Source organism: Polypterus senegalus, chromosome 11 (genome assembly GCF_016835505.1).
Source record: "Polypterus senegalus isolate Bchr_013 chromosome 11, ASM1683550v1, whole genome shotgun sequence".
Lineage (NCBI taxonomy): Eukaryota > Metazoa > Chordata > Cladistia > Polypteriformes > Polypteridae > Polypterus > Polypterus senegalus.
In genome coordinates, this window is record NC_053164.1 from 13,246,271 (window position 1) to 13,358,432 (window position 112,162).

General features: G+C 41.1%; 1 protein-coding gene across 1 annotated transcript; it reads right to left on the reverse strand.

Annotated features, from left to right (window-relative positions):
• Positions 1-26,856: 26,856 nt before the first annotated feature.
• Positions 26,857-85,902, reverse strand: LOC120539715 (putative nuclease HARBI1). The gene is made up of 6 exons (XM_039770098.1): positions 85,863-85,902; positions 52,401-52,532; positions 28,302-28,337; positions 27,503-27,615; positions 27,308-27,419; positions 26,857-27,233 (listed from the first exon to the last, which is right to left on the reverse strand). Exons 1-6 carry the CDS (start codon positions 85,900-85,902, stop codon positions 26,857-26,859), a joined length of 810 nt encoding a protein of 269 aa, XP_039626032.1.
• Between the last annotated feature and the right edge of the window lie 26,260 nt (positions 85,903-112,162).

Consider the following 112,162-nt stretch of genomic DNA (forward strand, 5'->3'; position numbering starts at 1 on the left):
TGTCTTAAACTGCAAAGGCTCAGCTCTTTTAATCTTTCCTCATAACTCAACCCCTGTAGCCCTGAATCAGCCTAGTCGCTCTTCTCTGGACCTTTTCTTGTTCTGTTATGTCCTTTTTGTAGCCTGGAGACCAAAACTACACCCAGTACTCCAGATGAGGCCTCACCAGTGTGTTATAAAGCTTGAGCAGAACCTTCTGTGACTTGTACTCCACACATCAGGGCGCTATATAACCTGACAAAATGTGGAGTTCGGTGAAGTTCGCGAAAATTTCTGTGATTACAGCAAACTCATGGCAAAGCAAAATCTGCAGCATTCGTTCATCACTAGTTGTAACCTGTAAATAATTGAATATACAGTGGATTTAGAAAGAACACCCTGTCACATTTAACACATTTTGCTGTGTTGCAGTCAAATGGCAAAATAATTTAAACTCATTTTTTTCTTTCATCTAACAACTCACTGCGGTGGGCTGGCACCCTGCCTGGGGTTTGTTTCCTGCCTTGCGCCATGTGTTCACTGAGATTTGCTCCAGCAGACCCCCGTGACCCTGTAGTTAGGATATAACGGGTTGGATGATGGATGGATGGATCTAATAACTCAATACCCAAGAACAGCAAAGCGAAAACAGGATGTTAGAATTTTTCCTACATTTATTAAAAATTAAAAAACTGAAATCTCAGATTGACACAAGTATTCAGGCCATTTCCCCAGTGCTTAGTTTAAGCACCTTTGGCAGCCATTCCAGCCTGGAGTCTTCACTGATGTTGACGTGACAAGCTGCTGCCACTGTTTTCTGTAAAGTTTCTCAACCTCTGTGAGGTTTTGTGGAGACCATCATTGCCCAGCTATTTTCAGGACTCTTCAAAGAGATGTTCAGTTGGGTTCAAGTCCTGGTTCTGACTAAGCCACTCAAGGACTTTCACCAAGATGTCACTAAGCCACTGTCGCCTTTGCTTTGTGCTTATTGTCATTATCTGTTTGAAGGTGAACCTTCACCCCAGTCTGAGTTCCAGAGGACTCCGAGTTTACATTAAAGAGTCTCCCTGTACTTTGCCATATTCAGCTTTCCTTGGCACTGGACTAGTCTCCTTTTCTGAAAACTCACAGCCTGATGCTGGCTGCCACCGCCATGCTGTACTGTTGGAATGATATTGAACAGGTGATAAGTGGCATCTGGTTCCCTACACACATTTTGATTAGAACTGAGGCTTCATCAGACCAGAGAATGTTGTTACTCACAGATGTCTTTTTTGTAAACTCCAAGTGGGTTTTCATGTGCCTCTTAATGAGGAGAGGCTTCCATCTCACTATTCTGCCAGTAAGTCCAATCAGTGCAGCGTTTTAGTGATGGTGGTCAGACTGGGAAGCTTATTCAGGCCAGGAATACTAAGTCTAACCCCGGCCACACAATATACATCAGTTTTCTTGTATAGGCACATACTCAAAAAAACAACAACCACCATTTTGTCTTAGAATTTTTTATGAATGAGGAGTCAGTAGATTCGGCTTTCACACTTACATTTCACTCGTAAATATTAGTCTCAAGACAGCCTCTGATAAAGTGTGGAACAACACTTCATAAATATAAACATTGTTATGGAGATATCTTCAGAAAAAGGAGCAGAGTCTTCCGAAAGGCAGTCAGAATTTAAGACTTTATTGCATAGAATAGAAAACAATTGCAGAGCACATAAAGCCTGTCTCAATTCATGATGTGAGCTTGGTGGCTTGGGTGCGATTCATTTTTATTTGCAATTCTAATCACAAAAACATTCCCAAACAAATCATCAGGACCAGATAACATTTATCCTTGAGTTCTTAAGGAGGCAAGTGAGTACAGATATAAACCCTTGACATATATTTTTAGGAAGTCACTGCGCACTGGAGAGATTCAGAAGGACTGGAAAATGGCAAATATCATCCCATTATATAAAAAGGGTGACAGGGCAGATCCAAGCAACTATAGGCCAGTAAGCTTAACATGCATCACAGGAAAATTAATGGAAGGAATTATTAAGGATAAGATTGAGCAACACCTGGCAAAGGACAGGAGTTATTAGGAAAAGTCAGCATGGAGTCAGAAGAGGAAGGTCGTGTTTTACTAACATGCTGGAATTCTATGACGAGGCAACAAAAGGATACAATCAGAGTGGAGCTTATGAGATTATTGATCTGGAATTTCAGAAAGCATTTGATAAGGTGCCAAATGAGAGGTTGGGCATCAAGTTAAAAGAATTGGCAGTTCAGGGTGATGGTGCATGGAACCTCTTCAGAATTGGCCAATGTTAAGAGTGGCGACCAGCAAGGGGTCAGTGCTGGGGCTGCTGCTATTTTCATCCATCCATTTTCCAACCCGCTGAATCTGAACACAGGGTCATGGGGATCTGCTGGAGCCAATCCCAGCCAACACAGGGCACAAGGCAGGAACTTATCCTGGGCAGGGTGCCAACCCACCGCAGGACACACACAAACACACCCACACACCAAGCACACACTAGGGCCAATTTAGAATCACCAATCCACCTAACCGGCATGTCTTTGGACTGTGGGAGGAAACCGGACAGCCTGGAGGAAACCCACGCAGACACGGGGAGAACATGCAAACTCCACGCTATTTTTATTGTATATAAATGATTTAGATAGGAATACAAGTAACAAGCTGGTTAAGTTTGCAGATGATACCAACACAGGTGGATTAGCAGATAATTTGGAATCTGTTATGTCCTTACAGAAGGACTTGCATTGCAGACAGGCTCAGGAAGATTTGTGGCAGATGAAATTTAATGACAGTAAATTTAAAGAATTACACATAGGAAGTAAAAATTTGAAGTTGGGTGGTCAGAAAATCGAGAGTCCACCTTATGAGAAGGATTTAGGATTCATAGTCGACTCAAAGCTATCGACTTCCCGACAGTGTTCAGAAGCCATTAAGAAGGCTAACAGAATATCAGGTTATATAGCGCCTTGATGTGTGGAGTACAAGTCACAGGAGGTTCTGCTCAACCTTTATAACACACTGGTGAGGCCTCATCTGGAGTACTGGGTGCAGTTTTGGTCTTCAGGCTACAAAAAGGACAAAACTGCAATAGAAAAGGTCCAGAGAAGAGCGACGAGGCTGATTCAAGGGGATGAGTTATGATGATATACAGTTTAAGCAAAAGAAGATTAAGAGGAGACCTGACTGAAGTGTTTAAAATTATGAAGGGAATTAGTCCAGTGGATTGAGACTCACATCAAGAACACAGGGACACAGCTGGAAACTTGTTAAGGGTAAATTTCACAAAAACATTAGGAAGTTTTTCTTTACACAAAGAACGATAGACACTTGCAATAAGAGACCAAGTAGTATGGTAGACAGTAAGACTTTAGGGACTTTCAAAACTTGACTTGATGTATTATTGGAAGAAATAAGTGGATAGGATTGGTGAGCTTTGTTGGGCTGAATGGCCTGTTCTCGTCTACAGTGTTCTAATGTTCTAATTTCGTACATAATTCTCGTCATCCACTTTACATGTTATCTTCATAATAATGACCTCGTGCTGTACCTGTTTTCATAGCAATTAATTCACCTTGTAAACTTCTTTCTCCTAATTATAATCAATCTTTTCATAACAATCATTAGGACTCAAAGGTCGTATTTGTCACCTGGCCTGGAGATGACCATCATCTGATCATGTTGTACATTCCTCACATTCCTAATGTTGTGCTAATAAAAATTGGAGGCCTTTTAATTCATCAGCCCTCATCATTAAGTTGGGACCAGTATGACCCACATATGAAAACTGAACTGTTAAATTAATACTTGCTTGTTCCACCAGCATCCAATAAGAATAAAATCATAGGCAACTGGGCTGGTAAGCACAGCACACAGTTTTACTGATAAGAGCTGAGCTGCTGGAGCTGGAAGCAGGCGAGAGGCCTTGAGTCAGCAAGCGCATTGCTAAAGCCTTTATTAATGAACCCTTCCATTTTTATATTGCTCAAAGCCAGCTGATAAAGCATGTGTTGTTGAAGCAAATGTGCTCATGGAAACCCTCAATGCTGCACACATTTGTTTTGTAGCCTTCCTCAGATCTTTCTCTAAGTGCAGTTGACAGTTCCTTCAACCTTATGGCTTGGTTCTTTGCTACATTTTTAGACTTTCTACAGACAGGTGAATTTTAAATCATATATTAATCAGATTACTAAGACAGCATTTTTTCACTTAAGAAATATAGCAAAAGTTAGATCTCTTTTATCAAAATTAGTTCACGCTTTTGTTTTCAGTTGACCAGATTACTATAATGCTCTCCTCTCAGGACCACCCAAAAAAAAACATCAATCAATTGAAACTCATGCAGAATGGAGCTGCTAGAATCTTAACTGGGAAAAGAAAATCCGAGCACATCTCTCCAGTTTCATGTCACTACACTGGTTATCTGTGCCATTTAGAATTGACTTTAAAATAACGCTTATGGTTTACAAAGCCTTAATTAATCTGCTCCATCCTGTATTTCAGAATGTCTCTCACCTTACACTACAAATCGTAACTTTAGATCTTCAAATGAATGTCTACTTAGAATTTCAAGAGTTAAACTTAAAAGAAGTGCTGTGGCAGCATCTGCTGTTCTGCACCTAAAATATGGAATAGTTGACCGATAGAAATTTGCCAGGCTAATACGGTGGAGCGCTTTAAAAAGCTGCTGAAAACTTATTACTTTAACATGGCTTTCTCATAGCCTTATTTTAGTTTAACCCTGATGTTCTATATATTCAATTAATTATCATTATTATTATTCATGGTGGCTCCAAAATCCGCACTAACCCCTACTTTCTCTTCTGTTCTTTTTCCGGTTTTCTGTGGTTGCTGATCTGCACCATCACCACCTAATCAAAGCACCATTGACGGATTAAAGGCCAGAAGTCCACATGACCATCATCGTCAATTTCTTCCATGAGATCCCTGAATACGATGAGGACTGATCGAGGTCATTTATTTTAGGTAGAATGCCTAGAGGGGGCTTGGTGGTCTCATGGCCTCAGAACCCCTGCAGATTTTATTTTTTTCTCCAGCCGTCAGGAGTTTTTTTTTTTGTTTTCTCTGTCCTCCCTGGCCATCGGACCGTACTATTATTCTAGGTTAATTAGTGTTCCTATATTTTAATACTTATTTATTTAGTCTTTTTTCTCTTTCTTCATCATGTAAAGCACTTTGAGCTACAGCATTTCTATGAAAATGTGCTATAGAAGTAAATGTTGTTGTTTTTGATGTTGTGAATGCCTGTCCTAATCAGATTCACTTCATTGAATCAATCACATGCTGAAAAAAATGGCATGTCAGATTAAAGTTGCAATAATATGTACATGGGTTGCACATAATAAAATTATTTTATCAAAAATAATTTAGTTATGCTTAATCCACTAAATTAATATATCCTGAATAAACATTATATTTTTATATAAAATTAATGAAACTTTTTCATTCTCTGTTAAATGAATTATATTTTGTTAAATGAACATGTCAAGAAAGCATAAGTTTTTTAACAATTGTTTTCTAAACTTTTTTTAAAAATGCACCTCACCGAGTTACTTAGCTATAATCTTTTTAGGTTGTCAATTATACTTGTTTCAGTATCACTCCATAATTCATGTTCAAAGTTATTAATGAGAAATATCAATAGAATGGGATGCACCCGAGCCAAACTTCAAGTGCCCCTAACAAAGACTTGCGACAATGTGAGATGTCGGGTTCTCTTTTTTAATACATTTTTTAAAACGTCTGAAATTCTGTTTTCATTTTCACATTCTGGGGTATTGGGAGCTGCTTGAGGAGGAAACAACTGAAATGAAGCGATCTGAGCAGAAGGCTGCAAGATAACAACATGTGAAGAATTCTGAACACTTTCTGAATACCCTGTAAATAAGATACTTAAAAACAAACTTGTTATGAAAGAAATTGTACAGCGCGTGCCCTAACCATGGATTGAGGATCATCAGCTGTTCATTGCACAATGGTTTCTGTATTTCCTGAAACATAAAGCTTTTCATTTTTGAAATTCTTTTTTTTTTTTCTTTTTATTCCCCTGGGCAAAGAGTCAATTGAAGTTTAGCTTTGCTAATCCAAAATATGACACATTAAGATGTTGCTTGAACTTTTGTCTACTCTTTAGAGAGCCCATTGTACTCCATGTCTATTCATTTTCTATACCTTTAGGGCGTTTTGCAAATTTCAATGCAATTTGTGACTTACAGAGCCAACCAAAATAGCTGAAGGAACACTTGATGCATCACATGTTACGGTAGCCATTTTTATGTTTCTGAAATAATATACTATAATAATCTCAAACATGTTTAATGTAATTCAGGATTGAAGCATCCCAACATTCAAAGCCAGTCATAGAAATTGATTTCCTTTTGCTTTATTGATGTAAATTGCAGTAAACTTTTACTAGGAATTAGTATAGATCGGTGAAATCCGCGAAGAGTTTTTCACAGAGAATATGCTGTATTCACCTGGATACAAGGTAGAAAACAGCTCTGAACATTGGACCAGCCTTTTGCATGGAATACACACACAAACATGGTGCAAGGACATATAACGGCCAGAGAGATACTGGTCCAGTCCCACCCAATGGTCAATGGCCACCCAATCAGAACTAAGAAAAGTTTATCGTTGGGACAAAAAAGAGGAGAACAAATAAATAATGCTCAAAGAAGGAAGAAAAAAAAACTGACTGGTCACTAGCCAAAGCTCGACCTAAGAACCAAATCAGGTCAGAAATGGACTGGAGAGACTCATCTAATAAAATATTGAAAATGAGCCTGTCACTTTGGAAATTTTGAATAGCCAATTCTTGGTAAAAATCTGTTTCAAAATCTCAACTTTTGAAGTGTGAGGTTGTCTATAGTTCTTCTATTATGTTCTGAACTAAGCAATTTTTATTAATTGTGAACTTCTTTGAAATCACCTTTTTTTTTTGTTCAGACTCTCCACACATCTCCGGACTCACCAGTAAGAGAAAACTCCCACATGTGAAATACCTTTCAACTCATCTTGGCTTCATGTTTTTTGGGTTTTCCCCACATTTGTGGTCCTATAGACTTAAAAAAAAAAAATTAATTAAATTAAGCCAATTTTGGACCAATTTTATAACACACTGGTGAGGCCTCATCTGGAGTACTGTGTGCAGTTTTTGGTCTTTAGGCTACAAAAAGGACATAACAGCACTAGAAAAGGTCCAGAGAAGAGAGAATCATAGGCAGCTGGGCTGGTAAGCACAGCACACAGTTTTACTGATAAGAGCTGAGCTGCTGGAGCTGGAAGCAGGTGAGAGGCCTTGAGTCAGCAAGCGCATTGCTAAAGCCTTTATTAATGAACCCTTCCATTTTTATATTGCTCAAAGCCAGCTGATAAAGTATGTGTTGTTGAAGCAAATGTGCTCTTGGGAACCCTCAATGCTGCACACATTTGTTTTGTAGCCTTCCTCAGATCTTTCTCTAAGTGCAGTAGACAGTTCCTTCAACCTTATGGCTTGGTTCTTTGCTACATTTTTATACTTTCTACAGACAGGTGAATTTTAAATCATATATTAATCAGATTACTAAGACAGCATTTTTTCACTTAAGAAATATAGCAAAAGTTAGATCTCTTTTATCAAAATTAGTTCACGCTTTTGTTTTCAGTTGACCAGATAACTATAATGCTCTCCTCTCAGGACCACCCAAAAAAAAAACATCAATCAATTGAAACTCATGCAGAATGGAGCTGCTAAAATCTTAACTGGGAAAAGAAAATCCGAGCACATCTCTCCAGTTTCATGTCACTACACTGGTTATCTGTGCCATTTAGAATTGACTTTAAAATACCGCTTATGGTTTACAAAGCCTTAATTAATCTGCTCCATCCTGTATTTCAGAATGTCTCTCACCTTACACTACAAATCGTAACTTTAGATCTTCAAATGAGTGTCTACTTAGAATTCCAAGAGTTAAACTTAAAAGAAGTGCTGTGGCAGCATCTGCTGTTCTGCACCTAAAATATGGAATAGTTGACCGATAGAAATTTGCCAGGCTAATACGGTGGATCGCTTTAAAAAACTTTAACATGGCTTTCTCATAGCCTTATTTTAGTTTAACCCTGATGTTCTATATATTCAATTAATTATCATTATTATTATTCATGGTGGCTCCAAAATCCGCACTAACCCCTACTTTCTCTTCTGTTCTTTTTCCGGTAGTCCAGAGAAGAGAGACTAGGCTGATTTAGGACTACAGGGGATGAGTGATGAGGAAAGAGTAAAAGAGCTGAGCCTTTACAGTTTAAGGAGAAAGAGATTAAGAGGAGACCTGACTGAAGTGTTTAAAATTCTGAAGGGAATTAGTCCAGTGGATCCACTTTAAAATGACACAGGGACATCGTTGGAAACTTGTTAAAGGTAAATTTTGCACAAACATTACGAAGTTTTTCTTCCCACAGAGAACCACAAACACTTGGAATAAGCGACCAAGTAGTGTGGTAGACAGTGAGACTTTAGTTTGTTTGAAAACTCAACCTGATGTTATTTTGAAAGAAATAAGTAAATAGGAATGGCGAGCTTTGTTGGGCTGAATAGCCTGTTCTTGTCTGGATTGATCTAATCTTCATTTTCTGTGTAAGAAAGTACATCCTTATGATAAATTATAAACTAATTGGTGTCTTCAGCAGACATGATCAGAAGGATTTGAAGTTGTGCGTTTAACACACGTTTGTTTTTTAATTATTATTCATTTGATTATACAGGGTTTACAGTAAAAATGGATGAGAGGTTTCAAGACTACAGAAAGGCATCCCAGCCAAGAAAGGAAGGAGGTTGCACCTGGACAAAGCTTCCATAGAAGATGGATGGACATCTGAGACGGATGTGGTTCCAGTACCTTCTCTGGATGGGAGAAAAGGGAAGGAATGGGAAAGACTGTTACAGAGAGATATCTAGTTCCCCCAGGTGCTAGATGGCAGTAGTCCTCCATGACAGTGCCCATTTGGGAACCATCAGGGAATGATGGGCGATGTAGTCTGGCAAAACAGCCTTGATGGGGACCGTGGGTGCCACAAGGGGGAGCTGTAGGGAGATGCGCTCCCCAATTTATGGGACTTCTGTATGACCCAGAAGTACTTTCATCGGGCAGTGGCCCAGGCACCGGAAATAATCCAGGGTCCTCAATAAAAGGGACCACACTCCCTTATCCAGGCAAGTTGGAGCTGGGAGGACATGGAGCAACATTCGACGGGAGGAGGGCAGTGTGGTGGTGAAAGGTGAGAGTATTGTGGAGAGGAATTGTGGAAAGAAAACACGTGATGTGTTTGTGTGACTTTGGAGGTATCTGAACCTGGGACTCTTTGTGTGTCATTGTATTTGGGGGTTTGGGGCTTGCTGAAGTTCTGGTTCCATTACAATATATATATATATATATATATATATATATATATATATATATATATATATATATATATATATATATATATATATATATATATACTGCTCAAAAAAATTAAAGGAACACTTTTTAATCAGTATAGCATAAAGTCAATGAAACTTGTGGGATATTAATCTGGTCAGTTAAGTAGCAGAGGGGGTTGTTAATCAGTTTCAGCTGCTGTGGTGTTAATGAAATTAACAACAGATGCACTAGAGGGGCAACAATGAGATGACCCCAAAACAGGAATGGTTTAACAGGTGGAGGCCACTGACATTTTTCCCTCCTCATCTTTTCTGACTGTTTCTTCACTAGTTTTGCATTTGGCTACAGTCAGTGTCACTACTGGTAGCATGAGGCGATACCTGGACCCTACAGAGGTTGCACAGGTAGTCCAACTTCTCCAGGATGGCACATCAATACGTGTCATTGCCAGAAGGTTTGCTGTGTCTCCCTGCACAGTCTCAAGGGCATGGAGGAGATTCTAGGAGACAAGCAGTTACTCTAGGAGAGCTGGAGAGGGCCATAGAAGGTCCATAACCCATCAGCAGGACCAGTATCTGCTCCTTTGGGCAAGGAGGAACAGGATGAGCACTGCCAGAGCCCTACAAAATGACCTCCAGCAGGCCACTGGTGTGAATGTCTCTGACCAAACAACCAGAAAGACTTCATGAGGGTGACCCAAGGGCCCCATGTCCTCTAATGGGCCCTGAGCTCACTGCCCAGCAGCATGCAGCTCGATTGGCATTCGCCATAGAATACCAGAATTGGCAGATGCACCACTGGTGCCCTGTGCTTTTACAGATGAGAGCAGGTTCACCCTGAGCACGTGACAGAAGTGAAAGGGTCTGGAGAAGCCATGGAGAACATTATGCTGCCTGTAACATCATTCAGCATGAGCAGTTTGGTGGTGGGTTAATGATTGTCTGGGGAGGCATATCCATGGAGGGTCACACAGACCGCTACAGGCTTGACAAAGGCACCTTGGCTGCCATTAGGTATCAGGATGAAATCCTTGGACCCATTGTCAGACCCTATGCTGGTACAGTGGCTCCTGGTGCACGACAATTCCTGGCCTCATGTGGTGAGAGTATGCAGGCAGTTCCTGGAGGATGAAGGAATTGATACCATTGACTGGCCACCACACTTTCCTGACCTAAATCCAATAGAACACCTCTGGGACATTATGTTTTGGTCCATCCAATGCCACCAGGTTGCACCTCAGACTGTCCAGGAGCTCAGTGATGCCCTGGTCCAGATCTGGGAGGAGATCCCCACAACACCATCTGTCATCTCATTAGAAGCATGCACCGATGTTGTCAGGCATGTATACAAGAACACAGGGGCCATACAAAGTGCTGCGTACAATTTTGAGTTGCTGCAATTAAATTTTGGCAAAATGGACTAGCCTGCCACATAATTTTTCACTCTGATTTTTGGGGCGTCTTTGAATTCAGGGCTCTGTAGGTTGATCATTTTCATTTCCATCAAACGATGTGGCATCCTTTCGTTCCTAACACATTACCCAGTCTATATCAGTATAGATATCCAGGAGGATTTCTTTTTCCCATTGAGATCTGATGTGTTTTCAAAGTGTTCCTTTAATTTTTTGAGCAGTTTATATATATATATATATATATATATATATATATATATATATATATATATATATATATATATATATATATATATATATATATATATATATATATATATATATATATATATATATATATATATATATATATATATACATTTCAGTAAGCAGGCTTTTATACTGTTCACATTCAAAGCTTATTAAATAGATAGAGCACAGGGACACATTAGATATTGTTGGTCTCCAATAACATAACAGCAATTTGAAATAATCCAGTTCATGGTAAAGGTGGCCAAGACCTATACCAACAGTATGAGTTGCAAGGCCACGGTTCCCTGCACTTTAAAGATTCATTCCCCAATTCATCCTTTTTCTTAATCTGTAATTTCCATTGTAGATTAACAGAATTGAGAGTTTACCTGTGGTGTATTAGAGACAAGATCAGAATGAATTTTGAACTTCCACGCTCCCTCACCAGGCATATTTACTCAATCTCTCTGTCTTTGACATATGTAAAGAAATCAAAGTCACTTTCTGTTGTTTTGTTTTTAGCATTGAGAACAAAGACCAAATTGTGGAAGGACACCAGTCCATCACAGAGACCAGTGACACACACTCACAAATAATAAGCTCTAAAATCAATAAGTAAACTAAAATTCCCTTCTTGTAGATCAACAACCTGAGAGTTGAACTATGTGCTGATTCCATACTGTTCTTTTGGTGGAGTAGATCTAGCAGTCTTACAGTCATATGAAAAAGTTTGGGAACCCCTCTCAGCCTGCATAATAATTGACTCTCCTTTCAACAAAAAAGATAACAGTGGTATGTTTTTCATTTCCTAGGAACATCTGAGTACTGTGGTGCTTTCCGAACAAAGATTTTTAGTGAAGCAGTATTTAGTTGTATGAAATTAAATCACTGACTGTGCACAAATGTGGGTCCACTTGTCATTTTGCTGATTTGAATGCCTGTCACTTCTCAAAGCTGATGACTTACAACACCAAATTGGTTGGATGAGCTCATGAAGCCTTGAACTTCATAGACAGGAGTGTCCAATCATGAGTGGTAAAAGGTAGTTAAAAAGGTATCCCTTTGACTCTCCTCTGAAGAGCGACAGACAGCATGGGATCCTCAAAGCAACTCTCCAAAGATCTGAAAACAAAGATTGTTGAGTCTCAGGGATTAGAGAAAGGCTACAAAAAGCGATCTCAGAGGTTTAAACTGTCAGTTTCAACTGCAAGGAATGGAATCAGGAAATGGAAGGCCACAGGCACAGTTGCTGTTAAACCAACCCAGCAGGTCTGGCAGGCCAAGAAAAATACAGGAGCGACATATGAGCAGGATTGTGAGAATGGTGACAGACAACCACAGATCACCTCCAAAGACCTGCAAGAATATCTCGCTGCAGATGGTGTATCTGTACATCGTTCTACAATTCAGCGCAATTTGCACAAAGAACATCAGTATGGCAGGGAGATGAGAAAGAATCCCTTTCTGCACTCACACCACAAACAGAGTCGCTTGTTGTATGCCAATGCTAATTTAGACAAGCCAGATTCATTTTGGAACAAAGTGCTTTGGACTGATGAGACAAAAATGGAGTAATTTGGTCAGAACAAAAAGTGCTTTGCATGGTGGAAGAAGAAGACCGCAGTCCAAGAAAAACACCTGCTACCTGCTGTCAAATTTGGAGGAGGTTCCATCATGCTGTGCAGCTGTGTGGCCAGTTCAGGGACTGGGGCCCTTGTTAAAGTCGAGGGTCAGATGAATTCAACCCAGCATCAACAAATTCTTCAGGATAATGTTCAAGCATCCGTCACAAAGTTGAAGTTATGCAGGAGTTGGATATTCCAACAAGACAATGACCCTAAACACAGTTCAAAATCTACAAAGGCATTCATGCAGAGGGAGAAGTACAATGTTCAGGAATGGCCGTCACAGTTCCCTGACTTGAATATCATCAAAAATCTATGGGATGATTTGAAGCATAAAACAGTAAAACTTGGTCAAAACAAAGGCTGTAACTGGGACAATCAAAATTTCTGTCAACTGAACCAAAATGTGTTTAAAAAAAGTCACAATTAAAAATGCGAGCCAAAAGTTTCTTAACCGGGAAACCTTTTAAAAAGAAATTGATAATGAAAGGTGTAGATCTGCTATCTTGTATAGGAAAGGGATGCCAGCACTGACCCCTTAACCCATCACGTCAAAGACATCAGACGCTGCAATCTCAGAGACCGTGCCATAGTTTCACAAATCAATGGGTCTGGCTTACAACTACAGTGCCTATAAAGAGGTTTTCACTCCTTGGAAAAAAATTACACTTTATTGTTAACAAAATACTAAATTATACTGGATTTAATTTGTCTCTTTTGACTGTGATTTAACAAAAAAACAGACTTTTTTATGTGAAAGTGAAAACAGATCATTGATAGATAGATAGATAGATAGATAGATAGATAGATAGATAGATAGATAGATAGATAGATAGATACTTTATTAATCCCAAGGGGAAATTCCCATACTCCAGCAGCAGCATACTGATAAAGAACAATATTAAATTAAAGAGTCATAACAATGCAGGTATAACAGACAATAACTTTGTATAATGTTAACATTTACCCCCCGGGGTGGAATTTAGGAGTCACATAGTGTTTGATCTCATCAGTCTGTCAGTGGAGCAGGACGGTGACAGCAGTCTGTCGCTGAAGCTGCTCCTCTGTCTGGAGATGATCCTGTTCAGTGGATGGCAGTGGATTCTCCATGATTGACAGGAGTCTGCTCAGCGCCCGTCACTCTGCCACAGATGTCAAACTATCCAGCTCCGTGCCTACAATAGAGCCTGCCTTCCTCACCAGTTTGTCCAGGCATGAAGCATCCCTCTTCTTTATGCTGCCTCCCCAGCACACCACCGCATAGAAGAGGGCGCTTGCCACAACTGTCTGATAGAACATCTGCAGCATCTTATTGCAGATGTTGAAGGACGCAAGCCTTCTAAGGAATTATAGTCGGCTCTGTACTCTTGCACAGAGCATCAATATTGGCAGTCCAGTCCAATTGATCATACAGCTGCACTCCCAGATATTTATAAGTCTGCACCCTCTGCACACAGTCACCTCTGATGATCACGGGGTCCATGAGGGGCCTGGTCATCCTAAAATCTACCACCAGCTCCTTGGTTTCAGCTGGTGTTCAGTTGTAGGTGGTTTGAGTTGCACCATTTAACAAAGTCCTTGATTAGGTTCCTATACTCCTCCTCCTGCCCACTCCTGATGCAGCCCACGATAGCAGTGTTGTCAGCGAACTTTTGCACGTTTCAGGACTCCGAGTTGTATTGGAATTCTGATGTATGTTGGCTGAACAGGACCGGAGAAAGTACAGTCCCCTGCGGTGCTCCTGTGTTACTGACCACAATGTGAGACCTGCAGTTCCTGAGAAGCACATACTGAGGTCTGTCTGTAAGATCCTTGGCACCAGGTATGAATCTACTCCCATCTCTGTCAGGTTGTCTCTAAGGAGCAAAGGTTAGATGGTGTTGAAGGCGCTAGAGAAGTCCAGAAACATAATTCTTACAGCACCACTGCCCTCCAGGACTATGGCTGCAGGATTTTGTTCCAACCAGATTCACAATTGATGATAATAATCGATAACAACTGATCTCATTTAATCAGCTGGTATTTTTTTCTCTTATTCTATTTTTCTCTTATTCTTATTTTTCTCATTTTTTTCTTACTCGACATTCAGAAAAGCACAGCAGCATGATTTTTACATTAATAAGACATGTTGAAATATTTCTGCTTCTGCTATAGATCTAAATGGTTAACTCTCTTTTGTTGATTTCATTTTATTTTGCTCTTTTTCTGTGCAGTTTTTCCCCTTCGTTGTATGTTATTAATGACAATTAAAAATGAGCAGAGCAGACACCCAGGCAAACAACTAATGATTTACAAATTAGTAAATAAAGGATTAATTAAACAATTAGAACACCTGGAAAAGTAGAATGAAAATCAAGATGAAAATATTTTTAAAAAGAAAAATATCATTATTCCTATATAACTGTGTGGTAAATTTTAATATTTTTTTTTTTTTTACCAAACTTAAGTTTTCTAATTTCTTTATTGTTTCCAAAACACAGAACTTTGGAAATAACAGTTCACTTAATTAGCCCAGGAGTCCAATTAATAACAAACTCATTGGAACAAAAACCTGTGGGTTCCCAGGACCAAGTTTGGGAAGCACTGAGCTAAAAGAACGTTCTATGGTGCAATGGGACCAAAACTGAGCTTTTGGGTCATCAGACAAAATGAAATGTTTGAACATTGCACAATATCAAAAACACATCAACCACACTGTGGAGCATGGTGATGGCAGCATTATGTTGAGGGGATGTTTCTTTGCAGCAGGCTCAAAAAGACTTGTCAGGGTTACAGGAAGACAGCAAAACACAAGGAAATCCTGGTGGAAAACCTAATGGGGTCCACAAGAAACCTGCACCTTGGAATAAGAACAATAACCTAAGCATGAAGCCAAATCTACACAATGTGAATATTCCAGTCAGGCCCGTCAACGTCCAGATCTCAATCCAATGGAGAATTTCTGGCTGGACCTGAAAATGACTGTTGACTCACAATCAATACAGAACAGAGCTTAAGTGCCTTTATGGAGATAAAATGGAAGTGGCCAGATGTGCAAAGCTGATAAAGAGAGACCTGAGCACACCAACTCAATGCTGTCATGGCTGTTGTCTGCTGAAGATGACTTGAACCAGATGAACACTTACAAAGATAATTATTTTATGTTTTATATTTGAGTTAATCTGTCTTCACTTGGAAATTAAAGTCTCCTTTTCTGGTGATCAGTGTCAAAATATTCAGATTATAGTGCCCTCCCTTTGTCCCTTTGTTTGGGACAAAGACCTATTTTTCCATGATTTCCTCCTCTGCTCCACAGTTTAAAGTTACAAATCAAACAATTCAGACATCGTGATTAAAGTGCAGACTTTCTTTGAAGGAAATTTGCAGACATTTTGGTCATACAACACCTTTTATATATGGTCCCCCTATTTCAGGGCGGCAGAATTGTTTGAGACCCAACAATGGCAGGTCTATTAAAGCCATTGTCATATTTAGGACTTTGTCGCATATCCCTCATGTATAATGACTGATTGAAGTCTGTGATTCATAGACATCACCAGGTGTTGAGGATCTTCTCTGGTGATGGTCTGTCAAGCCTCTCATGCAACCATCTTCAGCTCCAAATGGTTTTGGGGATTTGTCCCATTAAGTTTCTCTTCAGCATATGGAAGGCCTGCTCAACTGAATTTAAATTGGCTAACAGGCTCGGCCTTTCAAATGTTTCCATTTTTTAGCTTTGCTAAACTCCTGTGTTGCCTCGGCAGTATGATTTGCTCATTATCTTGTAGGATTGAATGCCATCCAATGAGTTTGGACACATTTACTGGAACTACAGCAGATCAGATGTTTCTACACACCTCAGAATTCATTATGCCACTGCCGTCAGCAGTCCCATCATCAATGAAGAGAAGTGTGCCAGGACCTGTGGCAGCCATACATGCCCAAGCCATCACATCCCCAGCACCATGTGTAACAAATGAGGTGGTCTTCTTTGGATCTTGAGCAGTTCCTTTTCATCTCCACACTTTTGCTTTTGTCATCACTCTGATTCAGGTTCATCTTTCTTTCGACTGTCCACAAGACCTATTTCTAGAATTCTCCAAGCTCTTTTAGGGACCTTTTCACAAACTGTAATCTGACACTGGTGTTTTTGTGGCTAACTTGTGGTTTGCATCTTACAGTGTGGCCTCTGTATTGCTGTCCATTAATTCTTCTGCAGATAGTTGTGTCTGACCCATACATCTTTCTCCTGATCTGTCACACAGGCATTTGGGGCTTTTTCTTGACCAATGTGAAGATTCTTCTGTCATCAGCAGTGGCGGTCTTCCTTGGCCTACCAGTTCCTTTGTGATTCCTGAGCTCACCAGTGCATTTTTTCCAGACAGTTGATTTTGGTCATCCTAAGGTTTTACTGATGTCTGTAATGGTTTTATTTTTGTTTATTTATTTATTATTCGTAGTGTCAGGGATGCCAGGGGCAACGACCTGGCCAGGACGCCGTGAGGGACCGGAAGAGGGTCAAAGCCCACCCTGGATCACGTGGGGGGCGCCTTCCTGGTTACTCTGGGGGCCACGGGTATGGAAGCTCCACCATGTAGGTGCCCGTGGTCACCACCAGGAGGCACCCCAATGCCTTGGGGACCTGTTACCCCAGCACTTCCGCCACACCAGGAAGTGCTGGGGGGAAGATTTAGGATGGCACCCGGAGAGCTGCCAGGAGGACAGCCGGCACTTCCACCACTCTGGGGCGTGGCCAGAGGAGGAATGCCGGGAACACCTGGGGCTCATCCGGGGACTGTATAAAAGGGGCTGTCTCCATTCATTCAGCGCTGGAGTCGGGAGGAGGCAAGAGAAGGCAAGAGAAGGCAAGAGAAAGCAGAGTGGAGGCGGCCCGAAGAAAGGCATATTGTGGCCAGGACTGTGTTTGGGGTTTGTGCACTTGACTTTTGTAAATAGTTATTATTGTAAATAAACGTGTGGTGGTGATTAAGAGCATGTCCGCCTGTCTGTGTCACAGTATCTTTGGACTGGGTTATCATTATTATGCAGACGATACTCAACTCTATTTCAATGCTAAAACTGAAACTTCATCACAGTTTTCTAAGCTCAAAACTTGCCTCAGTGAAATAAATACCTGGATGGAGCAGAACTCTTTAAAATTAAATTGCAACAAAACTGAACTCCTGCAAATTGGCACTAAAGCACTACTTGATAAAATGAGCTCCTTCCCAGTCCATCTTGGCGGTGAGCTCATCAGACCTGCCTCTTCTGCAAAGAACCTTGGTGTCATTTTTGATTCCTCCACATCATATAAACATCACATAAATCACAATAAGAAATTTTCACCTCCGTAACATTTCCCGTGTTTGCTCCTTCCTCTCTTTTTATAACGCTAAGAAACTTGTCCATGGTTTTATCACATCTAATATCAATTATTGTAATTCCCAGGTGTCCCTTCTAATCTTATATCACAGCTCCAGCTTATTCAAAACTCGGCTGCAAGAGTCCTTACTCGAACCAGCAGCAGCGAGCACATCACACCCATCCTGCTTTGCCTTCACTGGCTGCCTGTGTCTTACAGGACTATGAAATTCTATTACAACAATAACATTTATTTCTATAGCACATTTTCATACAAAAAGTAGATCAAAGTGCTTTACATAATGAAGAATAGAAAAACAAAAGACACAGTAAGAAAATAAAATAAGTCAACATTAATTAACATCGAATAAGAGTAAGGTCCAATGGCCAGGGTGGACAGAAAAAACAAAAAAAAAAAACTCCAGACGGCTGGAGCAAAAAATAAAATCTGTAGGGATTCCAGACCATGAGACCGCCCAGTCCCCTCTGGGCATTCTACCTAACATAAGTAAAACAGTCCTCTTTGGATTTAGGGTTCTCATGGAAGGACTTGATGATAATGGTCATGTAGACTTCTGGCTTTTAATCCATCCATCATTGCTGGAGCATCATGATGCTTTGAGTAGGTGGAGGTGGCGCAGGCCGGAAAAAGAAACAGAAGAGAGAGCCACCATGAATAGTTATTATGATGAATTGGACATACAGAGTATCAGGATTAAGTTAAAGTGAAGTTATAAAAAGGCCATGTTAAAGTAATGTGTTTTCAGCAGTGTTTTAAAGTGCTCCACTGTATCAGCCTGGTGAATTCCTATTGGCAGGATATTCCAGATTTTAGGTGCCTAACAGCAGAAGGCCGCCTCACCACTTCTTTTAAGTTTTGTTCTTGGAATTCTAAGGAGACACTCATTTGAAGATCTAAGGTTACGATTTGGAATATAGGGTGTCAGACATTCCGATATATAAGATGGGGCGAGATTATTTAAAGCTTTATAAACCATAAGCAGAATTTTAAAGTCAATCCTGAATGACACATGTAACCAGTGTAGTGACATCAAAACTGGAGAAATGTGCTCGGATTTTCTTTTCCTAGTTAGGATTATAGCAGCTCCATTCTGGACTTGTTGCAAATGATCTATGCCTTTTTTGGGTAGTCCTGAGAGGAATGCGTTACAGTAATCTAGTCGACTGAAAACAAACGCGTGAACTAATTTCTCAGCATCTTTCAATGATATAAGAGGTCTAACTTTAGCTATGTTTCTTAAGTGAAAAAATACTGTCCTAGTGATCTGATTAATATGCAATTTAAAATTCAGATTGCAGTCAACAATCACCCCTAAGCTTTTTACCTCCGTCTTGACTTTTAATTCTAATGTATCCAGTTTATTTCTAATAGCCTCATTGTATCCATTATTGCCAATCACTAAGATTTCAGTTTTCTTTATTTAACTTGAGAAAGTTACTATTCATCCATTCTGAGATACAAGTCAGACATTGTGTTAGTGAATCAAGAGAATCGGGGTCATCAGGTGCTATTGATAAGTACAGCTGTGTGTCATCAGCATAGCTGTGGTAGCTCACGTTGTGCCCTGAGATAATCTGACCTAACGGAAGCATGTAGATTGAGAAGAGCAGCGGACCCAGGATAGAGCCTTGTGGAACACCATATTGGATATCATGTGTCTTCGAGTTGTAATTACCACAACTAACAAAGAATTTTCTCTCTGTCAGGTAGGATTCAAACCAATTTAAGACACTGCCAGAGAGGCCCACCCATTGACTAAGGCAATTTCTAAGAATATTATGATCAATGGTGTCAAATGCAGCACTCAGATCTAAAATGATCAGAACAGATAAATGGCCTCTGTCTGCATTTACCCGCAGATCATTTACTACTTTATCGAGTGCAGTTTCTGTTGTTCTCAAACCCGACTGAAATTTATCAAGAATAGCAGGTTTATTGAGGTGGTCATTTAACTGCATAATGACTGCCTTCTCCAGAACTTTACTTAAGAAAGGCAGGTTAGAGATGGGTCTAAAATTTTCAAGAGCCGAGGGGTCAAGATTATGTTTCTTAAGTAGGGGTTTAACTACAGCAGTCTTAAGACAGTCTGGGAAGACCCCCGTATCTAGTGACGAATTTACTATGTCAAGGACATTATCAATTAGCACACCCGATACTTAGGGTTTTAATTGAGATATTATTTTTTGTAAATCAGGTAAATCTATCCTAGTGAAAGAGTTTAATTTGTTTATAACTGAATGCTGGGGTTTAGGAGGATCCTTAGTGTTGGGGAGATATACTATGTTATTTCTAATATCATTAATTTTTTGATTGAAAAATAGAGCAATAGCCTCACAGGTTTTACTGGAAGTACTTAGGAGGCATTCCTTTGAGTTACCTGGTTTAGCAGACGATCTATCGTAGAGAATAAGACTCTGGGATTACTAGTATTGTTATTTATAATCTTAGAGAAATAGCAGCGCCTCTCAAGACGGACAGTGTGATTGTATTCTGTTATTTTAACTTTTAATATTTCATAGTGGATAGTAAGTTTAGTCTTCCTCCATTTATGCTCAGCTCTATGGCATGTTCTCTTTAAATCTGACACTCTTTAGGTCTTCCATGGTATAATAATTCTAGAAGATTAATTATTAATAACCTACAAAGCTTTAAGGCCTTGTACCTGACTAGATCAGTGACCTTCTTCTTCACTATGTGCCTGCCCATCCACTAAGGTCCTCTGATTCTGTCAATCTTGTTGTGCCCCACACTAATCTACACTCCATGGGTGGAAGCAGGGCCTTCAGCTGTATAGTGCCCAGACTCTGGAATGACCTACCGAAATAAATCAGGTCAGCTGACTCCATGAAGTCTTTTAAAGAAACAACTCAAAACTCATCTGTTCAGGAAGGCTTTTAGCTCTGCTTGACTTCATTACCCTTCTTTCAGTTTACCTCCCTTTCAAGATGCTCATGTAACCTGTATGTTTATGTGCTGGACCATCAATTATGTTGTCTGTTAGGCTTTTCTCTGAATTTACTATCTTACTCTTCTTCATTTATTTATCTGGTTTAGTACAATGCTATGTACTGTATACCCTGCCATTCTTTTTTAAACTCCGTGAAGTGCCTTGAGCATAAGAAAAGGCGCTATATAAATAAAATGTATTATTATTATTATTATAACAGCTTCATTTACTTTCACAGCTCTTGTCCTTACGATGAACAATAGCAGCTAAAGACTCCAAAGGGTAGAAGCAAGCGAAGGTATCTTATGAAGCCATGAAACACACCTGAGGAATCACAAACACCTGTGACTCCAGTGGTCCTAAACATTATGGCGACTTGAAATTGGGAGACCACATGAAAAAAGTGTTGTCATTTCTGCATGCTGTGACTGAAATGTCTGCAGATTCCCTTAAACAGAATTCTGCAATGTGCATTTTAATCATATCTGAATTGTTTGATTTGTAATTTTAAACTGTGGAACACAGGGGGAAATCAAGGAAAAATGTGTATTTGTCCCAAATATTACGGAGGGCACTGTAAATCCAATGTGATTTAATGTATAACTATGAAATTTGAAAATGTCCAAGGGGGTGAATACTTCTTATAGGCACTGTAATTATGCTAATGCATTTGGAATAACTCTTGCATGTATAATGCAATACAGGGTGGACCTGATCTAATTATGAAGATCCAGATCATCTGGATGACTTTGATTTATGCAGTGTCGGAGATGGCTGGGGTGGCGACCCAGCCGGGACACCTAGGAAGACCAGAGGAGGGCTTACGCCTTCCCAGACCATGTGGGGGCGACCCCCTTGTTTCCTTTGGGGACCACGGGTACAGAGCTTTGAAGCTCCACTCTGTAGGGGCCCGTGGTCACCGCCAAGGGGCGCCCCCATGCTTTTGGAGCCCTGGACCTCAGCACTTCCGCCACACCCGGAAGTGCTGGGGGGGAAGAGGAGAGGAGACACCCGGAGTGCTTCCAGGGATGCAGCCGGCACTTCCGCCACACAGGGGCGTGTCCATGGAAGATTGCTGGAACCCACCTGGAGCACATCCGGGTGCTATAAAAGAGGCTGCCTCCCTATAGACAATGGCGAGAGTCGGGATCAGAGTGGTTCGTGGAGCACTTTGGACATTGTATATAGTGTAAATAAATGTGTGGTGGGAAAAATGAATGTGTCTGCCTGTCTGTGTCCGGGCCAGTCTCCACAGCAGGGAAGATTCCAGTTTGGCACAAAGACGATTCTTCATGTCATCAGTTTGCACACTTCTCAATGGTCTGGGATTTTTCTGGTGATTTTCTATGTAATAAACTTAATAAGTTATAATGTAATGAAAATTGCATAATTAGATCTGGATCACCCTATACAATACAATATGATTTATTTTTGTATAGCCCAACATCACACAAGAAGTTCCACAATGGGCTTTAACAGGCCCTGTCTCTTGACAGCCCCCCAGCTTTGACTCTCTAAGGAGACAAGAAAAAACTCCCCAAAATAATATGATTTGGATTTGTTTAGAGTCCTGGAGAACTCAGCCACCAAGCTGCTTCCCCCAATTGGCCATTCCACAACTGAGACAGCGCTGGGCAAGCCAATCCGATGGAAGGACCCCTCTCCCCCATGATTCCTGCAATCCTCCATCAGAGTTGACTTTACCTTAGGCAGGCAAAACAACTTGGCAGGTGGGCCGTGGCACCAAGTGCCACATTTCAGTACCGAGAAGAGAAACAAAATAGGTGAGGGTTAGTAACAAGTTATAACGATCATGTTACTTATGTTTAAGTGCATCTGAAAACCAGACATGAAAGCTTGGGCCCCGAGAGGCCCTGAATTGGATTTAGTGGGTTTCAGAATGTATTTGGGTATGAAGAGATTTAAGATTAATAGACTTGCATATGAAATATGCTGCTTACTCTCCGCTAAAATTAATGTTCAACAACCAAATAGTTCCATCTGTCTACCACTAGATGGCAGGCTCAGCCCTTTTAACTATCAAAACTAAGCTCCAGAAAAAAAAATATGAGATGAGAGTAGTAATAATAATAATACATTTTATTTATATAATGCTTTTCCCATGCTCAAGGCACTTCACAGAGTTTAAGAAAGAACAGCAGGGTATACAGTATATAGCATTGTACTAATTCAAATAAATAAATAAAGAGGAGTAAGATAGTAATTCAGAGAGAAAGCCTAACTGACAACATAATTGATGGTCTCGCACACACACACACAGGTTACATTTGCATCTTGAACAGAGAAGTAAACTGAGAGAAGGGGAATAAAGTCAAGTAGAGCTAAAAGCCTTCCTGAACAGATGAGTTTTGAGTTGTTTTTTAAAAGAATTCATGGAGTCAGCTGATCTGATTAATTACAATACAGCTGAAGGCCCTGCTGTCACCCATGGAGTGTAGATTAGTGTGGGGCACAATAAGATCAGTGGACCTTAGTGAGCGGACAGGCACATAGTGATGGAGAAGGCCACTGATGTAGTTTGGCGTGAGGTTATTTAAGGCTTTGTAGGTTATTAGTAGGATTTTATATTCGATTCTGTAAGACACAGGGAGCCAGTGAAGATGGAGCAGGATGGGTGTGATGTGCTCGCTGCTGTTGGTTCGAGTAAGGACTCTTGCAGCTGAGTTTTGAATAAGCCGGATCTGCGATATAAGATTAGAAGGGGCACCTGTCAGTAGGGAATTACAATAATCGATATAGGATGTGATAAAAGCAGGGACAAGTTTCTCAGCATTAGAAAAGGAGAGGAAGGAGCGAACACGGGATATGTTATGGAGGTGAAAGTAAGAAAGTTTCTTAATGTGATTTATGTGGGCGGAATAAGAAAGGGAGGAATCAAAAATGACACCAAGATTCTTTGCAGTAGAGGCAGGTCTGATGAGATCACCGCCAAGATGGACTGGGAAGGAGCTTATTTTATTAAGTTGCATTTTAGTCCCAATTTGCAGGAGTTCAGTTTTGTTGCAATTTAATTTTAAAGAGTTCTGCTCCATCCAGGTTTTAATTTCACTAAGGCAGGTTGTGAGCTGAGAAAGCTCTGATGAAGTTCCACTTTTAACACTGAAGTAGAGTTGAGTGTCATCTGCATAAAAATGATATCCCAGTCCATAACTACAAATAATATGGCCAAGGGGAAGCATATAAATACAGAAGAGAAGAGGGCTGATGACAGAGCCCTGAGGAGCTCTTTGTGTGACTGGCGCCGAGCTGGATCTGGTGTTGCCAGGACTAACAAACTCTTGCCTATCAGTCAGATAGGACTTGAACCACTGGAGGGCAGTGCCAGAGATACCCAGCATGTTCTCCATTCTGGACAGTAGAATGTCATGTCTGACCTGAGTGTCAAATGCTGCACTGAGGTCTAACAGAATTAATATGCTGGTTTGTCCAGAGTCTGCTGCCATAAGCAAATCATTGGTTACCCGTAGCAGAGCAGTTTCACAGCTGTGCTGCACCCTGAAAACAGACTGAAAGGGTTCCATCAAATTCTTAGTGGTTAAGTATTTGGTGAGATGGGAGACTACAACACACTTAAGAGCTTTTGCCAGAAAAGATAAGTGGGAAATAGGCCGGAAATTGTTAAGATTGACAGCAACAAGACCAGACATTTTTAACATTGGGGTTACAGAAGTGATTTTAAAAGTGAGCGGCACAGAGCCAATGTCAAGGGATGAGTTTATTATTGTTGTAACAGTCAGGATTATGGCATGAAGGCAGGATTTAAGTAGTGTGCTGGAAATGGGGTCCAGTACACAAGTAGTCGGTCTCATCTTACAAACCAAGTTATTAACAAACACAGATGTGACTGGTGAGAACTTAGCGAAGGAGCAGGATGGAGTGGGAGAACAAGGGGGTATTCCAGAAAGCTTGGTTAACTTACCATTTGGTAAATCATAACCTCTGGGTTGATTTACCCCAAACCCGCATACCATGAGTATGTCGGTTCCAAAACACCTGAGAAGAGTAAGTTCAATCAACCTCCTACTGGTTACCCAGAGTTAATGCGCGTGCACCGTGCATACATAAAGACATTTTCAATGGATCGCAGATTTCACGAGTCCAAATGGAAGATCAAGGAGAAAAAAAGCGAGCGGCATATTTCACAGAGGTGGAGTTGGAGGTGCTAATGCAGGCGTTTGAAGAATTCAAGCCTATCATAATGAAAAAAAGTAATACGGCTGAATCGGCTAAAGAAAGAGAGTTGGCTTGGCAAAAAATAACGGACAGAGTAAATGCGTGAGTGTATTAAATTGCAAAATTGACATCGCCTCCCTTTTATTATACTGTAAAATAATGAAACACCCCTTCCGAACCCTTTTCACTGTTAAATCACTTTGAATGCATTCACTTTTCCTGCCATTCATTTCTTTAGGTTAAAATAACAATGTGTATTGACTAGGAATATATGGTTTCTTATTTAATAAGGTGTCATCCGTCTGGATGCAGAAGAACTTTGAGGCAAGTCAAAATGAAACATAAAAACATACTGCAAAAAGGTAATAGTTGATTACACGATCACTGAACTATTGATTAAACACGATTTAGTATATTCTGTCTGTCATGTAGCTAATAGAAAGCAAGCTGAAGCCCGCCTAACTGGCGGGGCCCACCACCACCTCCCCTCACCCCATCTGAGGAGCTGGCTCTGTCCCTTAATAAAGGGCGACCAGTGGTTGCTGGCATTCCAGGGGGCACTTCATCACACACACCATGCACCACAAGTAGCATGGTGAAATGTAAGTTTACCACTATGATTTGTTTTCATTATATGACTTAATAAGTTACTATCTCTGTCACTTAAAGGCTTCTTCAACATGCTTAATGTTTTTATGCAGGCTGACTTTATTGAACTGCATATGTTGTGTAGGCTACTGTGTGCTTAGTTGTATTACTGTGACATGTTTTTTTCCTGCATTTTTGGTTTTTCTTTGATAATATTGAGAATTTAATGGGTTGTATTTTCCTATAGATACTGATAGAGGGATTGTATTATTGGACCCTACAGAAAGGACACAGTCTGTCACAGCTGTAAGTGTTTTGTTGTCAGGTACCTTTAGTTGCTTTTAGATATTTTTTTCTTTTGCCAGATAATGTATACTTGCATATTTCCTCTATAGGTTGAAGATGACGATGAAGAGACCACATCTGCTGTGACAGAAGTGGACAATGCTGGTGGATCCACTGAGGTATGATGCATACCATTATAATGCATGCCCCCTTTTTACATTAGAGTAACAAACTGTCATTGTCCTTTCACAGTACATACCTGGGGATTTGCCCACAGATGACGGTCCTTCAACCTCAATGCACGATCTAAGCAGTATAAGAATTTATGTGCATTTGTCCATATTTTAATGTTATTGTCTGACAGAATCTCATTCATTTAATTATTTTTGGCTTCCTAGTTGCCAGCAAAGGAGCTGTATAAGGTCCATCTTCAAAAACAAATAAGAAAAAGTGACATGGAGATGGACCTTATACAGCTTCAAATGGAGGCGAAAAGGCTATCCATAAAAAAAGCAACATTAGAAATAGAATTACTGGAGCATCGCCTTAAGGTGAGAACTTGTGTGATTATTAATCTGTTGCATGTTAAACGTGAGTGTGTGTGTATATATATATATATATATATATATATATATATATATATATATATATATATATATATATATATATATATATATATATATATATATATAAAAATATAAAGCAATGTAATACAAAAAACACATTTTATTTCGCTTCCATTGTTTTTCAGGAAATAAAGAAATGAACCACACCGCAGACCAGTGCACACAATTTAATAAAAGTAATTCTGAGAAATCCTGTCTCTCAAAAGTCTTCCATCTCTGTTGTATGGAAAAATCTGTAGGGGTTCCTCTGGGCCATCTTCTTCAATACAAGGAGGGTGGCTCTCTCCTCTTATAGTGGCAATGTTGTGAAGCACAACACAAGCCACTATGATGTCGCATGCCCTCTCTGGACTGACCCGGAGCCCACGCAGACACTGAAACCTAGACTTGAGGATTCCTATGGTCATCTCCACCTTGGCCCGTGTTCGGCTGTGAGCCAGGTTGAAGCGTGTCTGTGGTCCAGGATCAGCTTCAGGGTAGGGTGTCATTAAGCAGGGCAGACAAGGGTATCCTCTGTCCCCCAGCAAGTAACCATTGTACTGTCCTGTAATGATTCAAGTGTACAACACAAATATAGTGCAAAGGAAAAAAAACAATATTTCATAAAGCGAAACATACCCTGCTGAAATGTCTGGCATAATGATAACTCGCGGAAAATTCTGGCATCGTGCACAGATCCTGGCCATTTTGCCTCAACATTAGTAATAATGTGGGTTGCCTCACATATTACCTGTGGTTGAAAAGTGGAAAACTGTAATGAGTTTACTGATTTTAACAAGGCAAAAAATTAAGGACACAAAATCCAGTTCTTACCTGCACATTGATACTATGAATAGATTTCCTATTAACATAGTCTCCCTCATTCATTGAAGGAGCTTTAATAGGAATGTGGGTGCCGTCAATGCACCCAATTACATTTGGAAACCCTGAAATAGAAAGTCATATAGGGAAGTATCAAGTGTGTGTGCAGGATGAATACATCTATAGATATAAATAGTATGACTACATATTAAATATGCGTCATGAATTTTACTACAAAGGACAAACCTGCCACTCTGTGGAATTCCTCTTTAATTACACGCAGAGGTTTATGGCCAGGGAACTGTACAAACGTGTGTAAGAAGTGTTTCAGTGCCAGACATACTGTGCGAACGGCTCTACACACAGTTGCCTTTCCCACATGCTCTGCATCGCCCACATTATACAAAAAATGGCCTGAGGCAAAAAACCAAAGCGCAGACCCGCGGTTTGTGACATGTGCAATATGCGGTGCCAAGAGATGGGTCAAGTAGATTAACGATTCTTTTGAAAACCGATAACGCTCTTTTAAAAAATCATTTGCAAATGAAAAGACATCAATACGCGGTCTTATTACTCTCTCCCGGCGGAAAAAACCTTGGATAATTTGTGCTTCCACGTCCACAGGATCGTCATCAAAAGGGCACGCCATGCTCAGTAACATTCTGAAACAAACTTACCCTGGAACATAACCTGCTCGGTGGCAGGTTATCTTCAGAGAGTAAGCTGCTATGGTTACATACATACCCAGAAAGTTACCTCCGTTTTTGGAACCGAAAGTTGAGGTTATCCACTAACTTACCCTTAAACTTACCCGGGTATGTCACATAACCTGCTTTCTGGAATACCCCTCAGATGATGTGTTTATGTTAGTTGATTTATTTAGATCTTTAATTTTGTTACAGAAAAAGTGGAGGAATTCTTCACAGACTTCAGTAGAAGAGGTAGTTGGGCCAGATGCAGGTTGGAGTAGTTTATTAACTACAGAAAACAAAACCCTTGGGTTATCGTGGTCACTTTCTATTATTCTGCCATAGAGGGTGTTCTTGGCAGCAGTTAGTGCTTCTCTGTAAGCTCTTTTGTGGTCAAAGAAAGCCTGGATGTGAACATTAAGCCAGACTTATGTGACATTCTCTCAAGACATCGGCCAGCTGCTTTCATAGATCACAATTCTGAAGAGTAGAGTCCCCAAAGGAAAATTAAAATTTACAGACACTCACAATGATAAAAAGAATATATATCTATCAAACAATGCTTACATAGGAGATGTCACAGCCCTCAGAAATCAAGCAGCACATGCCCAGCTGTATGCATGGGACAAACCTCTAAAACACTTGCAACACACATATAAGAACATCACAATGCTGTTAGAAGCAAGGAACCACGGTTTCTGATATACACAAATGCCAATTCAAACGGACACATGTTTAAGTGGGACACGGTGCTAGAGCTGGAGAGCTGGATTAATCATGGCTATCAAATCATTTGGACACAAACCAAGAATATGCAGGCTTAAAATGAAGAATACCTAAATAATACAAAAGGACTTTATGGTCAACACCCTCTGAACACAATCTTACTGATTACGCCCCCCCTCCCCGAGCCTCAACCCCCTCATTTGCTATATACTGCCTTTGATTCCTGTAAGTCTAATCATTTTCCTCTGATGATGACACGTGGCAGGCTGTGGTAAGCTTAGGAATAAAAAAACTGTTTTAAAATACATGGTTCATTTTCTCCCTTTGTGGATTACTAGCTAAAAAATATGCAAACCATAGCAGAGACCTTTGCTTCCATATCTATTGTGAAAAGAACAGTCTCAAAACATACAAAAAGGTTTGGGGCAGACACCCACATATTGTCCCTGGCTGCAAATGGGTTTGTATAAGGCACTCGTGCATCGTTTTGACTCCTGAGTCAAACTGCCTTGATTGGAAAAGTTGGCGGCTTTATATGGAACCAGAAGTGATGTCAGTCTGGTCGCCAGAGCCGAAAGTGATGTCAGTCTGGACATCGGAAAATGGAAGTGATATCATTGCTGGGGCACTGGTAGGTTTTCCCATATCTGGCCTGCGGAGATAACAGAAGTGGAACTAGTGCACCCTGCCACCCCCTAGCCAGGTGGATAATTACCTTGACTTGGTCCACTCAGCTTCCTCCTATTTGCACATGTGTGACTATATATATACACATATATATACATATATATATTGTCACACACGTGCGCATGGGAGACAGCTAAAGGACTTGAGTACAGGCAGTTTCGGAGGCATGCCGGGATGTGGCAGAGTACACTGACTCTTTTTCTCCCTTCCCTGTAGACCATTCCCGGGGGAGTCCACCTGGCTCTATTGACATCACTTCCGGGACCGAGCCAATGGAAGTCGACCTCACCAGCTCCGGCCCCTCTGATGTCACGTCCGGCTGTGATCCAATGGTTGAAGACCACGTGCTCGATCCTTATAACCTCACTTCCTGTCTTCCCCTTTAAAAACCTGCCCCTTTTCCCTTTTCCCTCAGTCTTGTTTTGGACTCATTTGTATGCAGTTCAGTGCTATATATTCTCATAAAAAGAATGACTTTTGCAGCCGGGATACCAGATTATACGGGTGGCTGCCCCAAATCTTTATCTTGAGTATGTCTCGTTATTGTGACATTATATATATATATATAGTATATATATATATATATATATATATATTGTATATACACTGTATATATATATATATATATATATATATATATATATATATATATATATATATTTATATATATATATATATATATTTTATCACAAAAATGACCATAAGACATTGCGAAGATTTGGGGCAGCCACCCATATAATTGTTCCCGGCTGCAAAACTGATTAAAAAAAGCAGACATGTTTATCATACAGAGTCGAAAACAAAACTGATTCTCTTGACACAAGATGGCAGCTTTAAAGGCAAGTGGAGGAAGTGATGTCATCATTACCGGAACCGGACGTGACGTCTTTGGCTGCCCCAGAGCCGGGCGGGATTTCCCGAGAATGGTCTGCAAAAGATCGAGAGGGAAAATTAGTGCCCTTTGCAACCCCCTGGTCCGGCGTGGAATCACATGTATTCAAGCCCTTTAGTTGTCTCCTAAACACACGTGCGTGACAATATATATAAATATATATACTAGGGAGTTTCCCCCTGCTCGCTTCACTCGCCAGCCACTTTGCCACTCGTGTTGTGAAGATGGGAGCTAAATGCACCCCAAGGTGATGCGGTCGCTCTTCCAAAACCCCTTCTTAAATGATGATACAGTGGGAGACAAATAGTTTTTTTTAACTCCTCTTTGCTCGATCAGCTGCTGTCTTGGTGCTGTTGCTGCCGTGCCACATGATCTGCATCTCGCACAGCACTTCGAACATTAAAAAGCTTGTACAGCAGCTGTCCCACTCTTTGTCTTTTATTTCTGGCCCTAGGTGTGGTTAAATCTCTTGGCACAAAGTCTTGTCTTGCGGAAGAACGGAAGAAGAATCTGAAAATCTAACAACATCACATTAAAGTTCGATAAACTCTAAAAAGAATGATACCAATCATATATATGTAGTGTGAACTGGGACCCGGACACAGACAGACAAACAGAATAGTTCCACCACACACTGTTTATTTACAACTATAATATACAAGATTTAAAGTGCACAAACCCCAGTGCCTTTTGCACCGATTCACCAAAGTCCAGGCCTCTCAATCACTGTGCCCCTCTCTCTTTGACTGCCTCCCGTCCTCTTTCCAGCTCTGTCCTCTTCCACCCGACATCCACTACTGACTGGAGGGAGGCGGCCCCTTAAATGGGAACCAGGATGGGCTCCAGCTGCTTCCCGGCAATCAGTCCTGGCCACACCCCAGTGTGGCGGAAGAGCCGGCTGCGCACCCGGAAGTCATCCGGGTGTCCCCTGTCGTCTTCCCCCCAGCACTTCCTGGTGTGGCGGAAGTGCTGGGGCCAGGGTTCCTCAGGCACCTGGGCGCCGCCTCCAATACAACCAGGGCGATCGCCCCCTCGTGGTCTGGAGGAAGCACAAGCCCTCCTCTGGTCCTCCTGGGCGTCCCGGCCGGGCTCCAGCCCCGACCGGGTCCCACACGGGATACTCCGGCATTGGGGCGCCGCCTGGCGGTGGCCACGAGTCCCTACAGGGCTAAGCTTCCAAGCCCTTTACCCGAGGCCCCTACATAACCAGGATGGACACCCCCTCATGGTCTGGAGGAGGCACAAGCCCTCCTCTGGTCCTTCTGGGACCACAGTAGGTTTTAAAATAAGCCCAATTTAAAGCGTGAAAAAAACATGACATAAAAAGTCACATAAAATTGTTGCACAAAATCGTTGCACTTTTAGGCTTAGGATTATATATAGAGAGAGTAGAATAATAAATATAATATAAAGGGTACAAAACATGTATTTCACTCCCTAATTAGGTGTCAGTCAGTCATTTTCCAACCCACTATATCCTAACACAGGGGTCTGCTGGAGCCAATCGCAGCCAACACAGGAACAAATCCCCAGCAGGGTGCCAGCCCACCACAGGGCACACACACACACCAAGCACAATTTAGGATCGCCAATGCACCTAACCGGCATGTCTTTGGACTGTGGGAGGAAACCCACACAGACATGAGGAGAACATGCAAGCTCCACGCAGGGAGGACCCGGAAAGCAAACACGAGTCTCCTAACTGCAAGGCAGCAGCACTACCACTGCGCCACCGTGCCGCCCCATTAATCTTTATTCACTTATTAATTCATCTATTTACTTATTTTTACTAGCATTAGGTTTTACTCTTCTGGTCATGCTCTCTTCCTCAGGGGTGGAGGTTGATTTGTTTTCGATCCTATTTTTTTAAAAATTGATCTATTTGTATGGAATGGTGTGTGATTGCATTAAAATCACTAAAATTAAAAAAAAGATTATTATTATTATTAGATTAATGGCCAGTATTTCCAAAGGCAAAACTGATAAATAATTAACTAAGTTAAAAATATCTTTTTCAAATCCTACATTATTATGGTGTCCTCCTGGGTGGCTGTTTTACTGATTATTAATCATCAAAAATTCCTACATTATTACCAAGTAATTTTACGATTGTGTGAATATGCCACGCTGCACAGAGATGAATAACTGACCAACTGATGCTTAATAAGTATTACGAAGACCAAATGAAGCCTTTGTTAAGTCTTGTTAAATAAAAAGAAATTAAATAATTGTATTTTTGTATTATCTAAACTACAGTGTTACTGATATTTTCAATAGCAATTTAATATATTTTTAAAATATCCCACAATATAAATAATTGACCAGTATATTTAACAATATGTTGAAAATATCTACAGTACAGGCCAAATGTTTGGACACACCTCCTCATTCAATGTGTTTTCTTTATTTTCATGACCATTTACATTGGTAGATTCTCACTGAGGGCATCAAAACTATGAATGAACACATGTGGAGTTATGTACTTAACAAAAAAAGGTGAAATAACTGAAAACATGTTTTATATTCTAGTTTTTCAAAATAGCCACCCTTTGCTCTGATTACCGCTTTGCACACTCTTGGCATTCTCTCGATGAGCTTCAACAGGTAGTCACCTGAAATGGTTTTCACTTCACCGGTGTGCCTTATCAGGGTTATTTAGTGGAATTTCTTGCTTTATCAATGGGGTTGGGACCAGCAGTTGTGTTGTGCAGAAGTCAGAATAGTTGGACGATCATTTATTTTTCAACAGGACAATGACCCCAAACACACCTCCAGGCTGTGTAAGGGCTATTTGACCAAAAAGGAGAGTGATGGAGTGCTGGAAATGGTCATGAAAATAAAGAAAACACATTGAATGAGGAGGGGTGTGCAAACTTTTGGCCTGTACTGTAGGTACTGTTAAATATATTGTATACTGCAAGAAGGTTTTATCCAAACAAAAAGATGTGCATTAGTTGCTTATTGATTTGGTGAAAGCTTATAATAGAGTGCCATGTCAATAGGTCTGGAGGTGCATGGGCGACAGAAATGAGGACCAGAGAAGTGTGTGTGGATTATCCAGGATACGTATGAGGAAATGAGGACTCGGGTTAAAGACCGTGTTGAGGTAACACACAAGATCCCAGTTAGAGAAGATCTGCACCAGGGATCTTCTTTAAGTCCAGACGGTTGTGGCGAGTGCCCTCTTCTACGCGGTGGTGTGCTGGGGAGGCCGCATAAAGATGAACGCCTCACGCCTGGACAAACTTGTTAAGAAGGCAGGCTCTATTGTAGGAGTAAAGTTGGACAGTTTAACAACTGTAGCAGAGCGACGGGCATTAAGTAAACTCCTGTCAATCATGAAGAATCCACTGCATCCACTGAACAGTGTCATCTCCAAGCAGAGGAGTAGCTTCAGTCACAGACTTTTGTCACCGTCCTGCTCCACTGACAGACTGAGGAGATCGTTCCTCCCCCACACTATGCGACTCTTCAATTCCACCCGGGGGAGTAAATGCTAACATTACTCAAAGTTATTGTCGGCTTTTTTAATTTAATTTTTATTTTTTTTTCATTTTTATTACTATTTAATTTAATATTGTTTCTTTGTATCAGTATACTGCTGCTGGATTATGTGAATTTCCCCTTGGGATTAATAAAGTATCTATCTATCTATCTATCTATCTATCTATCTATCTATCTATCTATCTATCTATCTATCTATCTATCTATCTATCTATCTATCTATCTATCCTTACCTCTTTGATCTGGATGCGATGAAGCATGAGGTAAAAGACCAATCTTGCCAATGACATAATGTTGCATAGCACCAGAAAAGAGGGAGTGGAGAGGAAGTTGGAAGAATGGAGAAGGACTTTGGAAGATAGAGGATTGAAGATTAATAGGAAGAAGAAAACAGAATATATGAAATTTAGTGATGATCGGGATTCTGAAGCTAGCCAGCTGGGAGAGCTATTAAATAGAGTGGATAAATGTAAGTATCTAAGATCAGTGGTAGCCCAAGATGAACATTAGATGCAGAGATAACCCATAGAGTGCAGTGTGGATGGAACAATTGGAAGAAGGTATGTGGAGTATTATGAGATTGAAGAGGGTTAAAGTTAAGTTTTTCATAACAGTAGTAAGACCACTAATGAATTACCGGGCTGAGGCACAGATAGTAAAGGAAGCACAGAAGTTGGATGTGGCAGAAATACGAATGTTGAGATGGATGCGTGGAAGTACAAAAAAGAACAGAATAAGAAATGAGACAATCAGAAATACAACAAAAGTGTGAGAGACATCTAAGAATCAATACACTTCGATACACACAGAGCAAACAAACAGAGACGAGGCCAGGTCATCGGATGACAGACTTGTTATATGGGGAGCCTGTGAACTTGCAGTTGCCTCGGTGGTGCTGCAAACCTGCGGCTTGCTTGGCAACAGACAAGCAACTCTTTCTAAGAAACATTAATTGTGTTTCATCCTGCATCACCATTGGGGAGTGTCTCAAAAGAGCTGAAAAATGTCACATTCCCCCTTAGCTTGGCTCATACAAAGTCACCGCATAAACTGGGCTCAGCCAGATGCGAGAGAACGTCAGCATTGATGTGTGTAGCACCGTGACGGTAGCAGACTTGAAAAGCAAGTTGCTGCAAGCTAATAAAACTGCCGAGTGAGCTGGGCTTTTGTATCCTTCTGTCTGTAGAGCCACAGGAGTGGAGCGTGGTCAGTCACCATGGTAAACCGCTGACCCCATAAGTAGTAGCAGAGGATCTCCACCACCCACTTGACCTGGGACTGTGGTGCTGTAATTGTGTCTGGGATTTTGGGGCTCAATGGTGCCCCCTGCAGGCCACAGTTATTTACAGTAAAACATAATGCCCATAAACCGTCTTAATCCAATTAAGCGAATGGGGACCAGAACCTATCCCAGCCTGCAGAATTACAGGGCCCTCTCATTCATACGGCCACATGGGGCAAATTGGACCAGTTACCCAAACAGCTTGTCAAAAAAGCTATACATTGAGAAAACCAAATTAACTTATAATCTACTTCTCCTTCTGCTCCTACATGCCTTGAGTTGCAGGCTAAATGGCACACAGACTTGATAAACCTGATCCGCAGAGAAACTGTTGTAGATGCATGATTGGCATGACTTTGCAAGTCATAATTTCAAAAATAACAAGTGACTTGTCATAATAGGATGACTTATAGCAAGGAGATGTGATAAAGGAGATACAAAGCAAGATTACATACTGGAGTAGCAAACGTTACTGTTTACTGTAAAACAAACACTGCGGGAGTAACAAATCTTCAGGTATATGCAAGGCTCCGTCTTCACATCATGTCCTCAAGGCATTTGAGCGTCAGGTGATATCAGAGTTGCGAAAACACTGGCTGCAAGTTTGATTTGTAGTTAATTGTCAATCACCCTTAACCGTGTATTTTTTACTTTACAGGAAGCGCATTTCTTTAATATATTCACTGATGGAAAAATGAGACACTACATTTTCTGGAAAGAGGGGAACTCAAGGTCTTCAGTGGACTCAAAAAGTATTCAGGCCCCTTCATTTTTTTCACATTTTCGTATGTTGCAGCCTTATACCAAAATCATTTCAATTATTTTTCATCCCAGAGTGAGAGCTTGAAAAGAGGAATTTAGATATGTTTGCAAAAAACTGAAAGGCCACAATCGACACAAACATTCATACCCTTTCCTAGGACATTTGAAATTTAGCTCAGGTCCAACACTAAGATGTTTACGCACCTTGTTTGGAGTCCACCAGTGGTCAGTTCAGTTGATTTGACCTGATTAGAACACACACACACACACACACACACACACACACACACAAACGTCTATTAAGTAAGTGACTGGAATCCATCCCACTCTGTGTTGTGTCAGGAAGAAGTCAACTAAGACTTGTAGAGGAGAATTTGAAGATTATTTTCTTTCTCTTTCCAGAAACAAAAAAAGAAAACAGGGCATCACACAGACAGTTCCCCCCAATTCCCCAACATCTTCTGGCTTTTTCCATAACATAATAAACATATTACATATAGAGCTACTTACATTATTCACATTTCTTTAGGACTGCGGTGGGCTGGTGCCCTGCCCGGGATTTGTTTCCTGCCTTGCACTCTGTGTTGGCTGGGATTGGCTCCAGTAGACCCCCGTGACCCTGTAGTTAGGATATAGCAGGTTGGATAATGGATGGATGGATATCCTTTGTGGCAGATGGCTGGAACCCATGCCCGGTCAGGACGCCCCTTTGACACTGGAAGCAGTCATGGGATGCACACTACGTCCCCCAGAACACTTGTTGGCAGCCCCCCTGGGTTGCATCGGGACCAATATTTTGGAACACCGGAGCTCATTCCTGTTGGGCGAGCTGCACGGCCTAACGATCTCGTCTGGGCGGGAACCAGCCACACCAGGAGGTGCAGCCGGAAGTAGGTCAACAAGCACCTGCAGCACTTCCGGGTGGGCTATAAAAGGAGCAAACAGTCACCACTCCGGGCGCCAGAGTCGGGAGGAGCAGGAGGACAAAGCTGCCTGGGAGGAGAGAAGGAAGAGGAGTGATTTTTGGGTGGTTTTGGTGTTTTCTTTGGTGGTGTTTTGGGACTGTGTTGGGCCTGTGGGACACGGGGACGATGTGCCCCATGGCTGAAGAAAAATTAAAAACCTATTTGTTTACTTTTAGGCATGCCTTTGCTGTCAGTCTGTGTCGGGTCGATGCCTATATAGTGCCTTTGCCACACCTTACACAATAAAAATATTCTGTCTTATCCATCCATCCATTAACCAACCTGCTATATCCTAACTACAGGGTCACAGGGGTCTGCTGGAGCCAATCCCAGCCAACAATGGGTGCAAGGCAGGAAAAAAGCCCTGGGCAGGGCGCACACACACACACACACCAAGACTTTACAATCTTTTATTTTGTTAACAAATATAAAGTAGCATATCTTTCCAGAAACAAAAAATTTTCAATGTGAACGTCAGTACGCTTTACACCCTAGGAACCATGTTATAACATTTCAATAATCATTTAGCGTTCTGATGCTGAACTGTCTGACTATAAAACAGGTCACTACGATAGCAATTGACAAGAAGAATTCATAATAAATTACAGAATTATGGTATTTGAGGGTTCCTCTAGAGTGCCTCTTTCTCTTGCACGATTTGGCTCAAAAACTACTCAGCACGTCGTCATCTCATAACAGGCTTAAGTTTTGAGTTTGGTATTTTTCCAATCATCCGTTTTAGCTTGAGACCGTCCTCAAGAAACTGTGACACCGAGGCACAAACACACACATAGACAGACACACACCCATCATCGAGATATCGATGTTTCCGGTAAAACATCGAGATCCATTGAAAACCAGAGATGGAAATTTTTGATGACTCTAAACATTTCGCTTCTCTTCTCCCCCATAGATGATAGGTTATGGTGGGGGAAAGTGCAAAGCAAAAAGAGAACAGGGTATCGCACAAACACCTTCTCCCCAATGCCTATTAAATAATAAATCAGATTGATTAGTAATTAATATAAACACAACCATTAATACAAAACAAATAAAGTAAGAATTAAATTAAAAATTAAAACTCAAAATATACACATGGCCATGTACACTACACTAAATGACATTAAACACCATGGTGCCATGCTAAAAGAATACATTCTAAGTTATTTTAATTTTTTTAATTAGAAATACAAAACTACATGTAAGGACATGGAAGAAAATGTGACTTATTACACACTTAAGCATATCTCAATTATATACACATAAAATAAAAAATCATTTGAAAAGCTGAAAATATGACTTACTTCTACAGCAATCACCATGCGTCTGGCATCTTAACAGAGAAACCTGGTACATACCATCTGAGGGGTATACCATTAATTAGCGCCCGTACGATCGGTATGCTACTAACTACATAAAAAAACAATTGATTTTGGAGAAGATCATAACTAAAAACTACAAAAAAATACAAAAGACAGATTAAATACAGAAAGTCCCACAAGTCAGGTCAGGGCAGCTTGGCGAGCATGCACTGGGACAGAGTGTTGCCTCACCCACTACACGACGAAACAGCTTGGGATCCTGGATGGCAACCCACCTGACAGGCACATGTTCCAGTACTACCCTCCTTAAATGATACTCTATTTGCTGCAGCCAGGTTGGCATTGGCATTTTCTGGGCCTGACTCAGCCACTCTGGTCTTCAACAATGAGGATCCTGAGAGCCAAGTTCCCACGGGTGAGCAAAAACCAAGCCATGAGGTTGAATTCATACAGCGTTGAAGGTTCACAAGAGCACAATGGCCTACACTCATTTTAAAATTGTTTTTATTTGTTTAATTTATATCATGCACTCTCATAAAAATCAGTCCATTTGTCACCACCACAATGACCAGCAATTTCTGCTTGTGCAGTGAAACGCTATAACCTGCCAAGCACACCATAGAACCTCAGGTTCAGTTTTCGCTTGACCAGATCAAATTTAAATGCAGTTTATTAAGGCCACAGCAAGACAAAAGCCAAACGTGGTCAGTTTACTGCATATTTCATAATACTTTGAACATTACCAGGAGCAACAGAAAGGGCTTTAGACATTCTGTAGGCAAGCACTTCATGTCTCAGAGGTGTCAGACTCTATGGATTTAGCTGCTCCACTGTGTCCCAGTGTCAGAAGAGCAGCAAGACAGACAGAAGTCCATGTTCTGGTTACCCTTATGTGACACATCAGAACAGAACTTGTCTGTCTGAGGGATTGTATTAGATTATTGTGAAGAATCAGAACAAAATTAGAAATTTAAGACTCATAATCACATTTAACCATGTTACATGACAGTGTGGCTTGTGCCTCCTCCAGACCACGAGGGGGCATCAGCCCTGGTTGTGTTGGGGGCCTCGGGTAAAGGGCTTGGAAGCCCAGCCCTGTAGGGACCCTTGGCCACTGCCAGTCGGCGTCCCGGTGCCTGAATATCCCTGGAGCCCAGCACTTCCGCCACACCAGGAAGTACTGGGGGGAGGACGACAGGGGACACCCGGACGGCTTCCGGGTGCGCAGCCGGCACTTCCGCCACACTGGGTCGTGTCTACGGAGAAGTGCCAGGAAGCAGCTGGAGCCCATCCCGGTTCCTATTTAAGGGGCCGCCTCCCTTCAGTCGAAGGTGGAAGTCGGGTGGAAGAGAGACGGAGATGGAGAGAGAGGACTGGAGGCGGCCAGGAAGGCACAAAGACTGTGAGACCTGGACATTGGGGGAGTGGTGCAATAGGCACTGGGGTTTGTGGTGCACGTATATGGACTTGTGTGGTGGAGCTTATGATGTCCGTCTGTGTGTGCCCGGGTCCGAGTCCACAACAGACATACCCACAGACATACCTGAGATAAATAAAAGACAAAGAATGGAAACATATGCATATAAAGTACAAGGCAGTGCTCTTAAACACTAGGATAAATATTTAATTATGCATTAGCTATGTGTAAGAATATTGTAAGATATGTATGTGAGTTGGGAGCGGGGTTCTCACAGTGAGATGGCCTATGGAAAGAAGCAGTTACTTCATTCAGTCCTGCTTGTTTTGGTGTATTTTACTTTATAACATCTGGCAAATGGGAGGAGTTCAAAGAGGTTATGGCCTGAGTACATTAGTATCCCATTGTATTCGGCCCATTTCTTTGTTAAAAACTGTGAAGGGTGCTGCCCACTTCGCCGCTAACCCCAAGAAAACTTGCATTTGTCACTTGGTTTTCAAACCATTTCATAATGGCATCAGCCTTCGAGCACTACGGGCACGTATTACCTCCACCCACGAATTAGCCTAAATACTTGGCCTCTGTCAATCCAAAGTAACACTTCCATGGATTGACCTGAAGACAGGCTTCACTAAGTGCCTGAAGCACAGCTCGGATGTGCTGTATGTGTTCCTGCTATGTGCCGGAATAGATGACGACATCATCCAGGTAGGCATCAAAGTAGGAATTATGGGGCTCCAGCACTCTGTCCACCAGACTTTGGAAAGTCATAAGGGCCCCGTGCAAACTGAAAGGGAGGATACAATATTGACAGTGCCCACTAGGGATTACTAAATGTGGTCTTTAACTTAGTAGATTCGGTTAAAGAAATTTGCCAGTACTCTTTCATCTTGTCAAGCATGGTCAAAAATTGTGTCTTGCCCAGCCGCTCAGATAAACATCAGACTGGAAGACTTGATTGAGTCGATGGAAGTCATTGCAAAAGAGCAAACTGCCGTCAGGGTTAGGGACCAACACAATTGGACTAAACCAGAGACTAAAACTTTCCTCTATCACACCAAGGTCAGGCATTCATAGGAATATGAATAAGGTCCACTTTTACACGTTTTGCTTCCGGTAGGCTGTGCAAGCATTCTTGTTTGACTACCCCGGCTCTATAATGATGTTATGCATTATCAGAGAAGTCCTTCCAAGCTTCTTATCTACCAATTCTGGGACAGACAATATTGTCGCCTCAAGATCTCTTGGCTGGGTGTCAAATTGGGTCAAAAATTAAGGACACTTTTCTGCACAAAGGAAGAATGAGGTTGACCAGAGTAAGGGTCAGGCTCCCTTTCCTTCCACTGTTTCAACAGATTGATATAGTAAATCCAATTGGGAAGTCACAATTTGGTTGTTTCTCCAAATAATCAACCAGTCCTTTTTTTTTCCCTTAATTTTTAAGGACCCTGCCAATGGGCCAATAATTTAGAATGGGAGGAGGAAATAAGCACCATAACACGTAATTCACTGAGCATCGTACCAAGACTGTAATAGGACCTGTGCTGTTAGTGCATGCTTAAAAATTTATTTTAAGATAGGTTGAATCTTAGTAAATGTATCACATAATTGTGTGATATATTCCAAAATATTTGTGGACTCATCCTTCCAACCTTATTTTAAGATATCCAATAACCACTGGAGTTGTCATCCATATAACAATGCAAAAGGGGAACACCCTGTAGTGGCTTCTGATTCCTCCCTGTAAGGAAATAGAACGAGGGGGAGTAGCTGATCCCAGTTCTTCCCATTCTCACTGACCACCATATGTAGCATCTGTATATATATATAAAAGCCAAATACCACTGACCCACTCATCATTAAATCTCCAGAACCATGAGGACTTTGGACTTGAAATTTTGGACTGTAAGTTACCAGTACTGGCCATTATACCGGCTCCATGTGTGTCCAGACTCAACACACCTCACAGCGCTCACCCGCTAGACGGGCCAGCATTCTTGTGGCAGCTCATTCAACACACAACAACAACAACAACATTTATTTATATAGCACATTTTCATACAAACAGTAGCTCAAAGTGCTTTACATATTAAAGAATAGAAAAATGAAAGACACAATTATAAACCAAAATAAATCAACAATAAAATCGAATAAGAGTAAGGTTCAATGGCCAGGGGGGACAGAAAAAACAAAAAACTCCAGACGGCTGGAGAAAAAAATAAAATCTGTAGGGATTGTATACAAACGGTAAGCGCTCTTCCTTTACACTGGCATACTTTTACCATTATAAATAATGATTTACGGTTTAAGGTTTCTTTCCACAACACCTTTAGTGACAATTAGGGCAAAACTTGGCAAATGCTTGTGACTATAATTTTTGGTTTGCCTCTTTGTCTGATTTGTGAAACTGTTAAGAATTCAAATTTACCTAACCATGATAGATAGATAGATAGATAGATAGATAGATAGATAGATAGATAGATAGATAGATAGATAGATAGATAGATAGATAGATAGATAGATAGATAGATAGATAGATATGAAAAGCACTATATGATAGATAGATAGATAGATAGATAGATAGATAGATAGATAGATAGATAGATAGATAGATAGATAGATGAGACACTGGAGGTTTGGCCCAGAGCGGCTGATCCCTCAACAAACCTAGTCCTTATGGGCAAAGGTAGGGCAGTGGCTACAGCCACAGGAGAACAAGCCCTCCCATGTAATAGAACAGGTGGCCTGCTACCTGCTCCTGGAAACACTACCCTGTGGCTTCCCCAGCCGGTCTGGAGTAAACAATTCCAAAATATGGCAGAGCTCATGGCCTCGCAGTCTGGGGGAGCTGAACCATCCCTTAGTCAAACTCGGCCAGAGTGTGTCCCAGAATGGGAGGAAACCACGCCTCTTGAGGTCAGCCCTGACCCTCTCTCTCTTTTGCAGTTTCAATTTAGAGAGACGCCGGCTTCTTTTAAAAGGGAGCAGTGGAATGATGACTCCCTTAAGTTTGCCAAAAATGCAGTGGTAGTGGTCAACAGCCAGTTGATGCCACAGGGTCCTCACTTTGTGCTAGAAAATGACCTTTTCTATCGCGTAGCTGAGCATGACGGGCAGGATCCTGCAGACATTCCGGTGGCAGGTCTGTGAGTTAGCACACGCCCACCTCCTAGTTGGCCATTTGGGCACCAAGAAAACCCTGGAGTGGATCAAGCTCTGATTCTACTGGCCGGGAATCAATGAGGAGGTTGGTGCTTTTGCACTTCCTGCCCGGAGTGTCAATTGCGACAAATTCCTAAAAAGGACCATGCTCCTCTTGTTCCTATTCCCCTGATTGATGTTCCCTTCCACAAAATTGGGGTCAATTTAGTCGAACCTCTAGAGCTATCAGCCTGAGGACACAAGTACATTTTAGTCCTTGTGGATTACGCTACCAAATACCCCAAAGCTGTTCCGTTGCACTCAGCCACTTCCAAAGACATCGTACGGGAATTACTAGGGGTCTTTGCGCACGTTGGCATCCCAAAGGAAGTCTTGATGGACCAGGGGATGCCTTTTACCTTGGAGATGTTCAAGGAGACTGCTAAGTTACTGAAAATAAAGCATTTAAAGACTGCGGTGTATTACTCTCAAACTGAAAGTTTGGTAGAGAGGTTCAGTCAAACTCAAACAAATGCTGCGTAAGGTGGTCATCGAGGATGGAAGGAACTGGGATCAGCTCCTCTCTCTCATCCTTTTTGCCTACTGGGAAGTCCCACAAGCCTCCATGGGGTTCTCCCCTTTTTATTATTGTATGGGCAACAACCCCGGGGCATATAGGATATCTTAAAAAAAGGATGAGAAAAAGAGGCTCTTCCCTCTACAAATATATTGGAATATATCGTGCAATTACATGATAGATTTGGTAAGATTCAGCCCCTCCTTAAAAGTCACATGGAAGAGGCTCAAGTAGCACAGGTCCGTTATTACAACCATGGCACCGCTCTCTGGGAGTTTCGCCTGGGAGATCGTATCATGGTCCTAGTACCTACCTCCCACTCTAAGTTGCTTGCCCATTGGCAAGGTCCCTATGAAGTTAAGGAGAGGAAAGGACTCATCAACAATTTGGTGAGTCAACCCAATCATCGGCCGAGGAAGTGGGCTTATCATGTAAACCTGCTGAAACCGTGGAAGGACAGGAATCCCAATCCCTCCTCCGGTCAGCCCTGCTCACTCTTTGCTCACATGGCTAGCATTAACTTCGGTGCGGATTTAAGTCCCAGACAACGATGGTAGCTGGAAACAGTCACTGCATGAAAAGAGCTGTAATCGGACAAATATGGCATGGGAAATCTCCGCTAAACTCTAAGTTTGCCAGATGTATGAGGTAGAGTGCTTGAAAAGGTAGCATGCAAAAGGAAATTTTGTGAAACAACCAGATACCTTATGTTTGTGGATGTATACAGGAATCGGTGGAAGTTTCAAAGAATTCTCACAGCTAGCAATGAGGTGTGATGGCTGTGAGGTGTAAGACCCTTTCATATGTTAATGACTATCAAGTAGATGTGTTGTCTTTGTTATCATAGCCGGGTGGGGGGATTAGCAGCAGGCTGCATACTGTTCTTGCCGAAGAGGCTAACCAGGCAGTAATGACATATCTGCTAGAGGAATTGAAGATGATTTTTGCAGATGCAGACCCTGAGTGTATAAAGGGTAATTTATTCACTTAATATTTGTATATAAAGGGGAATTGTTATTATAATTATGTTCATGTCCCCTTTATTGTTGTCCCTCTAATAATTTGAATCGGTTTTGTCACTTATATGAATTATTTTTTTATTCAGCATGCTGTAGGACTTACTATGAGACATTGCGGAGGAAATACAAAGAGACTCCATTAAGATAGAGGCTAAACACCGACAAAGGAAAAGACGAGTAAGTGTACAAATTAATATATATATATATATATATATATATATATATATATATATATATATATATATATATATATATATATATAAAAAGTTTGGTACATCTCTGGGTGTTTTTAGGGGTTAACATATGGTGTGTTTTACAGTTGCTGGAGTCCAGGTCTAGAGTCACCCAAACAGATGCAGAGAGAGAACTTTGGCAGACTGCAATTCTGGACCTGATGTCCGATGAAGAGGATGCCATCGTTGATGGAAGACCGGTGTGGGTTGTGAGGTCTCCACCTCACAGGAACCCACAATTGTCTGAGCTTTGCCAGCAGCTTCAGTCCAGATTGGACGCGGATATGCGCTATGCTCTTAGATGGAATCGGGCCAGAAGATGATTAATTTTTGCAACTTTAATAAGCACTGGTGCATGTATTTGTTTCAGTTTGTTTCATTGCTTTTAATTTACTTGCACCGTCATGTTTGCACATTTTTTCTCCATATTTTCAGTTTTTTCTTATTCTTACGTTGTATATTTATTAGTGTTTGGTTTTATTTTAATAAAAAATTTTCTGAATCAATGTTATTCTCATTTTTTAAATGGTGCGGGGGATGTATAGCACAGTTAGTGTATATGGTCCGTCTATATACCTGCCCAATAACCAATTAAGTCACTAAGCTATGAGGGCTTGGGTTGGGCTGAATAAAAATTGTGACCAATGGAAGTTGTGCAGAGGTGTAAAATGCAAATGGTTCTTGAGGTGTGAATGTCTCCTTGAAAGAGCCTTGAGTGGATTATTTGCCATGGCAACAAATGGCTGTACAATGGAAGAATCCCTCAGCAAGATACATCCGAATTGGTATCAATCCGGAAGTATCCGAGGTTGGTGGAATTTGATGTATACGCTCAGTGGTACTTGTAGATACTACCGAAAATCAGTGGTTTATACAGGAGTTTCCTAGTACAGATACACCTCTTTTCATGCAGTGAGTTATCCTGTCTTTCTTGGATGTAGTGAGTGAAAACCCCAGGTGGACCTCTCTGGTTGAGCACAACATTGTGACAGATCCCGGGGTTATAGTCCGAGAATTTGTCTTCCCTCGGCAAAAAGGGCTGAAGTGGAGCTTGAGATCAAACAAATGCTAGAACTAGGTGTAAATGAGGACTTCCGTTGGCTTAATCCAGTCTCCCAATTCAATTCTTATCCAATGCAACGAGTGGATGACCTCCTCGAGTGGCTTGGACAGGCTCAATATTTGACCACACTGGACATGACAAAAGGGTACTGGCAGGTTCCTTTAATGGACTATGCAAAGGCTAAGACCGCGTTTAGCACCCCTAGCGGACACTGGCAGTATTGTGTCCTTCCATTTGGGTTACATGTGGCTCCAGCTACCTTCCAGCATCTGGTGGACAAAGTATTCAGGCCTCATAACTCATATAGTGCCGCCTACCTGGATGATGTGGTCATCTATTCCAGCACGTGGATGGAATGCCTACAGCAGGTAAAAGCGGACACTTGGTGAGGCCGGGATTCGGATTAATCCCAGAAATGTTTCTTTGGATTGTGCGAAGCCAAGTATATAGGCTACCTGGTGGGTCAGGGTACCGTGAAACCACAGTGCTCCAAAGTAGAGGCCATTTTGAAACCAAGTGGCAGGTCCAAGCCTTTTTGGAGTAGTGGGATACTACTGCTTGTTTGTGCCCTGGTTCTCAGACAGAGCGGTGCCATTAACTGATTTGACAAGGAAGAGGGCCCCAAACATTGTGGTATGGACTGAAAGCACAGGTGCTGCATTTAGTGACTTGAAGCAGGCCCTTACGTCCACACCTATTTTGAAAGCTCCTAACTTTTCCTTACCTTTCATCCTCCAGTTGGATGTTTCAGACACAAGCCTGGGGTCCGTTCTGAGCCAAAACGTCAATGGTGCGTTACACCCCATTATGTTCCTAAGCCGGAAACTGTTGGAGCGGGAGACCAGGTACGTGGCAGTGGAGAGAGAGGCTTTGGCGATTAAATGGGCAATTACTCAGCTGAGGTACTACCTGCTGGACCGGGAATTCACCCTTGTCACAGACCATGCACCTCTACAGTGGTTGGCCCTGCACAAGGAGTCGAATCCACGGGTCACCAGGTGGTTTCTTGACCTCCAGCCGTACAAGTTTTCACTCGTTCATCGCCGGGCACTCTTCATGCCAATGTTGATGCCCTTTCTCAGGTTCACAACCTCTCAGTCAGGGTCGCCCAACCCGACAGGTCGGGGCTGAGGGAGGGGCCTTGTCACACACGTGCGCATGGGATGTCACGTCCGGGCTTGCACCAATGGCAGAAGACCTTCATGAGCCCGACCCCTTTGACTTCACTTCCTGTCTTCCCCTTTATAAGCCTCCACCTTTTCCCTATTCCATCAGTTCTGTTTTGGACTCGGTTGTGTGCACATCAGTGCGGTATTCATTTGATCAACTTTGCAGCCAGGAAATCATTTATACGTGTGGCTGCCCCAAACCTTTTTATGACTCTTATATCTGTTTTTTGTAACAATAGATAGATAGATAGATAGATAGATAGATAGTTGGATAGATAGATAGATAGATAGATAGATAGATAGGCTATATATGATAAATAGATAGATAGATAGATAGATAGATAGATAGATAGATAGATAGATAGATAGATAGATAGATAGATAGATAGATAGATAGATAGATAGATAGATAGATAGATAGATGGATTTACATTTATTTGCTTTGCTTATCCAAAGTGACTTACAACAGAGGAGAAAATAATTAATTAACATTAGGCTAGGACTTGTTTGTTCAGCAAGTGTAGTAGGACAAGCAACAAAAGTTGATTGCCACAAGTGAAGAGATGTAATAAGTAATAAATTTGCAATCATAGATTACAATCAATAAATCAATTAAACTTAAACAACTAACCAAGAATATAAAGTATTCCAGTGCAAAGTTTACTTTTTTTCAATTAGACAGACTACAACCTTCTTCATTGAATAGACTGATATTCACAGAACAGATGGGTTGGCTGGTTTAACTAACAGTGAGCCAAGCTGTACAGGACTGGTGTTGAACAGACTGGCTGGCTGGGATCACAAGAAGCACGGTTTTTGCCAGGTTGAGCTGTAGGTGGTTGTCTTTCATCCAGGTTGAGATATCAGTAAGACATGCAGAGACTCTAGGCAATACTCTAGGTGTATTGTCGGGGGGAATGACAGGTACAGCTGTGTAGCATCAGCATAGCACTGATAAGAGTGATTGGATGATGGAACTCAGCAAGGTGGTGTACAGAGAGGAGTAGAGGACCCAGCACCAATCCTTGGGGAACACCAGTGCATGACTGGTGTGCTTTTGACAGCTCCCCTCACAATGACACACTGTAGAATTTGCCTGAGATGTAGGACTCAAACCATCTGAGAGCAGTCCCAGTGATGCCAAGGTCAAAGACGGTGGCAAGAAGGATGTTGTGGTTGACCGTGTCAAAGGCCGAAAACAGATCTAGCAGAATTAGGACAGATGACATGTTGGTAGCTCTAACAAGTCATAGATGGTCGACCACAGTCAGCAAAGCTGTCTCAGTTGAGTGGTTCCTCTTGAAGCCGGGCTGGTTGGTATCGAGCAAAACGTTATTTGTCCTGGTGGTACCCTGGGGTACATTTGGCCCGATATGTGCTGGTGAAACAATAAATGTGCCAATGGGCAATCAGGAAACTGATCAAGAAGGAGACGTGACAGAAACAAAAAAGAAGAGCAATGGCATCTGCTGAGTATGAAGCAAATTTCAGAAGCCGATTATGTGGAAGGAAGAAAAAGAATGAGAGCTCTATAATAATATACTGTACATATATTGTTAGCAGTGGTTTCAGAATGTTTTCAGACCCTTTCACTTTCTGTACAACTTATTTTGATATAGATTTATTTTAAAATGGATACATTTTCCATTTTTGCCATTAAATCTACATTCAATAACTTATAATGACAAAGTGAAAACATGTCTTCAGATAGGTTTGAAAATGTATTACAATCATTACTTACATTTTCTTATTCAGAGAAGCACCCTTTACTGTGGTACTCCAAGTTGTGCTCAGGTGCCTCGTGTTTTCTTTAATTCTATTTGAGATGTTTCTAGAACTTGATTGGAGTCCACCTGTGGTAAATTGAATTGATTGGACATCATTTAGAAAGTCACACGTGTACCTGTGTATAGAAGATCCATAATTTACACTGTATATCAGTACAAAAACCAAGCCAGAAAGTCCAAGGAACTCTATATAGACCTCTGCGATCATACTGTGGTCAGGTAAAAAATATGGCAAGGGGATGAAACCATTTCTAAAATGTGGAGTGTTCTCAGAAGCACAGTGACCACACTGAGAAGAAGTTCGGAATCCGCCAGGACTTTTCTTAAAGTTGTCCATCCTTCCAAAGTGAGTAACTGGACAAAAAGAAGCCATGAACAGGGAGGTGACTGAGAAACTAATGGTCACTGTAAGAGATCTTCAAAATATCTTCTTTTGAGATGGCAGAACCTGTTGAATGAATGACATCTTAGCAGCACTCCATCAAACAGGAAAAGATTCTCTGATCTGACAACAACCGAGCTCTTTGGGCAGAACTCCAAGTGCTATGTCTGGCAAAGATCAGACAATGAACATTATCTGCCTACTGCTATCCCTACACTGAAGCATGGTGGGGGCAGCATCAGGCTATGGTGTGCTTCTAAGTGACAGGACATGCAGATGGTCAGAAGTGAGGGAAAGATGAATGTAGCCAAATACAAGTAGGTCCTTGAAGAAAACCATCTTAGACTGCACACCATTTCAGACTTGGATGACATTTCACCTTTCAGTATGTCAATGGATATCCAAGACAACATTAGAATGGCTTCAGGACAAGTCTCTGAGCGTCCTTGAGTGGCCCAGCTAAAGCTCAAGACTTAAACCTCATAAGATATGTGTGGAGAGACCTGAGATTGCAGTTTACAGACATTTCCCATCCAGTCTAATGGACCTTGAGAGGATCTTTCAGGAAAAATGGGATAAACTGCCAAAATCCAGGTGTGTAAAACTTGTACAGACTTACCCAAGACAACTCAAAGCTGGAATTGCTGCCAAAAGGGTTTCTTACAAAGTACTTAATTAAGGGTCTCAATACTTATATGAAGGCGAGACTTCAGATTTTGATTTTCAAGAAATTTGCAAACCTTTCTGAAAATATGTTTTCACTTTTTCATTAACAGTTATTTAGTTTAGATTAATGTGCAGATATTGAAAATGTATCTACTTGGATTCTACAAACAATAAAGTGTGCAGAAATGGATGAGGTCTGAATACTTCCTCAAGGCACTGTTAATATATAAATACAAGATACAGATCATTCTCCATGAGATTCATGTCCTGACTTGGCAGCAAAACAGGTAATTCATTCTGTAAACTGGAAGAATCAGGTAAAAGGCAAAACAAAAGAAAATCAAAATAAAATGGACTGACCGAAAACCAAATCAAAGCCAAAAATCAAGGTCAAATAAGAGCCAATAAGTCAAAAAATAGGCAAGACAAGAAGAGTAAATACACAATAAGTCAAAATGAAAGTGAGGATTTTATCCACAGATCAAATAAAGCTCAGAGCAAAAGGCTGACCTTTAATGCCATCTGCTGATTAAGTCAAGGTCACAACCCTAAAGACCACGCACCCTAGAAATGCAGGCCATTACCCTGACAACAGTACACAATGTGGCTTCTCTAGCACCAAAATGCCAAAATTCAGCCTAAACCATGAAATATAACCCTGAGAAACACAAGTCTGCTGGATCCATCTGGTTTCCAAAAGAAATAATTATGAAATCAAGTCAGAAGGCAAGGGGTGTGAAGGGCATTAAACTTGGCCCAGGACCGACCTTCTGGACCATACCCATTCCAATGCATCAGATATTCCATTGTCAACCCTTGTTTTCTAGAATTCACCAGATATTGCACCTGATATTCTTCCGTGCCATCTACCAGAATGTGAACGGTGTGATGGATACCGGGCGTCAGCAAGCCCAAACACCGACACAAACACAGAATCACTGTCCCAAATAAAGGTTGTTTATCAACAACAAATACCTCCAACATGGTACATAAGCACAAACCACAGGTTTTCTCTCTTCCCAATAACTCACTCTTTCTCATCATCGCACTGCCCTCCTTCAGTCAAGTGTTACCTCTCTACCTCCCAGCTCCAACTCGCCTGGATAAGGGAGTGTGGTCCCTTTTATTATAGATCTGGGAGTTCTTCTGGTGCCATGGCGATTGCCCGATCAAAGCACTTCCGGGTCACACAGCGCCCTCTTGCGGCACCCCGTAACCCCAGCAGGGCTTCTCTGCCGGACTACATTTCCCAGCATGCCCTGCTGACTTCCCAAAGGGCATCAACAACCAGGGATGCTGCCATCTAGGGTACTGGGGAAATAAAAAGACACCAATGATATCTTCTCTTAATAATGGTCCACTCTTTCCGGTCCTTCCTTCCAGATTTTCTTCTGGCTGGGATGCCCCTTTAGCCCACATGGCATCTACAACAATAATATGGGCTGCTACAAACTGGTCTTTACCTTGAAACATGAAAAGTGGAATGGATTTTAAAATGCGCTGGTAGTGATAAACTATAAGATACTGGACTCACCTGGCATCTGATGATTTATGGGCCAATAAACCTGAGGGGTAACTTACGAGAAGGAACTTTAAGCCAAATATCTCTCGTTGCCAGCTACACTCTGTGACCTACTTTTAAAATCAGTGCCTTTTGTGTTTCTTGTCCGCAAAGCACTTTATAGTTAATCTTGCTTTCTTTAGATTTTTATGAACAATGTCCAGTTTGTCATGAAGGTTTTTAACATAATCCTAACACGGAACAGCTCGTGGGGAGGACAGTGACTCAAACGCTTGGGGACTGAATCCATACTGGCACTTAAAACGGAGACATCTTTAAATATGACTGAAGAAGGACATTCCTGGAAAATTCTTCCATAGGCAACATATCAACCCAATCATCCTGTTTAGAATTTACCGCAAAGCATAAATATTTTTAGAAAACCTACCTACTTTAACCAGAATTGTGGTATAGCCCTTGGAGGGAGGTAGATCTGTGACTAAGTCCCTGGAAATGTGCTCCCAGAGACGTGATAGCACCAAAAATGACTGGAGCAAACCCAAAGGAAGTCCACTGGTTTTCTTAATGTGACAGTGACTATGTATTCTTTTATGTCTGTTGTCCATCCTCTTCACAAAAATGTATTTGATTTAATAAATTCATCATCTGGACCACCCATGGATGTCCAAACATAGGTGATTGATGGCACAGATCTAGCATCTTTAATATTTAGAGTGATATTTGGCTGCCTTTGAACACTATGAACTTGATTCAGAATATCTTGTTTATCTGGTACATTTAGCCAATAATTTTGTCTGAATCAATAATAGGTGAGGAGTTCTCAAAGCACCCATTGGGCTCATCTATACGACAAAGGGTGTCTACCACTACCGTTTATTCTGCCTGGATGATACGCTAATGTGAAATGGAATTGGCAGAAGAAAAAAAGCCCATCATGCCTGACGATTATGAATTTGTAATGCCCAGGGCACTCCAGCAACCCCAACCCCGACACAGACAGGCAGGACACAAGTTCAGCACACAGCACATGTTGTATTCATCCGTGGGGAAATGCTTAATAATATTCCCCACTCCTCAGCACAGTACATATAGAGCCAACAAATACAGCACAGTCGTTTTGCCTCCAGTGCTCCATACAGGCTTCGTCCTTCTTGCTCCCGATGAAGTGCTGCCCGTCCCATTAGGGCTGTCCTCCTCCATGATGGGGAGTCGATGTGACCTGGTCCACGGCTCTGCCCTGAAAAGACAAAACAAGACAGGGACGAGGAGGCTGCTGGCCTCTTAAACGGACAGCGCCTCCGGCCATAGCCCAGGTTAAAGCACTCATAACAATGTCGCTCCCCTCTTCGCCCCGTGCCCAATGAACGTGGAAGCAGAAGAGGAAGTTACAATACCTCTCAAGCTCGGCAAAGGTTAGTGCGGAGCGGAGAAAGCAGAGAGAAGCCCTTCTCCGCACTATTTGAAGACTCTGTCTTCCTTTACTGGTTCTTCCTTTTGTTCTGGGGTGCAGCAAAAGTCTGGGTCTCTCTATGGCAGAAAGAAAGCCCCCATGCTCTCTGCACCCCCATAGACTTGGTGGTATAATGTGGTCTGGATACCAGCACAGACAACCCGACACCTTAGATTTGCCTTGGCCAATTCTGTTTCAACCGAGTGATTGGTCATTACCCCCCACATCTACTGTTGGACTTCAGGCTACATGTCTCCCTTCCGATATCACATCCGGGAACAAGTCGCTTGGATTTCTGGTTTTATGTACAGTACAGGAAGTACTCACCTGCACTGCCTAATCTGCATGGGTGTGCCACGCGGTGGGCTTGCGCCCTGCCCAGGATTTGTTCCTGCCTTGCGCCCTGTGTTGGCTATGATTGGCTCCAGCAGACCCCCGTGATCCTGGGGACTTCCCGGGTCCTCCCTGCGTGGAGTTTGCATGTGGAGTTTGCATGTTCTCCCAGTGTGGATTTCCTCGCACAGTCCAAAGACATGCAGGTTAGGCGCATTGGCGATTTTAAATGGTCCCTAGTGTGTGTGCGTGCCCTGCGGTGGGTTTGTTTCCTGCCTTGCACCCTGTGTTGGCTGGGTTTGGCTCCAGCAGACCCCTGTGACCCTGTGTTAGGATATAGCAGGTTGGATAATGACAGACTGACTGACTGTTCTGTGAATATCTGTCTGAAAAAGTAAAAATAAAAACTTTGTATAAGATTGTAGTCTATGACTGTAAATGTATGAGTTATTACATCTTTTCATTTGTGGCTATCAAATTTTGTTATCTGTCCTATTACACTTGCTGAACAAACAGACCCTCACGTAATGTTACTTAATTGTTTACCTCTTTTGTAAGTCGCTTTGGATAAAAGTATCTGCTAAGCAAATAAATGTAAATGTAACAAATAGGTTATTTTCGTGAAGGTGTCAAAGGACTTTCTTAACATGTTTCACATGCATAGATAAGACTTTGAAAAAAATCTAAGTATCATCTATGTATACCAATACACACTTCCCCAGTAAATCTCCAAAAATATCATTAACAAAGGACTGAAAAACAGCTGGAACATTAGCTAATTCATATGGTATTACTCTGTCCAGTTGTGGTATTAAAGTCAGTATTCCATTCATCCCTTTCTCGAATTCCAAGAAGATTATTTGCACTTCTTAAATCTAAATGGGTGAGGCGGAAGCCACATGAAGTAGCGCCCACAGTCCCTACAGTACCCAGGAAACACACAAACAGGGCTAAGTTGGCAAATTCCAAGTGTCATGATGCCGTGTGGGAATCCAGGGCACTGCTGCAACCCAGAGAGGTTGCCATTTAAGGACCCGGGGAAGATATTGCCCTGTTCACACTCTTTCTCCCAGTCCTTCCATTGTCCACCTGTCCCTCACAGAGGGTTATTTTATTTAACTCTCTGAAATCAACACAAGGTCGAAGACTATTAGGTGGGGTTATAAAACCATTGTGCACGCTTTCTGTGATATATTGTTCCATAGAATCATTTTCTTGCCGTCACAAAGCATAAACTTTCCCTTTTGGCATTGTGGCCCCTGGAAATAAGTTAATAGTGTAATTATAGTCACAGTATGGGGGTATCACTAGGGCTTGTTGCTTATTAAAAACATCAGCATATTCAGAATGTTCAGAAGGCAGGATTGATATTGTGCTACAAAAGACTAGCTTTGGTACAGTCACCAAGCAATTCTGAACGCAGTACATGCTCCACTTTTGGACTCCCAGTTAAGAAGAGGATTGTGCTTGTGCAACCAGGGGCATCCGAGGATTATTTGAGGCAAAGGAGACTGAATAACAAAAAAAAAGGACAATGTTTCTTCATGAAAGATTTCTATCTTGACTGACAGAATAATCTAAATGCCCAGAGTCAGTGGACTAACTATCCACTTAAAGGACTCAAATTTTATATGAAAAATATACTGGAGTGATATATAAACGCTAAATCATGGAGGAGCTAATAAAATTTCCATCTGAGCCTGAATCAGTCAGAGCAACTGTGACAGTATTATTAACCATACACTGCATGCACTGAATTGCAAAAAGTTATTTGCACAGGGTTTGTCTACAAGCTCCCACCCTACCAATCCCGAGGTAGAGTGGGTGTATTAGTTTCCCAGCAGTTTAGGGCAGTTAGTCACCTTGTTTCCCGTTTCTTCAAAGTAAAAACAAAGTTTTTCCTTTACTTGGCACTGCTGTTCACTAATACTAATTGCTGTTTTGCCCAATTCCATAGGTTCCAGAGCAGTCTTCCATTCACTTGATCTAATGATCATTCCCCATTCCCAACTCTTTTCTAACTTTCTCTCTGATAGACTTTGTCAAGTGTGTTCCCAAGATTGTGGCTAGCTAACTCATCCTTTATGTCAGGGGCTTCATCCTCGTTTAAAGATCGGAATTAGTGCCACATCATCCCAACGAGCTTCACTAGCTAACATTCTAAACTCCACAATATATTCAATTATGGACTATGAACCTGGACGACAAGCTAATAATCCATAATAACATTTTCCAGAATTCCTACATAAAAAGGCAATGAAAGCCAGCACTTATTGTTAGTGTCATTGTGATAGAAGTTTAACACCTTATTAAAGAATGAAACATCCTCTAACAGGACAATTCAGTAATCAGGCAGGAGAAAAGCTGTTCATTATATCTTTTAATTACTCCTCAGTAAAATGCCTTGGAGAAAGCATTCATCAAGAGCAGTCTGTTACAGCATGATCAGAATGGTCCCAGAAACAAAGAATAGAAGTGCATTTTAAAAGCTATTGAATTTACATACAGAGGGATCACACTCCTCAGCCTCCCTGGAAAACTCTATTCGGGGGTCCTGGAGAGGAGGGTCCATCAGATAGTCGAATCTCGGATTCAGGAGGAACAGTGTGGTTTTCATCCTGGTCGGGGAACAGTGGACCAGCTCTACACCCTTAGCAGAGTCCTGGAGGGTGCATGGGAGTTTGCCCGACCGGTCTACATGTGTTTTGTGGACTTGGAAAAGGCATTCGACCGTGTCCCTCGGGGAATCCTGTGGGGGGTGCTCCGGGAGTATGGGGTACCGGACCCCTGATAAGAGCTGTTCGGTCTCTGTACAACCGGTGTCAGAGCTTGGTCCGCATTGCCGGCAGTAAGTAAAACCCGTTTCCAGTGAGAGTTGGACTCCGCCAGGTCTGCCCTTTGTCACCAATTCTGTTCATAACTTTTATGGACAGAATTTCTAGGCACTGCCAGGGCGTTGAGGGGGTCCAGTTTGGTGGGCTCAGGATTGGGTCACTGCTTTTTGCAGATGATGTTGTCCTGTTTGCTTCATCAGGCCATGATCTTCAGCTCTCTCTGGAGCGGTTCGCAGCGGAGTGTGAAGCGGCTGGGATGAGAATCAGCACCTCCAAATCTGAGACCATGGTCCTCAGCCAGAACAGGGTGGAGTGCCCTCTCAGGGTTGGGATTGAGATCCTGCCCCAAGTGGTGGAGTTCAAGTATCTCGGGTCTTGTTCACGAGTGAGGGAAGAATGGAGTGGGAGATCGACAGGCAAATCGGTGTGGCATCCGCAGTGATGTGGGCTCTGCATTGGTCTGTCGTGGTGAAAAAGGAGCTGAGCCGTAAGGCAAAGCTCTCAATTTACCAGTCGATCTACGTTCCTACCCTCACCTATGGTCATGAGCTATGGGTAGTGACCGAAAGAACGAGATCGTAAATACAAGCGGCTAAAATGAGTTTCCTCCGCAGGGTGTCTGGGCTTTCCCTTAAAGATAGGGTGAGAAGCTCAGTCATCCGGGAGGGGCTCAGAGTAGATCCGCTGCTCCTCCGCATCAAGAGGAGTCAGATAACGTAAGGTGGCTCGGGCATCTGATCAGGATGCCTCCTGGACGCCTCCCTGGTGAGGTGTTTCGGGCACGTCCAACCGGGAGGAGGCCAAGGCCCCTGGGAAGACCCAGGACACGCTGGAGGGACTATGTCTCTCGGCTGGTCTGGGAACGCCTCGGGATTCCCGGAAGAGCTAGAAGAAGTGGCTGGGGAGAGGGAAGTCTGGGCCTCTCTGCTTAAGCTGCTGCCCCCGCGACCCAATCTCAGATAAGCGGAAGAGGATGGATGGATGGATGGATGGATGAATTTACATACAGTGTCAATCAATGCTTACATTTTACTCTGGTTGGTTCATTGGTTAGTTGGTTTATACCCAAATGATTTAAAATAAAATAAAAGTCTCTTATATTATATTCTGGTTCTTCTTATACCTTTGAGTTGTGCCACCACCCTTGAAATTTCTGTGCATATAACAACTGTCCATTCTCGTTTATAGGACATGTGCTTAGTCATCCTTCAGTTCATTGTTTATATTACATGAACCTTTCTTCTGGTGCATTCTTTATTTACTTGGCCATCTCAGTATTTTTCCTAAACCAATTTTTGCATTTCAGTGTACATTTTGTTGTTCACTTGACCTTTATCTAGTTTCCAACATTTACTAATCCTTTATGCAATTTCTTAAAGATGAATGCTATGTTACCGTAAAATTATTCTTCCACATCATACATAACAGAAGCCCATGGAAGTGATGATTATAAGCAATATACGTATACAATCGTCTGGATATGTTTTAGGACAAGCTTCAAAGACCACACAACATTGATTTTAGAAACCCAAACACTCATTAGACTGTCCCGACAAATGAATCAGATTAGAATCTGAGGTTCATCAACTTGCAGCAAGGGCCAGAGTTGCTGAGACATTAACCGCAGCTGTTAACTGATTCACCGCCAGTTGTTCCACAGATGTCTGCAACTCTCCTACTTGTTCTTATGGTTTTTATTTCTCCCTGCATACTGTATCTCTCATGCCTCTGCAAGTATGGCACATCTCAGGGTCACTCATTTTTATCCTGTCTTTTTTCAGATAACTAATTTTGTGAGTAAACTGGCGCTATGTCTGGCAAAAACTAGGCGCTGCACATTATCTGCCTAATACTTTAGGCTAACGTCTTAAGTAAAATTCTACAAAAGGCAGTCATTAAGCAGCTAAATGATTACTTGAATCAGCTGCTATTCTTGACAAATTTCAGTCAGGTTTCAGAACAAACCCTGGTACAGAAACTACGCTGGTTAAAGTAGCAAACGATTTGCGGGTTAATGAGGACAGAGGCCGACTATCTGTTCTTGTCCTCTTAGACTTGAGTGCAGCATTTGACACCATAGACCACAGTATTCTTACAAATTGCCTTTGACACTGGGTGGGCCTCTCTGGCAGCATCTTAAATTGGTTTAAGTCTTACTTCATAGGTAGAAAGTTCTTTGTGAGTTGGGGTGATTGTATGGAAAATAAAAAGTCATATATAGCAAAAATAGACATAAAACTAATTAACAGCTTCTATAAGCATTAAACTTAGTGTGAATTAGATATGTCAAGCAAATAGCTTAAATAAAGGCATTTGTCATATTTCTTTTTTAGTTAAGCTCAGGGCAGAACTACTAATATTGAGTAACTCGGAAAGACAGAGTAGGAAGAGAATGACATGCAGAAACTACACGAGGACAGAGAAGGAGAAATGGGGGAAACACCTGTTGTTTGGTCGACTTAAATATAAGGGAAGCAGAAAACAGAATTGAATGGCGAGAAGTAGAAAATATTGGTGGCTAAGAAAGGCCGTGAGAAGCCAGCTGGAGTAGTAAGTCAGAATAGACAGCAAAGGCATTGTTTCTTACGAGGTCAAGATGATAAGAAATGAATATATAAACTTTGATTTTTGGCCTGTTTGGGGCTCAGCTCAGTTTGGCCTAATTGGGTTGAGTCTGTGTTATTGTTTATTGCAATAAACCTAATTACTCCGTTTGCCTATCCTTTGATTCCTCGAGCATTCTTTTAAAGTGAGAATCTTCAGCGTATTTTTTACTTCAACAATTGTACTTCAGAGATCCATGATATATTGTATATGGTATACCACAAGGATCTATCCTAGGCTCACTGCTCTTTTCAACCTACCGTATATACTCGTGGATAACTTCTCCAGCGGATAAGTCGGGTCTTGATTTTATCGTTTCATTTCTGGGATTTTATAATCTCGATCGTATAAGTCGAATGCGGAAAACTCACGCTATTGGTCCAAGAGAGTAACCACGGAGCACACTGTGGGTGTGGCAATGTACTGTATCACTGTGTGCTCCTAACCTCCCTCTCTCTCTCTCTCTCTATTGTGACTACGTGACCACACGGTAATACCCGAAGTATTCCAAAGCGACGTTTGCACTGTTTTGTGTTTTTTGTATCTCACACCCTCATACACCTTTATCGTAAGAGCATCCCTTATCAATGATGGAGTGTTCGATCAGAGGGAAATATGAAAATTAAACGTTGAAGTAGCAAAAGAAATAGAACTGCGCTGCTGCAACAAAATTCAATGTGTCTGAGAAACTGATGCGAGATTGGAGGAGGCAAGAAGATGTAAAAAAATAAAATGTAAGTGTCACATTTTTGAATCAGTCGGGGTCTGATTTTATGATCGATTTTTTGGGCTTCAAGACCCAACTTATATGTGAGTATATACAGTACATGTTTCCATTAGGTCAGATTATCTCAAAACACAAGGTGAGCTACCACAGCTATGCCGATGACACACAGCTTTAAAGACAAGTGGTGGAACTAGAATAAGGGGTGTGGTTGACTGGGTGTTGAAGAAAGAAAGAAAGAAAGAAAGAAAGAAAGAAAGAAAGAAAGAAAGAAAGAAAGACTGTTTGGAGCCAAATAGTGTCTAACAAGTATTTTTTCAGATACATTTTTCAAGACGAGGATGGCTGAATTCACATTTCCATCTCCAAGCCCATTCCTGACTGTCGCAGGAGAGCCACCAGTGCCCTGGCAGAGATGGATTGAGTTGTTTGAATTACGTTTGGTGGCCCTTGATGGCCAGGAAGTGGGAGATGCCAGGAAGAGGGCTCTGATATTGCACTGCTTGGGAGAAGAGGGACGGCATATCTTCTCTATGTTGCAACTGGAGACACCCTACATATGCAGTAGCAAAGGCAGCATTAGCAACATCTTTCAGCTCAGGTTGCTGGATACTTATGCACCATTTCCCTTTTTTTCAAAGAGCTCAATAGCCGGGTAAGTCATTTACTCAGTACGTTTCTGATTTACACAAACTGGCACAGTATTGTAAATTTGTGTGAGGCTGTTGCTTGAATCCGATGACCTTACATTAGAGAAAACACTAGGAAAGCAAACAGAAAACATTGTCATGGTTGCATAAAAGTTACAAGGAGCAAACAAAGAGAGTTCAAATCCAATTCATGCACACAAAGTCACAGCTGTGACTACTTTGTAACACTGTTCAAGCTGTGGGTCAGATCAGCATAATATAATGCAGGCCACATGCCCTGCACAGGGGCAATGACACCAGTGCTGTAACAAGCTTAAGCATGATGCACACTGGTGCCAGACAACTCCTGTGCCCATGACTGCAAGCGAGCCTTAATGTGAGTATCCGCGTGTTCACTCTCCAGTACCCGTTAATTGGGTGCTGCAGTGGGACACACCGTTCTTAATGCACTGCATCTGCATGGTGGGTGGCATGGAAGTCCCAAACCTACTGGATACTGGAGCTAGGGTGTTGCTTTTAAATAAAACTATATTCCACAGACTTTTTTCTCATGTGTGTAACAGTGCAGGCTGGCTCCATGCTCCTGTTGCACCCAGGGGCCTCTTGAACCCACCACCATTGATAAGATTTGCCAGGTCAATGGGGACGCATACATATAACAAGAGGTGGGTGAATAAAGTAAACAGTACTTTTATTAAATCAATCCAAAAACCAACAGAGTGTTCAATTAAGTAGTGCAGGGCAATATTCAGCCCTTCTCCGCACTATTTGAAGACTCTGTCTTCCTTTACTGGTTCTTCCTTTTGTTCTGGGGTGCAGCAAAAGTCTGGGTCTCTCTATGGCAGAAAGAAAGCCCCCATGCTCTCTGCACCCCCATAGACTTGGTGGTATAATGTGGTCTGGATACCAGCACAGACAACCCGACACCTTAGATTTGCCTTGGCCAATTCTGTTTCAACCGAGTGATTGGTCATTACCCCCCACATCTACTGTTGGACTTCAGGCTACATGTCTCCCTTCCGATATCACATCCGGGAACAAGTCGCTTGGATTTCTGGTTTTATGTACAGTACAGGAAGTACTCACCTGCACTGCCTAATCTGCATGGGTGTGCCACGCGGTGGGCTTGCGCCCTGCCCAGGATTTGTTCCTGCCTTGCGCCCTGTGTTGGCTATGATTGGCTCCAGCAGACCCCCGTGATCCTGGGGACTTCCCGGGTCCTCCCTGCGTGGAGTTTGCATGTGGAGTTTGCATGTTCTCCCAGTGTGGATTTCCTCGCACAGTCCAAAGACATGCAGGTTAGGCGCATTGGCGATTTTAAATGGTCCCTAGTGTGTGTGCGTGCCCTGCGGTGGGTTTGTTTCCTGCCTTGCACCCTGTGTTGGCTGGGTTTGGCTCCAGCAGACCCCTGTGACCCTGTGTTAGGATATAGCAGGTTGGATAATGACAGACTGACTGACTGTTCTGTGAATATCTGTCTGAAAAAGTAAAAATAAAAACTTTGTATAAGATTGTAGTCTATGACTGTAAATGTATGAGTTATTACATCTTTTCATTTGTGGCTATCAAATTTTGTTATCTGTCCTATTACACTTGCTGAACAAACAGACCCTCACGTAATGTTACTTAATTGTTTACCTCTTTTGTAAGTCGCTTTGGATAAAAGTATCTGCTAAGCAAATAAATGTAAATGTAACAAATAGGTTATTTTCGTGAAGGTGTCAAAGGACTTTCTTAACATGTTTCACATGCATAGATAAGACTTTGAAAAAAATCTAAGTATCATCTATGTATACCAATACACACTTCCCCAGTAAATCTCCAAAAATATCATTAACAAAGGACTGAAAAACAGCTGGAACATTAGCTAATTCATATGGTATTACTCTGTCCAGTTGTGGTATTAAAGTCAGTATTCCATTCATCCCTTTCTCGAATTCCAAGAAGATTATTTGCACTTCTTAAATCTAAATGGGTGAGGCGGAAGCCACATGAAGTAGCGCTCCACAGTCCCTACAGTACGCAGGAAACACACAAACAGGGCTAAGTTGGCAAATTCCAAGTGTCATGATGCCGTGTGGGAATCCAGGGCACTGCTGCAACCCAGAGAGGTTGCCATTTAAGGACCCGGGGAAGATATTGCCCTGTTCACACTCTTTCTCCCAGTCCTTCCATTGTCCACCTGTCCCTCACAGAGGGTTATTTTATTTAACTCTCTGAAATCAACACAAGGTCGAAGACTATTAGGTGGGGTTATAAAACCATTGTGCACGCTTTCTGTGATATATTGTTCCATAGAATCATTTTCTTGCCGTCACAAAGCATAAACTTTCCCTTTTGGCATTGTGGCCCCTGGAAATAAGTTAATAGTGTAATTATAGTCACAGTATGGGGGTATCACTAGGGCTTGTTGCTTATTAAAAACATCAGCATATTCAGAATGTTCAGAAGGCAGGATTGATATTGTGCTACAAAAGACTAGCTTTGGTACAGTCACCAAGCAATTCTGAACGCAGTACATGCTCCACTTTTGGACTCCCAGTTAAGAAGAGGATTGTGCTTGTGCAACCAGGGGCATCCGAGGATTATTTGAGGCAAAGGAGACTGAATAACAAAAAAAAAGGACAATGTTTCTTCATGAAAGATTTCTATCTTGACTGACAGAATAATCTAAATGCCCAGAGTCAGTGGACTAACTATCCACTTAAAGGACTCAAATTTTATATGAAAAATATACTGGAGTGATATATAAACGCTAAATCATGGAGGAGCTAATAAAATTTCCATCTGAGCCTGAATCAGTCAGAGCAACTGTGACAGTATTATTAACCATACACTGCATGCACTGAATTGCAAAAATTATTTGCACAGGGTTTGTCTACAAGCTCCCACCCTACCAATCCCGAGGTAGAGTGGGTGTATTAGTTTCCCAGCAGTTTAGGGCAGTTAGTCACCTTGTTTCCGTTTCTTCAAAGTAAAAACAAAGTTTTTCCTTTACTTGGCACTGCTGTTCACTAATACTAATTGCTGTTTTGCCCAATTCCATAGGTTCCAGAGCAGTCTTCCATTCACTTGATCTAATGATCATTCCCCATTCCCAACTCTTTTCTAACTTTCTCTCTGATAGACTTTGTCAAGTGTGTTCCCAAGATTGTGGCTAGCTAACTCATCCTTTATGTCAGGGGCTTCATCCTCGTTTAAAGATCGGAATTAGTGCCACATCATCCCAACGAGCTTCACTAGCTAACATTCTAAACTCCACAATATATTCAATTATGGACTATGAACCTGGACGACAAGCTAATAATCCATAATAACATTTTCCAGAATTCCTACATAAAAAGGCAATGAAAGCCAGCACTTATTGTTAGTGTCATTGTGATAGAAGTTTAACACCTTATTAAAGAATGAAACATCCTCTAACAGGACAATTCAGTAATCAGGCAGGAGAAAAGCTGTTCATTATATCTTTTAATTACTCCTCAGTAAAATGCCTTGGAGAAAGCATTAATCAAGAGCAGTCTGTTACAGCATGATCAGAATGGTCCCAGAAACAAAGAATAGAAGTGCATTTTAAAAGCTATTGAATTTACATACAGAGGGATCACACTCCTCAGCCTCCCTGGAAAACTCTATTCGGGGGTCCTGGAGAGGAGGGTCCATCAGATAGTCGAATCTCGGATTCAGGAGGAACAGTGTGGTTTTCATCCTGGTCGGGGAACAGTGGACCAGCTCTACACCCTTAGCAGAGTCCTGGAGGGTGCATGGGAGTTTGCCCGACCGGTCTACATGTGTTTTGTGGACTTGGAAAAGGCATTCGACCGTGTCCCTCGGGGAATCCTGTGGGGGTGCTCGGGAGTATGGGGTACCGGACCCCCTGATAAGAGCTGTTCGGTCTCTGTACAACCGGTGTCAGAGCTTGGTCCGCATTGCCGGCAGTAAGTAAAACCCGTTTCCAGTGAGAGTTGGACTCCGCCAGGTCTGCCCTTTGTCACCAATTCTGTTCATAACTTTTATGGACAGAATTTCTAGGCACTGCCAGGGCGTTGAGGGGGTCCAGTTTGGTGGGCTCAGGATTGGGTCACTGCTTTTTGCAGATGATGTTGTCCTGTTTGCTTCATCAGGCCATGATCTTCAGCTCTCTCTGGAGCGGTTCGCAGCGGAGTGTGAAGCGGCTGGGATGAGAATCAGCACCTCCAAATCTGAGACCATGGTCCTCAGCCAGAACAGGGTGGAGTGCCCTCTCAGGGTTGGGATTGAGATCCTGCCCCAAGTGGTGGAGTTCAAGTATCTCGGGGTCTTGTTCACGAGTGAGGGAAGAATGGAGTGGGAGATCGACAGGCAAATCGGTGTGGCATCCGCAGTGATGTGGGCTCTGCATTGGTCTGTCGTGGTGAAAAAGGAGCTGAGCCGTAAGGCAAAGCTCTCAATTTACCAGTCGATCTACGTTCCTACCCTCACCTATGGTCATGAGCTATGGGTAGTGACCGAAAGAACGAGATCGTAAATACAAGCGGCTAAAATGAGTTTCCTCCGCAGGGTGTCTGGGCTTTCCCTTAAAGATAGGGTGAGAAGCTCAGTCATCCGGGAGGGGCTCAGAGTAGATCCGCTGCTCCTCCGCATCAAGAGGAGTCAGATAACGTAAGGTGGCTCGGGCATCTGATCAGGATGCCTCCTGGACGCCTCCCTGGTGAGGTGTTTCGGGCACGTCCAACCGGGAGGAGGCCAAGGCCCCTGGGAAGACCCAGGACACGCTGGAGGGACTATGTCTCTCGGCTGGTCTGGGAACGCCTCGGGATTCCCCCGGAAGAGCTAGAAGAAGTGGCTGGGGAGAGGGAAGTCTGGGCCTCTCTGCTTAAGCTGCTGCCCTGCACCCAATCTCAGATAAGCGGAAGAGGATGGATGGATGGATGGATGGATGAATTTACATACAGTGTCAATCAATGCTTACATTTTACTCTGGTTGGTTCATTGGTTAGTTGGTTTATACCCAAATGATTTAAAATAAAATAAAAGTCTCTTATATTATATTCTGGTTCTTCTTATACCTTTGAGTTGTGCCACCACCCTTGAAATTTCTGTGCATATAACAACTGTCCATTCTCGTTTATAGGACATGTGCTTAGTCATCCTTCAGTTCATTGTTTATATTACATGAACCTTTCTTCTGGTGCATTCTTTATTTACTTGGCCATCTCAGTATTTTTCCTAAACCAATTTTTGCATTTCAGTGTACATTTTGTTGTTCACTTGACCTTTATCTAGTTTCCAACATTTACTAATCCTTTATGCAATTTCTTAAAGATGAATGCTATGTTACCGTAAAATTATTCTTCCACATCATACATAACAGAAGCCCATGGAAGTGATGATTATAAGCAATATACGTATACAATCGTCTGGATATGTTTTAGGACAAGCTTCAAAGACCACACAACATTGATTTTAGAAACCCAAACACTCATTAGACTGTCCCGACAAATGAATCAGATTAGAATCTGAGGTTCATCAACTTGCAGCAAGGGCCAGAGTTGCTGAGACATTAACCGCAGCTGTTAACTGATTCACCGCCAGTTGTTCCACAGATGTCTGCAACTCTCCTACTTGTTCTTATGGTTTTTATTTCTCCCTGCATACTGTATCTCTCATGCCTCTGCAAGTATGGCACATCTCAGGGTCACTCATTTTTATCCTGTCTTTTTTCAGATAACTAATTTTGTGAGTAAACTGGCGCTATGTCTGGCAAAAACTAGGCGCTGCACATTATCTGCCTAATACTTTAGGCTAACGTCTTAAGTAAAATTCTACAAAAGGCAGTCATTAAGCAGCTAAATGATTACTTGAATCAGCTGCTATTCTTGACAAATTTCAGTCAGGTTTCAGAACAAACCCTGGTACAGAAACTACGCTGGTTAAAGTAGCAAACGATTTGGGTTAATGAGGACAGAGGCCGACTATCTGTTCTTGTCCTCTTAGACTTGAGTGCAGCATTTGACACCATAGACCACAGTATTCTTACAAATTGCCTTTGACACTGGGTGGGCCTCTCTGGCAGCATCTTAAATTGGTTTAAGTCTTACTTCATAGGTAGAAAGTTCTTTGTGAGTTGGGGTGATTGTATGGAAAATAAAAAGTCATATATAGCAAAAATAGACATAAAACTAATTAACAGCTTCTATAAGCATTAAACTTAGTGTGAATTAGATATGTCAAGCAAATAGCTTAAATAAAGGCATTTGTCATATTTCTTTTTTAGTTAAGCTCAGGGCAGAACTACTAATATTGAGTAACTCGGAAAGACAGAGTAGGAAGAGAATGACATGCAGAAACTACACGAGGACAGAGAAGGAGAAATGGGGGAAACACCTGTTGTTTGGTCGACTTAAATATAAGGGAAGCAGAAAACAGAATTGAATGGCGAGAAGTAGAAAATATTGGTGGCTAAGAAAGGCCGTGAGAAGCCAGCTGGAGTAGTAAGTCAGAATAGACAGCAAAGGCATTGTTTCTTACGAGGTCAAGATGATAAGAAATGAATATATAAACTTTGATTTTTGGCCTGTTTGGGGCTCAGCTCAGTTTGGCCTAATTGGGTTGAGTCTGTGTTATTGTTTATTGCAATAAACCTAATTACTCCGTTTGCCTATCCTTTGATTCCTCGAGCATTCTTTTAAAGTGAGAATCTTCAGCGTATTTTTTACTTCAACAATTGTACTTCAGAGATCCATGATATATTGTATATGGTATACCACAAGGATCTATCCTAGGCTCACTGCTCTTTTCAACCTACCGTATATACTCGTGGATAACTTCTCCAGCGGATAAGTCGGGTCTTGATTTTATCGTTTCATTTCTGGGATTTTATAATCTCGATCGTATAAGTCGAATGCGGAAAACTCACGCTATTGGTCCAAGAGAGTAACCACGGAGCACACTGTGGGTGTGGCAATGTACTGTATCACTGTGTGCTCCTAACCTCCCTCTCTCTCTCTCTCTCTATTGTGACTACGTGACCACACGGTAATACCCGAAGTATTCCAAAGCGACGTTTGCACTGTTTTGTGTTTTTTGTATCTCACACCCTCATACACCTTTATCGTAAGAGCATCCCTTATCAATGATGGAGTGTTCGATCAGAGGGAAATATGAAAATTAAACGTTGAAGTAGCAAAAGAAATAGAACTGCGCTGCTGCAACAAAATTCAATGTGTCTGAGAAACTGATGCGAGATTGGAGGAGGCAAGAAGATGTAAAAAAATAAAATGTAAGTGTCACATTTTTGAATCAGTCGGGGTCTGATTTTATGATCGATTTTTTGGGCTTCAAGACCCAACTTATATGTGAGTATATACAGTACATGTTTCCATTAGGTCAGATTATCTCAAAACACAAGGTGAGCTACCACAGCTATGCCGATGACACACAGCTTTAAAGACAAGTGGTGGAACTAGAATAAGGGGTGTGGTTGACTGGGTGTTGAAGAAAGAAAGAAAGAAAGAAAGAAAGAAAGAAAGAAAGAAAGAAAGAAAGAAAGAAAGAAAGAAAGAAAGACTGTTTGGAGCCAAATAGTGTCTAACAGGTATTTTTTCAGATACATTTTTCAAGACGAGGATGGCTGAATTCACATTTCCATCTCCAAGCCCATTCCTGACTGTCGCAGGAGAGCCACCAGTGCCCTGGCAGAGATGGATTGAGTTGTTTGAATTACGTTTGGTGGCCCTTGATGGCCAGGAAGTGGGAGATGCCAGGAAGAGGGCTCTGATATTGCACTGCTTGGGAGAAGAGGGACGGCATATCTTCTCTATGTTGCAACTGGAGACACCCTACATATGCAGTAGCAAAGGCAGCATTAGCAACATCTTTCAGCTCAGGTTGCTGGATACTTATGCACCATTTCCCTTTTTTTCAAAGAGCTCAATAGCCGGGTAAGTCATTTACTCAGTACGTTTCTGATTTACACAAACTGGCACAGTATTGTAAATTTGTGTGAGGCTGTTGCTTGAATCCGATGACCTTACATTAGAGAAAACACTAGGAAAGCAAACAGAAAACATTGTCATGGTTGCATAAAAGTTACAAGGAGCAAACAAAGAGAGTTCAAATCCAATTCATGCACACAAAGTCACAGCTGTGACTACTTTGTAACACTGTTCAAGCTGTGGGTCAGATCAGCATAATATAATGCAGGCCACATGCCCTGCACAGGGGCAATGACACCAGTGCTGTAACAAGCTTAAGCATGATGCACACTGGTGCCAGACAACTCCTGTGCCCATGACTGCAAGCGAGCCTTCATGTGAGTATCCGCGTGTTCACTCTCCAGTACCCGTTAATTGGGTGCTGCAGTGGGACACACCGTTCTTAATGCACTGCATCTGCATGGTGGGTGGCATGGAAGTCCCAAACCTACTGGATACTGGAGCTAGGGTGTTGCTTTTAAATAAAACTATATTCCACAGACTTTTTTCTCATGTGTGTAACAGTGCAGGCTGGCTCCATGCTCCTGTTGCACCCAGGGGCCTCTTGAACCCACCACCATTGATAAGATTTGCCAGGTCAATGGGGACGCATACATATAACAAGAGGTGGGTGAATAAAGTAAACAGTACTTTTATTAAATCAATCCAAAAACCAACAGAGTGTTCAATTAAGTAGTGCAGGGCAATATTCAATACAAAAAATAAATAATCCTTTAAAAATCCATGATAGTGGAGGTTAAAACAAGTTAATAAATAATTCTTTAGAATCAAGATTAAAACCATAGGTAGGAAACTTCTCTTTAACATCAAGTCCCTGGTGAATCTATATACAACGGCCATCTCCTCAGCTTAATTCCAACTGAGATCTGGCAGGCGAGGAGACACCTAACTGACGGTCACAGCCTTATTCCTCTGTATTGTTCAGGTTCCTGCTACCCATGGCTCCCAGTAGAACACCTCACTGAACCTCCTTGCTCCTAGGATCTGGCCACTGCAGCCATCTGTGGCCCCCGGCAGGGTACCTCAACTCCTAATCTCCAGGTTTGCATCTCTGCGGTCCATTGCTGCCCTGTAGAATGTCTCACCAAGCCTTCCGATACCCTTGTAGCACTCGCTGCCTTTTCCCAGGTCTTATGCAGCGAGTCGCTCCATCCGATCAGCACGTCACTCCAGATCCTTGATCACTCAGCTGGAGTGGCCTCCTTCAGCCTCCGAGTGCTGGTCACATGCTCCCCAAGGGACTTTCTCCCATCTGCCTGCCTTCCTCTCTCCCTCTCTCTCTCGTTCTTTACTCTTTTTGGATTCCGCATTTCTTTCTTCCCATCTCTATCCTGTGCAGGATTCTCTTATACTCTGCTGCCTAATTGGACACGGGTACAATGAGCTGCGCCACTGAGACACCATTGAGGTGCCCGACTAATCCGCCCGCCTCCACACATGTATTCTGCACAGTCAGTCAGCTCTTCAATTAACCGTGGAGTGAAACTCACTCAGGCACACCCACACTAAATTGGATCCTGCACTTTTGTAGGGCACAATTATTTATTTAAAATTGGCTTAACGCCATGGACCACTTACCATAATGTGCCTGTAAAACCTGCAGCTGTTCAACTCACTGGATATGGTCAGACTCCTATAAATGTCCTGGCTACAGTTACATTTGCTGTGAGTTACAAAAATCGTACCACTTCAGCAGCATCTTTTCACATTTTTTGTGTGAAAGAAAGAAAGAAAGAAAGAAAGAAAGAAAGAAAGAAAGAAAGAAAGAAAGAAAGAATGTTTGGAGCCAAATAGTGTCTAACGAGTATTTTTTCAGATACATTTTTCCATACGAGGATGGCTGAATTCACGTTTCCATCTCCCAGCCCATTCCTGACTGTCGCAGGAGAGGTACCAGTGCCCTGGCAGAGATGAATTGAGTTGTTCGAATTACGTTTGGTGGCCCTTGATGGTCAGGAAATGGCAGATGCCAGGAAGAGGGCTCTGCTATTGCACTGTTGGGGAGAAGAGGGACAACATATCTTCTCTATGTTGCAACCGGAGACACCCTACATATGCAATAACAAAGGCAGCATTAGTGACATCTTTCATCTCAGGTTGGAGGATCCTTATGCACCATTTTTTTCAAACAGTTCAACATCTGGGTGATACATTTACTCAGTAAGTTTCTAGTTTACATGAACAGGCACAGTATTGTAAATTTGGGGCCCTGCAAAACAAAATGATCCATGACTTGAATCTGATGACCTCACATTAGAAAAAACACTAGGAAAGCAAACAGAAAATATTGTCATGGTTGCTCAAAAGTTACAAAAATCGTACCAAATCAAAAGCATCTTTACACATCACAACACGGGCAGCTAACATCACGGGGCTTCATCTTCTCCATGCTTTATACATTACAGTCTTAGACTTTGAGGGTTGCCAAATTTGACACGTTGCAGACTCCTGGCTACAGAGATTTAAGATAGAGATTAACCCTGACATTGCTCCAGTGATTCAGACGCTACGCTGGATTCCACTGGCACTGCAAGAGGGGGTCTCTGCAGAGTTAGAAAGCTTGTGGGATGCTGGTCTCATTGCATCACCCTGGATATCAAACCTTGATATTGCACAGAAAAAGAATGGCAAAATTCATCTTTGTGTGGTTTTCAAAGGAAGTTAATAAAGCTATAATCCCAGATAAATGCTCACTGCCTATGACAGAGGAGTTTATGACACACGCCATCGCCCCACGATTCAGAAAGGCCCTCGCCCATCTTTTAGGACCGACTGACTGCAGTCCACATGAAACCCTGCTCTACTTTGGCCTTCAAAGCGCTCGTTTGAATATTTCCACCAGATTGGACCTTGCACCTGAATACTTTCGTCTCTCACTTGGGGGTTTTCAGATTCACACAAATGGCATTTGGATAAAGCTCAGCTCCAAGCTATTTTCAAAAGATTATGTCACTATTACTAAGAAACATTCCTAGCATGTCCATATATCTAGATGACATTGTAGTACGTGGCCCCACTCAGGAAGAGCATGATATTAGCTTGCAGTTGGTGCCCAAACAAAGCCAGGTCACCTTAATGCTCCAGAAACTGACTTTGTTGGTCAAAAACTTACACGCAACGGCATCCAGCCCTTGCTATCCAATGTGGATGCTATACTAGCCTTGCCAGAGCCTAAATCAACTACTGAATTGGCAACATTTTTGGGCATGGTATATTATTCCCTTCAATTTTTAACCACATTATGCTCCACTGAGGACCCATTTGAAAAAGGATGCCACATGGGCTTGGACTGCTGCTTGTACACAGGCAATTAGCGACATCAAACAACAGCTCACAAGGCCACTAAAACTAGCTCATTTCAGCCTTGCTGCCCGCCCCTGCTCTAGTCACATGTGATGCCTCTGCTATGGCACTAAGTGTGTTCTATCCCAGATAATTGGTGGGGTGGGGAGCACCCAGTTGCTTTTGCATCCCGGGCCCTCAAAGAAGAAGAGCAAAAAACTAAGCGGAAAAGAAAAACTGCCTTGCCTGTGGGCCTTTGGTCCTGTGAACGTTGGCATATTTAGCTTTATGGCCAGCATTTTACTTTGGGCAAAGACCACCTTTCTGGGCAGGGGGTGGGGAGATCTGTTAAACCAGTACAACTTCAAACTGCAGTTCACATCTGGCTGTGAAAATACAGTGGCTGATTTACTCTCTAGGGCTGTTTCCTTATCCCTGCCTGTGAGTTTGGTCTCATATGATGAGGGTACATGGATATGCTGCAGGAACCACTTAAGGGTTGTGGACTCGACCCGGACACAGACTGGCGGACGTTGTTTGTCACCACCACACGTATTTTATTTACAAATAATATGGTCACTCAGACCCAGAATACAGTGCACAAACCCCAACTCTCAGTCCTGGCCACAAAATGCCTCTCTTCGGGCCGCCTCCACTCTCTCTTGCCTTGTCCATCTTCCACCCGACTCTAGCCCTGAATGAAGGGAGACTGCCCCTTTTATGTCCTCCCAGATGAGCTCCAGGTGGTTCCCGACATTCCCCTCTTGGCTACGCCCCAGCGTGGAAAAAGTGCTGGCTGTTCTGCCGGCAGCTCTCCGGGTGTCCTCTCTAATCTTCCCCCCAGCACTTCCTGCTGTGGCGGCTGAAGGAACAGGTCCCCAAGGCATTGGGGTGCCTCCTGGTGGTGACCACAGGCCCCTACAGGGTGGGGCTTCCATGCCCTCAACCCGTGGCCCCCAGAGCAACCAGGAAGGCGGCCCCCACGTGATCCAGGGTGGGCACAGACCCACATCCGGTCCCTCATGGTGTCCCGGCCGGGTCGTTGCCCCTGGCATCCCTGACAGGGTATAGTTACAATGGAAGAATTACATCAAGCCTCCTGTAATCATGAACTGTTCTCACTGGTATATTATGGAGGGATAGCCAAAAGCTGTGGGGCAAGTGCTTCTTCCTCTTTACCAGGTGTGCGGTGAACTGTCTTGTTAGGAGGAGGTATGTGTAGCAAAGGACCACTGAACCCTAATCCCTGAATCTCTCTGGGCAAAAGTACTTCATGGGGCTTCATCTGGGGATTGTGAAGGTAAAGCAATGCTACAGGAACACGGTTTGGAGGCCAAATGTTGACCATGATACGGAAGTACCATGGATATGGAACTATCAGTTCCAGTGTGTCTATTAACCCTTAAACCACCACATACCTCGGGGGTTAATGCACCCCTGAATGCCAAATACAATTTTGCTTGCACTTTTTAAAGAAATGTCACAATTCACCAAGAAAAAGTGAAATTTTAATGGAACAGATATTTTTTTCATGCAAAGAGCATCACCATTACAGCAACACTGATCATTTTACACACTGCCAATGAACTGTAAAAACTATTATAAAAACCACTGCAGCAATCAATTATTATATGTACAAGGTGCAACTGACGCCATTGATAAAATTCAGCAAATCACCGAGCCAACTGCACTTGCACTCAGCCGTGGAATGGCCAAATGGGGGAGGCAGCTTGATGGATGAGGTCTTCAGGACTCTAAAAATATCCAAATCTTATTATATCATATTATCTACTGTTAAATTCTGCTCCGTACTTCTAAAATGTTTATTTTTATGCTGTATTGAGGATTTGTTCTGTTCTGTGTATTGTATTGACCCCTTCTTTTGACAACTGCAACCTACCTGGAAAGGGGTCTCTCTTTGAACTGCCTTCCCAATTTTCCCTACAAGGTTTTTTTTGGGAGTTTTTCCTTGTCTTCTTAGAGTCAAGGCTGGGGGGCTGTCAAGAGGCAGGGTCTGTTAAAGCCCATTGCAGCACTTCTTGTGTGATTTTGGGCTATACAAAAATTGTATAGTATTGTACTTGAACTGGCTGCACGCGAGCACACAGAGGTAAGCGCTGATGCTGGCGGGCCAGTTTAGTGCAGCAGATGAATCCCAGGGACAGTGATGCTGATTCACTACACTGTAAAAAATAAATCTTGCATGTGTGAAAATAATAACCCAAAATAGTTAACTATATGCAAAATAATCATATAATAAAGATTAAGATAATGTTAACTTATTATTTTTCTTAAAATGTAAACATTTTTTATAACATATTGTAAGTAAAAAAAACTATACTGTGAACTGAACACATTTAAGTTAAGTTAAATTTAATGACACTGCACTTCCTCTCACATTGTTTTCTTAGTCTTTACAACAACGCATTCAGCTGTAACTTTTATCCATAATAAGAGCTATTTTACTATGAATGTGTGAGTATAAAGCATATTAATTCCATAATGAATAACTAGTATTTCATTTCGTTAGTTGCAGAAGTAGATGTAGTTGCAGATGATGTTGTCCTGTTTGCTTCATCAGGCCGTGATCTTCAGCTCTTTCTGGATCAGTTCACAGCTGAGTGTGAAGTGGCTGGGATGGGAATCAGCACCTCCAAATCCAAGACCATGGTCCTCAGCAGGAAAAGGGTGGAGTGCCCTCCCAGGGTTGGGGGTGAGATCCTGCCCCAAGTGGAGGAGTTCAAGTATCTCGGGGTCTTTTTCATGAGTGAGGAAAGAATGGAAAGTGAGATTGACAGGTGGATCGGTGCGGCATCTGCAGTGATGCGGGCTCTGCATCGGTTTGTCGTGGTGGAAAAGGAGCTGAGCCGTAAGGCAAAGCTCTCAGTTAACCAGTTGATCTACGCTCCTACCCTCACCTATGGTCTTGAACTATGGGTAGTGACCAAAAGAACGAGATTGCGAATACAAGCGGCTGAAATGAGTTTCCTCCGCAGGGTGTCTGGGCTTTCCCTTAAAGATAGGGTGAGAAGCTCAGTCATCTGGGAGGGGCTCAGAGTAGAGCCGCTGTTCCTCCGCATCGAGAGGAGTCAGATAAGGTGACTGGGGGATCTGATCAGGATGCCTCCTGGACGCCTCCCTGGTGAGGTGTTCCGGACACGTCCAACTGGGAGGAGGACACGGGGAAAACCCAGGACACGCTGGAGGGACTATGTCTCCCATCTGGCCTGGGAATGCCTTGGGATTCCCCCAGAAGAGCTAGAAATAGCCAAGGAGAGGGAAACCTGGGCATCTCTGCTCAAGCTGCTGCCCCCACAACCCGATCTCAGATAAGCGGAAGAGGATGGATGGATGGATGGATGGATAGTTACAGATGTAAGCAGTTGTTGTTTGCCTAACCGTCACAGTATTATTTGGACTCTTATTTAATTAGTGTTCTACATAGGTAATGTTAATTTTTAACACTGTGATTTATTTAGTGATGCAAAACAAACTGTTGTGATTTCATACGTCGCATTTTATTTCAGGATTTTCGCTATTGCATACTGAAAAGTAGTGGAAAAGGCTGCCATTCATTTAATCATTTAATTTAATTGGTGTAAATGAGGAAGTGTTTGAAGAGTGGCATCTACCTCAGGATTTCACTCTTTCGCTCTCTATGTGTCCTTCACATTTACCTCTCATTCTTGGGACATTACTTGATTGAGATATACCTTTTGTGTAAGTTAAAAAAAAAAGATCATTTGCATTGACATTTGAAATTCAGTAATTCACTAAAAATTATCCTGAGACATATGATTTAATTCTCAAATGTTTACCTCTGAAAATATAACTCCGTTGTCGTGACTATCTGGGTATGTTCAAATAAATAAAGATAAATGGAATTTTAGCATTTATTTGTTATACAGTCACTACTGTCCAGCGTTGCATTATTACTTTATTATTCTATTATATTTACTTTATTATTTTATTGAGTTATTCAAATGAAAATCAGACTAAAATAAAAATATTTTTGCCAATACTTATATTTAATCAAACTCATTTATTTTAGGTAAATTTGGGTAAATTAATAAATTAAGTTTACTCAATAGTGCAGTATATTAAATCTACTCAAAAATATTGCTTGTAATTTGTTAATAATTACTTTTAACACTTTATTTCTTACAGTGGGATGTCATGAGCTGGCTGTTCAACGAATGTACAGCATGGACTGATCAGCTCTGGCGTTCTGGCAAATTGCATTGGAAACCAGTTGTAGCAGTTTAAGGGTTAAGTGGCAAGACACTGAGACCAACACCAGCTCCTTTGAGACCTGTGGTATGGCCAGAATCACCTTGGGAACACTTAGAAAGAGATATTCCATGGGATGCTGGCTCATGCCCAGTATCTTCTGGTTGTGCGTGACTTCATGCTAAGCTCCACCATGACATAATCTATCAATGCACTCCCTAAGCCACCTGTTCAGCCAGTGGGGTTTGCCAAGAGTTATTACAACAGACCCAACCCAACAACCCAAGAGAAAAGTCTTAAAAATAGTAGAACATCAGAGTACCACCCATAAGCAAATCGGGGAGTGGAATATCTGAACCGAAAGAGGGCATCAAAGTCTACTTAATGGAAGGAAGGAATTTTGATGATGCTCTCCACCTAACCCTGCTGCATACATGAGCTTCCCTGAATGCTACTACAGGTGTCTCCCATGCTTCTTTAACTCTTTCAGGGTTGATGTCAACTCTTGTTAAAAGGAGGAGTTGATGATGGTAATCATCTGTAAACTGTGACAAAACCAACCATTATATTTTAATTGGACTCTCGTTACTAGAAGGAAAGTTAGCTTAATTGGTTTTGACCAAGATTTCCTACGCTCACTTGAGTAGCAAGGCGCAAACAATGGCAAAAATGGTACTGACATCTGGCGAGAGATCAAAGTGAATGCATAAAGCAAAACACTCTGTGGACAACGTTTTGCCTATTATCTCTGAATTGGACTATGACTTGTTGGACTCCAATTTTGATACAAGTGATTAAAAACGAATGTGAGGTTCCAGCTTCAGCTGGTTTGTCCCGAATCGTGGTGCTGAACAGGTTCATGTAGCTGACACCACTCTAGCACTGTTCAGCTGGGATGACTGCCACTTACAATGATAAGTGGTAGAAACCAGATTGCAATGCATTGTGACCGTGACCGCTGCTGCTGCCCCAGCCACATGAACACAGCCTGGCAGCAAGCCTGCCACATGTTCTTGGCAAACTGTCAGCCACAGCGTGCAGCAGCAGGTGTTTAATTTTGATCTCTTTGTGAAGCCATTACTTTTCAGAAAACTGTTTTATGGAAAAAATATTCAGCCCTCAAAGAGTTAATGATAGGCCGAGAATTAAATGGGACTCCCGAAGCAGCTAAAAAAGTAATACAGATGCAGAACGGAACGAAACATAATTATGACATGGAGAGACATGCAAAGTCACCAAGATGAGCTGTGCCTGAATGGGTAAATGTAAAGCATACAAATCACAAGAACAAACTGCAGTCTTACTGGTCAGATCCCATTTAAATTCTAAGGCAAGTGGGCCTTGCCATTTTCCAGCTTACAGATGGATCTCACTAGCATGCTAACCATCTGTGTGCAGTATCACCACCTTTAGCATTACACCTCCGGAGACTTCTGTCCTCACCTGGCAGTCCCCTCCACCAGAAACTACCTCTTTGGGGGTATCGTCTCAGACATTTTCTGCTTCTTCACACAGTTATCATTGACCCCACTGTGCTCAGGTTCCTCCTTCATTGGCTCAGTGACTGTGTAACAAAAGGTAATGTTTGTTATGTCCAGGGTAGAAGTCTGCATTTCTTTAAGAGTTGGGTACATAGTTGATTACAAAAAAGTTGGGGAGATTGAGATAAAGCGGTGTGGTTAACCGGCTGTTATAGAAAGAAATAAAGGAAGAGCTGAAAAGTGACTAATGAGTTTTTTTTTTTCAGATACATCATGAGGACTGTGATGGACAGCCACAGCTACTACCCGGCGTGGGCACCATTAGGGCGGAAGGACCAGGGGAAAGGGCATTGATGAGGCAATACCTTCCCCTGGGACACTAGAGGGCAGCCCTCCTGGGCGGTTGTGGCACCAAGGATTCCTGCAGGGCATGTTGGGAACTGGAATTTGGTGAAGCCCTGTTGGGTTCTATGGAAGCATCCAGGGGGAGCTGCAGAGCCCTGTAGAGGACCTCCAGTGCACCTGGGAGTGATTCCAGGTAGTAGTAATGAGCCATCTGGAACACTCCCAGGACCTGAATAAGAGGAGCCGCCTCACTCCATTGAGGGGCTTGAGTCGGGTGGAAGGAGACAAAGCCTGAGGAGGAGTGGAGGCGGATGGACTGGCAGCAAGGAAGGGAATGGAATGGACTGGACTAGACTGTATATTGTGATGTTGGTAATCGATGCATAAACTGTAAATAAACATAGGTGTTGAACTGAACCTGTGTCCTGCCTGTGTGTGTCAGGGTTTAGGGTGGTGGTACGCCCCCCAGTGGCCTACAGGACATACTGTATTTAGACTTGTTATAATAAGTAGGAAATAAGAACACTACACTGTAGTCAGATGGCATTATTCCTGTTTGTAAAGAAAACAGTGAGGATTGCAGGAGTGCCAGTCCTTAATCCCTGGAGCTATACTCTGAAGTGAATCATAAGGCCTTACTGAGAACGCAATGTATTTATGAGGGTGTAATGGGCAAGAATTCAATGTTTTAAAGAAAATGACATTTCTGTGTGTTGTTCAGCTCTCCTATAAACCAGTGTTGTAAAGTAAAGGCAAAATGCCTGGAAAATTCTGCTATAGGTTATTGTTGATGGCTATCAACAGGACATAAATATTTACCTGTTTAGCAAAAGAGTCACCTCCTTTGAATAATCAGACTGCTTTGATTAGTTTCTCATTCACACACAATATGGTGATACAGAACTGCCTGTTTCCTTTAAAAATGAATGAGTTATGGGGACAGTGGTTTCTAATCAGGTGCTTTTTGATAGCTGACTACAATACTATTGTTGAACCAAAGTAAATGTGTTTACACTATTTGTTCCACAGAGGAAATTTGGCATGCACCATTGTTTCACTGATTGTCATGTTTATCTATACAGAGATTGAAGCACTTATATATTTCTGGATAAATGAGAACAAAGTAGAACAGAGAAGTATGGTCTGGGACTTTTGGGACTGCTGCCTGCTTCTTTTATGCCTTTTCACCATATCGCTGTGGCTACACTCTGTAGCAACAGTGGCTTGAACCTGGCCCAGATTCCCATAGGCCTCAGGCCAGTAACAAGGGCAACCATTAAGAAGGATATTAGGGAAGCTAAAAGGCAGTTAGACAGGAACACAGAGGATAAAACAAAGTGTGACCCAAAGAGATTCTTTCGGTATTTTAGTAGTAAAAGAACAGTCAAGTAGGAGGTGATGTGCGTCAGGAGTAGTAAAGGGGAATTACAAAACACAGACAGTGAAAAAGAAGATGCTCTAAACTTGCATTTCCTGAGGTCTACATATGTGAGGAAATAGATAACCTCCCACCAGTAAATGGAGATTACTAAGGAGGTACTTGGAGGGATTTGGAAATTGTAGTGAGGGAGAGATGCTGCTGAGATTAAACAGGCTGAATTCAAACAAAACACCAGGACCAGAAGATTTTATCTTCAATTTCTTAAGGAAATTAGAGAGTACATACGTATATAAATCCTTGATGCATATTTTTAGGAAATCATCGCATACTGGAGAAATCCCAAAGGACTGGAAAATAGCAAATATTATCCGGTTATATAAAAAAGGGTGATCAGGCAAATCCAACCAACTATAGGCCAGTAAGCTTAATGGGCATCACAGAAAATTAATGGAAGGAATTATTAAGGATAAAATTGAGCAACACATGGCAAGGACACGAATTTAAATAAAAACAATCAACGTGGGTTCAGATGAGGGAGGTTGTGTTTTACCAATCTGCTGGAATTCTATGAGGAGGCAACAAAAGGATACAATCAGAATGGAGCATATGATATCATTTATGTTGACTTTCAGAAAGCATTTGATAAGGTGTCACACAAGAGGCTGGGCATCAAATTAAAAGAAGTGGGTGTGCAGGGTGTAGATGGGTGCAAAATTGGCCTAGATACATGAAGCAGAGGGTGATGGATTGAAGAATCTTATCAGAATTGGCTGATGTTAAGAGTGGTATGCCACAGGGGCAAGTGCTAGGGCTGTTATTTTTAATATATACTGCTCAAAAAAATTAAAGGAACACTTTGAAAACATATCAGATCTCAATAGGAAAAAAAATCCTGCTGGATATCTCTACTGATATGGGCTTGATAATGTGTTAGATAGATAGATAGATAGATAGATAGATAGATAGATAGATAGATAGATAGATAGATAGATAGATAGATAGATACTTTATTAATCCCAAGGGCAAATTAGGAACAAATGGATGACACATTGTTTAGTGGAAATGGAAATTATCAACCTACAGAGGGCAGAAATCAAAGACACCCTGAAAATCAAAGGAAAAAATGACGTGGCAGGCAGGTGAGTCCATTTTGTCAAAATTTCACTGTAGCAACTCCAAATCATACTTAGTAGTTTTTATGCTCCCCCACCACGTGCTTGTATGCATGCCTGACAATATAGGGGATGGCATGCTTCTAATGAGACAATGGATGGTGTCCTGGGGGATCTCCTCTCAGACCTGGACCAGGGCATCACTGAGCTCCTGGACAGGCTGAGGTGCAACCTGGCGGTACCAGATGGACCGAAACATAATGTTCCACCCAGGGGTGTTCTGTTGGATTGAGGTCAGGTGAGTGAGCGTGGGGGCCTGTCAATGGTATCAATCCCTTCATCCTCCAGGAACTGCCTGCATATTCTCGCCACATGAGGCTGGGCATTGTTGGGCACCAGGAGGAACCTAGGAGCCACTGCACCAGCATAGGGTCTGACAATGGGTCCAAGGATTTCATCCCGATACCTAATGGCAATCAAGGTGCCATTGTCTAGTCTGTAGAGGCCTGTGCGTCCCTCCATGGATAAGCCTCCCCAAACCATCACTGACCCACCACCAAACCGGTCAGGCTGAACAATGTTACAGGCAGCATAACATTCTCCATGGCTTCTCCAGGCCCTTTCACGTCTGTTATGTGTGCTCAGTGTGAACCTGCTGTCATCTGTGAAATGCACAGGGTGCCAGTGGTGAACATACAAATTCTGGTATTCTATGGCAAATGCCAATCGAGCTCCACGGTGCCAGGAGGGTAGTCAGCACGGGGCCCACTAGAGGACGTTGGACCCTCAGGCCACCCTCATAAAGTCTGTTTCTGATTGTTTGGTCAGAGACATTCACACCAGTGGCCTGCCTGCTGGAGATCATTTTGTAGGCTCTGGCAGTGCTCATCCTGTTTCTGTTTGCCCAAAGGAGCAGATACCAGTGGGTCCTGCTGATGGGTTAAGGACCTTCTACGAGGGGCCCTGTCCAGCTTTCCTCGAGTAACTGCCTGTCTCCTGAAATCTCCTCCATTTCCTTGAGACTGTGCTGAGAGACACATCAAGCCTTCTGGTAAAGGCACTTACAGATGTGCCTGCTATCCTGGAGAAGTTGGACTATCTGTGCAACCAAACTCTGTAGGGTCCAGGTATCACCTCATGCTACCAGTAGTGACACTGACCTTAGCCAAATACAAAACGAGTGACAAAACAGATGAGGAAGGAAAAATGTTAGTGGCCTCCACCTGTTAAACCATTCATTCCTGTTTTGGGGGTCATCTCATTGTTGCTCCTTTAGTGCACCAAAGCAGCGGAAACTGATGAACAAGCCCCTCTGCTACTTCACTGACCAGATGAACAGCCCACAAGTTTCATTCACTTGATGCTATACTCTCATTAAAAAGTCTCCCTTTAATTTTCTTGAGCAGTTTATATAAATAATTTGATTATGAATATAACTAAAGAGATGGTCAAGTTTGCAGATATCAAGCCAGGTGGACTGGTAGATATTTGAGAATCCATTGAATTATTACAGAGGGACTTGGACAACATCCAGGTTTGGGCAGATAAAATGTAGGAAGTAAAAATGGTAGGTTTGAATACAAAATGGGAGATCTGAAAATTGAAAGTACCACTTATGAGAAGGATTTAGTGGACTCGATACTATCTACTGCTAGACAGCATTCAGAAGACATTAAGAAGACAAACAGACTGTCAAGTTATATTGCGCCTTGATGAGTGGAGTACAAGTCACAGGAGGTTCTGCTCAAGCTTTATAACACACTGGTGAGGCCTCATCTGGAGTACTGGATGCAGTTTGGGTCTCCAGGCTACAAAAAGGACATAACAGAACAAGAAACCGTCAAAAGAAGACTGATTCTAGGGCTATGTTATGAGAGAAATTTAAAAGAACCGAGTCTTTACAGTTTAAGTGAAAGGAAAAATAGAGGAGAAGTGATTGAAGTGTTTTAAATTATGAAGAGTAATTGTCCAATGAGTTCATTAAGAACACGGGAACAACAACAACAACATTTATTTCTATAGCACATTTTCATACAAACAGTAGCTCAAAGTGCTTTACATATTAAAGAATAGAAAAATGAAAGACACAATTATAAAACAAAATAAATCAACATTAATTAACATCGAATAAGAGTAAGGTTCAATGGCCAGGGGGGACAGAAAAAACAAACAAACTCCAGACGGCTGGAGAAAAAATAAAATCTGTAGGATTCCAGACCATGAGACCGCCTGACCAGTCCCCTCTGGGCATTCTACCTAACATAAATGAAACAGTCCTCTTTGGATTTAGGATTCTCACGGAAGGGCTTGATGATGATGATGGTCACGTAGACTTCTGCCTTTTAATCCGTCCATCATTGTTGGAGCATCATGAAGCTTTGAGTAGGTGGTGGTGGCCGGAAAAAGAAACAGAAAAGAGAGTAGGGGTCAGTACCGATTTTAGAGCCACCATGAATAGTTATTTTGAGGAAATTGAACATATAGAGTATCAGGATTAAGTTAAATTAAGATTAAAATGAAGTTATAAAAAGGCCATGTTAAAGTAATGTGTTTTCAGCAGTGTTTTAAAGTGCTCTACTGTATCAGCCTGGCGAATTCCTATTGGCAGGCTATTCCAGATTTTAGGTGCCTAACAGCAGAAGGCCGCCAGCCTCACCACTTCTTTTAAGTTTTGTTCTTGGAATTCTAAGGAGACACTCATTTGAGGATCTGAGGTTACGATTTGGAATATAAGGTGTCAGACATTCCGATATATAAGATGGGGCGAGATTATTTAAGGCTTTATAAACCATAAGCAGAATTTTAAAGTCAATTCTGAATGACACAGGTAACCAGTGTACACACAGGGAACACAGTTGGAAACTTGCTAAGGGTTAAATTTTACACTAACGCGTTTTGTCACAATAAGAACCATTGAGTCATTGAACAAGTTACCAAGTAGTGTGTGGTAGACAGTGGGATTTTAAGGACTTTCAAAACTAGACATTTTATTTTGGAGGAATTAAGTAGATGGGGATGACAACTTTTGTTGGGCTTAATGAACTGTTCTCGTCAAACATTTTCTAATGTTCTACTTATAGTTGTTTTTGGGCCTGCTCTACCTGATTCTAGCAGTTAGTATTTAGGACCTGGCTGGACCAAGTAGTCCTCTAAACCAGTGAAGATCTTCTTGGTTGAATTTTGTGGGCCTCAGTTATTATGCCATTCATGGACTTCAATAAAATGCAGCAAAGAAAAAACAAACCATAAAATGGCAGAGTGATAATGTCACCATTATAAAGATAGAAAGCTGAGCCTTTACAGTTTAATCAAAAGGAGATTAAGAGCAAACTTGACTGAAGTGTTTAAGAGTATGAAGAGAATTAGTCCAGTGGATCAAGAGTGTGACTTGAAAATGAGTTCATCAAGAACACGGGGACACAGTTGGAAACTTGTTAAGGTTACGTTTTGACACAAACATTAGGAAGTTTTTCTTCAGAGAGAGAACCACAGACACTTAGAATAAGAGACCAAGTGGTGTGGTAAACAGTAGGACTTTAGGGATCTTTACAACTCAATTTGGTGTTATTTTGGAGGAGATGAGTGGATAGAACTGGTGAGCTTTGTTGGACTGAATGGCCTGATCACTTCTAGATTGTTCTGACAGGCAATCAACTTAATGAATCCTGGAATTAAGAACAGAATTTCTAAACAAATAAACACCATCAACAACTTGGTGGCAGCACATCTCCTTTGAAAATTCTTGGCAATTTAAAATTGGATGCCACAATTCCTTTGTCTCAGTCTTCCCCGGGAGTTGGATAATAATGTACCAGAGATTATGCCCACGCGGTAATTTTTGTAATATTGAAATAATACTGTGTCATCCTTCTGGGAACAAGTTCAATACTTGAAGCAATATAAAAATCAAACAAGCTCAGAGTAAGCCTATTAGAAACTGTGGAGGGAATCAACAAATCCACTCTCCTAGAAAGGCCATGCCAAAGTACTGTGTTTTTGTACTTTCGTAAACGGATGTGTGGGAGGTGAGTTTAATTATAAAACTATACATATATTGACATAATCAGGTGACTCAGACAGGTGAGGTGTGATCAAAATTAACTGGTGGAACCAAAGTGTTGCTTCACAACTACATTTTGCTTCAGGGAACTTTTGAATTTGCTTGTAATGAGATGTTAGCAATGCATTTCTCTTGTTATGACTTATTTTGTGGGTGATGCCAAGGCAACTTTCCACATCTGAGATCCAATCGGTTCCAATTCTTTTGTTTTTCCAGATAGAGCATAGGCAGGTGAAGTGACCTGATCATGGTCACCTAATATCAGTAGAGAGATCTGAATGCCCAGTCTCATGGTTTGAAGTCCAAAGCCTTACTCAAACTTGCAGGTCTGAAGCTCATGGAGTTTGAACCGCCTGTTTGATTCTGTTTCTCGGGTTAGTTACTACATCTGTTCAAAGTCTTAACCACTAAGCCACAATGCCTGCCTGACAAACCACACCATCTGCCTCGTATAACCTTATCTTTAGCATTCTAGCTAATGCAAAATGTCTAACCATCCCTAAAGTATATTACCACACAATGGCTTTAGGGCAAATTCAATTTTATTTTTTAGTTTTATCAGTTGATTTGGTTCTCAAATAGAGGTGGTTGATATGGAGCAAGCTGAACATTCCCAGTTTGGCAAGAGAGTGTTTTGTTAAAAGCCTAACAAATGTTGCTGACCTTCTTTTTACTTAGTCATCTTACAGTGTTGTTCGTCACAGTCACTCAATAAAAACAAGTCTGACACTTTGATTATGAATTTGGAAGATGTATTTAGTGCGTCTTGAAGGATTATTATTAGGTCAGTAATGGCGTACTGCACAATAAAATGCAGTGAAAACACTTGACTTACAGTTTTCATCCTCTTTCTCTGTACGTTTAGCATTCGTTTGCTCAGAAGCTGATGTGCTTGCTGCTTCCTGAGCAGCTCTTCTATTCTCCACTCTAACGGCCCGCTTTATCTCTTCATTCGTCGGCATCTTTTTGTGTTAAAACTGATTAAGTCAATGTTTGTGATGCAATTACTTAGGACGTTTTCTTTAATTTTTCACTTAAGCTGGCACTTCAGTCTTCAATCTGCTTCAAGAATGATTTAAGATATGAAGAGATAGGGGAAGTGACGGCGAAGGTGATAAGGATGAGAATGGCACCCATACACATGAGCCGCCCTGCTGACCGCTACCGAGAGTTGATTCTACAATAAAATAACAATAAAAAGATGAATAACCTTGGAGGATAACGGATAGTAGGCATCACGTAGTGTATGTGTACCAAATTTCAGGTGAATTGGTCAAACGGTTTGCGAGCCACAGGTGATTTAAAATCCTGGACAGACAAATGGACAGCCACAGAGGCATATTATATATAAAGATGGGTTTGCAAGGGTCAACAAGTTTATTTATAATAATTTTTTTCTGCTCACCACTAAGATGCTACACTCAGAAGATGACACTGGCACACAGCAGATCACTTTACTTTTCTGAGGTTGCCGCAAGCTCATATCTTTTTGAATTCCCAGAATGTGTCAGGCCACAAGCCTTTGGTTAACATCAAGACCAAGGGCCGGGCTCCAGTAATTTGTGAGTAACAACAGGTTGCCGGGTCATAACTGCTTAATGTTCAGTGGATGCCACAGCTGTCATTCTTCTTCATCCGATCATGTCATCAGCTTCTGCAACTTGCTTCATGTCCAGCAGATGTCACTGCCCCACTTTTTTTTTTCTGCCATGTCACCTTCTTGATCGGTTTTCCAATGCAGTTTGCCGATGTGAACCCTGATGACTTCACAGAGGTTGCCACCAGTCACATTTCTTGCTTCACCAGTGCATATCAACATCATATCTTTGAAATAAGACCAAGGTCAAGGTTCTTTCTCCAGTTTATTGTGAGTAATTGTGTGACAAACTGATACAAATGTTAGCATTTGTGAACACTAGGGGGCATCTGGTGCACAACCTTACAGATACCACTTCAGGTATAAGTTAAAGGTTTATTCACAGCAAATACCTCATACACAGGCTTCAAAATCAATATATAACAACACAATTCTTTTCCTTCTTTTTCCTTTCTCCTTCCACTTCTCTAAACAAGCTTTGTCCTTCTTCTACCCGACTCCAGCTCACCTTGATGAGGGACCTGGGAGTACTTCTGGTACAAGGGCATAGTCAATCAGATGTCACTAAGTGTAGGGATTGTGAAACCAAACAGTTCCCCTGGTGGCCCCTACAGTACCCAATAGGGCTGACTCACAAGTAAGGAAATGGCTATAAAAAAATATCAAAGAGTGTGAATGTTTCATTGCGTGTTTTGGATCCGTCATGAGAAAGTGAAAGGTTCATCACAGCACCTAGACTCTCACTAGAACAGGCCGGCCGTCAAAACTAAACATCAGAGCAGGACGTCGACTGGTCAGAGAGGCGACTAAAAATCCAACTGTCAGTCTCAGAAGTCTGCAATGCTCTTTAGATGAAACTAGAGTGAAGGTGCAGGGGTCCACAATGTCAAGAGCTCTCCATAAAACAGTCATCTATGGGAGGGTAGCAAGAAAGGGCAACATAAAAGCAAGTATGGCATTTGCTAGAAAGCAGGAGAAAGGACCAGTTAAGATGTGGGAGAATGTTTCATGATGAGACCAAAATCGAACTTGCTGGCCAGACTTCAAAGACGCATGTGTGGTGTAAAGTTAGCACTGCCCAGGCCTCAAGAAACACAAGACCTCAGGGTGAAATCTGGTGGTGGCAGCATCATGCTATTGGGAGGCATTTCTGGTTCTGGGACTGGGAATCTTATCAGAGTTGAAGGGACAATGGATGGACACAAATATTGCAGGAGAACTTGTTCCAATTTATTTTAAACCTATGGCTAGGAAGAAGATTCATCTTTCAACAAGGCAATGACCCTAAGCATAAGGCCAAAGCGACGAAGGAATGGCTCAGAAACAGAAACGTGAATGTTTTGGAATGGCCACGTCAAAGGCCGTGCGTAGTATTTGCACTATAAAATGATGTAAGCACAAAAGCCGAAATGTGCTTATGCACAGACAAATCTAGATGCAGGAATCTGTGCGTTCGGCAACTTCCGCGTTCTTCCGCTATATAAATCCCGGTCAGCATGAAAAGTAAACGCTCTTGCACACGCCAGCTGTCCCTCCCCAGCTCCTCCCAGAATTATGCCTCTTTGAATATGCAAATCAATATAAATAGCCCTTAAGCTCAGCATTCTGTGAAAACAACAACAACAACATTTATTTCTATAGCACATTTTCATACAAACAGTAGCTCAAAGTGCTTTACATATTAAAGAATAGAAAAATGAAAGACACAATTATAAAACAAAATAAATCAACATTAACATCAAATAAGAGTAAGGTTCAATGGCCAGGGGGGACAGAAAAAACAAAAAAACTCCAGATGGCTGGAGAAAAAATAAAATCTGTAGGGATTCCAGACCATGATACCGCCCAGTCCCCTCTGGGCATTCTACCTAACATAAATGAAACAGTCCTCTTTGGATTTATGATTCTCACGGAAGGACTTGATGATGATGGTCACGTAGACTTCTGCCTTTTAATCCATCCATCATTGTTGGAGCATCATGAAGCTTTGAGTAGGTGGAGGTGGCGCAGGCCACCACCACAAAGAAACCGGAAAAAGAAACAGAAAAGAGAGTAGGGGTCAGTACCGACAATGGGAAAAGCAAAAGAATTTCAGCGAATACCAAGTGGAGGGAAGGAAAAACTTACTATTTGTTGGTTTAAACAGTGGTATAAACAACAAAAGGGAAGCTGATCGACTGACATAGCATGTCGGAGAAACTCAAAAGCTCAAGTTCACAGTGTCATATGAAAGCTTATTAGGGCAGTGGTTCTCAACCTGTGGGCAGGCCCCTAGGGGTGCGCAAAGTAACAAAAAGGGGGACGCAAAGATGTGAAAAAAAGAAAACAAGAATCAAAAATATAAAAAAAATCTGTTGAAACCAAAACAAATGAACTTAAACTACATTCTGATACTAGAACAATTGAGTTAGTTAAATGTCGATAAAAGTTAAGTAGGAATAATAAAATATGCATCTACATTTCAAAAAAATGTTAGGGGAGGCGCGATTAAAACTTTTATAAAAACTCGGGTCGCAAATACTTAAAGGTTGAGAAATGCTGTATTAGGGTACATAGAAAAAAAGGCACACAGTGGAGAAAAAGCACGAAATGTCAACTTTAATCTCTAAATTTCCACTTTAATCACGTAGTTTATTTTGTCATTAAAGTAGAACATCATAAACTTCATCTTAAAATCGTTTAATTAACTAGTTTCTCAAATCACATCGTAAGTAAAGTAGCACGTTAAATGCTTTGTTTTGTATGTGTTCTTCTATGTGCTCTGTGTGTGTGAATCACTACGTGCTTCTTAAATTGGCTTTCTCTTCCTCCGACAGGACACAGAATCCATTACATTCATGATAATAGATAGATAGATAGATAGATAGATAGATAGATAGATAGATAGATAGATAGATAGATAGATAGATAGATAGATATTACAGCTCTCTGAATAACTAAAAAACTGAGATGTATATGTGATATAATTTTCATGATGATAGGAGTTAAAGCACGTTATTAAACATGGGTTTCCCGGCGCAGTGATTGTGCGTGACCTTTGATGAAATAATTTATTGCAGCAGTACTCAGGGTTGGCTCTAGGCTTGTGGCGGCCCTGGGCATAGAAAGAATCGGTGGCCCCTTTGCCTGCCATCAATATGGCCTTATGCATGGTGGATGGCTACGTCTGTTGCTGACACTGCATTGCCGCCTCGTGCTCATGACACAAGGGTTTAACTTTTGTCGAAATTTGCCCCTGCATTTTTAGCTGTGCCGTTATTTTCTCTTTCTGTTTTATATTCAATATATATTGGCGTGGCGGCCCCTGGGATTTGGTGGCCCTGCAGTACTGTCTGTTTCAAATGTACTAACCTCCAATTCCTGTCCTTCCTTTTCTTTCTCCAAGTAACCGATTGCCACACAATCAGCTCTGTAACAGACGTTAAGCCATCTGTAAGCTTAGAGCACAGATTCTTCAAAACTTTTAAGGAACATTGAAATATCTTCGTAGTACATGTTTAATTATTCTATCCTTCACGCCAGTCAAAGTGAAGCATACAGTGCGAGGCAGAAACATCCTTTAGTTATTAACAATATAGATTTTTTAAACGAAGTTAAAGTTTTATCTGTATAATATAACAAACATATTTTGCTGCATTTAATCTTAAAAATGATATCATCATCATATGTAAATACGCGCTTACTAAAATGGCTCAGGTTATGCAATATTATAACTGCAGTTTGAGTTTACAGTGGGGTAATTCAACTTATAAGTACAGATAGTTCTACAAGGAGCACTGGATTGAGCGCATTTAGAACTCTTAGGATGAAACTCTTCCTGAACCGAGAGGTCCATACAGGAAAGGTTTGAAGCGTTTGTCATGTGAGAAACAGTTCAAATAGGAAGCATGGCTGAGGCAGCGTGTGCTTGATGCTGTATACCGATAATTCTCTTTCCGATCAGCTGCTCTGAGTGGTGCAGTGAGAGTAATATGGAAAAAGATTATCTGCTGTGGCAACCCCTAACGGGAGCAGCTGAAAGAAGTAAAATAAGGTACAGTGAAATTAAAAACGCTAAAGCAGCTATGGTATTTGGAATAGTTTGACCATTCTGTGGACCATTATATTGTTACTATTTAATTACAATCAGATGCATTAAACTAATAAACAATATGCGGTTAATTTCAGTGTATTTATAAAGCCGTGTCAGGAAAAGAAAGGATAACCACACAGGAACAGTAGCACTGATCTTCACCCTACTGAGAATCTGCGGCACTATTTGAAAACTGCTGTCCAGAGGCGCTATCCCATCAACCAAGAGGATCTCAAATCAATTCTGCTGAGAAGAATCACAATGTGCAAAACTGGGACATACTTACAGTAATAACCAAAAGAATGAAGACTGTTACTGCAGCCAAAGGCTTCTCGACAAAGTAAAACTGTGTAGGGCTTGAATACTTAGACAAACATGAACTTTACAGTTTTTTTCTTTTTTAGTTAAATATCTACAGAAAATATAGTGAAAGGAAAAATATGTGGGCAAATCTTTTGTCATGCAGAATAATTAGGAAAACTTTGAAGAGGATTGAATACCTTTGCAGGCCTCTTTATTTGTCATTAACCACTGTAAAAGAATCAGCCTCAACTCACAAAGAAGGTTTGTGGCAGCCACCTTTATATTGTCCCTGGCTGCAAAAAGGGGGAATGAAATAAGCAAGTAGTGCTCTCTTTGAGTTCCAAAGCTGAACTGATTTCAGTGGTGAGATGATGGCGGTTTTCAATGCCAAAAGTGGAAGTGATGTCATCAAAAGGCCGGACTAACAGTGACCTCATTCTGGGCACCGGAACCGACGTCATTCTGAACATCAGAAATGGTGTTATTGCTATTAAATCAGGTAGATTTTCCTGTATTTGGACTGCAGAGATAATAGAAGTAGGTTTAAGTGAACCCCCAACACCCCCTAGCCTGGCGGATAATTACCTCCACTTGGTCCACTGAGCTTCCTCTTAATTGCACATGTGTGACACCACTAGCTGTAAACATTCTGATTTTCACTTGCTATATTTGGCATTTTTCTGACATGGTCATTCTGCTGAATTATGTTGCTGCATTAAGCGTTTGCAAACATATGTAACTTTAGCATGTATGTAATAATAATAATACTTTTTATTTAATAGGTGCCATTCTTAAAACTCAAGGTCACCTTACAATGAAATTAAACAACATTAGTAAAATAAAAACAAAGAGAATATTAAATTAAAAAGCAATAATTAGCAAACAAACAAAGATAACTGGCAATAACAGTGCAAAATTCACAGATGGTATGCCAGTTTGAAAAGATATGTCTTGAGGATAGTTTTAAAATGTGATATTGAATCAAATTGTCGAATATGAGAGGGAAGAGAATTCCCGAATTGAGGAGCACTAGGAGAAGATGATCCAGCTTCCATAGAACAGAGTGTTATGTGTGGTACAGAAAGTAAAGCTGCAAGTGAGGATCTGAGGGAGTGAGAGGTTGTGTAAGTCTGTAGGAGATCAGTGAGGCAGGTTGTGGAGAGCTTGAAATGTTAAGAGTGGTATTTAGTAATGTATTCGGTAGTTAACAGAGAGCAAGTGAAGTTGAGAGAGAATAGGTGAAATATGTTTAGTGGATTTATAACAGGTAATAACTGGAAGCAGAATTTTGAATAAGTTGTAAGTGATAGATACATTTTTGTGGGATGTCAGTTAGAATAGCATTACAGTAATCTATACGTTAGGTGAGCAGTGCTTCCCAAACTCGATCCTGGGGACCCACTGTGGCCCCAGGTTTTTATTCCAACCAGATTCACAGTCAGTGAAAACAATCGATAACTGATCTCATTTAATTAGCTGGTCTTTTTTTACGCTTCTGTTATTCTGCATTCAGAAACACACAACAGTATCGTTTCTACATTTATAAGACATTTAGAAATATTTCTATTTTTTTCTAAAGCTATAAATGCCTTAATTAACTCTCTTACTGTTATTTTCCCCTTTTCCTGTGTAGTTTGCTCATTCATTTACCCCTAATAGTGACCATTAATAACCAACACAGCAGACACCCGGGATGATGAAAGCAGCAACGACATCAGTGTCAGACTCGCTAATTAGTAAATAATCAATTAAATAACCAGAACAGCTGGAAAAGGTTGAAAATATTGTTAACGACTTAAATAAACTACATATTCTCCATATAACTGCTTATTACATTTTAACAAAAATCTACCAAACTTAGTTTGTAATTTCTACATTGACTCCAAAACGCAGAAACTGGGAAATAATGATTCACTTAATTAGGCTAAAAGTCCAATGAAAAACGGAAGTTGGTTGGAGCAAAAACCTGCAGCCACAGTGGGTCCCCAGGATCGAATTTGGGAAGCAGTGGACTAGGGCATTAACAAATACTCCAGTACTGTGTTGGGTAAGAACAGGACGAAGTCTAGAAATGTTTCGGAGATGGAAGAAGGCAGTCCGAGAAACATTACTTATATGGAAAGAAAAAGAGAGAGTATTGTCAAGAATGACGCCCAGGCTCTTCACTGGGGTAGAGATGTTTGTGTTAATATTGTTAATTAAAATAGAAGAATGGTTAACCTTAGCAAGTGTGAATTTAGAACCAATGAGGGGAATCCTCAGTTTTATTGCAGTTTAGTTGGAGAAAATGTTGAGTCATCCATGTCTCTATGTTTTGGAGACCTACCTAAGTATCTGGAGGGAAAACAGAAGTGGATTTAGTGGATAGATATAGCTGTGTGTTATCAGAGTAACAATGAAATTTAATACCATGGTGCTGAAAGATATTACCTATTGGGAAGATATACATTAGAAAAAGAAGCAGCCCCAAAACAGAACCCTGAGGGACTCCCTGAGTAACATGTGTGTTTACGAAAATGGATTCAGAGAAATAAAAGTCCTGTCTGAGGAGAAAATGGATTCTTTCAATCTCATGTGCAAACAGAATCAAAGAGTGTGCGATGAATCTTACCACACATTACCTGTGACTGTTCCAGAATAAGAAGGCTATCTGACTTCAACGGGCTTTTGCAGACCATCTCGCCTGAAGAAACGCATTTTAATATGGCTTTCTCATAGCTTCATTAGTGTAACCTTGATATTCTGTGTACAATGGAACCTCGGTTCACGAACGTCTCGGTACACGTACAAATTGGTTTACGACCAAAAACTTTTCCAAACTTTTGTCTCGGTTCACAACCACACACTCGGTATATGAACAAGCCAGTTTCCCTTTCGGTTTGTACATGTTCAGTCTCTCCCTGTGCATTTCCTGTGCAGTGAGCGAGCAAGCAAGAGAGAAAGAGCGTGACACACACACACACACACACACAGGCATGCGAGAGTGACACACACACAGGCGCGCAAGAGAGAGGCACACACACACACAGGCACATGAGAGAGAGGCACACACTCACACAGGTGTGCGAGAGAAAGGCACACACACACAGTTAAAGTCATGTTAAAATTTAACACATTGCAACATGGTTTGAATAGAGACAAGTGTTGTATGGCCAGGTATGAGGATTGTTTGCATCTCTCAGACTGACCCAGACAACCCGATAACAGACCAACATTGTATTGAAAAACACATCAGAAACTTCCAAAGACTTTGTTGGACAGTTATCTTATCCAAAGATCTTAACCACACATTGTTCTTCTCTCTTGTTAAATGAATCTTAGCCTGAAGAGGTCCATTAATTTTTTACATTTAAGATGTCTCATTTAAAGATTTACCAATCTTGTACTTGTCCTAGTGTGTATATAAACACAGGGAACTCCAGTTTCTGTATTACATCTCTGCCTGAAGATGGGGCCTGAGTTGCCTTGAAAGCTTGCCTTGCCTTGAAAGCGGAACACCCTAGTACTATGTTAACAACTTAAATTTTTGCGCAGGTCTGTAGTAACTCGGTGCGCTGCGTGCAGGAGTTTCAGTAGCAAAATGACGGGTAAATGCCGATTTAACAATGCATGGCTTCACTTGGCTAAGTATAAGGGATGGCTTGAGAAAGACCAGGACTCGGGATGTGAGAAATGTTGACTGTGTAGTAAAACGCTCGACATATTGAACATGAGAGAGGCAGCGCTAACTAGCCATGCAAAAGGGGCTAAGGACCAGGCTGCTGCTGCGTGTAAATCATCCGTCAACCCCATGACTGATTCCACCCCGCAAAAAAAAAGTCTCCAACCTGACACCTGCTGCCAGCTGCATTACTTCCATCTCATCCACCTTCAAACAAGGGCAGATTTCAGACACTGTGTCCAGAAAAGAAGCCCTAACTGCAGAGGTACTGAGGGCACTAAAGGTGGCAAATTCTCACTATTCTTACAAGTCGTGAGAAGACACAAGCCAGTTATGAAAGTCTGCATCACTATTTACAAGCTAAACAGTTTGACAGGCATGTCAGGCTATGGGACGGGTCAGAAGTGAAAACTAAATACATTGGGTCAGAATTTATGGGCCATTCTACAGCTCAAGAAATCGCTGAGAAAATGAAGGACTTGCTTTCAGAGATTGTGAGGTATTAGACCAACCTGGATGAGAAGAAGAGAAAGAAAGAACAGCAAGGTGTTGAGTTGAAGCGGAAGACCCTCACGGATGACCTGCATAAATTGAAAATGAAGGGTGGAGACTGACATTTCCGCACCTTGAGAAATCTGCTGATGTATATGTTGAGAAAGCAGAAGCTACAAGCAATCTGACCTTCATCACTAAATTCAACAGTTGGCGTCGAACTGCAAAAGAAAAGAAAGCATCTCTGCTGAATATTGAAAAGCATGTTGATGGAAAGCTTGCAGCAATGAAACAATAAACTTTGTATGGACTGTTTTTGCGGTATTCAAAGAAAGAAGTTAATAAGTTAGTGATTTAATGTTAGTGATTTAAACGACAATATCTGCCTTCTGAAGTTAATGTCAGTGTTACTGAACACTTTTACTTATTTGTATTTATTTATTTTTGTAATGTATTGTTTGCCTTCCAGTCATTTATGTTAATTAGGGCTACATAATGTTATTCAGGGTTTACATTGTGCTGGAGTGTCAGCAATATTTAAATAAATCTTCATTTTGTATGAAAACCACATATCTTGTCATTATTTTAGTTTAACAATATTTGACATGAATTTTTATTATTGTTTTTCAAATTTACACAGAAATTTCAATGGAAATTTGCCTTAGAATAACTGAAAAGTCATGGAAATGTTTTTGTAAAAATGTGTACTCTCACACAAGTGTGACTGAGACGATGTTATATGGACCAAGCAAAGGTAACTCCACGCCAGGCCAAGGGTTGGTGGGGTGCACTAAACCTTCTCCTGTTATCTCCAAAGACCAGCCGCGGGGAAACCTGTCTGATTTAGAGCAGATGACATCACTTCAGGTTCCGGCACCAGGAAGAATATCACTTCCGGCACCCAATCTGAGATCCGAAGAACATCACTTCCGTTTCCCTAACGTCACTTCTTCCTGTCTGTTCCCTTAAAGTCTCCATCTTTGTGAACCTTCGACAGTTCTGTTTTGGACTCTGTACTGAGAACATCTCTGCACCATTTAAAAACCTTTTGCAGCCAGGAATAATAAATGGGTTCTCCCCAAACCTTTTTAAGTGTGTCAAGTCTATTCTTTTTACAGTACAAACACTGTGTATATGCATTGATTTAGTGTTTTTATCATAGCTCTGCAATCTGCACTATCCCCTACTTTCTCAAATCCAGGCACCATGCAGTTCCTACATTGATGGATTGAAGGCCAGAAGCCCACAAGACCATCACCATCTAATTCTGCCACATGAAGCCTGAAAACCATGAGGTCCGATTGAGATCATTTATGTTAGGTAGAATGCCCAGTGGTGGCTGGCTGGGTGGTCTCGTATCCTCGGTACCCCTGCAGATTTTTTTTTCTCCTTTTTTGTTTTGTTTTTTCCATCTGCCCAGCCATCGGACTTTACTTTATTCTTCGTTACTTACTATTGCCTAATCTTATTTTTATATCTTTATTTTTTATAAGCTTTTCTTTCTTCATCTTGTAAAGCACTTTGAGCTACATCATTTGTATGAAACTGTGCTATAGAAATAAATGTTGTTGTTGGCTAATACAAGCAGGAGGAAGACATGATGATGTGCTGCAACGAGCCTAGATTAGCCGATGAAACAAAATTTGTGGAAGGATGATGCAGTTTTAAATGTAAAAATCTGCCAGCAAGTGACATACAGCATACCACGACAGTTTGTTGGCTAATGTGCCAAACAATTATGATGGTTACAGGTATGGAGACAAAAAAGAAGAACAAGGATGTAAAAAAATATGAACTTTCAGTTAAGATAAACACAGCAAAGGAAGAGCCGAGTTCCGTTCAAATGACACCACTTGTTTGGCTGCAAAAGAAAAATAGTCTAGACGTTTCCCCACCATATGATAAGGATATTCATTATGCTGAATTAATTTCAAACACTGCTGCAGACTAAGAAGAAAAATTAAAAGAAACCAATAAGATAAAGATGGTGTAACAGACTCATCTGTGGTGGAGTATTGTGCCTGGTCAGATATTTTACACGATACATTGCCAGTAAACCGTTTCTACCACAGAGTTTAAGAAAAGCTAAAAAATTAAATTTCATGTATAATTTTGAAGTGTCAGTTCAATGTGATTCCGAAGACATAAGCCACATTGTTAGTTGATTTGCTGAAAAAGTTTCCCATATTCGCGCAATTTCCCATACGGTTTCCATGTATGTTATCTGTTGGTGATAAATCAAATTTTGAAGTGTAATAAACATCATGTTTATTTGTTCTATAACATTGGAATAGATCATCTTTAAAAACTGAAACAGTACTATGACATTCTATATATTGTGATAAATACTGAGATTGACCACTATGGCCAAAAATGTTATTTTTCTTCTGTAATTTTAATTACAGCTCTATAATGATGAAAAGTTGAGCAAGTAACTTTTAAATGTTACTAGCCAGTGGAGTTTCTGTCTTTAGTGACTTTGTAGAGGGCCATACATATTCATTTGTGTTTAATCGTACAGCATTATGAGAAAGCAAAATAATTTACTTAATTACAGTATAATATGGTAGTTTAAAGAGACAAAAACATTATAACATTGAAACAAGTTGTATAGGTCTAGGGCAGGGGTCTCCAACTCCAGTCCTGGGGCCTCATGAATAAGGCCGTGTGTTGAATTCATACTTTAACATGGCGTACGGACAAAAGTGGAAATGTGCGTGCGCACAAAAAAATCCAGATGCATAAATGTGTGTGAACGCCAACTTCCACGTTCTTCCACTACTTAAATCCTGGTCAGCATGAAAAGTAACGCACGAGCACACACCTGCTGTCCTGCCCCGTCTCCTCCTAGAATTACGCCTCTTGGAATAAGCAAATCAACATAAATAGCCTTTATGCTCAGCTTTCTGTGAAAAGGCAATGTCAAAAGCATCAATGGTATGGGGTTTGGGGAATGGAAGAATTTCAGCAAATGCCAAGTGGAGGCAAAGAAAAACGTACTATTTGTTGTTTTAAACAGTGGTATATACAACAAAAGGAAGTTGATCGAGTTAACAAAGTCGCACAGTGCCCGAAATAAAAAAGAAGTTGTCAGATACCAAAGTCGCCGAGAAAAGGTGACTCGTAGTCTGAATGTCAAATGAAAGCTTATTAGGGTATAGAGAAAAAAAAAAATAGGCACACAGTGGGAAAAAATGTCAACTTTAATCTCGGAATTTCCAGTTTAATCACATAGTTTATTTTGTCATTAAAGCAGAACGTTATAAACTTCATCTTAAAATCATTTAATTTACTAGTTTCTCAGATCCCATCGTAACTAAAGTAGCACGTTAAACGCCTTGTTTTGTATTTGATCTTCTATGTGCTCTGTGTATGTGAATCACTACGTGCTTCTTAAACGGGCTTACTCTTCCTCCGACAGGACACAGAATCCATTACATTCGTGATATTATAGCTCTCTGAATAATTTCAATACTGAGATGTATACTTGAAATCATTTTCATGATGATAGGAGTTAAAGTAGGTTATTAAACATGGTGACACAGTGGCGCAGTGATTGTTCTTGCTTTGCTTGCTGCGCCATGCGCGACCTTCAATGAAATAATTTATTGCAGCAGTACTGTCTCTTTCAAATGTACTAACCTCCAATTCCTGTCCTTACGTTTCTTTCTCCAAATACCCAATCGCCACACAATAAGCCCTGTTATAGATGTTAAGCCATCTGTAAGCTGAGAACGCGATTCTTCAAAACTTTTAAGGAACATTGAGATATCTTCGTAGTACATGTTTAATTATTCTATCCATCTACCCTTCGAGTGTCGCATCAGCACCAGCAAGAATACAGTTTGAGACAGGAACAATCCGTGAACGGAGCGCCAGCTCCTTGCTAGCATAGCGACACCGTGTCCTCGCATGTTTAATTATTAACAATATAGATTATTTAAATGAAGTTAAAGTTTTATCTGTACAGTATAATATAATAAACATATTTTGCTGCATTTCATCTTAAAAATGATATTGTCATCATATATAAATACGCACTTTATAAAATGGCTCAGGTTGTGCAATATTATACCTGTATCACAAGTTTACAGTGAGGTGATTGTACTTATAAGTACAGACAGTTCTACAAGGAGCACTTGATGGACTGATTGAGTGCGTTTAGAGTTCTTGGGATGAAACTGTTACTGAACCGCAAGGTCCGTACAAGGTCTGAAGCGTTTGTCCTATGAAAGCAGTTCAAATAGACATCATGGCTGAGGCAGCGTGTGCTTGATGCTGTATACTGATAATTCTATTTCCGATCTGCTGCTGTAGAGCTGTGATTCACACTCAGATACAGTGATATAAATACTCCGAGTGGTGCAGTGAGAGTAATATGGAAAAAGATGAAGTGTCACTGCTAATTAACTCTTTGCCTTAATTTTTAATTAATTCAATTAATGACTCAGGCCCCTTAATTATTTCATTTTTCCTTAATTAACAACCAAACAATAATGAGATATAAAATGAACCAACACATGAACAACAACCTGCATCCATCACACAATAACTGAAAATAAAGAAAGGTGAAGGACAAAGTAATGTTCAGTAATGTTTGTGAATTTCTCCTTGGGATTAATAAAGTATCTATCTATCTATCTATCTATCTATCTATCTATCTATCTGCTCAGGTCTACAAAACATTTTGACAACACACTTAAAAATGTCTGCCGTGACAGAATGAGCACCATGGAATTAAATAACAGGTTTAATGAGCAATGAGAACTTGCTTCAAGTTAAGAAACTTAGTTGGTCATCTGTTGGCTCACTTCACATCAAATTTATGTGTAGGTGCCATGTAAGGAAAAAAGAATCAATTCAGCTGTCAGAGTCTCAAGAGAAGTCCTTTAAAATAAAGGGAAATAGTTAATTAGCAGCAAAATCTGGTCACTAATTAATAAAAAAGTTAGAATGAAAACTTGCAGCCACAGTAGATAGATAGATAGATAGATAGATAGATAGATAGATAGATAGATAGATAGATAGATAGATAGATAGATAGATAGATAGATACTTTATTAATCTCAAGGGGAAATTCACATAATCCAGCAGCAGCTTACTGTTACAAAAAACAATATTAAATTAAATAGTAATAAAAATGCATGTAAAAGCAGACAATAACTTTGAGTAATGTTAGCATTTACTCCCCCGGGTGAAATTGAAGAGTCGCACAGTGTGGGGGAGGAACGATCTCCTCAGTCTGTCAGTGGAGCAGAACGGTGATAAAAGTCTGTCACTGAAGCTACTCCTCTGTCTGGAGATGACACTGTTCAGTGGATGCAGTGGATTCTTCATGATTGAATAGCTCTCCAGGACTGGAGTTGGAGACCCCTGGTATAAGGTTAGGTCTAAATTTGCCCACAAAACAAACAAATTGTCTCTTCACACCCAAAACATGTTATAAAGGCGACTATGTTTTTCATTTTATACTTACATCTTATATATTCCTTGTGCTAATATAGGTAACTTGAGCAGTGCTCCCTTGTCTAAGACAGGTTGACATCTGAGAAATCAATGTACAACTCAGTGTTAACATTTGCAATGTAACATAACATCCAATTTGTCTATTGGAATGACAAATTCAATATATTTTATTACTAAAAATGTTTGTAATGCGCCATCTGTTGGAATGACAAATGCAATGTACATCTCTTTTATATGCCATTCATTATGAGATTTGTAAAAGCAGTGTTGATGTTTGTGATGGACCATCTATTGGAATGACAAATGCAATGCATTTTATTACTAAAAATGCTTGTGGTGTGCCATATGTTGGAATGACAAATGCAATGTACATGTCTCTTTTATATGCCATTTCGTATGGGATATGTAAAAGCAGTGTTAATGTTTGTGATGCGCCATCTATTGTAATGAAGAATATTTCTTCTTTTTCCATAGCTATTCATATTTTTGTATGGGGTAGCTATTTTTTTTTACTTTACCTTTAGTCTTGAAGGTTTTGGTATGATTTCCAAAATAAAAATCAAGTTCTGAAAGTCCCTAACGTCTTACTGTCTACCACACTACTTGGTCTCTTATTCTAAGTGTCTTTCATTCCATGTGTAAAGAAAAACTTCCTAATGCAAAATTCACCCTAATCACGTTTCCAACTGTGTCCCTGTGTTCTTGATGAACTCATTTTAAAGCCACTGTCTTGATCCACTGGACTAATTCCCTTCATAATTTTAAACACTTTACTCAGGTCTCCTCTTAACCTTCTTTTGCTTAAACTGTAAAGGCTCAACTCTTTTACTCTTTCCTCATAACTAATCCCCTGTAGCCCTGAATCAGCCTAGTCGCTCTTCTCTCAACCTTTTCTTGTGCTGTTATGTCCTTTATGTAGCCTGGAGACCAAACCTGCACACAGTACTCCAGATGAGGCCTCACCAGTGTGTTATAAAGCTTGAGCAGAACATATAATATATATATTAGCAGCTGGAGATCCCCAAAGGGAGAAAATGAATCATGTATCATAAAGTAGTTTTTATTCCTGAGCTTTCAGCCTCTACTAGGGGCCTTCATCAGAGGGTAATGTTTAGACATACAAGACTCAAAGGCAATATATAGCAAAATTAGGGTTGTGGTGGGTTGGGAGTTGGGTCGTACGGGGATATTGGTCGTAATGTTTTATTTATTATGAATATGTTAATATGTTCTTCTTAAGTTTGCATATGCTGGGTTTATATCCAAATGTCTGTTAATGCCATTTTCATTTGATACCCAAGATTCAGCTAGCTCTCTGGCAATTTTAGTACTGGCTTTAAATTTTACTTGTGTATTGTCCCTGTTAAATGTATGTCCTGTTGACTTTGTATATTTAGATATCTGTAACCATGAGCCAATTTGTGCTACTGTGACAGTACTTAAAATTTAATACCAGTACAACCTGTGTTGAAATCCGCTGGTACAGGTCCGCCATCTGTGTCATCAGTTGCGGAGGATTGGTAAAGAAATTAATGGCGGTCCTCCCAAATCCACCAGACCCGGTGATACTGGGGTGGGACTGGTCTGAAATTAAAAGCGGTGAGACACATACCACTCCTGGGTTTCATTTAGGCCTAGTTATAGATGCGGACGAGCCGTCTCAAGCTGCCTCAATGCCGTGTAACCAGCTGGCAGAGAGAGACGAAGCGGCCGCCTTGTGTGACGTGGCAACTCCTGGACCGTCGCATGCCAATATGTCATCCTCCAGCGCCGAGACGGAACGGGAGGAAGCCATGGCCCTTGAGGTCGGCTCAGACCCTCTCTCATTTCTGCAGTTTCAATTTAGTTTTTTAGTTTTAAAAGGGAGCAATGGATGACGACTCCCTGAAGTTTGCCAAAAATGCAGTAGTCCTGGTCAATGGCCAACACACTAACCAGTAGATGCCGCAGGGCCCTCACATTGTGTTAGACAATGACCTTCTCTATCGAATAGCAATGCATAATGGGTAGGAGAGACGGCTACTGCTAATCCACGGAACTTCCGGCAGCAGGTCTGTGAATTAACACACGCCCACCTCCTAGGTGGCCACTTGGGCACCGAGAAAACCCTGGAGCAGATCAAGCTCCATTTCTTTTGGCCGGGAATCAATGAGGAGGTTCGTCGCTTTTGCACTTCATGCCCAGAGTGTAAATTGCGACAAATTCTTAGGAAGGACCATGCTCCTCTCATTCCTATTCCCCTTATTGATGTTTCCTTCCACAGAATTGGGGTTGTTTTAGTTGGACCTCTAGAGCCCTCATCCCGAGGACACAAGCACATTTTAGTCCTCGTGGATTATGCTACTAAATACCCCGAAGCTGTTCCATTGCGCTCAAATATGTCTAAAGCCATCGCACAGGAGTTGCTGGAGGTCCCATGGAGCAATGTGGGAATTTGAAGCCGCTCCCTGCAACTGAGGGGGGTTGCCATCTAGCCTTCTTATCTATCTATGTAATTTGCTGAGTTAAAGGAATGTGCTGACCATTGCAAGACAAACCAAAATAACAAAATCCCACCCAAAAACTGGAAATAGCAAAAAAGTAAGCTGTCATACCATAAAATCCTCCCAGATAATAAACAGTTTTGAGGAAATTCCCAGATTACGGGAAATCAAAGTCATAAATATAAAAAATGTTATGCTGTATTGCCACAGATTCTGTCATTATAATAAATAAATACAATATATGACTGTGGAGAGGATTCAGCATTAGAATTTGGTTTCAGAAATCTGCCTGACACTAACAATGCTAACTCTCTTCACTTTCTCCACTTTCACTTCTTTTCAGTTTGATAGGCACAGCGTAGACATAGCTACACAATTGTTTTACGTCTCTTATTTGTTTCATTTTTTTTTTCTCTTCTGTTGATGCACCGAGCCAGAGGGATGAGAACAGTAAATAACCTGCTCTCAACAAAACTGTTCCAATAATAATCTGAAGTGGAAGTAAGCCAAACTCTACCTGTGTGCGTCTTTTTATTACCTTATTTCCAACTGAGACTTTTAAAAAGGAGAAATGTGATGAAAGGGAGAGGCCTTCTTGTTGCTTGTAGACTCGCAAAGAGCATTTTGGGAGATATGGATGGAGCATTTTGACATGTCATCATCGGGTGGGGAGCTCATGTGTCCAGTTTTTTTTTATTGCTCTATACCTGATTATTATTCCAAGATAATTACTTGTATGGGCTAAACTTATCATGCACTGCAGGTTAGATATCAATGATGTGCCAGGAGTGAATCATCTACAATCATCATTGGAGTACGGTTGTCAATTCACGCATCCTGAAGCGGTTCCCCGAAAATGTTAATAAAGGGTGATGAATCCAACATTTACATAGTGGAGGCATATCACCAGAAAGAAGAGGACCCCACAGATCTGGTGAAGCTTTGCAAAGCTTGAAAAGGTAGGATGATTCTCCTTTTACTTATTCCATATATGACTTCTTTTGTCAGCTTAGATTTTTACTTTTTTCCTTCATCTATCTCTGAGACTTATATTTGGTACTTTTCTTATCTTTTCCGGCTTGTATGACTGTAAGGATTGCATATTTGGTATATTTCGAACAGGCATCTGTGTATTAATTATACACAGGTTATTCTGACATCTCTATATGTTTGCTCTGTAAGATTGCCTTTAATAGAAGGAGAACATTAGAAAAGCTTTTGTTGAGAAAGCTTTCTGTCCCATCCACCTAATAAATCCAAAATAACATCAAGTCGACTTTTGAAGCTCCCTAAAGTCTTAACTGTTTACCACACTGCTTACTTACTTATTCCATGTTTCTAAGTTTCCCTCTGTGAAGTAAATCTTCCCAACATCTGTGCAAAATGTACCTCTTAACAAATTTCCAACTGTATTCCTGTGTCCTTGTAGAGCTCATATTACAGTTTTTCTCAGTTGCTTTGGTGCATTTCTCACAACAGACTTAACATTTGCATAACAGCGAGTGCATTTCTCAAAACACTTAGTGCAAATGGCAAAACATCATGGATGACCAGCAAAAGCAGGTAACCTCTTCAAAATCCTTAATATATTGTGGAGCCGACCCGGACACAGACAGGCGGACATGTTGTTAATCACCACCACACGTATTTATTTAAAATTGTTAAGTCACTCAGACTCAGTCCTTGCACAAATACCCCAACACACAGTCCTGGCCACACAAATGCCTTCTCTTCGGGCCGCCTCCACACTCCTCTCGTGCCTCGCCCTTCTTCCACCTGACTCCAGCCTTGAATGAAGGGAGACAGCCCCTTTTATATTCTCCCGGATGAGGTCCAGGTGGTTCCCGGCATTCCCCTCTGGACACGGCCCAGTGTGGCGGAAATGCCGGCTGTTCTCCCAGAAGCTCTCCGGGTGTCCCTCTTCTTCTTCCCCCCAGCACTTCCTGGTGTGGTGGAAGTGCTGAGGTCCAGGGTCCCCAAGGCATTGGGGCGCCCCCTGGCGTTGACCACGGGCCCCTAAAGAGTGGGGCTTCCATGCCCTCAACCCGTGGCCCCCAAAGCAACCAGGATGGTGGCCCCCACGTGATCCCACATGGGCGCACGCCCACTTCTGGTCCTCCAAGGCGTCCCGGCAAGGTCATCGTCCCTGGCATCCGCGACAACATATTTAACCCATGCCTCAAAAGCAAGTATTTACATCACTGAATATGTTAGTGGCATCAAAATGCCAAGTCCATGAATCATCGTCCACGGACATGACAGCCAAAATGTAAAGTCATGTTATCAATATAAAATTGGCACAATCTAAACATTTTCTGATGCACAAAACATCTCAATCAATCAATCAATCAACATTTATTTATATAGCACATATTTATACAAAAAAATGTAGCTCAAAGTGCTTTACAAAATGAAGAATAGAAAAATAGAAGACACAATAAAAAATAAACATAAGTCAACATTAATTAACATAGAATAAGTAAGGTCCGATGGCCAGGGTGGACAGAAAAAACAAAAAAACTCCAAAAGCTGGAGAAAAAAAATAAAATCTGTCCCCTCTGGGCAATCTACCTAACATAAGTCAAACAGTCCTCGTTGTATTTAGGGTTTTCATGGAAGGACCGGATGATGATGGTCACGTAGACTTCTGGCTTTCAGTCCATCAATGTTGGTGCATCATGATGCTTAGCGATGTTTTCGGAGAGGACCCGGGCGCCAAATCTATTCGATGCAGTCCATCCCGCTTGAAGAAGCGCGGCCTCTCCCAAAAAAGATCCCAGTTGTCTATAAACCCGATGTCTTGATTCTCGCAGAAGCCTCTCAGCCAGTTGTTTAAACCCAGCAGACGACTGTAATATTCATTCGATCATCTGACGAGAGGTAGTGGACCCGAGATGAAGATTTTTGCGGATGGGGTCCTCTCCTTCTGAATGACAAGGGCAGGAAACATAAACATACAAAACACCGATTGAGGGAGATTGATTCAAGAAGAATATTTTATTGATTGCACAGGCATATGGTGACATACCATGCACTGCACTTGGAGTCTAGCAAAAAAATGCATTTCAATACTTTATGCATAACATATGAAATGAAGGAAAAATATTACAACATCGAAAACAATATATACATATCTGAAACGTGTTTTGTATTTTGATGTTGTTTGCCATTGATGATGTTTTGCCATTTGCACTAAATGTTTTGAGAAATGCACTCACTGTTATGCAAATGTTAAGTCTGTTGTGAGAAATGCACCAAAGCAACTGAGACTAACTGATGTCACACCTGCCCCGAATAATGTGTCACCTGAGAGCAATTTAAGGTCCTGCAGGAATCATGAGTATTAGTAGTATAGTAGTTTTGTAGAAACCTATAAAATACACTTTACAGCCAATGATATCTTGTTGAACACTTTTGATTGCAATGACTTACACAATGAAAAAATGAAAAGTTTGTCTGGAGTGTAAGACTATGCAAAAGAGGGCTACACAATGCATTTTGATCATCATGACATAAGCAACCGCTGATGCATGATATAGCTGAGAATTGCACATAAGCATCTAGCCTGAGTGAACTAAAGCAATTGCAAAATGACGAAAACACCCAGAAATTGCTGTTATGATGTGCACAACTGACTAAAGGTTGTGGGAATTGAACGAGCAGTTTTGAGAATTGCAATTCTGTTGTGAGAAATGCACCAAAGCACAGCCTTGATCCACTCTAATAATTCAGTTGATAATTTTGAACATTTCAATCATATCACCTCTTAATCATTGATTGCTTAAACTGAAAAGGTTCCGCTCTTTCAATCATTCTTCATAACTCATACTTTAAACTTGTGAATTTATGCTAGTCGCTCTCCTCTCGATTTTTGACAGTACTTATCATATTCCAGCACCCATACCACATGTGCTTCAGAAGAGGTCATCCACCTGAATCTAAGCATGTACGGGCCTGGCTAGTACTTGGATGGGGAGACCAACTAGGAAAAGCATGGGTTGCTGCTGCAAGATGTTTTTGGAGCACGTACCCTGTTGTCTGAATGTGGATCACAGTGTAGTGATGGGGACACTGTGCTGTAAAAATGTCACCGTCCTTTGGATAAGACATAAATACATGGCCCTGACTCTCTGCGGTCATAAAAGATCGCTCGGCATACTTTGTAAAGAGACAGGTTTAGCCTGATGTCCCGGATAAATTGCCCACCACGGCCTATTCAGGCTGGCCCATCATCATCCCCTGTCTCTAACTGGCTAGCTATCTGTCACCACTTCACCATTTAACAGCTAATGTGTGGTGAGAGTACTGATGCAAAATATATATATATATATATATATATATATATATATATATATATATATATATATATATATATATATATATATATATATAAAAGAAGTGACATGATTTTATTAAAAAATGTACTAAAAGTTATGTTTTATTTTCTTGTATTAAGATTTTGTTGGTCATATGTGACTAAAAATAAAATTGTGGGGCTCCCATAAAAGAAAGAATTTAATTCAATTAAAATTCATAGATTCGTTAAAGTGAAATTTCTAACCAGCTTAACTATGGAAAGAAAATGATACATCATATAAAAGTTGATTAAAGGATGTAGGATAATGGTTATAATTACAGAAATTTTCAAATTGTAAGCTGATGTTTACCCCTAGATATTTAAACTAGTCGGGGCTTGATTTTACTGTATAATTTCCGGTATTTTATAATGTTGGTCACATAAGTCGAATGTAGAAAACTCACGCTATTGATCCAAGAGATTACAATATGGTAACGGCCACCATTTTCTATTTATTGTGCCTACGTCACCACACGGTATTACCCAAACTACTCCAAAGCGGCGTTTACACTGTTTTGTGATTTTGTATCTCACACCCTCATACACATTTATCGTAAGAGCATCCCTTATCTACAATGGAACGTTCAATCAGAAGAAAATATGAAGCTGGTTTTAAAATCATTGAAATGGCAAAAGAAATTGGCAACTGCGCTGCTGCAACAAAATTCGATTTGAGGAAACAAGAAGATGTAAAAAAAAAAAAAGTGTCATATTTTTGAACGGGCGTGTAAGTCGGGTCTGATTTTATGATCGATTTTTCGGGTTTCAGGAGCCAACTTATGCGTGAGTATATATGGTAGTTAATCATTTTTATATTTTCTTTTAGCAATAGATATAGCCTTGTGAACAGCCAATTCATCTATTTGTACAATATTTTTAAAAAGTTCCTGAATAACCTTATTATAAAGCAATCTTAAAATAGCTTTAACCTCAGTTAACCACTTGTCTGCAATATTTACAATATATTGAAAGACAACTGGGTCTGGAGAAGATGGTTTCATTAATGAAGATAAGATAAGGTTAGGATTAAGGTTAGGACTTTTGGAGCTTTCAAAACTAGACTTGATGTTTTTTAGGAGAATTAAGTGGATAGGACTGGCGAGCTTTGTTGGGCTGAATGGCCTGTTCTTGTCTAAATTGTTCTAAAGTTTTCATCCTTGCACTTCATGGCTTGGTTTTTGTCCTGAGTTGCAGTATGAATTGTGGCACCTTCTATACAAAGGTTAGTTAGTGTAGTTAAGTTAAGAGCCTTTTGCCGACTAGAGAGAACATTAAAGAATAGTGCTCCTCATCGCGTGGTGGATTATTTTGGGTTGCCATCCAGAGGAAGTGACCCACTATTTTCTGGGGAAGTTGCCCAGATCTCTCTCTGGGTTTGGCAATAAGGTCTCAGTAGATAGTAATGCTGTTAAATGGATAGGGAAGTCCTAGGTTCAAGTCCCAGGCACGTAGTAAGGGGGATAGTGTCCTTCGCCTCAGTAAAAAGAAAGGATCTTAAATTCCTCCCAGAGGTAATAAGGTTGCAACCAGTGGGTGGTAGAATCCTACAGGAAGATAGAGGTAAAGGTATAATAAAATAATTGTATAATAATTAGAGTAAGCAATTTACACTACGCGTTATGTGTAAATGTTAACTAGTAAGAACAAGGAATATGTAAGGTTTTTGTTGACTTTGTATGTTCTGTGAAAATAAATGAGTCTGTATTTTTTTTTTTTGTGCCAGGCATAGTGTGTAAGTAAATAGATGTGTTAGTGTGCAGTGAATTGAAAGAAAATAAATGGTGTAAATATTGTGACTGAGAGATTGCATGTGTAAATTGGCGTTGTATGGCTGGGAAGTCAAAGGCTGGTAATAAATATGTAGAACAGAAGACAGGTCTTGAATTTAGGACACAGAGTAATGGCCAGTGGCCGAAAGAAGGTTTAGGAAGTAAGATTTTGTACAGGGGAATGTGTCTTTCTTTGACTGGTGCTTATAATGGCAACAGCAAGTGTTCCAAACGTGGAGTGACGATGAAGTAGGAAAGAGGGCGAGAAGGAAGATCCTATTAACATATTGTAATGAGGGTAACTGGTTAATAAATAATTTTAAAATAGTCAAATCTCAATGCGTTGCGAAGTTGCACATGCAAAGAGTGCAGCTAGAAAGTAAGAGAAATGTATAGAGGACGTGTGAGTGGGACTTCTTTCTCTAAAATGTACTGCTATTAAATTGAGTGTTCAGAGTGTCTGCTTAAAATATATTGTGCACACAAATTTAGAAATATCTAATAGATTTCCAGAGAGCTGAGTTCATTTGTGTTAACACGTGAGTTCTGAAAATGCGTAATATTTGATAAAATGAAAAGTCTCCATTTTGCTTATAAAAATGTTTATATGTATAAAACATCTTTCCTTCAGACCAATGATCAAGTCTTAGGGAAAAATGTTCTTTGATCATTTTAAAATATAAAGGAGACAATTTCTTTCAAGGATAAAATGCTGCTGGTATATGTGGGTGTGTGTGTGAAGGTGCATATTTGTTATGGACATTGTTTGAAATGCTTTCCATGAGCTGTTAGGTGATTGAAGTAGGAGTGATATGGTGGTGCAGTGGTTGGCACTATTGACCAGCAACAGGAAATGAAGGTTCAAACTTGGCATGGAGTAAAATAAACATAAGGAAAAGTGTGAAATTGCTTTAAATAGTAAATGCTAAATAATAAAACTTGAGTAAGTATAATGTGTTAAAGACAGTTTAAGTAAGTTTGAATATGTTGTGCAATGTGAAAGATCTCTGTGACTGAAGTGCATTTGATGAAATTTAACTGAGTTTGGCAATATGTTTTCTTAAAGACAATGTGTGAAAATGTGTGGTGTTGTTTTAAATGATGAGGCAATGGATAAAGGTGTGCATAAATATGTTTTGAATTTAAACTTAAAAAAATGAGTATGATTAGGTCCAATGAAACATTTCCAGATTTAGTATAAATGTGTGCGCCTTTTTCCTTTGAGTACTGACCATACTAAAATGGAAGAAAGTTCTTTAAGTAATTAAAAAAATATATAAGATAGGATAGCAAGAAAGCTGGTGATGAGCACTGGCTTCCAGTCCAGGTAGTGTTCTTACTAAGATATGCTGTACAAAAGGGGGTTAATTAACAAAAAAGGGCAGACTGTGCTCTTTCTACAGATCAACACTCAGGAGAAGCTGCAAGAAGCATTTCAGGATGATAACGAGGAAAAAGTGTCCATAAACAACTAGCCTTAACAGGAGGTTAGGGGTAAAAGAAATCAATATTATTAAGCATGGCTAAATTTTATAAATATAATAAAACATTTTCTTTAAAAGTACTGTATGTAATGGTGTGATGCACTAACTACCCTGAGAGCATTTTTAATAAAAGCAAGATTTTAAATTATAAGGCATTTGATACAGTATGAGATGTTGATTGCTTTTCCCATCACTCCTTGTTCACAAGTAATCTGAGTATCTTAAATCTGAATTAAAATGTTCGTGTTTCAATGACTGTATAGCTGATAATAGGGTTTACCTTTATTTTCTATAATTTAATGCGCAAATGAAACATTCTGGACACTTGTTAAATTCTGAAGCCATAGGTAAAAATGCATGTGTCAATTTAATTAGTAAAATATTATTTTAAAGAAAAATAAGCTGCGATATGAATATAGAAACCGTTTAGCTTTAAGATTAAAAGTTGAGAGGTAATAATAAATGTATTTTAAGATAATTGTAATTTTTCAAAATAACCTGTTAGCCTTAGATGAAGTGAAATACAAACGTCTTTTCTAAATAATGTAAATCTCAAGACTGCACATAACTGAACAGTATTAAGTAATTGAACTGTTTTCATTTATTTTGCTCTCATTCCTAGAAATAATTAGGAATTTACCAGTCCAGATTGGGGATTTCTTCTTTGACTTTTGCTTGCTATGCTGGCTGAGAGATGTTCTCTGGAGGACACTGGTTTTTTATTACATTCATTTTGAAAAGGGGCTGCGGTGGGCTGGCGCCCTGCCCGGGGTTTGTTTTCTGCCTTGCGCCCTGTGTGGGCTGGGATTGGCTCCTGCAGACCCCTGTGACCCTGTAGTTAGGATATAGCGGGTTGGATAATGGATGGATGGATGGATGAAAAGGGGATCGAGAATGCATCTCTCGGCTGCAGTTCAAGACTGGAATAAAAAAGGAAAGTAAATACATTAAAATGCTCTCCAAGAACCTCTTTAACTAATAACCTCCATGCCACTCTAGCTTCTCTTTTCTTTTGTTTGGTTTGCCACTCTTGGACATATTTGTGTTCTCTATAGGAGAACTACATCACTCTACTCTATTCAAGTTTTAGTAATTAATGGGACTGGATTCAGAAGTTTTCACTGACTGATACCCTCTTGCTCCACATTCCCTATAAGGGGGGAAAGACTGATATTTAGTTACAGGTTATGTGCCAATAGTTTGAATATTTTGAGACAATTGAATGTTTTTCCTTTGGTATTTATGTATATTAAGATTGACTTTATTTTATATTGTGGTGATTTACTTGTTATGATGAATATGATTTGGAGTGGGGTCCACAACAATGGCCAAACTAGAGAGATTTTAAAAAAAAATTTTATCGAGGGATCTACTTTTTGAACATAATGGCTACAATGAGTGGAAACTTCTGCATTGTGCTTACCAGCTGCAGAATTCATTTTTGACTATTTAAAACAAACGCTTTTGAGTCTCTTTTCTCCACGCGGCTTTCTTCTTCGCTTAGTTGTCTATGTTTCATTTATAATGTATTGTCCTTATACGTTTTATATGTGCTGAGAGCCCTGGATCTGTGTGTGCTCAAAGCCAAAACACAACTGAGTGTGTTGCTGGCTGCCCTTACTCTTATTTATTTGTAAGTAAGGCATGTCTTGCAAAAATCTCATGTTCTCCGTTATCGCGAGACAAAGTGGCACAAAGTCTCATATTTAAGGTCCCCGCGAGATGCTCCGTGGCCAATCTCTCTAGTCTTGCGGGTCTTTTAAGTGTCTTCCGTGATCTTAACGTGAAGATCACATCTCTTCGACCTACCGTTTCTCTCCAGGATTTTTTTTTTATGATAGAGAGATCATTTGGGTATAAACCAATAAACCAACCAGAGTATAATGTATGCACTGATTGACACTGTATGTAAATTCAACAGTCTATAAAATGAACCTCTGTTCTTTGTTTCTCTGACAATTCTGACCAGGCTGTAACAGACTGCTTTTGAAGAATGCTCCCTCCAAGGCAGTTTGCTGAGGAGTAATTGAAAGATACAATGAACAGCTTTTCTCCTGCCTGATAACTGAATTGTCCTGTTAGAGGACATTTCTTTCTTTAATAAAATATTCATTTTCGACCACACTAACCATTGTGCAGCACCCCTGGCGCAAATTTTCAGGTTAAGGGTCTTATGGAGTAGGATCCCTTCTGGCAGTAACAGGATTTGAACCAGCAAATTCCAGATATCAATTCATTAGTCACAGAGCCACCACTCTGCCTTGTTCCTTTTTGTGTAAATTGATGAGCATAAATGGCAAATTTACCCATTTAAAAGTAAATTGACAACACCTGACCAATAGACAGCAGTTTGTGAAGTTGAGGGACTGTTTGTCAGAAATGGAGGTGTGTAATACTGGAGCACCTCAGGGAACTGTCCTGTCGCCTTTCCTGTTTACCCCTCCAGTACAATACCAGCACTTGCCATCAAGAAATTTTTAGATGACTCCTCCATTATACTGTACAGTTGGCAGCATTAATAATAGAGATCAGATGAGTCAAAGTACAGGAAGGTTGTGGAGGAGTGGTGCAGGAACATCAATCGGCAATTCAACATCAGCAAGACAAAAGAACTGGTGGTGGAATTCTCACGTGCCAAGAAGGCTCTGAGACCAGTCAGCATTCAGGCAGAGGACGTGGAAGTGGTGCAGAGCTACAAGTACCTGGGGGTTCACATGAACA

Bases quoted from the DNA above. Each gene is read 5' to 3' on its own strand.
- LOC120539715 (XM_039770098.1), bottom strand. From the start codon at position 85,902: ATGCCCTTGTACCAGAAGTACTCCCAGGTCCCTCATCAAG. The intron at 27,616-28,301 runs GTAAGTTTAAGG...TTTCTATTTCAG, and splicing joins AGGTTATGTGACATACCCGG to GGTTTCCAAATGTAATTGGG. The intron at 27,234-27,307 runs GTATGTTTCGCT...GAATCATTACAG, and splicing joins ATGCCAGACATTTCAGCAGG to GACAGTACAATGGTTACTTG.